General features: G+C 37.3%; 10 protein-coding genes and 1 long non-coding RNA gene across 19 annotated transcripts; 9 read left to right on the top strand and 2 right to left on the bottom strand.

Moving 5' to 3' along the window:
- The first annotated feature begins 4,182 nt into the window (after positions 1-4,182).
- On the top strand, positions 4,183-24,606 carry f8 (coagulation factor VIII, procoagulant component). Of its 2 annotated transcripts, XM_030146019.1 has the most exons (27): positions 4,183-4,430; positions 5,579-5,679; positions 5,922-6,044; positions 7,538-7,750; positions 7,951-8,130; positions 8,262-8,365; positions 9,561-9,681; positions 9,767-10,010; positions 10,103-10,268; positions 10,354-10,441; positions 11,266-11,483; positions 11,603-11,750; positions 12,512-12,721; positions 12,842-13,698; positions 13,807-13,946; positions 14,688-14,853; positions 15,062-15,301; positions 15,600-15,828; positions 15,921-16,103; positions 18,255-18,371; positions 19,125-19,196; positions 19,350-19,435; positions 19,826-19,981; positions 20,151-20,295; positions 20,387-20,535; positions 22,786-22,968; positions 23,918-24,606. In XM_030146019.1, the coding sequence occupies exons 1-27, from the start codon at positions 4,198-4,200 to the stop codon at positions 24,071-24,073; spliced, it is 5,028 nt and encodes a 1,675-aa protein (XP_030001879.1). In that variant the 5' UTR covers positions 4,183-4,197; the 3' UTR covers positions 24,074-24,606. The 2 variants fall into 2 exon arrangements, with proteins under 2 accessions (XP_030001879.1, XP_030001880.1); XM_030146020.1 differs by lacking the exons at positions 4,183-4,430; positions 5,579-5,679; positions 5,922-6,044; positions 7,538-7,750 and adding an exon at positions 7,414-7,418.
- A 7,481-nt stretch (positions 24,607-32,087) lies between these two features.
- On the bottom strand, positions 32,088-67,030 carry slc16a2 (solute carrier family 16 member 2). The gene is made up of 8 exons (XM_030144890.1): positions 65,887-67,030; positions 53,940-54,084; positions 49,727-50,219; positions 48,245-48,388; positions 43,815-44,043; positions 38,405-38,677; positions 35,862-38,311; positions 32,088-34,519 (listed from the first exon to the last, which is right to left on the bottom strand). Exons 1-6 carry the CDS (start codon positions 66,305-66,307, stop codon positions 38,421-38,423), a joined length of 1,689 nt encoding a protein of 562 aa, XP_030000750.1. The 5' UTR covers positions 66,308-67,030; the 3' UTR covers positions 32,088-34,519; positions 35,862-38,311; positions 38,405-38,420.
- A 12,295-nt stretch (positions 67,031-79,325) lies between these two features.
- Positions 79,326-82,122, top strand: LOC115426701 (LRRN4 C-terminal-like protein). Its single transcript, XM_030144851.1, has 2 exons — positions 79,326-79,674; positions 80,906-82,122. Exon 2 carries the CDS (start codon positions 80,908-80,910, stop codon positions 81,691-81,693), a length of 786 nt encoding a protein of 261 aa, XP_030000711.1. The 5' UTR covers positions 79,326-79,674; positions 80,906-80,907; the 3' UTR covers positions 81,694-82,122.
- A 524-nt stretch (positions 82,123-82,646) lies between these two features.
- Positions 82,647-85,832, top strand: tstd1 (thiosulfate sulfurtransferase like domain containing 1). Of its 2 annotated transcripts, none has more exons than XM_030144854.1 (4): positions 82,647-82,773; positions 83,581-83,709; positions 84,845-85,007; positions 85,174-85,832. In XM_030144854.1, exons 1-4 carry the CDS (start codon positions 82,761-82,763, stop codon positions 85,226-85,228), a joined length of 360 nt encoding a protein of 119 aa, XP_030000714.1. In that variant the 5' UTR covers positions 82,647-82,760; the 3' UTR covers positions 85,229-85,832. The 2 variants fall into 2 exon arrangements, with proteins under 2 accessions (XP_030000714.1, XP_030000713.1); XM_030144853.1 differs by lacking the exon at positions 82,647-82,773 and adding an exon at positions 83,263-83,347.
- Positions 85,833-87,208: 1,376 nt separating this feature from the next.
- On the top strand, positions 87,209-89,772 carry LOC115426703 (uncharacterized). The gene is made up of 4 exons (XR_003936389.1): positions 87,209-87,609; positions 88,676-88,919; positions 89,394-89,477; positions 89,564-89,772. It is a non-coding gene; the product is annotated as an uncharacterized LOC115426703 (long non-coding RNA).
- A 25-nt stretch (positions 89,773-89,797) lies between these two features.
- top6bl (TOP6B like initiator of meiotic double strand breaks) lies at positions 89,798-94,205 on the top strand. Its single transcript, XM_030145050.1, has 8 exons — positions 89,798-89,803; positions 90,128-90,343; positions 90,417-90,540; positions 91,539-91,697; positions 91,825-91,946; positions 93,489-93,599; positions 93,717-93,815; positions 93,908-94,205. The coding sequence occupies exons 1-8, from the start codon at positions 89,798-89,800 to the stop codon at positions 93,953-93,955; spliced, it is 885 nt and encodes a 294-aa protein (XP_030000910.1). The 3' UTR covers positions 93,956-94,205.
- A 283-nt stretch (positions 94,206-94,488) lies between these two features.
- On the top strand, positions 94,489-102,427 carry pola2 (polymerase (DNA directed), alpha 2). Of its 3 annotated transcripts, none has more exons than XM_030144848.1 (18): positions 94,489-94,838; positions 95,868-95,992; positions 96,164-96,252; positions 96,360-96,417; positions 96,524-96,633; positions 97,451-97,650; positions 98,024-98,112; positions 98,257-98,409; positions 98,919-98,981; positions 99,093-99,144; positions 99,277-99,398; positions 99,737-99,775; positions 99,856-99,929; positions 100,075-100,183; positions 100,309-100,427; positions 101,570-101,626; positions 101,709-101,835; positions 102,160-102,427. In XM_030144848.1, the coding sequence occupies exons 1-18, from the start codon at positions 94,754-94,756 to the stop codon at positions 102,310-102,312; spliced, it is 1,824 nt and encodes a 607-aa protein (XP_030000708.1). In that variant the 5' UTR covers positions 94,489-94,753; the 3' UTR covers positions 102,313-102,427. The 3 variants fall into 3 exon arrangements, with proteins under 3 accessions (XP_030000708.1, XP_030000707.1, XP_030000709.1); XM_030144847.1 differs by having other exon boundaries at positions 99,274-99,398; XM_030144849.1 differs by having other exon boundaries at positions 94,754-94,838; positions 99,274-99,398; positions 100,321-100,427; positions 102,160-102,312.
- Positions 102,428-102,741: 314 nt separating this feature from the next.
- Positions 102,742-109,685, bottom strand: LOC115426697 (sarcoplasmic reticulum histidine-rich calcium-binding protein). 3 transcript variants are annotated; one of them, XM_030144840.1, is made up of 10 exons: positions 109,471-109,685; positions 108,803-108,956; positions 108,598-108,681; positions 108,162-108,249; positions 107,507-108,019; positions 106,801-106,930; positions 104,611-105,405; positions 103,121-103,297; positions 103,013-103,047; positions 102,742-102,916 (listed from the first exon to the last, which is right to left on the bottom strand). In XM_030144840.1, the coding sequence occupies exons 1-10, from the start codon at positions 109,566-109,568 to the stop codon at positions 102,825-102,827; spliced, it is 2,166 nt and encodes a 721-aa protein (XP_030000700.1). In that variant the 5' UTR covers positions 109,569-109,685; the 3' UTR covers positions 102,742-102,824. The 3 variants fall into 3 exon arrangements, with proteins under 3 accessions (XP_030000700.1, XP_030000701.1, XP_030000702.1); XM_030144841.1 differs by having other exon boundaries at positions 108,162-108,246; XM_030144842.1 differs by lacking the exon at positions 109,471-109,685 and having other exon boundaries at positions 108,162-108,247; positions 108,803-108,919.
- Positions 109,686-109,818: 133 nt separating this feature from the next.
- On the top strand, positions 109,819-114,203 carry zdhhc24 (zDHHC palmitoyltransferase 24). The gene is made up of 3 exons (XM_030144850.1): positions 109,819-110,552; positions 111,364-111,641; positions 112,737-114,203. Exons 1-3 carry the CDS (start codon positions 110,248-110,250, stop codon positions 113,027-113,029), a joined length of 876 nt encoding a protein of 291 aa, XP_030000710.1. The 5' UTR covers positions 109,819-110,247; the 3' UTR covers positions 113,030-114,203.
- Positions 114,204-116,754: 2,551 nt separating this feature from the next.
- Positions 116,755-123,058, top strand: LOC115426817 (kinectin-like). Its single transcript, XM_030145049.1, has 10 exons — positions 116,755-116,777; positions 116,873-117,031; positions 117,921-118,032; positions 118,867-118,917; positions 120,351-120,422; positions 120,684-120,743; positions 120,838-120,902; positions 121,013-121,145; positions 121,350-121,414; positions 122,863-123,058. The coding sequence occupies exons 1-10, from the start codon at positions 116,755-116,757 to the stop codon at positions 123,056-123,058; spliced, it is 936 nt and encodes a 311-aa protein (XP_030000909.1).
- A 988-nt stretch (positions 123,059-124,046) lies between these two features.
- On the top strand, positions 124,047-142,140 carry slc24a6a (solute carrier family 24 member 6a). 3 transcript variants are annotated; one of them, XM_030144845.1, is made up of 17 exons: positions 124,047-124,562; positions 124,860-124,952; positions 127,840-127,916; positions 128,034-128,108; positions 129,286-129,370; positions 130,800-130,903; positions 131,200-131,274; positions 132,233-132,258; positions 132,353-132,406; positions 132,497-132,633; positions 133,064-133,233; positions 135,938-136,199; positions 137,413-137,579; positions 137,670-137,784; positions 138,055-138,167; positions 138,466-138,531; positions 141,285-142,140. In XM_030144845.1, exons 1-17 carry the CDS (start codon positions 124,454-124,456, stop codon positions 141,393-141,395), a joined length of 1,839 nt encoding a protein of 612 aa, XP_030000705.1. In that variant the 5' UTR covers positions 124,047-124,453; the 3' UTR covers positions 141,396-142,140. The 3 variants fall into 3 exon arrangements, with proteins under 3 accessions (XP_030000705.1, XP_030000704.1, XP_030000706.1); XM_030144844.1 differs by having other exon boundaries at positions 124,048-124,562; positions 124,851-124,952; XM_030144846.1 differs by having other exon boundaries at positions 124,049-124,562; positions 124,851-124,952; positions 133,064-133,152.
- Positions 142,141-143,169: the final 1,029 nt, after the last annotated feature.

The following is a 143,169-nucleotide window of genomic DNA, read 5'->3' as shown; positions in this document are numbered from 1 at the left end:
GGTCACCTGAAATTTCTAGCAGAAAAAAACTAAACATCAAAAAACCAAAAAAAAAACTTACTGATAAAAAATATGGTGAGTTGACAGAGACAATCACAATCCATAACAGACATGACAAACTGTGGTTGTGAAACTGAAGCACTGTGGTACTGTTTATCTTTCAAATGTTCATTGTGGTCGGTTTCAGATGCTGCAGCTTTTCATAATTCACAGTTTGAGTTATTGTTTGTTTTGTATCAACTGTCAGTCTTGTAAATCCAAGATGGACTGACTGTACATATCCTGACCAAGGAAAATCCAATCCTTTGTGCCGTAATCTACACCTGGATTTACTGCCTCTGTCCACAATAATATACATTATATAGACTAAATGTCATGTAAAATTAACCTGTATTTACAACATCGTATAGCAAACTATTACATGATCAAAAAAGCAAAAAAAAAAAAAAGTCTCTGTTTTGAATGTCTGAGGTCACCAGAAATTTGTGAAGTTAAAATGGGGTCACGAGCCAAAAAAGGTTGGGAACCACTGAGCTACATTGTCTGTGGTAGAGCAACTGTTTAAGTCTATCAGCTGAAGCATTAGTCAGGATGATGGTTCAGTATCATCATGGACCATCACCATGGCTACGGTCTGATTCTATGGGAAAGACTGCTTCATGCAGGAAAATATAAACGCTGGACTTGAAGTGGACCAACTCACACTTTTAATGCTGACAGAATGAAAAAACTCAACTATGTGAATCATTTATAATCATCATGGTTCCACATCCACAGATTCCAGCTGTCAGCTCATGATGACTTTCAATGACATCACTCTGTTCAGATCTCTTTGAAACGTAGATCAAAACATCTGCAGTTACCAATAAGGGTGCCAAAAAGAACAAAACAGCCTACATATATGATATATCTTGATATGTCAGAGAATAAAGGAACTGGAGAAATGTCTATGGTGTACTCCACCTGCACCTGATATCAGGTATCGGCTCCACCCACCCCACAACCCTGGAGTACAGGTGTCAACAACCCAAAAGGAGTGGGGTGGACTAGTAAACTAATAGCATAATACCCCCTAAGTAATGTCAACTCTAATTTTTTCTCTATGTTCTAAAGTGGAAAAAAGTAAAATTATATTATCAAAATATTTATAAACTACCTGTATAACCCGAACAACCATGAACAAACTGAAAATTCTTAAGAAAAACAAGTGCAGTTTTAACAATATTATGCCTCAGGTTATCATTTATACATGTACATTACAACTAACAGATCACAGTGGATCTACAAAGACACTAAACATTTGGAAGCAGGTATGTGAAGCTTACAAACAGCCTGTATTATTTATGATCACAACAACTTGTAAAGACTCAGTGATACCCTTGACTGTTAATGTCTTCTGTCTTATATTTGCTCTGCTCCTGACAATTAAGCAGTCACAGACAATGAATGAATAAATGAATATTTTTTGTTTTATTTGATTATTTTGTTATTTTGTTGTGAAAGGGGTTAAATGCCTTTGCAAACAACATATTTACCTCCGCCAAGGAGGTTATGTTTTTGCCAGGGTTTGTTTGTTTGTTTGTCTGTCCGTTAGTGTGCAACATAACTCAAAAAGTTATGGACAGATTTGGATGAAATTTTCAGGGTTTGTTGGAAATGGGATAAGGAAGAAATGATTAAATTTGGTGGTGATCGGAGGTGGGGGGGCCCACGGGGGGGGCGCAGACCAGAAAATTTCATCAAAATCTGTCCATAACTTTTTGAGTTATGTTGCACACTAACGGACAGACAAACAGACAAACAGACAAACAAACCCTGGCAAAAACATAACCTCCTTGGTGTGGAGGGGCCCACGGGGGGGGCCACTGATCAGCCTTGGCGGAGGTCTGCGCTCTCCAAGTGCTTCTAGTCTTTTGTTTTTTTCTTAAAATAAACGTAGGGTAAAACTCATGTAACTTTGCTGTGGTTATTTAAAATTATCACTATAAAATTGTATAGAAAAATTTGCATTAGCCATTTATTGTTATCAGATAAGGTCGTACATTAGCAGGAGTGCTGACTACTTTTATGAGACACTGAGTCCATTTACATGCACATTAAAACTACAGTCATTATTCAGCTTCTGGAGTTATCAGATTATTCAAGTGATTATGTAAAAAGCATAATGTGATATGCTTTATCAGATTGCTGGGATTATGACAAATTGGATTAATCAATCTGGATTTCTCCCCAGAACTACAATGTCCAACTGAACTTTAAAAAACAACTAGAATGAAAAATGACCTGGGCAAATTACAACTTAAACAGACATCAGATTTGATAATTAAAATAATCTGATTCCTCCAAATCATCAGATATTTATGGTTATGATTTTTCATTGTCCTCATGTTTAAACCATTAAGACCCAGTGCTACTTTTCCCAGATGAATTTTTGTCTATTTCTACCTTTCTTAACTGACTTATCACCAATTTTTAAATAATGTTATTCAAAGTTAATCATATTACAGCAGAGAAAAATGAAGAAAAAGTTACCTTTTCAGCAAAGATATTGCTTAGTGAATGAAAAACCAAGTGTGTCCATCCACTGTCATTGATCCAGTTCCATGGGTTTTACTGGTGAATCAATGTTGTAGAACAGGGGTGGCCAAACCTGGTCCTGGAGGGCTACTATCCTGCATGTTTTAGCATGCATGTTTCCCTCTTCCAGCACACCTGATGGTTGTCATCAGGCTTCTACAGAGTTTGATGATAGGCTTATCATTTGAATCAGGTGTGTTGGAAGAGGGATACATCTAAAACATGCAGGATAGTGGCTCTCCAGGACCAGGGTTGGTGACCCCTGTTGTAGAAGATGACAGTGTTTCCATGTTCACTACTGTATTGTGTGTTTTTTAGTGGAAATCATATATTTTCTTGTATTTAATTCAATGATCAAGTAGATGTTCATTAAAGCTCAGATTTAAGTTGAGGGTTATTATATCAAAAAAAGAGAAAACTGCAGAAAAAGTGACTATTGTCAAATCTATCATCAACTGAACATAAACCAGGTGTCTCCATCTACTGTCATTGATCCATCTCCATGGGTTTACTGGTGAATCAGTGCTGTAGAAGATGTAAAGGGACTGAACTTATTTAGCCCATTTTCTACACCTTCATGTTGCCCAAAGCACTTTACAGTGCCTCACAGTCACACATACATTCATACACCAGTAGGTGGCTGCTGCCATACAAGGCTCTGCCAGAGCAGCTACTGGGAGCAATTTAGGGTTCAGTGTCTTGCCCAAGGACACTTCAACACGTGGACAGTCGGAGCCACGATTCGAACCGCCATGGTAACTACAGAGCCTCTGAACATCCAAATGGGTCATGTCTGATGACCATGAAAAGACAACAAACTGCATTTTACACTATTTATTTACATGTATTGATAGGATTAATGGATCAATAGGTATTAAACAGGTTATATCTGTATATTGTTTGTGTTGCCAGTGGCTGTTTGGGTCTTTAGCCCCAAATGTGAACATTTTTAAATCCAGGTTAAAAACCTTCCTCTTGTCATGTGCTTATGAGTAAACTCTTCATTCTTGTCTTTTCAATGCACTATTTGAATTTTAATGTCTTGCTTTACTGTATTTTAATTTAAATGTTAATTTTGATGTATGATTTTATTATAATTAATGTCTTTCTTTTATTCAGTGAATGCATTTTAAAATCACGTTCTATCTCTGATGCCTTTTTTTGTTTCCTTTTTTGATTTTAATGTAAACTCAATGTCTTGCTTTTGTTTTCTTCTTCTTCTGTGATTTTTTTTTATTCCTTTGTACAGCACTTTGAGTTACCCTGTGTATGAATAGTGCTATACAAATGAACTGGCCTTGTCTTGTCTTGAGTAGAAAAAACAGCAAAGATGTACAGAGTGATCACACAAAAAAAATAAATAAATAAAAAAAAAATAGGGTCTAACATTCATCAAAATGTATGGGGGAGGGAGGGGGAAATCAAATTCTGTTTATAACCCCCAAACGGGCTCGAGCCGTCCCTGACTAATACAGAACAGGTTGAGTATTAATGTGTTAGTGGGTCTCAGACTTGTGCGTCTTTTCCAACTTATCTCATTTCCCCTCACAGGAGCGCGCACACTCACTCGCCCCCACGTGCAGCCTCCCCCCTCCCCCTCCCCCTCCCCCCTCCCTTTAAATGTTGCAGCCCACAGGAGGAGCACCAGATCCGGGCCAGTGTCAGACCGGACACACGGTGGAGCGGACAGGTGCGATGGGACCGACTCCTCTTCTTGTTCTTCTGCCGCTGCTGTGCGCCATCGGACGGACACAACCCACCGCCACAGCCGTCACAGAGTATTATATAGCGGCTGTGGAAATCGGATGGGACTATGTCCACCTGGACGATGTGGACCCAGTGTCTGACCAAAGGTGAACTTTACTTTAAACAACCCACTTTTGTAGGACAGGGTTGACAAGAACAAAACTGCCTATCAATATGTCATTTAATGTGTTTCTGTTCCAAAAATGTGAAAGTAGCTTCATAATTATCTGAGAATCATGCATTTATTAACCCAGAAAGACCCAGAACTGTTTTCGTGGTGCATTTATCTTTACATTTAACCATTACCAAGTGCTTTGTCATAATTTATTAGAATATTATCCTCCTACATTTAGCTTTTTTTTCAGTGAAAATCAGGTATTTTCCTATATTTAATTTGCTGACCATGTAGATGTTAAGAAAAGCTTGATAAAATCAACATGACTTTTTCAAGAAGATATCCTCCTGAGACCCAGGAAAGCAAAAGTTTTGGCTTTTTTACATTAAATATTTGCCTTGATTGGAAATAGCAGGATGAAACTGTTTTCCAGATATTTTATTTTATTTTATTTTTTTATTAGTAAAACTGTGAAACCCTTGTCCCATACAGAGGACAAAAATGCTTCGCTGGGTCTCAAGAGCATACATCATTAATTCTATACATAAAAACAATCATCTGCAACCACTGTCATTCATCAAACTACTGTTTTACTGATGAATCAATATTGTAGGAGATGACAGTGTTTCCATGTTCACTACAAAGTCAAAGCATGCACCTGAAAAAAAACATCTGATGCTGCTGAAAAGCCAGGAAACAGCATTTTACTGAATTATTTATATGCATTGTTAGGGATAGTGGTTCAACAGTTATTAAATATTTTAGATCAGTAGATGGTTATTAGTCTTTAAGGACTAAAAAGTGAGTATAGAAGAAAATTAATATTCCAGCAATAATTAGCATGTGTTAAGTTGCTGTTGCTTTGTTGTTTAATGCATATTTGCTAGGATTTGGCTGTAAGTATTAGATATGATTTTTATGAAGAGATTCAAAGATGCTCCTAGTGTGTGTGTGTGTGTGTGTGTGTGTGTGTGTGTGTGCTTCATATTAGGACAGTTCTGCTGAGAATCATGTACTTATTAAAAAGTGTGTAGTATAGAAGGAAATGAATTTGCCAACAATAATTAACATCTTGTTGCTTTTTGATATTTTATGCATATTTTCAAGGATTTGGCTCTAAATAATAGATCTGATTTTTAGGAAGAGACTCAAAGATGCTCCTCAGAAATACATCAAAGCTGTTTATAGAGAGTACACAGACTCCACATACACTGTCCCAAAGCCAAGGCCAGCGTGGACTGGTAGGTTTCCTTTTATGCATATATTTTCCCAGTTATATATTCCTTGTATCTGCCATGAAAGGTCAGTTACATATCCTGAAGTATGTTGAACCTTAACCCAAAATGTGACCTGAACCAGCAAAGTCTGTTACAATATTTATATGTGTGTGTGTAATATATTACGTATAATATGTGGATCCACTGTTGAATACTTCATTCTTTTAACTGACTGCTTAAGAGATTATTGGTGTCTCTGGTTGCAGGTATTCAAGGCCCGGTGATTGTCGCCCAGGCTGGTGATAGGGTGGTGGTCCACTTCAAAAACCTGGCCTCTCAGCCCTTCAGTATCAGCCCAGTGGGAATCACATACTGGAAACAGTCAGAAGGTACTGGACTGAATGAGACAAAACAACTTAATACATAATCTTACCACATTAGGCAGGAACTTTTTTTTACATTCAACAAAATAACAAACTGTACAGTGATGTCAAAAACATACTGCTCTTGTGGGTCATTATTTGACTCGTCTATTTTTAATGAGTTAGATGAGTCAGTGGTAAAAAAAAAACAAACCTTTGACCTAATTTGTCCTGCTTTATCAGCATTAAAGGAAAGGCAGGATAATTTAAGAATTTTAGAGAGTCACAAAAGTGGGAGTGACTTCCCTGTAAAAACATGACTTCTTTTTTCTAGAGAAATTAATTCCACCAACGGTTATCTTTATCTTCTGTGCGCAGATATTTAGCAGTTGAACACAAGGGTCAGATCGGTCTTGGATTCTCTCTATAAAAAAGACAAAGAAATAAAATAGAAGCAAATTAGTATTAAGTGGATTTGATTGATCAAATACAGAACAAAAAACACAGTTGGATGTGTGGTCTGATAATCCACAAAGCTGTGATTATCTCAGTTTAGAGCCAAAGCTGTTGTTTCCTCTAAACGGATCCTTTTGTACATCAAAGTTTACTGTAATCTGACAGGATGCTGCACTCATGTCCAGGAATGGACCTGCTGTAATCCAGTAATTCTGCTTCATAGTAAGATCTTAAGACTTAGTGAGACTATTACGGGAAACATTCTCAGGAAATTGTGCAACTTCCCAATTTAAGTCATCATTGTATATTAACGAGTCAGTGCTTTCCAATATCAATGGATTTCAAAGAAACATGTAATGTTTCTGTTTCATTTCACTGACTGATGAATTATGATTTTCTTTTTCCACTACATCTATTAATTATATATTTATATATCCTTTATTTATGTCACTGTAGGATTTTTTCATCCAAGTACATTTTATTTCTCATTACAGCATTTAAATTAATATCCATTTAGGGCCAAAATTGATAAAATAAATAAATACTAGTAACGACTGTGAGGGACAACCAGTGTTCAGAACTCATATATAGTACATGTGTAGTCAAATTAAAATCTTGGTCTACAATTTTAGAATGACAAAAAATTTTTTGAAATGCCATTAAAATGTCCTTAAAATGAAACTGAATAACAGAAGTACAGTATTTAAACTATATATGTTGTAAATTTTTAGGTAAACTGGAAGAATCATAAATAAATTCCAGTAAATTAGTACATTTTCTCATGTCGGTGTTACTTGTTCATGGTCATTACAGACAGAGAAGCAGCTACATCAGAGCCACTTTAAATGCATTTACTTTATTAAATATATAAAAAATCCTCTGTATTGGCTTCGTTATGGGTAGTCCTGGCTGCTGCTACTCATACCCAAAGCATCTGCAAAGAAAGTGTGTGATTTTGCTACATGTGTGCCTCTGGTTTCTCATTTTATTCCTGAGTGACAGCCTGACAGAGCTGAGCTGTTGAGTCGGTACAGAGGAGTCACACTGTGTCCTTTTTTCTTCAGGAGCAGGGTATGATGACTCCACGGCAGGTCAGGAGAAGGAGGATGACGCCGTCTCTCCGGGGGGATACTATAAGTATGTGTGGGACATCAACCCAAATGACGGTCCCACCAACAGCGACCCTGAATGCCTCACCTACTCCTATTCATCTCAAGTGGACACAGTGCGAGACATTAATTCAGGACTCATCGGCGCCCTGCTCATCTGTAAAGCAAGTCAGTGTGTTTTGGAACAGATGAGATAAGAACTGCCTCCAGATGTACTCTTAGTTTCATTAAGACACAATGCACTGTCTGTATGTTGAAATTAAAATTATACAGATGAAGGTGAAGCGCTGACACACAATGTAATTCTATTGCCATTTAGATTTTTGATATTTATTAATAATGTATGTACATGTGTTTATGGTTTCCAGGTGCATTTAAAGACAAGCAGAGAAGAAACCAAGCATTCGTCCTGCTGTTTGCAGTTTTTGATGAAACCAAGAGTTGGTATGGAGAGATAGGAGAGAGGAGAAGCCGAGAGAAGTTCAAGAGGAGCAATAGAAGGAAGGAATACCACACCATCAATGGATATATCAACTCCACTTTACCAGGTAAAAAAAACAAACCAGTTGGACGTAGGCAGCAAGTTTGTTCCATGTGATGATAAGTGTTTGTATCAGCAACACACCACAGGAATGTAGCCTCATTTTTTGTGTGCGTTTGTGTGTTTGTTTGTGTATAGGTCTGGTATTGTGTCAGGGTCGTAAACATGTGTTTTGGCACATGATCGGGATAGGCACAGCTCCAGAAATCCACTCCATTCAGTTCCAGGATCACACATTGCAGGTAACATCAGTTCAGTTCACATAGTCAGTCACAAAGAAACTAAAATTAATATTTAGATTGTATGTTGCATTAATAACTCAAAATCTAAAAAATAAAATGAATGACTGAATAGACCGGGGGCTGATTGTTTCATCCAACTGTCTATTTTGTAGTGTGTTCAGGCCAAACATGCAGCCAGCATTTATTTCTTGTTATATAAGGAAATACTGCCTGTTTCTGGAGTATTTTGTGATCTAATAGCCTTTGTGCTATATGTACAGGTAGGACTCTTCCTTAAGTGGGGAATAGTAACAGCTAATACTAATGCTAGTTTCATTCACAGAGAAATACAACTCATGGCTAAAATAATTATTTTCAAAACTTACCAGGTTTTTCAACAATTTCTCGCTTTTTTTCCAACTCCTGTCAATTTTTTTGTTTCTATACAGGGTGGGGAAGCAAAATTTACAATGAACATTTAGTTGTTTTTTCTCAGCAGGCACTACGTCAATTGTTTTGAAACCAAACATATATTGATGTCATAATCATACCTAACACTATTATCCATACCTTTTCAGAAACTTTTGCCCATATGAGTAATCAGGAAAGCAAATGTCAAAGAGTGTGTGATTTGCTTAATGCACTCGTCACACCAAAGGAAGATTTCAAAAATAGTTGGAGTGTCCATAAAGACTGTTTATAATGGAAAGAAGAGAATGACTATGAGCAAAACTATTACGAGAAAGTCTGGAAGATACTATTAAAGAAGAATGGGAGAAGTTGTCACCTGAATATTTGAGGAACACTTGCACAAGTTTCAGGAAGTGTGTGAAGGCAGTTATTGAGAAAGAAGGAGGACACATAGAATAAAAACATTTTCTATTATGTCAATTTTCTTGTGGCAAATAAATTCTCATGACTTTCAATAAACTAATTGGTCATACACTGTCTTTCAATCCCTGCCTCAAAATATTGTAAATTTTGCTTCCCCACCCTGTACATCTAAGAAGTTGAATCATCAAGCTCCAAATGCACACAGACAATAGCATTTGGTTTGTCTTCAGTTTCTGACCATGAATGTGGTTAGAAGACGCTGACAGACTTTGACAACACAGGCACAGGGACACCAATAGTCTCTGGTTTGTTCTGTTGTGTATTTGTTATGTTCTCTTTCAAAAAAACTGTGTTAAAAATCTTTTTATTTTGTCCTCTTTAGGTACTAGCCCATCGTAAAGTCAACGTCGAGGTCACACCCATGGCTTTCATCACAGCAGAAATGAAAGCCAATGCAATCGGCCGCTTCCTTATCAGTTGCCAGATATTTGCCCATCGCCTCGGTAAAAATAAAAGTCTCAGCAGAATCTTTGACAGTTTATTAAATAATGTTATTCCTTTGCTAACAAGGTATTATGCTCTACCCAGATGGTATGGATGCTTTTTTCATGGTGGAGCAGTGCCCTAGTGGACCTGACCTTCGCAACGCCCAACAAGAGGATTATAATTATGAAGAGTACGAGAGCTCATTTAACCTTGTAAGCTTTCCGCCAAAAAATCCTCAAGTGCAAATTAGGTCCAGCAGAGGAGAGTTGTCAAAGACCTGGGAACACTTTATCGCTGCAGAGGAAGTAACCTGGGACTACACACCTCACCTGAAACACACAGACAGGTAAGAAAAGGAAAGAAAAGGGAAGGAGGAAGTATCAAAGCAAATAAATGAACTGTAAAATTTAGCTTTCTTTTCTGCTTTTAATGCCACAGTAAGTTGCAGTCCGAATACCTGGCTACAGCTCCTCATCACTTGGAATACAAATATAAAAAGGTTGCATATGTGGAGTACACAGATGCAACCTTCACACAGAGGAAGAGTAGTGCAAAAACACTGCTGGGTCCACTTCTGAAAGGAAAAGTCAACGATCAGTTTCATGTGAGTTTAGAAAAAGAAGAAGACAACATGAGAAAAAGCATCAAGTGATTTGTGACTTACTCCTTTTTTGCACATGTGCCTCCAGATTACTTTCAGAAACCTGGCCAGCCGCCCTTTCAACATCTACCCCAACGGCCTCACAAGGATCTCTCCACTGTACAGATCCTCAAATGGTACGTGGTAGTTTTCTTTGCAGTTGTTTATACAGATTCTCATCAATTCAGCCAGAAATATCCAATATTTTCTTACAGCCATACATTATTATTTAGAGTTTGGGGTCAATCCCTGCAGGTATGTTTAACCCATAAAGACCCAAACAGCTGCCGACGACCAGAACCATCTACTGATCTAAAATGTTAAATACCTGTCGATCCATTAATCCTATCAATGCATGTAATTAATTGGTGTAAAATGCAGTTTGTCTTCTTTTCATGGTCATCTGGATGTTCAGAGGCTCCGTAGTGAATGTGGAAACACCGTCATCTTCTTCATTGATTCACCAGTAAAACCCATGCAGTGGATGGAGACAGTGGGTTTATGTTCAGTTAATGATATATTTTAATGAAAAAGTTACAGTCTTCAGTGTTCTCTGTTTTTGATATAATAACCCTCAACTTTAATTTGAGCTTTTTATGATCATCTACATGATCAGTGAATTAAATATAGTAAAATACATGATTTTCACCGAAAAAAAGCAAATTACAGAGAAGAATATTAGAATAAAAGGTGATAAATGGCTAAAATAGAGATAAAAATACATTTGGAAACTGCCACAAAAGTAGCACTGGGTCTTTATGGGTTAAATATAGATATTAGGGAGTGGGAATAAAGCATATAATGCAGCTGAAAATCTCAGGATGTCTGCTTGGAAAGCGTTTTTACAACCAGTGCGAAACCTTTAAAACAGCCCTCAGCTCACTCAATTAGACCCACTCTTAAACAAGTCTCTATAGCTCTGAAGATGCCAAGTTCTCACTAATCCCTTCTAATTAATCAGCTGCAGCGAGAGATTTGCGTTCCATAGGAGTGCCCCCCAATGGCACATTTGGCTACATATGGAGTCTTACAACTGAAGACGGGCCTTTAGAAGGAGACCCCCAGTGTCTGACACAGCTGTATCAGAGCACCATCTCACCAGAGAGGGATCTGGCCTCAGGACTGGTGGGAACCCTGCTCATCTGCAAGCATGGTGCCATCGACACCATAGGACGCCTGGTGAGAACATTTATGTTTATGAAAGAATGACTTTTAAAGGCTAGATGCCTCCGATTGTTGTCCCTTACCTATGCTAATGTAATTTAATCCCCTTTGTTTTGTTTTTTTGTGTTGTACAGTCGGGCTCCGATAAAGACTGGAACCTGATTTTTGCCGTCTTTGATGAAAACAGAAGTTGGTACATCGATGAAAACCTTAAAAACTCCAACCAGATTTCAAAGTCTAACAACACAGACCCTGAATTCTATGACTCGAATGTCATATATAGTAAGTTTATCTTGAAAGTGATTTTTTTTTTTTTTTTTTTTGCTTGATTCCTTATTATCAATATAAAGGGGCTATAGGTCACATTTCTATTTTGAAATATTCCAAAAATGACCGGAAATTATCATTAGACTGTTGAAAATAAAGAGCTATGAAGTTGCAATAAAGATGCCAATGTATTGGATTATACAGATATGAGTATATTCAAACCAATGGGCCACTAGAGGGAGTAGATCTTTGATGCAGCAAACTGTACAGAAAACAGAGGTTTTACTGTGGCTGTTTTCTGCCTAAAAACAGACCTAAGCTGAAAGAGCTAAAATGTAAACTATCAGCAGATGCAGCTTGTGCAGATTATAAGACAGTTTTTTTTACCGACTGTCAAAATAACCAGTGAGTTTTTGTTTACTTTCCAAACCATAATTCAGATGTATGTCAGATGTGTTTATTTAGTGAATAACACAGTCTGTGGGTAAACAATATTGATAATTTTTGGTGGTTTTGGTGGCTATCAGTGCGCTGTGGTACATGACTTCTCCCTGCTGTTAAGAGTTTGGAATACCAATAATACATAGAACCCCTTTAATACAATGAATTGACCAAAAATCTAGTTTTCAGTTAAGACTGAATAGGAAAAGGAATAATTCTGTTAAAACAATTCCCATCATGCTTTTTATATTCCTATTTGAAAGTAGATTTTCCATTATGCTGCCTATTGAACAATGAAATGATCCCTTTGTAAAGTGTGGATTTCTTTTCTCCAGGTGTGAATGGCATCATGTTCAGTGGGCGACAGTTTGTGATTTGTCAAACTGATGTCGCATACTGGCATGTGGCTAACGTGGGTACCCAAGGCGATTTTCTCTCTGTCTACTTCACTGGAAACCTCTTTCGGCACCAAGGCATTTACCAGTCAGTCCTCACCCTCTTCCCCATGACCGCCATGACTGTTGCCATGGAGACAGAGCTGGCCGGTATGGCCTTAGGTTGAAATGTCTATGTTTATTGAAAGATGATGTACGGATGCAGAAGTAGCCATCATGTTTTAGTCTGGGATGTGAAGGTGAAACTATTTCTTTTCTGACATATTTCAGGCGAGTGGGAGATCAGTGCCTTCGATGGCAGCCTCAAGAGCCGGGGGATGAGTATTCACTACACTGTTCGTTCATGCGACAATGGAGAGCTTCCTCTGGTTGACAATGATGACGAAGAGGATTTATCCGACTATTTGGATCTGGTAGATTTTGGGCCGAGGGGAATGAGACCTCAGAATGGCACCAGGACTGTTTTGGTGTGCAAGAAACCTTCAAGCAACAGTACTCAGTCAGATCAAAACAGCACTGAGGACGCTCAGACTGCTAGATGTCGAAATGTGACAATAACTAGTGGGTCAGATGGAGGAATACCTCAGGATATCTTGGAGGAACTAGATAGCGATAAGGACTTGGACTCAGGGGCTAAGAATGAGACTGAACATGGGGAAGAAGCGAATACTAGGCAGAAAAGACATGTCGGAAACTGGAAGGAAGGAGATGTACATCCTGGAGACTCAGAAGATTCAATACCTGAGATAGAACTTGGAAGAAAGGTTGAGGAAACTAGGACTGATAATGCCACTGAGACAAAGGCAGAAGAAAATATAGACACGCAAACAGAGGAAAACACCAAGACACAGAGTGAAGAAAACAGTCAAATGTCAAGTGAAAAGAATGAGACAAAGGAAGAGTTTGAAGAGAGCAATGAGATTTTATTGGATCCAACAGTGACTGCAAAGATCTCACAGGAAGAACTAAGCATTTTACAAGACATGGATGAAAACTTAGTACCACAAAGTCCAATTTTGTCTGACCCTGAGCGACAGACAGTAGAACTGCTGGATGTGGACTACAGAAACTACACAGATAATATAAACATTTCTTTGTCTCAGGAATATGACGACTACAGCCAAGAGGTATCCCTGTTTGTTTTCTGATTTGTACACATCTAACACAGGGCTCATTCCACTAATCAAAACACTTCCTCCTCCAGTTACTATATTAAATGCTATGTTTTATTTTAGGAGAATGGCACAGATACATTTGCCTCAGATTATATGGACCTGCGGTCAGGAGAAATCAGATATCGCTACTACTACATCGCTGCAGAAGAGGTTATCTGGGATTATGGCATCCGAAAACCCCATCAACTGATCAAACCCAGGTAAGAATAGAGATCAGCAAGGTTTTTCACACAAATCACTCCCTATGAGACAATGCTGTGCTAACGTCTGCAGACATACTAATGTTTGCAAGATACAACCTTTATCTTCTCGAAGAATTTCATTATATTACATCTATCTGTTAGTGTCATAGAAATATGTTACGCTAATATTTTTTTATCAAACAGTTCTGATTGCAATTAGGGCACATTCCACTTGAGCACAATTACTATTATTTTGGTCATGGTTTGATATCTAGAATATTTACGATTTGCCGTTCCTCTATACTCTTTTTAACATTACCTCTGTTAAATAAAGTATATAGTTTCAATAAACAAGCACAACATGATTGCAAACAACTGAATGATGGTGACAGACTACTTACTGGAACATTAAGCTACTGATTTACCCCAAAGCAAAGATGTGGAGGAATATATGAGGAGCTAATTCTGACTAAATGAGTCTAAAAGGTTGTAAAAGGTAACTGGCCTGACTGTTTCTGATGCTTTCTGGATAGAATGTGAAAAGATATGTGAACAAGTAGCCCTGTAGTGAAGTAACCAAGCACCTGTTTTGATAGAGATCATTATTATTATCAAGCATTCTTTATAGTTAGAAGTTATTTTTTCAATTTATTTTGCTCTGAAGATATCACAACAAATTGTTTTATTAATACTCTGCATCATGCATTGGAAATAGATGTTAAATTTGGTCAAGACGGTAGTATTAACTCTTCCCTTTAGAGAGATGCGACGTGGGATGAGGAAGTTCCTCCCACAGTATAAGAAGGTGGTTTTTCGAGCCTACAGAGATAAAGACTTCAGACATCCCGTTACCAGAGGAGAGCTGCAGGAACACCTGGGAATCATGGGACCTTTCATCAGAGCTGAGATTAATGACCTTCTCACTGTGAGTGTTACTGTAGCCAAGCAAAAGTAATGAACACTAATGAGCCTGCTTGTTCTTCACATTCATCTTACAAAAACTGTTATTGAAACAGCTGAATCATAAAGTGTACTCTAATGAGGTGATTTTCTGCAGTTCCCTGATATTTAGTTACATTTGGTGAAGCATCAAAGTGAATAAAAAAACATATCCTTCTCTTGTCTCATTCAAGGTGATTTTTAAGAACAAAGCATCCAGGCCTTTCTCATTTCATCTTCAAGGAGTGTACGACCGAAGCCAGGGAGCCGGTATCGCTCAAACTTATGCCTCTGATGCTCCTCCTGGGGTCCCTGGAGAGCCTGTGGCCCCTGGGGAAGCGCGAACCTATAACTGGAGAATAACCATTAAGCAAGGTCCCACTGACAAGCAATTAGACTGCAAGGCTGGAGCGTATTACTCCACTGTGAACAAGGTCTGTATCAGTTTTATCAATATAAGAATGTTTCATTGAGTTACATGTTCAAAGTCCCTGAAAATTATATATAAAGCATACAGGAATTACTGAAATGCATAGAATTAATAGTTGTAGTAGTAGGAGGAGAGGTTTATGCCTTTTGGTTTTCTGGTTGTGTTTTTGTGTATGTGCATACTTAGCTTCAGTTTAGCCGATTCATAAAACTCTTAATCATTAAACTAAACAGTAATGTTCAATAAATACATGAACTGCAGCTGAAAACAAGGAAAATACATTTATTTTCAATGTGTTTCAGGAAAGAGACTTTCACTCAGGTCTGATCGGTCCACTGGTTATCTGCAAAACTGGTACCCTACTGACTCGTCTGGGCACACAGCCAGGCGTTGAAGAGTTCGCCCTGCTCTTCAACACCTTTGACGAAACTAAAAGCTGGTACCTGGAGGAAAACCTGCAGCAGTACTGTGCCCCACCCTGCCATGTCAACCCAGAGGACCCCTGGTACCACATCAGCAATAAGTTTGCAGGTGGAGAGAAAAGAGCCAGTCAGTCTGTAAGTTTATCCTGATTGTTTTTCTGCCACAATCATTCTTAGAAGCTATGCACTTTTCTTCCACAGCAATCAATGGTTACGTGGCAGAGACGCTCCCTGGTCTGGTAGTGGCTCGGCATCAGCAGGTCAGGTGGCATCTTCTGAATGTAGGAAGTGACGGAGAGTACCATGCTGTGCACGTCCATGGATTACCTTTCACTGACCACACTGAGGAGGAGCATCGTATGGGAGTCTACAAGCTCTTCCCTGGTAAATATACATCCATTCATTCATTTTCCAAACAGCTTTATCCATGAGAGTGTTGTAGGGATGCCAGAGCTTATCCTGAGTACCACTGGGCGAAGGTGCCTTAGCACCCACAGAGAACCCACACAGACAGACCCACTTATTTATACATTTACCATATATATGTAGGATGTATGTACATGTATTAGGGTGCAGCTGTTGATTTTAAATAGTTGAGTAGTCCAAGGTTATAATAGTTTTGGATTTTTAATTATAGTTTAGTTTTAATTAGTTTTGACTTTTTTTTCTCTAATTCAGTTAGTTTTAATTAGTTTTTAAAGCAGGTTTGCTAGTTTTTATTAGTTATCGTTTTTTTCTGAATGCTTAGTTTTAGTTTAGTTTAGTTTTAGTATTAGTTTTAGTTATTTCATATATTTTATCTTCCTCCCCATCCTATTCAAAGAAATTAGTGAGGTGCGAATCAGCGGGTTACCCTGGACACTTTATCTGGGGGTCAGGTTAGGGCAGCTCATTGACTGAGCACAGACACAAACACATGTACAGTACAATGTATAAATTCCCTATAGCAGGTTGGGGAGGGTGCGATCCATACACAACGTCACTTACGTGAAAACAGTGTGAAGATGTGCAAAGCATGAGAGGAGATGCACAAAGCAGCCAGCGGTAAACCAGATAGAAACATATATAAACCAGCTAACCAGCAATAAACCAAATAGAAACATATATAAACCAGCTAACCAGCAGTAAACCGCACAGACACATGTATAAACCACATAGAAACATATATAAACCATTTATAAACATATATAACCAAGTTCATCAGCAGTAAACCACACCTTAGATATCTCATCTCTTATTCATCTCCAGTTCCATTATTAGCCAACTTTGCTTCATTTCAGTTCAGCTAGCTGTAGCTAGTAACATCAAACATTTTTTAACATTCTAACAGGTTCCATACCTCTGTAATTGGATTACTTTTCATCCTCCTCTTTTCTCCTCTTCTAAACTGTGCAGTTCAGGGCTTGGAAGGCCTTTTCATGGTGATAAACTCTCCAGTCTTTACCTGGATGCTAGTTCAACACTGATGCTATCATTTAGCTCTGCTCTGTCTCTGTCACTCACACACACACAGTGAGCAAAAAAAAAAAAAAAAAACTGACCCCACTCATGACTAAAGTAAACCCCAGACAGGACTGTGCTGCTGTGTCCCAGCTTTAGTCTGTGTGTTCCAGGTAGAGTGGGGACCAGAAGACGACTGGAAACCACCAGTGACCAGACATGACAGACTGTGAAGTGTCATATGGTGCTGCTAGCTAAAACTGCTGGAGTCAAATAAATCAATTTCATATCAATTCGACATTGACAAAGACGAAAACGAAGGGAATTGTATCCATAATTTTTATACGTTTTAGTTAGTTTTGTAAGCTCACAATACAGTTTCAGTTAGTTATCATTTTTTTCTTTTAATTTCAGTTTTTATTTATTTCAGTTAACGAAAATGTTTTTTCAGTTTTAGTTTTCATTATTTCGTTCGTTTTCATTAACGATAATAACCTTGGTGTAGTCTATGATTTGCCAGATAATGGTGAAAAATAGTTGATAGGTGTTTCCAAATATTCATGTTGATGTTCTCAAAAGTCTTCAAAAGGTTAATCAATCAGTGAAATAATTGGTGATTAACAAATTTGATGATCAAACAATCAGCTCTACTGTTTACCATGTGCAGCTTCACCTCCTCATTCTCTCAAAAATCAGTAACTCCTTGTCTTACATACTGTATAATACTCTAAAACCAGATGTTCATTCACAAATGACCTGTTAAATCCAGGTTTCAGTCGCACAATAGTTATTTTGTTCTGATCACACTTCGCCTTATGATTAAACTATATTTGGCCTTGGTCATTAATTGAGCTGATTTTTCTCTAATATTTTGCACATGTATCCATGAATACACTTTCAGGATGCTACTATTTGAGATATTTCTATGCAAATGGAAGGTATTAAAGCAAAGAACTTGATGCCATTTTTCTTTTATCTTGTTGTTACTGTCTTTACTTTGAGCTGTTGCACATGAAATGTTCATTTCAATCCCTTATTCACATGCTTTCCACTGTTTTTCCTTTTCTCTGTTAACCTTTACCCCTCACTCCGCAGGTGTGTTTGGTACATTGCAGATGAAACCCCTCACAGTGGGCACATGGCTGGTGGAATGCACCATAGGAGACTACCAGCTGGCTGGTATGAGGGCCAAACTCTTAGTCTATGATCCACGTAAGTTCACGCTGTGCCATACATCTGACAATAATATTATAATGCACTATTTATACAATCTAATATAAAGTGTTGTTACAAGTTGGGTGATTTCTTATTTATTTTCCCAAACACATTAATGACATTGTATAATTTGCATTACAATCTTCATATTAAGAAATGTATTCATCCACCATATTTTATAGATGTCACAATGAACATACAGTCATTTTAAGGATATAACTCAAACATTTACCTCATATCACAATCAGAAGAATTATTATTTATTTATGAAAAAAATAATCTCTTTGGACATGTTGGCATCTTTTGACCTGTACTTGTGACTGTTATGTGAATTTTGACTCAACATTAGCAAAGAAACATTGAAACACCACAAACTTATGGACATATTAAATGCACTGAGTGTGTAAGATGTAAGCATTAAATGTCAGCTGTCCTGCCACTATACAACCAAGTCACTTTGTGCCAGTTGCTCCCAGTTTTGCCCATGTTATGATCTCATTAGCAAGAATTTCCCACAATTGCAAAGTCAAATATGTAAGGTAAACCTGTACAGACACAAATGACAACACTTCCAGGAAAGTAGAAAACCTCAGCACAGTCAAAAATTTCTTCTTTCCTTATATGGAAAGTAAAAAAAAAACATGAAGTTCTGTTGAAAGTACACATAAATGCATGTATAAGTAGTAATTATGTCCACATGAGAATTTACTTTGTGTCATTAAGCTGGGATTTTGTCATTCTGACCTGCAGACTGTGTCTTGCCTCTGGGAATGAAATCAGGAAGAATAGAGGACTCACAGATCACAGCATCAAATCATAGAGGTAGGACTGTTTCTGTTTAAGGAAGAAAGAAAGAACAAGTGATACTGTAACGACATACCTACACATACCTACACTAACAATGAAACCTGCCCAGTTACGTGTATATCTGAGTATAATGGCCCAGATGGATCATCTCTGTGTTTGTGTGTCCAGAAAGCTGGGAGCCTCATCTGGCGAGACTGGAGCAGTCTGGTTACATCAATGCATGGATGGGACAAAACAAGTTGTCATGGCTACAGGTTAGACAGTCAGATTTCTTCTGCTCATCATTCATATGTCCAGAAACATGGTTAAAATGCAACACTGAAATTTGACATAAGGTCTGGTATTATAATAATAATATATTATTATTAGGGACACACACTGCACATTCTCTGCTTTTCTTTCCAGTATGTAAATATAAGTTTATTTTGAGTCTGTTTTAGTTGTTACTTGAATTTAATATTTTAGATTTTTTTTAATATTTCAACTATTTATAACTTTACTCATTAAGAGTAAGTCTTCTGTGTATAAGTCTTTAAAAAGTGAATGTCTAGTTTCTATTGCACGGCCTTTGTGGACAGTTCTTGCATTTCACTGTTCATGACCATGACCATGTGATGAATGAAAAATCTTAAATGTTGAATTAGGTTGACTTGCTGAAGCCCACCTTACTACACGGCGTGCAGACACAGGGAGTCAGAGCAAAGTTGAGGGAAAACTACATCACACACTTCACCGTCTCCTACAGCCTGGACCAGGAGACCTGGATCAACTACAGAGGAAACAGCACCAGGCAGACCTGTGTATGTTTTTAATACAAATAAACTACAGCGTCTTGTGTTAATAAACTGCATTTTTGCTACACAGTAAAGTGGGGGGGGTTTTTTTGGCTCTTTCAGATTCCTGGTACTTGGTAATGATACACTTTCACATTGTAATGTTAACCAAACTGCTTGTGTGGCTCTGATTTAGATCTTTTATGGCAACATGGACAGTTCCAAGGTGAAAGAAAACCACTTCTCTCCTCCATTTGTGGCTCGTTACATCCGGATTCACCCAGTTAACTATGAGAGAAGGCCTGCTCTCAGAATGGAGCTGCTGGGGTGTGATCTCAACAGTGAGTTCATAACAAAGAGTGACACAGTTTGTATCAGAGTAGCTCTAATGTGAGACTTTGCAGAAACTGACTTTGAACTGTGTACAACCAGGCTGCTCTCTCCCTCTGGGGCTCCAGAAGAGGCAGATTCCTGATGACAGTCTGATTGCCTCATCGTCTTATTCCTCGCTGCTGCGTAGCTGGAGCCCCACCCTCGCCCGCCTCCATCAGCAAGGCAGCGCCAACGCCTGGAGGCCAAAGGTGACAACAAACACATACTGGCTCCTATTTATTAATATATTTAACCTTTATTTAACCAGATAAAACTGATTGAGACTGCAACCAATGACAAATCCCAGTGCTGAACGAAAAACAGTGTCCAAGGACTGGAGACGTTTGGATGATGCATTCAAATAAAGCATGTCCCCATAGTCAAGAATGGACAAGAGAGTCGCTGTCACTAATTTCTTTCTGACCCTTAGAGAGAAGCAGGTCCTGTTTCTGAAAAAGAACCCAAGCTTCGCCCAGATTATTTATATGGACTTTAAATGAAAGCTCCTGATCTAAGATAAAACCCAAGTACTTGTAATTTAAAACCTGCTCTATACGTTTTCCCTTGGATGTTGTAATATTTACAATGTTGTGTGGTAGCACCTTTGCATGAGAGAAAACCATGAGCTTGGTTTTATTTGTGTTTAAAACCAATTTAAGATCCTATAAATGAGACTGAATAACATTAAAAGCAGCTTGTAAAAACTCAAAAGCCTGAGTGAGTGAAGTTGAACAGCAATAAATAATGTACTGATTTTGCAGATTTGCAGGAAGAATAGTCGGTGTACGGGGGGGGGGCTGAAAAGTTCATAGCCTGACTAAGAAGGAGTTATTGCACAGCAATGAAACTTTGCAGACATTAAATTCAACCTTTCCTGATACTAACTGCATGGTTTCCTTCCAGATAAACCCACATTGGATAAATAATTTAGGACTTTGAAAAGTAGTACTACAGACATTTCATGAAAATGCTTGCTTTTCACCCCTCCCTCGTTCTCCCTACCCCTCTTGAATTCAGCTTCCCAGTTTTGCACATCTGATAAAGCTGGAGCATCATCCCCTATAGCAACCATGTCAGCATGAATGTCCTTGGGGGCTAACTCCTTTTCTGCAGACATTTGATAAGACCACAGTGCCACGGATGGGTCATGAAATGTCTCTGGTACTACTTTCCAAAGTCCTAAATTATTTATTCAATCCAATATTTATCTGGAAGGAAACCATGCAGTTAGTATCAGGAGAGGTTGAATGTAATGTATGCCAAGTTTCATTGCTGTTAAATAACTCCTTTGTCAGGCTATGAACTTTTCAGCCCCCCCTCGTATATTTGAGGAAAAGGAACATCTTATATCAGCTTAATGCTCATCTGTCATTGGCCAAAACATGTAAAACAACACTTCAATACCATAAAACAATACATTATAAAAAGTTCTGTTCTGCTGTGTTTGTAGGAGTGGCATATTACATTTCAGAGTCCACATTTCTTCCTGATGTATATTTGCCTTTGTTCAGGCAAATTGAATTTGAATCATCTGATATTAAAAGTTACTAGAGCAGTATGGTGGTGTAGGTAAGAGCACAGACCTAGACCACAGAACTACTTTTTCTTTAGCTCTACCTGCATTATATAAATGAGAAACTGATGATTTGACCTAAATTCTTGGACTGTGTCATTTAGTTTCTTATCTTTTGTGCCTGAAGACTGTTTTTCCTATCTGAATTGCTGCCAGGCAAACACCACAGATTTCAGGAAGTTAGTCAGGCATGTACCCCCTCGTAAATTTTCTTTTTTTTGTGGATTGCGTCTGTCTGAGTTGCTTTTGAATAGAACTGTCTAGCTGTTTTAAAAATATGTCTACGGAGTCAGAGTCATACACGATAAGACTCTCTCCCTCTCAGTCACCTCTCTCTATCCTTTCATTATTTTTCCCTTTACTTCCTCCTCTCATGCCCCCTCCAGCTTATCATTTTCACACTTTGCAGTACTGAGCTGTCGAGGTGTGACTTGTCCTTCTGTCAGATTAATAAGCTGTTAATAAAGGTCACACGGTAAGCAGCAGCTCTTATGACCATGGCCGGGAGGTCGTGGTCCGTTCAGCGATGTCTTACTTAAAATTTTCCATGAACGATGGTTAAAGGAACAGAAAAAGGCACTGCATTTGCAGCCCATCTGTTTTTGCAATTTGCAGCAGACATTTTTTAAAGTAGAAAAAATGCCATGATTTACTGTTTTTTCAAGTTTCTGAGTTTCCTTCTTGTCTTGGTGAAGTATGAGAGGAAATCCTGTCGGTTAGAGGTGCTGTGTGTAATTTTCCTTTTGGTCTTTCCTTTTAAACAACAGGACACTCATGCTACATCTTATCCTTGGTTTTTCTTTGTTTTTGCTCATTTGTAATAATAATTTTGTTTCTGAAATCAAGGTTTTATCTGAAAACATTTTCTCAATCCTCTTCAATGCAGAACAACAACCCCCATGAGTGGCTCCAAGTTGACCTGGGGAAAGTCAAACGGATCACAGGAGTCGTGACTCAGGGAGCGCACTCATTGCTCACACAGATGATGGTGACGGAGTTCTCAGTCACCGTCAGTCATGATGGGCAGTCCTGGAGCAGCGTGTTAGAAGAAAGCTCCCAGAGAGAAAAGGTACACCAAGAGAGCTACTGTGAATTAGGTTTTCCAGTTATGTCATAAGGAACTGTTAATATGATCCAGCTATGTTTAATGGTCTAGTAAACCCGATGAGTAAGTGCAAATGACTAAACTGTTCTTTACTCATTTTATGGATGCCTCAGAGTAATCATTGCACCTCAAGATTAAAATTACACATAGCAAAGTCATTCTGTGTTTTGGAACTGTTATGGAATCTTTTTTTATTCTGTTTTGAAGTGGAAGTGGCTCAGACTGGACTGAAATAAAATCAGAGGGGTCCAGAATCTTACTTGTAAGAGGTCAAAACCTCTGGATCTGAATGGAGGCTACAGACCAAAACTGAGGATTTATATATGGTATTATAATCAATCAAAATGGAATCATATTTTATCGATAATTAACCTAATTAATAGAGATTACTGTCAAGAACATTAAACATCCATTCTTTTTGGAAGTATTTCTGACAAATGTATGACATTCAGCATTAAAGTTGTTACGTTGAAAACAGCTGAATTGTCCACATTTGTAATCACAAGCACATTTGACAAAAATATTGACGTTTGTAGGTTTATTTCTGTACAAAAGTTCTGTTACCAATGTGTTTATGCCTCAACCAATCTTAGCAAGAAACATGCATAACACAAATTAAATGTATTAAATTAAAGCAATAGTTTATAATCATCACTCCATTCAAAGCTAAGATACATGTAATTTAATGCAGTACTATGTTATGTTTTGGTATAAAACAGTAAAGATGGGACAGTGCTTTCAAGGAAGCAGGAACTTCTCAAGTGCCAAAACAAATGGATCCCTTTAATAAAGCTTCTACCACCCCTCCCAAAAAAACGGTTCATTCAACATGTATTTGAGAGCTGTTTTATCTGTAGTATCGCATCTGTAAAATTGAGGTCAGAATGTTCTGTTTCTGTTTCCTTCCACTCAGATCTTCACAGGAAACAATGATCCAGATGAGGAGGCCGTTACTCTTTTTGACCCTCCTCTGTTTGGCCAGTTCCTTCGCATCCACCCGCGGGGTTGGATCAACGACATTGCCCTGAGGCTGGAGGTCCTCGGCTGTGATACGCAGCAGGGCCCATAAGAAACCCTGTAGGACTCAAACCTGAGAAAACCTGATGCAGTACAAACTCACCAACAGCAGGCAGTATCAGCGTAGAGGCAGTGCAGGTGGAATGAATGTTAATGTTATAAAGAGCACTTTCCAAGTTACATAATAACTTTTGAGATGCTATTTTTTTCTGCTGTCACAGCTTTGTTTACATTTTTAACTGTTTTCCAATATACAATGTTCAATAGAAATGTATTCAGCCAAGAGTCATGCTGCTGTATAATAAATTACATCATAGTTTTAAAAAAAAACATCTGGTTTATGAGCCCATAGTGTGTGGCACATAAACACAGCTGAGCTAATAAGTAATATCTGGAAACTATTTATGAAGTAGTGAATGGATGTGCTAACTGCGGGGCACGTTTTAAATGTAAGCTTGTGTAAATATTTCAGACTCAGATGGATGTAAACAGTTTGAAAGGTTGTTGTTTATCACTGGAAATGTTTGTATTAATGTATTTTTCTGCTTTATTAGACTTAATATAAAGACTGGATTTGGAATTTTATATCTCGGCTGTGAATAATTATTGTGTAAATAAACACAGATGGAGGGCATGTGCAGACAACATGACAACAGAACAACACAAGGTGTGGAACGAAGGTGTTGGCATCAAATACAAGTCTGTGAACTCTGCTCGAGGGATAGAATAGTATTTTAAAGTATATTGTAGTATATTATAGACAAGAAACAAGTCATGTTTTGATCCCCTGTGTAATATAGTATCATTTAAACATATGTTTGTCAGTTTAAAAGATCATTTTACTAGTCAAGAAAATCGCAGCTTTAGTGCTAATGCTAACACTAATGCTAGTGCTACTGTGAGGAAATGTGTGTGTATCAGGATGGGTAAAATGCAAAGACCGAATTTCACTACAGGAATAATAAAGTGAGTTAATCTTCAAACATTTAAGCTTTTAAAACTGTTGAAGAATCAGACTGTGAAAATATGTAAATAGAATAGAATAGGTGCACAGTTTGCGGAGTTCAGAGCAGTTTAAGATGTCTCTGCAGCTTCAACACAACCACACTTGTAATTTTAATCTATTTTAATACTTTTTTACCTCCCTTATGAAGAATAAAGTGAAATACATCAAGGTAATAGTTATTTTAGTGTTGCTGATGAGAAATGCAGTCCATTGAGTTGTTAAACACAAAACTAATGTTACCATCTACAAAACAAACTACTACATTCTTGGTTTGTAAAATTAAATAAATAATTTGATTAAATCATTTTAAAAATAAACACATTGTGGGGAAAAAGGTGGCACAATTCAAACAGGATCAAATAATTATTTCTTTTCACTGACTGTGGTTCATGTTTTTGGGAGCCGGCCTCTTGTCTGAAGGCCCATTGGTCAGAAAAGGGTTACGGTTAGGATTAGGGTTAGATTTATCAACTAAACCCAAACTAAAATTCTGACTAACGGGCCTTCTGACAATAAGGTGGGCATGCATATTTTTTTTTACCAAAATCAGGCCCCACGGAGTACACTGGAATGGGAGGGATTTCAGCTCTGTATTCTTCAAATATATAAGGGTGCTTCTATGAAACTGGTCCCTAAAAACAGGACATGGGGGCTAAAAATTCAAACCAGATGCAGACATATGTTATGAAGCAAGTTTGGAAACACTTTGGGTCTATTTTGAAAATAAATACTTAGTGAGATAAAAGAAACTATTTTTCAGACAAAACACATTTTATATAATTTTACATGATATTTAATACAAAAATTTCCATGTAAGATAGTCAAAAGGACACAAAAATTACATGCTACTATTTTTTTAATATCTCTTTATTCTCTCACAGGTACATTTTGGGAATTGAACTAATTACTCAAGGCAGAGCGTTGTACAAAAAATGACCGCTGTTGCAACATCATTCATGATTTATGTGCGTTTAACTGGGCAGGTTTTGCATGAAATGCAAATGGACACAATGGGTTACATACAAAACCTGGAATGAGACTGAAATTCAGGAAAAAACCCGCATGTCTGGGTTAGAAAAACTACAAGGATCGACACATTTAACACAATGTCTTCATTCTGACCATTTGAAGCCATGTTTTCCAGATCAAATGCACTGACACCAAGGTAGTTTTTCATATCCCAATTTAGTCCTTCTTTTGCCCCAAATATTTTATCAAAAATTCATTAATTATGGGTTGGCTCAAGGCAAGAGCATAATTTTTTTTTGCAATTATCTGAAGTCATCATTAGGTACATCCTGGAGGGAAATATGTCTAAATTTCTCTTTACGACTGGGTCTAAAAATCTGGCAAAATGCCAAGTACCAAAATGTACCCAGTTTCATAGAAGCACTCATAAGGTACTGAAGAGCACTGTATGTTAAAATCTTCCATAGGTTTTCATTTAAGATCTGGTGACTGTGAAGGCATCGAGACGTACGAGTCACGTCATCTTCATATTCATCAAACCATTCAATGAGTTCTGGCATCTTAAGGATTTTGGAGAGCGTTCCCATTCTGAAACGCTAAGAAAGCAGAAAATGAATTCCCAAGATTTTCTTTTAATCTACGGGAAGTTTCAGACTTTGAAGCACTCTCAGATATGTGTTTGACCTTGAGACCTTTAAACCACAATATTTCATACCCAACCGAAAATAAATCAACTTCTTGTTTATATATTTCCTGTTTTTCAGTCTTCGTTTACTTCTGCTTTCCTTTTTTTTTTCTCACCATACTATCTCTGTTCTCTCTTCGTTCCATCTGTGCTCGGCCTAGAATGTTCCTGAACTGTTATTTTGGCTTATCCATCTCCTCCAGACTCCCCCATCTGACATAATGACTCACTGACTCCAACATTGTTCTTGAAGTTAAAATATGCAGTCGAGTGAAACTGAGGGAAACGCAGTGTTTACATATTCACAGCCGAGGATGAAAAGGTGAGATGATTGGAAGGCAAACAGTAGGATAAACGTGAGTGCATGTCGGTGTCCGAGTTGTATTTTTTGGGTCTGACTTTGTGGAGAATGAAAACAGGAGCAGAGTGTCTGTAGGTCCAGCTACCCGTTATCACCTCACTATCAGCTGAGGAAATTTCCAGTCAGGTGGTGTGTTTCATTTGGAAGGCAGACTAATGAAGGACAGGACATGCACCGGCAGAGACATGCTCGTAACATATTATGCCAGTCTGTCGCACTTTATCTCTCTGAAAACAAAACCACAGTGTTTGCGCTCTCATCAAAACACAGATCACCTGTACTCAGTAGCTGCTCAGTCACAGTTGATGCATATAATCTGAAGCTTGTTTTAACACCTACCGGCTGCTGGGTTTGTGCTTGAAAGAACCAACACAAAGGATAGATAACAAAGGATAGACAACAGGGGCCACGTTTGGGAGTCAGTTCTTGCAAAAAGGTTAGGGTAGGGGTGTCAAACATGTAATCCGTGGGCTAAAATCAGCCCGCCAAAGGGTACAAACCGGCCCATCGGATGAATTTTTGAAGTGTAAAAATGACACTGAAGTCATAAACAGTCAAGGATGTCAAAATAATTTTAGTTCCGGGGTCAGATATACCCCAATGTGAGCTCAAGTAGGTCAGACCAGTGAAATACTATCATAATAACCTATAAATAATGACAAGTTTTTCTCTTTCTTTTAGTATAAAAAAGTAAAATTACACGAAAATTTGATATTTACAAACTATCCTTTTACAAAAATGTGAATAACTTGAACAAATATGAACAACCTGAAATGTCTCAAAAGAAGTAAGTGCAATTTTAGTAATATTCTGCCTGTTACTAAATGTTTTGTGCCACTGCATTGAAGATCCACTACAATCTTAAGTTATAACATATGAGTAATAAGCTGAGGCATAATATTGTTAAAATTGCACCAATTTTTTTTTAAGAAATTTAAGGCCGGTCATGTTATTCACATTTTTTAAAAGACTAGTTTGGAGATGTAAACATTTTATTTATGTCTTTTTTCACCCTGAAACATAGAGGAAAGTTTTGAGTTGATATTATTTCTAGGTTATTATGTTAATATTTTACTGGTCTGACCCACTTAAGATCATATTAGGCTGTTTGTGACCCTTGAATTAAAATGCACTTGACACCCCTGTGTTGTATCCTCTTAATCACAATACAGGCCTTAAATTAATAAACAAAGGGTGTTTATTTATTGTGCTTCAGTTTTTAGTTTTTAAACATACTTTGATACTTCATTTTTAGAGATCATAATATACCACTATTCTGCCCAAGTAGAAAATCAACACTTCAGTTTCTACAACTGCTTATCGAACACATGTTTTTACCACATTAGATGTTTTGATTACTAGACTTTGGGGTCCAATCAAGCAGAAGTGAACATCAACATGAAAAAGTAAAATTTCACACATTATTTATCAAGTGGGCTCAATTTTTAGCTTAAGATCTCTATTTTATGAAAGTGTTATCCTTTTTAAAATACCACTTGTAGAAAAAAGTTACAACCGATTTTATCAATTGTATTTTTTACACAGACAGACATAACCATATAGCTCAAACGTGAAAAAAATTATATCTAAAAAATGTGAAAATTTATTCAATCTGTCACATTTAAAAAAGACTATCTCAGAACTGTTATTGAGAAATTACTCTTTATTTGTAATTTACCTATCAGTATGGACCACCACACGTTGTAAATAACAGTGTTAGTATTAAATACATTAAATAAAACATTATGATCATATCTGTATTGTTGTTTTACAAAATAATTCAACATTTTGGGTGATGCATACAATGGTAAAGAGTCGGCCATGTGTTACTATGGCAACCTGTTCACGTGTTACCACATTCTCATGTCAATAAACTTTTAGACTTTTCAATATTTTACTCCAAAATGTATTTTCAGCACAGTTGAACATAATATCTAAGAGGTTTTGTCCTACTTCATAACAATTTCTGTTGAGAATCACATGTTTTGAATGTTTGTGTAAAGCTTAAGTCCACGTGTTACCGAGCAGTAATTTGACATTTTTCACCATTTTTCCCAGATTTTCTCATGAATACTTACTCAAATATGTATAATACATGCATATAAGTTACTCTGCTTACATGACATAGACTGTTGAACACCAAATGTGTCCATGTGTTACCGCTTGATCGGACCCTTTGATGACAAATGACAGTATTACATTGTTGGTACATGGAGTCCTGGGACTTTCTACAAACACCTTCAATCTGAGCAGAGATTTAATCCTCTAGAATAACCATCATGCACTGGGTCTTTAAACAATCAGACAGCTATGAATATCTTTGACTCAAGCAGTGATAATGTTCACTCAATCCACAGAAACATCCGAAAGGTTACGTTCAGATTTCCAGTAACTGGGGATAGAGAAGTTAATGTTAAAGAATATCAATGTTGGGTAAATGTTTTGTGGTTAAGGACCTAAACCACAAAGGTCCTTTCAAAGTTAGGGTTTCTGAACTTCCTGTTTAACCTTCTTCTTTTTTTGTTGTTTGCAACAGACTAGAAACTTTTCATCACCTTACAGAACAAAGTTACAGTCTTACACTTTTTCTGTTTTTCTGACTTTCAACATACATTTGACCAGAAAAATAAACATTTTTAAGCCTCTAGTATTTCAACAGCACATTTAGTATAATGTGAGACCTGTGTTTATTTAAGCAAACTTGTCCATTCTTTTGAAAATTGTTTTTGGACAGAGCTGAGAGATTTGAGCAGAAGGTTGAGGTTGTCATTGTTATACTGGTCGAAAAAAAATATCGTTTATGAGATACCACAGTTTTTAAATGCAGAAATCTAATCCTGGTGGCAGACCAGCATGTTCTCAGTTCTCATGAAGTAGCAGGAAAGAAAAACAGTGTGACACAACAATAAAAGTGTCCACACCTCTACCATCCTCGCTTACATCACTTCCTGCTGAAGGAGCCAGTGGTTACAAGATAATACAACCAAGACTCAAGCTTCTTCTTCTACTGCATCATCCTCATATTAGAACAACACACTATCAATTTTTATCTTTCACACAAAATGAGATTTAAAATATGTCAGTTCCTGAATAGTAACTACATAACAGATGGTAAAATGTTTGTCATACAACTATGTCATGCAACTTCAGCATGTTTTTAGTCTCCAAATGTGCTAATTTGTCATAAACGTAGGGTGGTGTCCTATGATTTGACTTGTTTTAAATTTACCAACATCACTGAAGTTTCATAGCAAAAACTTTTTAACAGTGTGGAGGAAAAAAAACTCAAATCAGATACCTCTTCTATACTTTTTTGTACCACTGGACATTAATACCTACCTAAAAATATTGCTTCTACTTCTTCTGAATTCTGAATCCCAGTTATCTATTGAAGTTAAAATTATATTTTTGAGAGAAACAAAAGTCAAAAGAAAACTATTCACTCATATGGTTTAAATCCTCGAGAATCTTCATGAAACTCATATTCATTAATTCAACCAATGTTCGATAATGCCCTGTAAAAATGAGGGAGCAGGGAGCCCTAGTGGCCAAACTGTAGTATTACATAATTATAGTCTTGAAGAAGTGCACTTACTGCCCCTGTTTAGTCTCCATGGAGACACCTATTGGTTACTATGTGCTTCTGCAGATGGAGCTACATTTCAGAAACCCTTGTACCGACCCAGTTCATTGCATTCATCCTGAACCACTGCAGGGTCATGGATCTTAATACAAAGCTGCCCCATAATCTTAAAGCTCTCCAAGTTCTTAGAAACTGATCTAAAATAGGCTTTCACTGTCAAAAACTGCATGACTGGTTGCCCCACTTACAGGTGAAACTGCTCTTATCCTGCAGAATCACTTTAAACAAAGCTATAACAGTCCTTGATACAGAATTAAACACATTTCATTATTGTTCACTTAATTCTGGACAAAACTAATTTACATAATTTGAAAATATTCCCTTCTTTGAATTAATTTATGAAAAAGACACCTGGAGGAGCTGCCACTAGAGAGAGTTATGAGGTACCACAAAGCACATAATGGCAGTCAATAAACGGGAGTAAATACGGGGTTCCATGGTGTGTTCCACCATTACCTTAAAATAAGAAAGTGAACTACTTCTGCTACTATACCTCCATACCTCAAATAGTGTTTAAAAAAAAATAATGTTCTCATTACATACATGTAAGATACTCTGATCTTAAAATGTATAAAAAAATAAAAAATAAAAAAAAAAAGTTACTTATGTAAATTTAATGTCACATTAAATCCAAAGGGTGAGAGCTGTTGAAACTCTGCTTGGTATCTATATTAAAATCCACAGCCAGGACTTAAATATCCCCTCTGTGTTGCTGTTGCATCTTACTGTTGTGTCAGTACATACCACATACATGATACAAGTTTTGAAGGTTTAGTTTTTAGTTTAGTTTATTTCAGACACAAACATAATGCAAAACATGGGAAAAAAACAAAACAAAACAATACTAAAAAAAATGATAATAATAGAAGAGGTTGAACTACACTGTAATGTGTTTTCCCATGCATGCACTAGTCAAGGACTATTCCTCAATCTGTTTCTCCGTATTTATCCAACATGTAAAGAGCTCCAGGCTCAGTCACGCTCTACAAGTCATTCATTCTTTGCCTTGTGACATGTACACAATGGTTCCCTGTATGTACAAAAAGGGCTCTGCCACATGGAGCTGATTCACTGAGGCGTGATCTTTAAGATTCAGCATGGTTGTGTCGACTGTGAGAGATAGATTAAATTGGGGAGAGGGGAGTCAGAGGAGGACATGAGACCTCGATGAACTCAGCCATTTTGTTGTGGTAATAAGAGCAGATCACATGTTGGAAGATGTATACAGTGTGTCCCTAAAAAAACAGATGCTTATTTTTTTCCGCTTTAACCGTCATGCCTGGATGCACACAAAGAGGTCTGGGGTTAATCTCTGGCATAAGTGCATGGCTAATGCTGGAACTCCTGCAGGATCTGAAGTGAGGAAAGAGCAGCAACAAAAGAGCAACAAGAAGCAGCAGCATGGGTTTTAATATTACATCTTTATTGTTGGTTTAATAGAAAAATGTGCCTCTTTTGATACAGATTCAAAAATTACTTCAACAAAAAACACAAAAATTACATTAATTTTCTAGCAGCATGACCTATGTTCAGATCTTATGAAGTCACTGGCCTCGTTAGAACATTTTGCAACTCAGAAGAGAACTATTATATGTATAATTTTTTTATATAAAGATAAGAGCTTGCATGGGGAAAAGAAGCTGACTGCTTATAATAAATGATGAGAGGCAATAGAGGTGAAGTGAGGTTTAACTGCAGCAATTTTACTGGAGGTTAGAGAAGGAAAGTTCAGCAGAGTCCTGCACTCAATATGATTCCTATTTCAACATGTAAGGCTGTAGGAAGGCCTGGACATACAGTATAAATCACAAGAAACAGCTGGAATATTTGTAACTGTGGAAAAAAGATACCTGCAGCAAAAGATACATGGTTTCTGAAACACATGATGCATCTACACATCATTCATTTTTGACAAATGGCAATTAAATACATTTCCTACATAAAAATGAAAAATGATGAATGATACTGGCAACAGCACAGGCAAGGGATTATTCTTGGAAGTGGTTCTTGGCAGTTTGTGAGGTATTAACTTTTGCAAGTCATGGCTCAGCTTCATAATATATATCATATAGGCCTTCAGCTACCCTGCGTCACATATTGAATGTATGGTTTCAAACTGAGGAAAGTACTCCAGTTACACAGTGACTGAGGACTGAGGTCAGAGGAGCAGAGAAATGGCACAATGAAAAGCAGACGTATGAGGTTGTGTCTGGGTCAGACTGACATCTAACGGTGAGACGATAAAGCCAGGTTTGACTTTCTAAATACTTAACTAAAGAAGTCTTAGTTACTGATGCATGTTTAAATATTTGATGAAATATGTATGTATGGCACATTAGTTGTTAATGCATATAATCTGGTTTGGTCTAGTCTGGTCTACTGAATGTGCCTCTCTGTAGCTCTGACCTGTACACTAGATGTCACAGGCAAGAACCGATAGAGTAAAGAAAGCAAACAGAGAAATGGGTTCAGCAGTGTCACTGTGGTAAGGAACCATTAGCTCCATCACAGCTCAAGATCTTCCTAGTAATAAAAAAAAAAAAAAAGCCAAAAGCAAAATAGTAGGTCCATTATAAAATAAAAAGTAGTAGGGTTAGTTAGGTCAAATACAAAGGTTCCTATAGGTTTAAGTGTCTGAGTCTACTGCAAGTACAGGAGATAAATGCAAACTTGGAGTCCAAGTAAACATTCACTGTTAAGAGTTCGACATGTCTGAACTTCTGAACGTGAAGTGGTCATTGGAAAAGGACCATGAGCCCAGCAACGCTGCATAGACAATAAGACTTTGGCAAAATGCCATGCAACCACCCATGAGTACTGTTTCATTCTTCATTCCTTCAGCTCCTTCACTTTGAGTTTACACAGATTTACAAAGTCATGGGCTCTACTTTTTCCACTTACTTATTTTTATCACAAGTAACATCAAGACACTAAAACTCAATGATTAAAAACAAATTAAATCAGAACAGTTTAACGTGAATTACAAGCTATTACAAAGTATATGAAGTACATAGTCGATAGATGTCAGTTTTCTCTACTTAAATCTACAGCAGATTTATATAAAGGACCACTCATCTGGTTCTAACCAGAGGCTGGTTGGAACCAACTCCAATCAGATCAAGTGGAGACTATTAAGAAACATTCAGGACTGATAATGACTATAGTGAAATCCAAAAAGATAAATACAATGTCATCATACTTTGCAGTTGTGTCTCATATCTCACACTCAGATGTAAATACTTGGATGGAGGCATATTCAGTAATCCCATTCAGTTAACTGCTCAGACTATAAAAATCAGATAAGGCAGATCTGTTTCTAATTGAGGTTACTACTTTGACTCTAGGGTCTTTTCAGACCTTCATGCTACTTTGTGGGGACAGATACAGTAAACTGCTAGCTAACAAGATGACAACATAAAGTAATCAATAAATCATAAATTTAAACAGTGACAAATGTTCACAGTTACATAAAAAATATTTAAGGTCGTGTTGAAATATCTACACTTTGTGCATAGAAACAACCTTTTAGAGTTGATATGGCTGTCAGAGGATAATCCCTCTGTAGTAGTTTTTATTCACTGATTCAGTTTGGATTTTGGAGGCTCAGGCCTCTAGTTTAATGGCAGCAAATTAGTGCACTTAGCTGATAAGACTCAGCACCATGTTTAGTAAAATATGTAACAGAATTTCAGATGAATGGTCCCCACACTTCACTGCCCATTAGTGGGAACTGCACTTGCAAAGCCAATAAAATGTAACATTACATCTGTTAGTACTACTGTCTGCTGTATAAACTGCATTAAACATGCTTTACATAATTTAACAATAGGGCATCTCAAAAATCACTTTTCTCTTCAGATCACGGTATTATTTAAACTAGTTAATTTCCAACATGATAATAGCCCCCCCAAAAAATTTCAGCAAAATCCATCAACATTTGACCCCATCCCCACCACAAAGTATGAAGGGCCCGCCAAAAAACACCAAAAACGCTCATTTTAACCCAGAAAATTACATATAATGAGGTCTTAAGTGTCCACAAATTGCTTTTTCTGGTATTTTACAGCGTCCCTGTAATATCAACTTCAAAGGTTATTGTATCAGGTGATATTTAAGTGAAAATAAGGTGATTTTAAGATAAAATAACTCAATTATAGGCTAAAAACTTGAAATAGAAAGAAGTTCAGAACAGTAAATTTAGTTGAACACAATGTCTATTTTCTTAACCCCCTTTTCAGCAAAATACAGGTTTTAGTTAAAGACAAATATAGCTGAACACTTAAATAATAAGGCTAAATACAAGATTTAAGGTTGCATAAATCCAAGACTTTAATGATGACATGGTTCTGATAATCTGGACATACTTTTATACATATGCATTTCACAATTTATTCAGATATTACTCGCTCTATAGTTTCTCTTCCATTTCATTCTTGAGAAACTCTGGTTGCTTGATTCTATGGGAACCAGACACTAAGATGATGTTCCCTCTATGGGCACCATCCATGGCTGCATTGGCTTAATCTTGGATGTCCTTAACACCTCTTTCTGCAGCATCGTTAATGACAGATAGCTCAGAGACATTCATTTTCTGAAGCCGCTTTATCCTCCACTAGAAGGCGGAGTACACCCTGGACAAGTCGCCAGTTCATCACAGGGCTGAACATACAGAGACAAACACCTATTCACACCTATGGGTAATTTAGATTAACCAATTAACCTGTCAGCGCCCAATCGACTGGTGTTGGAATCGAACCCAGGACCTTCTGTCTGTGAGGCACCAGTGCTATCCACTGCACCACCGTGTCACCCGAGACAATAGCCTTCATTTCTCTGTACTGCAGTTGTCTTGCCATGGCTGCTATGGTTTCTATTGGTACTTCTTTATCAAAGAGACTTAATACCACAAGAGACTCAGTCAGGTACCACATGTGACGCAGTATGAACGTCTTTACTTTAGGCACTTTAGTATCCATTAAGCATGGTAATGCATTCAAAAACAGCATTTTTTGGCGTTTTTTGATGGGCCCTTCATACTTTGTGGTGGTGGTGGGGGTCAAACGTTGACAGATTTTGCTGAAATTTTTTGGGGGGGCTATTATCATGTTGGAGATTGACTGGTTTAAATAACACCGTGATCTGAAGAGAAAGGGATTTTTGAGACGCCCTATTTAACAATTCCATAAATCTCCACTGTTTATGGTTTTGTGTCCTCAACCTTAGATAACAATATTACAGATTTATATTACGGCACCTCTTCAATCAGCTATTAGGCTGAGTAACAAAGAGAAGACATTAGTAACAAAAAGCTGGAAAGGAAACTCAAAAGCAAGAATGGTGAGTATTTTCAACAATGAAGTGTATGGTTATGGAAGTAAAATAACTAGTCTGTATATGGATGGAAGTACAAACATTTTCACAGTTTTGTGGTACCTAGCAGACACTAGAGAGGTTTCATAGCAAGCAAGGTTGATTGAAAACAGGTTTTTGGCAGCTTTGTGGCTCTGAGACCTGATTCAGAACAGTGAAAGCATGAAGTGAAGAATGTGTGTTCATCTGTTTGCTGAGGATTGTTTGACAACTGAGGTATAGTTGTTTCTTACTCTGAACTGTTTTGTCCCATTGCATTATTCCAAAAACTACACTCAGCAGTGAGGTTTGTGTAGCTTTTAGACCAAAAACTGTTAAAAAAAAAAAGCTGAATGAATATGGCAGTTAAAGCCCAGAGAGGAAAGGTATACCACCTGAACATTTGGTCAGTGAATAATGTTATGAGGTCACGCTCTCCCTCAATGTGACCCAGTTCCCCTCTCAGCCATTCATCTACTGTATGCATGTAACCACAGTGAAAGTCAAACAGTATATTATTGCAGCTCTACTTCACATTTGTTCATTGTTCAGAAGATCCACTAAACTGAAGTGTGTAGAGGTAAGTGGTCCAAATGTTTAGGATAGATTGTGGGTCAACAACCACTCAGTATGATGCTGCTTTGTGAATCCTGAGTGACGTTTCAAACTATGTTTATGGTAAACACAATTTGTTACCATCAAGATGAACCTACACGGTACCAGAGACCTTCCATAATAACTCTGATAAACAAAATCAGATGATGTATGCATGTGGTATTTTGTGAAAAACTTTACTGTTAAATCTCTTTTTGATTGTAATGTCTTTTCTGTTGCGATTGTACTTAACGGACGGTTGCCAGAGGCATAAAACGATTTTCCGAATGCATAAATGAAATTAAGTAACAATGATGATACAACAATAACTGCACAAAGTTTTGTTTCATTACTGCCATCACAGTGAGTAAAATCTTTATCATGAAACTAAAGCAGCAAATCATCGGCTAGGATTATCAGTGAGACGACCTGATGAGGCCACGTTTGGGAGCCTTCATCTCAGTAGTCATCTCTAGTCACAAACTGTAACATAGTAGTTCTCTTATCAAAATCCAAATACTAAGGTGCTAGCATTATCATACAGAGATTTATATATATATATATATGGAAAAAAAAATCTATGTTACCATCCTGTGTTAAGACTGTATGATTCCAATGTCTCAACACATAAACAGAGTGCACATTACGAAAAGCTATGTGTCAATTATTTTTCAAAGCCATAAAACACAGTTGATGCGCAATTGTCTAGCACCCTGCTAAAAACATAACAAAAGGTGAAAGTTAAGGCTGTACAGTCTTTTAACAAGCATATGTCCGATCCACAGCTTCCACTTGTAATGAGTGATGACATAAAGAAACCTGGTGCGATCTGCAAAGTCACTGTGACTAAACCCTAATTCTTTACGTTACACTGGGTATAATTCAGATTTTGTGGCGAAGCTGTATCAACAGCTGCCACACTGACACATCTGTCCTCTGAGCAGACAGGCTGGTAGAGTACTTCATTGGTCCTTTTGTTAAAGTTGTCTACCCTGGCTGTGAATACAAGGAAGAGCAGTGTGCAGCAGAGTTTAGTTCAGGTGACTGACCCTCTGTGACATTTATAGCAGACGCATACAGCATGTTCCCAATGTAACTGTCACAGTACATTATACAGTCTATAGAGACAAGGAGAAAAATAAAGTAGGTCTGTAGATAATCACGGTGACCTAGACAAACTCACAAACCTAAATAAAATGCATTATGTTGAAAAATCAGATGTATGAGGTACTACATGACAAAATTGTGAACGTATCCCTTCACTACTTCTTATTTTATATCTCTCTTAGGTTAACTATGTCTTTCTATGGACTTTAAAAGCACTGTTTTTTACAGCCGTGAAATCCTGTAATTACTACTGTTTGTTAAAATCTCTTCATTAGTTTCCTCTTGGAGGTATTTGTTACTTTAGAGTCTCGACTGAAGCCTAGTTTCGACTGTTGTGCTTATCTTTTTCAAATATTTTGATAATCATACGCTGAGGTGCCTCCTCTTCATCCTCTCTATGGAATCATTCCAGAGCGCCCATTTTGATTCTTCTCAACATCAAAATAACAAATAGCCAATGAATATGTAGGAGGGCGAGAAGTTAAAGGTCAGGTAACAGGAAGTCCATGGTTGGGTGAGGCCCAAATATGGAGCTCTGGTGTGGAGGATGAATGAAAGATGCTGGTGGCTGAATCCCTGTAAACAGGTGAAAGGAAATGAAATTATGTTAAGCACACAATCTTTTGGGTGTATTGACCGTACACAGTGTGCTTGATAAGTGTAATTAACCTTTGTACAGTGTGACTCAGATATGTGTTTCCACATCTGTATAGCCGGGTAGCATGTCTCCATTGGAACAGCTCTTGGACCCCTCGGCTGCAGGGGCAGAGGGCAACATGTGTGCAGTCGTGGACGTCTCCTCTGGCGATGCAGCTGCCTGGTTACGCTGGAGCCTGCGGTGTATCAAGGGCACAAAGAAAAGTACCACACCCCCCACAATAGGGGGTACCCCCGCCAGAGAGAAGGCCACCAGGTAGTTCCCAAAGTAATCATGCAGGAGACCTGGAGACAAAACTCAAAATTAGATCATCAACCAATTCAGAAACACACTGCTGATTTAAGAAAGACTTAAAGGGTCAGTGTGTGATCTTTAGTGGCATCTAGCAGGAAAGTTGTGTTGTCTCGGCTACGGTGGATAAACATAAAATCCAAAACAACTGGTGCCAAGCACAACAAACCCCGCCCCTTGCATGTATCACGCCCATTATAAGTAAATGGGAACTTTGACCTACTTTTCCCAAAATGTAATGACATCTATTCTGAGTCACCGGCAATCTATAAACCAAATTTGGTATGAATTCAACCAATAGTTTTGCTACTAAAGTGTTAACAAACAAACAAAAAAACAAATGAATTGAACCAAAAACAATACCCGTTGTCTCCCTTTCAGAGGGCGGGGTGATAAGTGAAAAGTCCTCTCTGGATCCAGTGTTTTTTATGTCCATTCTGGGCTTTACGCTTAAGAGGATATAAACTCTGCTCCAAACTCTAACATCGTATGTGACTAGTGTGGACAGGATTTTAGCTGGTATCTCCTGTGTTACACTGTATGCCTGTTGTGTGACAGTTTTGAAAGTTACTCAGTAAAAGAACAACCACCACATTGGTGCTGCAACTACAAACTGAAAATGGCAACTTCTAACAAAAATATGCACCTTTTTCTTTGGCATTTTCTTCAGCACTGAATGAGAAATTCTAATGTTAACTTTAATACCACAGCTCAGCTGTCTGTGTGCAAATGTTCCACCAGGTAAACCAGCTCCACTCCAGAAATACAAATGAGCCAATCCACCCGGTGAGTTTTTTTCCCTGTTTCAGTGGGATGGCTTCTTTTATAGGAATAGGTGAGGGTTTTTTTTGCTGATATATAGGAAGATGATTATTGATTGTTATCACTTTTAGATTATAGTGACTTCATATACACGTATGCTTCACCTGCAACACTCCACCTGATACTGTTCACCACTCCACAAGATTTATTTCTGGTGACTTGTCACTACTTGTTCCTATTTGTGAATTGTATTCTAAAGTTGGGTGGCCATCTATCTCTCTATGGTATGATAAACACTGGATTTTATGTATGTATAATATACTTATTGGTCTTGCAGCCATATATGGATTATATTGCTGCATTACTATTCTTTAATAGCTGGCAGCCATGGCTCAGAGGGTAGTGTGGGTTGTCCAATAACCCAAGGGTTGGTGGTTCGAATCCTGCTCTGTCCCAGTCGTGTGCTGTTGTGTCCTTGGGCAAGACACTTCACCAACCTTGCCTCTAGTGTCACTCAGACGTGTGCATGAATGTGTGTGAATTTTTGGTGGTAGTCGGAGTGAATTGGCAGCCACACTTCAGAGTGTCTTTGTGAGAGCAAATGAATAATGGATCAATAATGCAAAGCACTTTGGGGGCCTATTGAAATCTAATTCATTATTATTATTATTATTATTATTATTATTATTATTATTATTATTATTATTATTATTATTATTATTATATGGGCACCAATAAAACACTCAAAAGGTTTTATTATGCTGCAGCTGTCACCTGTAAATACTGATCATGAAAAATTACAGCTGCAACATGGAACAGTAGCAGAAAAAGCTTAAGATTGCATCCTTTATATCCTTAGAGCAATTAAAATATTTAATTTTACCATATTTTACCAATAATTGTTCTTGTTTTAGCAAATTTTTTTTTTTTATATTTGCATTGGTTTCAATAGTTTTTCCACCTTTTTTGTTTGTTTATTTATTTATTTATTTATTTATTTATTTATTTTTATCCCCACTGAGTGCTATAACATTCTAATTTTATGTGTTAGGTTTTCTGTTGTTTCCAGGTTACACATACATTAGGTCTTTTGATTTGGGCCGAGAGGTAGGAGCTGTGGAGGGAAAGTGAATATTTGAAGATTCTGGGATCTTTTCCTCTGATTTCAGCTCCTAAAAATTTCCTCCTACTGTAAAAGTGAAAATATAACCAACCAATACAAATAGCAACTCATCAAATGGCCACATTAACTTAGTAAAACATGAAAATGACTAAAATTATATAAATATGTTGATATAATAATAATATATTGTTAAAATTATCAAAATTCTTCAGGTCCATGTACATTCCCCAGCCTGGCCCCCAGTCCTCTAGAGCAGGAGATGACGTTGAGATCCTATCACTGTGAAACAATCCAGCAGTAAAACCCCACCCCCCACCCCTTTACATCCTGCTGTACATTTCTGTCTGCATGTGATGTAACATAAACATACTGCACATACAGCAACAAGAGTAGGTCAGTGAGTTCAGCAGACAGCAACGCTATGTTTAATGTTCAGCTGAGCGTCAAACATGAAAGCAGGGTTGTATACTTAGAGTGCATGTTAACTGTTTGGTATGCATTCTTGCTAATGTTCTGGACACACTGTACAGAACAACATTTGCTAATTCTATTAATGTCAGTCACAGTAAAATGCTTCTTTTAATATAGAATGAATCAATGGTTTTTACATCACACTGCATTCAATGCGTTTAACACAAAGATGGAGTATACCACTATACTGTGGACATATTTTTCAATATATAAAGCAAGCAAGATAGTAAGTTTATTTGCTGTAGTATTTTCATCGAGGAAGAAATAAATACTGTTAAAATATTACTTTAATCCAGTATGCTTTAAACTAATAGATTAACATTTCCAAAAGGGAATTAAAAGAAATCTCGGATTATGACGTTTTTCTTGGCTAAAGGTTTATTTGTCTTTGTTTTACAGGCTTCCACAATGAGAACTCCCAGTTACTGAGCTGAGGTCACAAAAGACAAGCAGAAGCTTTTGTGGAAAACAAAGTTCGGGTACATGTGAGATGAAAGGGGTTGGCAAGAGGCATCAGGAGGATGCTTGAGTCATCAAATTAATGGTGTACACTGAGTGCTCTTCTATACAGTCTTGTTATTAGAGAGGGAGGCAATTGGACAGCAGAACAACAGATAAGAGAGGGAGGAGGCAAAGACAACAGAAGTGGGCTCATTACTGAGATACAGCTAAGACACTGACTAACTTTATTAATCCCCAGGGGAAACTCCATCAGCTCAAGAGAAGAAAGGAAAATTTAAAATGAAACCAGTATTCAGTGAATTGCTAAGGGAACTTCAGTGTCCTTCAGTTCAGTCTCCTCTCTGTCGTACATTGATTGAGCTGCTGTACAGTCTGATGGCAGAGGAAAAGAATGAGCATTCACTGCAACTGCTTCTCTGGTTCATCATAATGTACTGAAGATAAGGAAGAGTCCAAGACATCCTCCACTTTTTCAGTGTGTGTCTGTCCGCTATAGGGGAGTCCAGCTTCTCTACAAACATTGAGCCAGCTTTCTTTACCAGTTTGTCCAGTCATCTTGTGTCCTTATGTTTGGTGCCGCCTCCCCAGCAGACCTCAGCACAGAACAGCATACTGACCACCACTGACTGGACAGGATCTAAGCCTCCTTAGAAAAAACAGTTGATTCTTTGTCCTGTTGGTAATATACATATGTACACTTGGATCAGTCTATTTTGTCACACCAAGATATTTGCATGTTGGCACCACGTCAGAGTCCACCCCATAAATGTTGTGAAGCTGAAGAGGGAATTTACACTTCTGAAAATCCACCACCTTCAGCCTGGTTGTTTCAGTTGAAGGCAGTTTGCGTGACCCCAGTCACAGGGGGCTTTGGTCAGGTCTCTGTTTTCCCCTTTATGTCCATTCCTGATACACACCACAATAGCTGCATCATCAGAGTATTTCTGGATGTGACAGAGTTTTACTTTAAGTCCACTACGTACAATATGAAAAGGAGGGGAGCCAAAACAGTCCCCTGTGGAGCCCCAGTGCTCCTCATTACTGTCTCAGAGACAGTTACCCAGAGTGATGAATTGTGACCTTTTTGTCAGGTAGTCTGTGTTCCAGGAAACAAAGCTTTTCTCTGAGTATTTTCAGGATCTGACCCTGAGTGTGCTTTAATGTCCGTAAGACAAATCCTTAAATACAGCCGGCTGTTGGCTTGGAGCCCAATCCTCTCCAAAGGCAATCTGCTGCACAATGTTTCCTGGTGTACTTTATCTTTTTTCATACTTGAGAGTTTGAACCAAGGTCAGAACCAAGGTTCATATTTTTTTTTATATTGTGGACATTTTAGTCGAAAAATGTCAGTTCTTTTACACTGGAAATTTGAGAGCATACTCATACACCCTGCTGTCATAATCAATGAGTGCTACATCTGCCTTTACAGACAACCATTTTGTTAATTTGCCTCAAATTTAACTTCCATCTTCCATTTGTTTTTCTTCCGTTTTTGTGTAAATTCCGGGAAATGGTCAAAAAGATTGAACTATTCATCATGGGTCAGTTTGACAGGGACTGTGACAGTGCCTTTTGGTTCACATCATGGTCCAGGGCAGGTTTCACAACTAGTGAGGAAAGAGTGAAAGTGCCCTTAGTCTCCGTTTACTCCCTGTATTTTCTGACACTGTTGTTCTGCTACTCATAAAGCAACTTGTTGTACACCATAAATGCCATACCCTACAGTCAGTGTGTACCCAAACCATACTGAATTAACTCCGTTGAGTACAGTTTTAGTTGCTGAAAATCACAAAAATTATAAGGTTTAGTGCATTGTTACTCAAGAAAAGTTCAACCCATTTGTTTATTGTAATATATGAATTGTGATGTTTCTCCTGTCATTGTTTACTTTTGGTACTTTATTTTACTTCGCACTTTAAACTCGATTGAGACCTTTAAAAAGAAACCGAAAACCCTCTTATTTAGACGGGCTTTTAGTTGGGGGGAGGGGTAGCACCAATTGCTTTTATGTTTTTATGCTTGTGTCTCTGAATCTTCCTGTATGTTTTTATACCTCTATATTTATCAGTGTGTTCTGTTGCCTAAGTATTTTACTTCAGATTTTATGGTAAAGCCCTTTGTGAAATCTTTCTGCAAAAAGTGATATATAAATAAACTTTATTATTATTATTATTATTATTATTATTATTATTATTATTATTATTATTATTACTTGTTATGAAATGTGAAAATGTTACTATTACTGTGAGGTCACTATTTAAATCACTGCAACGCTCTAATCAGGACAAAAGAATAAAGAGTAGTTCTCTCACCAGCAATGGGTGGACCGGCTGTCATGGGAAGAGCCATGAGACCTAGAAGATAACCAATGGCCTGTGAAGCCTGCATCGGCCCGACCAGCTCAAAAGCTATGGGAGCCATCATGGTGAGGAAGCATCCGTCACACAGCCCCAGGAATACACACACAACCACTAGCCCCTCAAATACCCAGCACTGAGGGATCATGATGGACATCAGGCCCAGAGCCATGAAGGACACCACCTGGAACACACAAGAGAAGCACATTAACCAGATTTGACCCTTATTCATTATTTACTGAGGTGGAAAACGCAACTACAAAGGCCTCAATGCTATAAGGCAGTGGTTACCAACCTTTTTTGGCTCATGACCCCATTTTAACATCATAAATTTCTGGCGACCCCAGACATTCAAAATGGAGAAATTTTTTTTTCACTAGAATTAATTTGTTTTAGATCATGTAACAGTTTGCTGTACTATGTTGCAAATAAACGTCAATTTTAGATGACATTTAGTCAATATAATGTATATTATTATGGACGGAGGCAGAAAAGCCAGGTGTAGATTACTGCACAAAGTGAGAATTTTATTTTCCTTGGTCAGGATATGTACAGTCAGTCCAGCTTGGATTTACAAGGCTGACAATTAATACTGAACAAACAATAACTCAAACTATGAATTATGAAAGAGCTGCAGCATCTTAAACCGACCACAAGGAACATTTGAAAGACAAACAGTACCACAGTGCTTCAGTTTCAGCTTCAGTTTGTCTTGTCTTTTATGTATTGGGATTGTCTCTGTCAACTCACCATATATTTTTTATTAGTAAGTTTTTATTTTTACTCTTAACAATGACTCAAAATTTCAGGTGACCCCATTTGAATTCCAGGCGACCCCACATGAGATCCCGACCCCAAGGCTGAAAAACACTGCTATAAGGTGCTTCTTCTCTCAATTTCCATTTACTGTCCTTGTACAGTGTTTGCTAGCTTTCATCCTCTCTACAAACAGAAGCACAGATGGCACTGAGTGAAATGAGAACAGAAACCTATTTAATTTATTCATTTACTGTCACTGAATTGTAATACAGTCTGTCAGTACTTGAATATGGAATCCTGGCCTCTGCGATTTTTGTCTTTGTGATGATTTCATTATGTGTCCTACACTGAACAGTCATCAGCTATTTCTGATAAATGTATATCTACAGACATGCAAGCTAAGGCAAGCTGTTTTAACATGTAGTGGAGCTACACTTCTCTCTTTAAATGCATGATAGATTCACGAAATAACATTTGTCCAAGTCAAAAGAAAAGAATGCATACTAACCCTAACCCTACAATTCTAAATGCATTAGTAAAGGCATAACACTACTGACAATTTTAATATCAGATATCCACACTGAAAAACCATTATAGCTATCCAAAGAGTAATTTTGAATATAAAATATATATCATTTCTAGTTTAAAAAAAAAAAAGCCATCAATAATATTAATAACAAGAGTGACTCAAAAAATAATAATTTCAAAAAATACACAATTAGGTGTATGGCAGCAATATTCATATTTATTTATTTATTTATTATTGTGGATATTTATAAACTGTAACATTATGGGTATCTGGAATGGTTTTCAGTTTTGGAAAGATGATATTAAAACTGGTAACATTTTACATTGGGTTGTAGGTATTTTAAATAGGAGTTATCTCTAGTAAGAGTTTTACTGCAGATGTACAGAAAGTTCAGTCTGAATATCAAAAATGACATTGCAGGTATCACAAACTGAAAGGCCAACACTCATGAATGGTAAAAATGATGTAATTTGTCTTAGGAAGAATGTCATTGTGGATATGTGAAATGACAACAGTGGATAGGAAGAATGTTATTACTAAAGTCTGAAATGTTCTTTTTTTATAAGAAAAAACTGGATTAACAAGATTGGCAATATATATCCGGTAAGCAATTACAAAGGCAAATATACTTTTATTTAATAAACAGACTTAATAATAGACTTTATCAAGATCATAATCCATCTAGTTTATTTATCTACTGATTTATTAAAATGCAAACATTTTCAGATTAAACACAAATACAACTAAGGTTAATGGGAGTGTCTTTAGTTTTTCAGGTATCTGATCAGAAATCAATCTGATAATGGCACAGAATGACAAGTTAAATCACTACAATTACTGAAATGTATCCTGAGGGAGATGAATATCGTACTAAATGTCATGGTAAGTGAGATATTTGAATATGAATAGCATAGGCAGGATAGAAAGAAAGACTGAAGTCTGGTAGATGCTGAAAAATCTCAGTGAAACAGTTTAATGACATGACAATTATCTTAATGAATTGAGCTGCTTCACCTACTTGTGACCCTGCTTGTGACCCTGGAGGAACAGAAATGGAATAAAACTATAAAGATTCAGTGTCTTAGAACTATGAATGTCTATAGAGACTCTAATGACAAACCATCCTATGAGGAGAAATTCATGTGTGAATTAAGATTATGACTAATAGACTAATAGCAGATGATCTTCATAACAACTGTCCTTAAACAGAATATAATCTGATTCTCTTTACACTAGAATCACACAATATTTAAATATGTGCAAAATATTTAAAAAAAACAAAAAGTCATTGTTTCTATATAAATTTGCCACATAGTGTGCTGTAGCCTAATTTTTAAGATTTTTAAGTGTGCTTCATGTTATTTAACTGCTGCCTACCAGCCTTTGTACTAATTCCACAAACACTCAGCTAATAATGCGATATTACACTGAGCTCTGAGCTAATGACTTTAATACGGTGACCTGTGACAGTCTAGGCCTTACCAGTGAGCTAAAGTGTGTTACATTTAAACCCTGCACAATTACAATATGCAGAATAAAGCTACACTTATATTATGTTTGGATAAAGAATGGGATTTTATAACTAACATTTCCATTATTAGAGAGACTTCCTTGTAGTCAGTGATTCTTTACTTGGAAGCAGTATGTGAAACTAAGCTCAACAGTGACCTTTAAAAGTAAACATTATCTCTTCTGAATATGTTGTACAGTGTAAACAGTGCACTGCATATTGTGTTCTTTTTGTCATATCCATTTGTGCTTCCATGGTGGTAAAAAAAAAAAAAAGATTTTATCTTGCCACGAAATTATATGAAATGCTCTGCTTTTCTTTTTCTGTTCCATTTTCTTGAGTTTAAATAAACCCCATCCACTACTGAGCAAGGTAATTTGTCTGACAACAAAAAAGCCTTTCATTCTGACACGGTAAGTGCGCGAACATTACCATCTGAATCATGTTTATCTGTAGTCAAACATGTGAAGATGAAAGCACTGTGGGTTTTGGCCAACCCAGCCACAATAAAAAACACTTCATTAGACTGACACTGAAAAAGCTTTTCAGTTCAGTGCACCAGAGGAGGCGGATGAAAAAGGGAAGAAATACAGTGCTGGGAGAAAGGAGCCTCAAAACACAAGTGCAAATAAAAGGCCTTCAGGTTGTCTTATTTTGATAAAAGTATATGTGGACACTTTCGCTTCAAAACATTTCTTCTGTTGACACTTTTTTGGTTTTGTAAACTGACGGAAGAATATAAGTTTCTTAGAGAAAAGTCACAACAACAAAAAAATACTCAAACTAAAACACTATTTCTTAGCTTTAATATTTCTCAATTTTCTGTGCAGATGCAGACCACATATAATACAATATACACTGCCAAAAAGGTGACACAGACAATATTTTGTATCCAGGAATGTATAAATATATGTATATAATATGTTGTATATTATATATGCCACACAGGACTTAAATGTTACAAACTTTCATTTCCATCCAGAGTTGCATTAATTTTTCTTCAACATCTTGTATTGATGATGGAAGAGTTGGACTACTATGTAACAGTGTATTAGGCAGAAATGGAGGAGTAGGGTGTGTAAAAAAAAACCAAAAAAAAACAGGGTGCGTAATGTTCTGCCGGGCGTAAAAGGGGCGTGCATAGAGCAATGGCATCATAGGCCTCCTGCCGACCCCCCCTGTCCCCAAAAGGTTTCAGACTGGGGGGGGCCTTCCATGGGGTCTGATGCATCAATCACTCTGGACTCATCAGACCACATGACCTTTTTTCAGTGAAACACAGTCACAATCTTCATGCTCTTTATCAAACTTTAAGAAAAGAGAAGCTACTCACTTCATCAGTTATGGTTAAATAACGCCTTGCCATATTTATCAGCATCAATAATTATTTGATGGAAGGCTCTTACCTATTCTTTTAGACTTTTTTGGGTGAGCTAGTAGCTGTATATTTTAAAAAAGAAACCTACGTGGTAGCATGTTGAGACTTGAGGTAATTATTCCAGTGATTCAGATTTGCATATCCCATGAATTCTACAATAAACTGGAAAAACTGGAAAATTGAAACCTTTTAGGAACACATTTACTTACCTGCATGTATATCTTCTGAAGACCAGGGATGAGATCCCCAATCTTTCCAAAAGCGAGGCGTCCCACACCAGATGAAGCCCCGATGCACACCAGGAGCACCCATTCCTTCTCAGTCCCCTTGAACTGCTCCCTTACAAAGTTGATCTAAACACAAAAATAAAGAGAGCAAGTGCTGTCTGTGTTAATGGTGACTAGGTGGTCAATATCACATTACATCATTTCTCAACACAACCTGCTGGAGATTTTTTCCACATATTTTATAGTTTTTTGTTGATCTGCATGTCAACAGGGTGAGGAAAATGTGTGTTTTTTGGTGGAGGAAAGAAATTCTCCATCAAAAACTCTGAAGGCAAGGTCATAAAGAATAACAAAATGCCTTCGTCAACAGACATTTCGAACAGCAGGACAGGAAGACCCAACGCATACAGGTCAGCCCGTCCTACTCAGTCCTGACCCCTCGAATCAGATCCAAAACATGAAACCACCCTCTGAAGTCTTTCCTGAACATACTGGCCCTTGCGAAATATTTGCTCTGCTTTGAAGGCCTCTACATTCATCAATGGCCATAGGATAAGCATGTTTAGGGATACAGAGAGGCCATACAGGAGAGGTTTCCTGAGGTGGTCGAGCCAATACAAAGGCCGGGGCTGTGTTTACATCTGGGTCTGGGCCTGAAACAACAGGCCTGACAGAGGGAGGCCGGAGCTGGAACATCCGACATCTGGATAGAGGGAGATCAACTTTACAGCCCTACACTGCAGCTTTACACTTCATCCACATCCTTCACTATCTGACTATCTATCAGTAAAGGCTGTCAGGGTTAAGCCACACTTTGCAAAATACTTCATGAGAAAGGATTTGTTTCCACCAGTCACAGCACTTTTTTTCTACTTTGGAAAGCTGGCAGGTAACATGTAATCAGAGTACTTATGCTCAAAACCCTATTATCTCATCAATAGGAACAAGCCAACTTTCACCACTCCTACACCCCGCTGACATGCATTCCACTGCCCCTTTGCGGAAGGCCCCGAAAGTGAATGGCACCAGACCGCCCACAATACAAAAGAATGAGTCGGATAGCAACCCCCTCCTTCTCTGCTTCTCCAAGTTGAGTTTAGAAGTCAGATGAGTTTTACTGGCAGAGTATTTTTATATTAGGCATGTGATGATACAGTTACACAAAAGTAAAATGTTTATGTAACACCATGATGTAGAGAAAAAGACCAGGATTCCTACATTTTCAGACAGATTCAAAGAAGAATGAATGTTATGAAATCTATATTAGCTGATGTTTATGACAATAAAAAGACTGTTTAGCACAAAAAGCATTAGTTATATAACCAGTGCATATAGTTTTACAGACTTCAGTGTCCTACTGGAAATAGAACAGCAAGAATAAGAAACAACAGAAGACAGATTGTGTTAACATAATTTCATTAAAGGCAGGAAACCTACTCACTAATGCAATGAAAATAAGCTTACCAGATGGACATATGGCACAAAGTAGCCCAGTACAGCTGTGGCCACTCCAAATGCCCACACCCGGTATGTGATGATGTGAAACACACGCAGGTTGAAGTATTTTTTGACTCCAGTCAGAGTCATGATCCACCTGCTCCCCCTCTGAGCAGTAGCCCCTGGCTCTGCCTGTTCAGAAGGGCCAGGACCCATACCTGGTGGCCCCATTCCTCCCCCCGCTGGCAGTAAAGGTTTGAAGGTTAGTGCCAGCAGAGCCTGGACAAGCATAAAGAGGCTGAGGATCTGAAAGGTTCTGCTGAGGCCCAGAGGCTGCAAAACTTTGAGTAAAACTGGGAGGCCCATGGAGAAGAGACTGGCCCCGGCCGTCACCACACCGTTGGCCAGGCCTAAGCGCTGGCGGAAATAGTGACCAAGGATGACCAACGATGGCTGGAAGGCGAAGGATGAGCCGCCGCCAAACAGTATGCCATATGTGAAATAGCGAACACCCAGTGAACTGCAACAGACAAAAGTAAAAAAAAACAAACAAAAAAAAAAACAGATTTAGTCTGAATAGAATCAAATAAGAAATGAAAAAAGGGGAGGAAGAGTGAAGGTGCTGATGAAACACGTATGGTAAGATTGTGAGGTCCCTTCATTATAAAGGCTTGCAGTTGAACACAGACCATCAAGCAAAGAAATAATGAATCGGTACATTTAAATATCAGTTAAAGGGTGTAATTCATACCTGACTTCACATTCTCTGCCCTAGGTTTCTGCTCAAAAATCAGTTAAAGTTTCAGCATTACATTTTTTTGGCATCTACTGATGAATTTGCAGACTGCCAACACCTGAAGACCCCTCACCTCACCCTCCCCTACAGAGCCCACCAAAGACGCAAAACTCAAACGGTCCTTGTTAGAGCCAGTTATGGTTTATCTGTTCTGGGCTTTTTAGCTTTTTTGGGCTCAATACCATAGTAGAATGTTTATATCAACATAGTAGGTGACAGTAATGCACCTGAATGTTGGGCATCGTGTCCTATTTTGTGGTGACTGCCAAATGAATTTTTCTCTACATTTCACCCTCCCTATGTGATTCATCACCATTTATTACAATATTATACTTAGCATTTTGTATTTGTCAGTAAAAAAAACTGGGTATTTTCCAATAGTGAATTTACTGATCATGTAAATGTTCATAAAAACTCAGAGTAAATTCGAAGGTTAATAGATCAAACCACAACAGTGAGGAAAAAGTTACATTTTCAGCTAACGGCTAAAATTTACTTAGGGGGTCAAATGAGTGGCCATTTTTGTCAAAAAAAAAAAAAAAAAAAAGTTGTAAGAAATGCATAGAACTGTGTTGAAATAATGCTAATACATTTGTGCACAGACTACTGGTATTATTTGACAGTGGAAGCTATATTTTCAGAAATATTGGATTTTGAATAGCACGTGTATGTGAAAACTTTTTCTGGTGGACGGACATGACAGTGGACAGATGTGACATTACCCATGATGATCTGGTCAGTACCAGTACTTTATTAGTAATAAACTTATATACTTGCTATTGCTAATCATCCTCTTATTCATAAATGTTAGTATTGTGGATCTAAAACAATAACATTTTAACAAAAACACAAAATGTGGCAGTGGACAGATGTGACATGGTTGTTACGGATCCCATCATACTGATGCTCAGCAGCCATGTCACCGTTTCCACAAATGATCCCTGTGCAAAAACTAGAATCAGAATTATTTATTGTACAGTTTATCATCATACTAAAGAGTAAATAACAAAATAAAATTGTTATTTCTTTATAAAAATGCTTATTATTAGAAAACTGTTTATTTAAAAAGTGATGTGTGACATTCTTAATGTATGTATTCACGGTAACACAAGCAGGATGGATCAGCACCATACTCCATATTGCAACCTGTAAAAATAAATCATGTGATATGTAGGATAGAATCTTGTAAGAAAAATTGGGGAATCTAAAAGAATAGAATATTTGTTTTTCAGGTAAATTCAGTTAAAATATAACTTGGCCATTTGCGACATGAAAATATAGCATTAATTGTGATGAAATTGGACATTTTTGACCTGAAAACATAGTTCATATGACCATCAACATGTTGCAACAGAACTGAAATCCTGTAAATTTGCATAACTTGCATTTACCAACACAAAGTTCCTTTGGGGATTTACTTATATTGATTTCTTATGCACAAAGACATAAATAAGACCTCTAAGCAAATTTTAGCCGCTAAATATATCACTAACTGAACATAAAAACAATTGTGTACGATTACTGTCATTTGCCTAACTACATAGGTTTTTTGAATCAATGTTGCAGCAGATGACAGGGTTCAAATATAGCACTAAATGTCCAAAAACAGACAAATCTAATGTTGCTGTAAAAGGTGAGAACCTGCGTTTTACCTGAATTACTTCAATTCATTGAAAAGATTAGTGGTTCAAAAGTTATTCAACATTTTAGATCAGTAGATGCTTTTGGTCACCAGTGGCTATTTAGGTTGTTGAGGGCTAAAAAGAGAAAACCTGAAGAATTCCATTCTGAGCTATTAAAGAAACATGATGATGCAACATAATGCAAATGGTTCTTACTTAGATAACAAAAACTCAAAGATAATTATGTTCTGTTCAATAACTTTCTTGACAAATTTTGTGTAAATGTGGCAAAACTATAAGCTGAAAAATTACAAAAACAAGGTGTAATTATACACAAAATTAGAACTGACCAAGTAGCCACTAGTGTTTGTTGTGACTGACTGACTTAAGAATTATGTATAATTTAAAAAAAAACCAAAGGTATTCCTCAGAATCTCTTGGAATACATGTATGGGTGCTTCTATAAAACTGGGAGCCGCCCTCTTGTCTGAAGGCCCATTGGTCAGAAAAGGGTTACGGTTAGGATTAGGGTTAGATTTATCAACTAAATCCAAACTAAATCTCTGACTAATGGGCCTTCTGACAATAAGGTGGGCATGCATATTTTTTTTCCAGAATCAGGCCCCATGGAGTACGCTGGAATGGGAGGGATTTCAGCTCTGTATTCTTCAAATATATAAGGGTGCTTCTATGAAACTGGTCCCTAAAAACAGGACATGGGGGCTCAAAATTCAAACCAGATGTAGACTAATGTTATGAAGCAAGTTTGGAAACACTTTGGGTCTATTTTAGAAATAAATACTTAGTGAGATAAAAGAGAAACTATTTTTCAGACAAAACACATTTTATATAATTTTACATGATATTTAATACAAAAAATTGCATCTAACAGTCAAAAGGACACAAAAATTACATGCTACTATTTTTTTTTAAATATCTCTTTATTCTCTCACAGGTACATTTTGGGAATTGAACTAATTACTCAAGGCAGAGCATTTCACAAAAATGACCACTGCTGCAAAACCCTTCATGATTTATATGCTTTTAACTGGGCAGGTTCTGCATGTAATGCAAATGGACACGATGGGTTACATACAAAACCTGGAATGAGACTGAGATTCAGGAAAAACCCGCATTTCTGGGTTAGGAAAAACTACAAGGATCGACACATTTAACACTGTCTTTATTTATAGCGCTATTTAAAACCATTTCAAGCCATGTTTTCCAGATTAAATGCACTGACACCTAGGTAGCTTTTCCTGTCCCAATTTTGGTCATATTTTTGGCCCCAATTTTGGGACGCCTCAGAGCAAGTGTATAATTTTTTTTTGCATTCATCTGAGGTCATCATTAGGTACATCCTGGGGGGAAATATGTCTAAATTTGTCTTTTATTATTGGGCCTAAAAAGCTGGCAAAGTGCCAGATACCAAAATGAACCGAGTTTCCTAGAAGCACCCATATATAAACAAAAACTGTGTTCTCGCCCACCTAGGTGGAGTTGTGCTTCCTTTCAGACTCAGGTCGTCTACCAGAAGCCTGGGAGCCTGAGGGTTCTGCACAGGATCTTAGCTGTTCCTAGGACTGTGCTCTTTTGGACAGAGATCTCTGACGTTGTTCCTGGTATCTGCTGGAGCCATCCACTCAGCTCAGGAGTTACTGCCCCTAGTGCCCTGATCACTACTGGCACCACTGTTGCCTTCACACCCCACATTTCCTCCATCTCCTCTTTCAGCCCTTTTTTCTCTTTCAGACGATTCAGAGTATATGTGAGTATATATATAGTCCTGATTATAGTCATTTCTTTAATGAGAGAAGCTTACTTTGCAAAGGATGTACTGAGCAGCCCTATAAAAGCCAGCGCTGCCCCACCAACAGCTGTCTTCCTACAGCCAAAGCAGTCTGTGAACATGCTGACCACTGGTGAACAGAAGAAGATCATTCCCATGGCCAGAGCTCCCACCCAGGCTGTAGAGGAAGAAATGAGGACAGATGAATCATTGTGAGAACTGTGAAAATGCCGTATTTTTCTTCTACAGTATCACATAGATTCTGTGCATTAAACAGGGTCAAAGTCCATATGACATCAAATGTAACTCAAAATGGTCAATGGGTAAACTGGATACAACACCAGTAATGTAAGTGACAATGAGGAAAAAGGGAAACAACAAAATGATTAAGATACTTCAAAAATGTATAAAAGCCTAAATCAGCTGTTGTGTATTAAAACAGTTTTATTAAAGCACAAAATAAAATTGAGATTTAGTGTGGTAAATAAAGAAAAATAAACTGAATAACAGATTGTTTGATGCAAAAATACTATACTTTTATTTAAAAGCACTGAAAACCCCACCAATATCTCTTTCTTTCTGTGATGCAATTTGCTGTTAATACAGTGAATATTTGAATGTTTTTATTATTGTGTCTTGCATAAAAAACATGCCCAGCCCTTACATGGGCTTATAAGACATCAAAAATATAAACCAAAAATCAAATACCAGACAATAAGCACAGTAGATATGAACAAAACAAAATACTGACCTATTTAAACAAACACATCTGCCGCTTTTTCCAGGCTTTACAAACAAATAATGCTAATTTACATACATTTGAACTAAACAACTGTTTCATCTTCTCATGATCAGTGCTCCAGAACATATCAGGATTTCAGATACACATATCATCAAACAAAGAGGCTCTCAGTTCATCATATAGAGGACAATACAAAAGAAAATGTGATTCATTTTCCACTTCCCCCAAATCACACAGTCTACAAAGTCTGTTTTCTTCTGGGGTTTGGGTGAATCTCCCAGTTTCTAAGGCCAAGGGAAGGATTCCTGTACACAGCTGAGCAATTAGGAACCTTTGGTTCCTGGTCAAGTTTGTGCTGACATAAAACTCTGTTTTATATGTGATTTTTAGTTGAATGTATGTCCGCAGCTTCTGCAAATGGATGCAACTCTGCAGCCATTCCTCATCACATCTTTGAATTAGCATCAGACATATTTTATATGGTATTTCCTTTCATGTAATCAGATTAAAAATTAATTACATTATCTCCTGTCAGTGGCTCAACATCTACCCAGTGTTAAAACATAACCAGTCAGATTTATCCAGCAGAGACACGGCCTACTCTGAAGTGCAAACAAACAAACTCCTGAGTCCAGTGTCATGGGGAGCAAAGGTAGCTTTAATGTCTAGCTTAGTGTCTGGACAGTAGGTCACACTAATCAAACAGCTCAGTGAGAATTACACCAGGGACAATGATAAAGAGGTGGATGGACTGAGTTACCTACGCACATTGTATACATACAGTATCCGCATACACCCACACACACACAAACATCAGCCTTACATATCCTACATTCATACTTACAGAGGTCTTTGTGGTGGGTGCCAACTTAAACATTCTGCACCATATTTATGTACATCTGTACTGTACATAATGTACACTACAAAGTCAGTGTTTGCACAGTGTCAAGGGTGGGGCTGCACCTGGAAGCTCATGTAGTTTATTTATTCAAATGGGACTCTTAAATAGTACATACTTCATGAACTACATTTGCTACGAAAACAGTTTAACCCTAAGACCTAATACCTATTTTTAAAAAAACAGGTGTAATTATTTCACTTTACATCTGAAGGCAAATAGACACCTGTAGACCCAGATGTGGATTTCAATAGGTACAACCATAAAACAGACCAAAGGCAGTTAGGTGGATATACCATATGCCTCGGATTCAATTAAAGTTCCATCCATCAAAAACTATACTAATGAGGGAATGAAATCTGTGCCAAAGATCAGATTAACCCACTTTACTTAACGAGCCAAGGAGTCTGAGTTTGGCTTCCCATAAGCACCTTAGCATTATTGAACCATATTGCTCCACTGATTTACAAGGAACAAGAGAAGGATAAAGACCTAAATATTCTTCAGACAAAGAGCTTGTTGGCTTTTTCAGGTCAAAACTACCGGCCCTGTGCTTGTCAATTCAAGCAATCTTCTGAAACTGACAATAAGAGTAGGAGAAAAGTTCAGATGTGTTTTCTTAGACTTCACACTACTACGTCCATTTCTTTTTGTGTGTCAAAGTGAGAACTACTTCTATGACTAAACAATCATGTTGTACTTGTGCTGCAGTTTGCATTTGGCCGTTAAACCACATACCTGAAGGTGCCCAAAGGGATAATCATATGACTTCCCACTATGGAGAGAAGACTTACAGGAAACCAAAAGTAAACACAGGAGTGTTTTTGGTTTTGTTTTTTTTTTCCATATACACCCAACTACAAATCAGCCTTTAGCCAAAGACAAACATATGTGGTGCTGGATATTCATTTCAGTGGTGAATTGTGATATACTGTTGTACTGTTAACCCCAGGCTCTATCTTAAAACATAGGCAGGAACCTTAGTAGGCCTCAGAGCATTGTAGGACCAGCATGCAGCCTTAACTGTAAAAACTGAAGAACGACATACATGGCCAAGTGAAGAATCTGCTGACCCTACATCCTCTGAGACAGTTAAATCAAGCTTTAGCTCAGTATCAGTCCTCTACAGTTAGGATCACTTTGTCCCATCACTTCACATGTATGTTCCAGAAACTGAGGGCTGCACAGTCTATCTCTATCACAGTTTTTTGACCATTTTCTGTGCATTCCAGCATATTTTTTTCTAGAACTGTTCATTTCTGCCTTGAAGGGTATACATTTCACTGTAGTGCTGAAATATTTTCAAGAGCAGTTGAAATTCAGTCTTCTGTGTACACAACCAAAACAAAACGTTTCATATCCATGTGTCCACGTTGAGTAATCACACACCAATCTATCATTACAGGATAACAAAATAATCCATCTGTGTCTCATCCTCCCACTCTAAGCTTTTTGTACTTGCCAACCCTCTTTTTCCCCTCTGCCCCTGCACAAGCGTACAACTGAGTGGTGTGTACTCATTATAGACGATTAGCTCTGAACACTTCAAAACAAAAGCAAAAAAACACAGCGAGGACGGCTTAAGCAAAATGAAAAGATGCGTGTGTGTGTGTGTGTGTGTGTGTGTGTGTGTGTGTGTGTTTGTGTGCAGTGTTGAAGGGACTTAAAAACAAGGGCTTTTTCTTTATGTGATGGATGCAACCTGACAGCGAGAGAGAGAAAGGCAGGATCTATATAGGAACTGTGTGTACATTGGAAGGACAAACTTCTTAAAGAAACGCTGTTGGGTTTTTAAAGACACAGTCCTTTTGAATGTATAATTAGTTTACATTTACATTTGTTGCCATAAAGCATCCAGCATGACATGCAAACTGTCATTTCCTTATCTAATAGTTACTTCTGCATTTACCGTCTCTTTCAAGCGGGACAGTGTTTGTGAAAGGATATTCAGCTAAACCTAACCAAACCAAGACACCAGCAGCTAAAAAAACAAGGCTTATTAGTGGCTTTAAACATTAAATAAATACACACATTCATTCAAAAGTCATTGTTTCATGTATATGCCGGAGTACTGCAGTACAGCAAAAACAACCACAAACATAAACTCGCCCTCTAAGTAATTTGTGATGCAATTTGCAGATGCACAGGGGGGAAATATTTTGTTGACTAAACAATACAACATGTGTTTAGAATTGTCTTGGGCTTTCAGTGACAGTACATTAACAATAGCCATACATATCTGTGGAAAATCAGAGTTACGACACTTCACAGGAAACCATTACCCCAAGGACCACACCTGTTGCTATGAATGAAAATGCTTATGCCCATCCACCCCCCTCCCCGAGGTACAGATCTCTAAAAACAAACATTTTTTTCAAATGAAATTTTTATTTTATTTTTATCATAGTAGCAAATTTTGTGTTAAGAAAAACTAATGTTGCATTCTTTATCACTAAGACTTTAAAAATAAAAAGAAACAATGATGTGATTTTGTTTGATTGATGGGAATCTACACTGCAACAGCCTATCACGGCCTTACTGAAAAGAAAGTTAGACTACATATGTGACGTGGCCTACATCATACAATGTTGCCGCACGACAGTTACCGTGCATTTTTGAAAGTGAATCTGAGTTTTCGCCTGCTGACTATTTCTTTGCTAATTCTTTATGGACACATGTAAGTGGTTGAAAAACCCACCAACAGCCACCTCTTGAGTTCGGAGAAACACCACCTCCCGCTGCACTGACACAGAAGGGACTGGAGAGAGAACAGCACTGCCTCCACTCAAAGTAGGTTCGGAGTGTGTGTGTGTGTGTGTGTGTGTGTGTGTGTGCGCGCGCGTGTGTGTGCGCGCGCGCGTGCATGTGTGTGCATGTGTGTGTGTGTAATGGCAATGCATATCCCTCTGCTGACTGCTTTAAAATGCAGCCGCCGTGGTGCTTTTTCAGTTTGAGAGATGCTTCTGGTGTTACATCTAATATACTGTATACTCAGGTGTTTAGTGGATATTGATAACATTGCTTCTATGCAATATATTGCTTTAAATTATGAGGACTGATGTTGTAGGCTATAGCTGGTCATATTTGCTGTTGGTTATGTTTAACATGATGATTACACGCATCAGTGTTGTGCGAATAGAGTATAGGATTATCAAAAATATGCACTGTAGGCAAATAATAATTGTGCCCTCCCATGCATTTCATATGCCCCCCTTAAGACTGAGGTCTGGCGACAGGTCTGTTCAGGACACATTAAACCCTGCCACTGGTATATGCACTGGAAATAGTATTCTAATAAGACATACAAACTATTGTACATCAACAACTGTGAACATACTTTGCGGAATGTATTCATTATAAAAAGTTATGTCTAACCCTGGGCTTCCAATGTGTTTACTACAGCAAAAATAAAATATGAAAACTCTAGAAAATATTTTTTATGTTTTGAAGAAAACAAATGTGTCTCACTCTGGAACATATTATATAAACAAGAATCTGAATTTTGTCTGTAGTTACTTAAGGAACATAACGGACCCTTTACTGGGTAATATCAATAGAAGGTGTTGACTGAAATACTCTGTGCTTCTCATCTTTCATTTCTCAATTACAGGGGAAAAAAAAACTTTAACTTGCTTCAATTATTTATAAAAGCACTAAGTCGGAACATTATCTTCACCCTAAGAGATTCTGTTAAGAAAAGAAAACACAGAACACCAAAACAAAGTAATTTCACAGGTAGCTAGATGCAACTGTAGCCAGCACAAAAACTAAGATAAGAGACTATGCTAACGGCTATCACCTGGTTGAAGTAGTTACTAGGCGTCGATCGATTATCAGCCTGGCCGATTATTGGCTTCGATATTAGTGATGGGCAATTCATAAAACAAATTGTTCAAAAGAATCAATTCATTTAAGTGGTGTCTTGTAAGAGGAGGAGAGGACCACAGATGTTGCTTAAAGAGGTCATATTTTGTTAAACCCACTTTTATTAGTCTTTGGTACATTTATTTGTGTATTTGGACCCTAATAGTTCAAATAAAGTTTGAATTTGAATCCTCCAGGTGCTGCAAAGCTATCTTTATATTAATTTTGGCAAAAATCAAGTGGATTTCTACAACCCGTTTTAATCCCTTCTTTATTTTTTGCATCTATAACTAGGTACGTCATGGCATTTGCACATGTAAGGTCAAGACTTCTGACGAACATTTCTCCAAGTACGCCATAACTGTTTGTCAGCAGCAGCGGTTGTAGTCCATACTGAAAATATGGTTGTATTAATGAACGCAAGTGGCTGAATGGTGGGGCGTGAAGTGGCTCATTTGCATTTAAAGAGCCAATGCTGAAAACGACCTTTCTCATGTCATTACTCAGAAATAGGGTTGGAGACGGGCCTGTAGAGTTTAATTAATTAAGAATTCAGACCCAAGCATAGCATTTAGTTTTGTTAAATGAAAAATAAACATGCTGAACAGCATTTAAACAAAGTTTAGTGTCGGTGTTTGTATGATTCTAATTTTGACACCAAGATTTTCATTTTTACAGCAAACAAATATCGACTCCAAATATCAGTTATTGGCCTTCATGATTACTAATAGTCGGCATTGGCCCTGAAAAAACCCTATCGGTCAACCTTTTACTCCCAACAACAGTATAATACTTGATTACCTCCCATACAGTATAATGGGTGCTGGTTATCTACCGTGGTAATTACTACAGACAACATCAGACTGGGCTATATTGCAGGCAAAATGCAAGTCATTTGGGGGGATAACACATGTGGTGTATCTTCTGAAAATAAATGTGTTTTGACAGTAGAAATCCTTGGATGTACCATGAGTTGTTTACACTTAAATGTGCAACACTTTCAAAATCAGCAGCTCTTTCTGTGGTTGATCAGTCCAAACATGCTTCAAGCAACACATCTTCTGCTGTGTAAACTACTGGTGGTAAGACTATTAAATTTATGCAAAATGGGGAGTGTGCTGTGACATGTTGGATATGATCTGCAGAGAGTGTGTCACATGAGTTTTGTACTGAGGAATCACAGTTGTTCCCTGATGTGTCTTATAGTCAGGATTAATAAATATAGCATAATGAAAACATTCGTTTTGCAACACTCAGAGTAACATGTCATATTTCTCTTATTACTGAACTGGGTTTCTCTACAAAACTGATGGCACTGCATGTATTTTTAGTCATTTTAGCTGTTACAGCCAACTAAGGTGCAAAAATTGTACATTGTCTTGTATTTTACATTAATTGTAAGAAAATATTTCCTTTCCAAATGCCTGTACTAGTGAAAAGTGTGATGGTTCCCATCAAGGTAAGCTTTTTCTCATCGTTTTTACAAATGTGCATGTTCTGAAAACCAAAAAAGAGGATTTAAAAAATCTTTAACATACGTGTTATATATATACATAACCTAAAAAAGTTCCCACCTGGAGATAACTGAGCACATAGTAGTTAACATCCTTCCATTGGATAATTACTGTAGTGTGTTTCCGCTTGTAATAAGTTACTTAACCTCAAATGATGTAGTAGATATTTGCTGAGGAGCATAAAGACTGGACGGTTGTGAAGAAGTTGCTCAGGGAGTTTCATGAGACAACATAAAAAAAAAACTGGCCTTAAATAAGGTCTAGGCAGAAATAAATGCTGGGATATTTATTGCAATATTACATAAACATTGTGTGGCATTAATGTTGTCACAGTAAATGTGCCCTATGTGCATCTGTACGTGTGTTAAGATAAAACTCCCCACTTTTAATTGAAACTGTCTCTTCTGACCGTCTGTCCATTTGTGTATCCGTGATTAGGAGTCTCCATATTACTGACCTGAACCCATTCCCCTGACCTCTGGAATGCCAAATATGCCACAGACCTCCCTGATCTGCCAACCTGGGATTTACAGCTGCCATGGAGATGCTGGTGGAATCTGGGATAGCAGAACTACAGCTACACAAAACACAAGAGAGAAGCTCACTTCTGACAACAGCAGGGAAATTCTGTTTACAATGAGCCATAAAACTTAAATGTCACTTAAAACACAGCTAATCTTAAAATAATGTAATTAAGTTGCTTTTTCAGTACTTTTAGTGCCCAGTTATGGTCTAAATGTTGTTTTCAGACAAGTCTCCTGGCTATTGTGTCAGAGGAGCCTCACTTTTAAAAAATCAATGATGGTTTTCATGGTTTGACTCTTTGACAATTGCTTGCCAAGTCAAATAAAAGAAACACAAACAAGGTTCTACAAACAGCATAAATGCTGTGATCAAACAATCACCTTGACATTTGACCACATTTGGAAATTTTGTTAAAAAAAACAAAAAAATTTCCAACTCTTGGAATGGTAATAGTAATATTCTATTGACATTAAACTCCTGCATATAATATGGTGTGTTAGACTAATAACCGTGGCTCAGAAATACTTCCTATAACCTTATAGCATTCACATAACTTGGCTATCTTCCCACTTGGGGATATTATAAGCATAGTTTCCTATGTGGAAGACCAGATGTATATGCATCTTTTATGGGAAACACAGTTACAATGATAAACAGACTCTTCAGTTAAAGTTGGAGTAAAAATGATTTCTTTTCCTTATTCATGAAGACACTGCAGTACTGATAAAGTCTGGATTATCTTGGGTTAAATTCTTTTTTGGGAGTAATTCTGAAATCCTCATCTTAATTAACATGCCAGAGCTCATGAGAAAAAAAGAAGAAAGAAGAGAAAGGTTCAGAAGTGAATTTTACATCAGTTGAGCTCAAACTTGGCAACTTCTTCACCAATATATTTTGATATGAACAGATAGCAGATTAGAAAATGTCATTGAAAGGTCTTCACTGCAATCTATCTTGCTGTATCTCACCCTGGTGAATTTATGTAAAATATTTCCAAGACCAATAAAAAATTCATCACTTGTCTCTTTCTTCTGCCTCTTCACTCACATCCTCAGTGCTGCAAACTCTGCTGCAGCAGAAGCATTTTAAACTTATCAACGCTCCCATGTAGCTACTATCCCACATCACAAGGGCCTGACCCCCCACTGTTTAGGAAAGCAACAGCGTTGTTGTTTTTCATTTGAGAGGAATGTTGTGTTTGATAATCTCACCTTGACATATGCATATTTTTATATGTGGGGCTACAGCAGGTCTTTGACCCTTGGTTACAGCCACACTAGTAATCATTGCGCAAAACAAGCCCATCTGCAACTCATAATCCACTCGCCTCCTCTGCATTACTGTCTTCTACTTTAAAAAAAAAAAAAAAAGGAGTATTCTGATCTCCCACCTTGATACGTCTGAACTATTCTGAAAATCTCTTGTTTACCCCTAAAGTCTTAGGTAATAAATGCCCAACATAATCAAGCTCTGTTTAAACACCCAACAGTAATCTGTAATCAAGATTTAATTACATCCTCATCTTTCCTTATCACCTCCTCTGCATGTGGAAATGTTTTCTTGCTTGTGAAGCACATGTGACATGTTCCTTTACATTTTTAGCCTAATTAAAATAACTTCTCCTGTCTGAATCTACTTAGCCTGTTCAAAAGAAACCTTTACAAGAGAGACTATTGTAGTTAAGCAGTGCCCCCCTGTTTTCTTCTGTTGCTGAGGGGAAAAGGGTCAGGATTCAGCCTACTTGCTTAATCCTTCTACATATGAGAACACAGGACCACTAAAAATTAAATCCAAGGAAAGGAAAAGCTGGAGATTACATTCTTAACAATAAAAGAGGAGAAAACACAATATAAACATTTGATAACAACTGTCCTCTGTTGTGTGGATAATATGAGGAATGTCTTTGGTTTCAGATGACTCTAAAAGCAACTATCAGTTGTGCTGTATCAGTTTTCAGCTCCAATACGTTTGTGGTTTTCAGGGTTTCCATCACACAAAACCTGAAAATAATGTGATGCCATGTTGTGCAGCTACCATCTCAGCATAAATAAAAGATGACGAGGCTCAAGATGCCATTAGCAGTATTCACATGTACTTACATAAGCAACTGAAATGAACCTGATCATGTCTGGTTTCACACTGAAGTTGTAGTTTCTCTCCTTCCCACTGATAATGTTCTTCATACAGTTGACAAAAGGTTGAATTTGTTCCAGGGAACAGTCTTAGATGTTTAATCCCTTCCCACATCCTGACCTTTACCTTCGTTCATGATTGCAAGGCTTGACTAGAAGTTAAGAAAAATATCCACTCCTGTTACATGTTAATCTACTGTTCCAAAGCATCTCTCCATAAAAGGAAAGTGTATTTTGTATAGACTGTGTTTGGAGCACTACTCCATTTTAAATAATTCCTAATTTAGTTTTACTTTAACAGATGATTAGCAACATAAGATTAAGAATCCCAGAGTGCAAAACCCAAAGTACTATGTGACTATAACGTGTAACCCAACCCCCACGCTGCTGAAAATTTAATAAATTACATGCTGATTTTCTCAAAGACCTTCAGCTTCAGAACATCATTTTCCCACTATAGTCATATGCATGAAATCATACTGCACTACTTTAAAGTTATATTACTGATTTCTACAGAAGATGGATTTCTTTGTCTGCTCTTTGTCCTACTCCAGTCCCTGCAAATGAAGCCTGAACCATTGAGAACATAAAGGAACTTTGAAGTATGTCATAACAGTTCTCTGCAATTTGTAGTCAAAGACTCAGGAGACAATATAACTCAAGTACATACAGAGGCCAGCAAAAGGGGAACACCGGTTCTATTCTGGTCATGGTATGTCTGTATATATATAGAGCTAAATCAATGGTCAACAGCAGCTTAATTGTGCCAATATCACTAAATCCTGGAATGCATTATTACAATGTCTTACACATTCTTTTTAAAACATTGTAGAGCAGCAATGTCCTTGGTTTCATTCTACCTTAAATTGCATGTCAGTCCACTTTCTCAGTCTACAGGTGACTTTTTAGTCCAGAAACTCTTAAGAAACAATGCAAACATAATTTAATATCTAACATTCCAGCAGAAATTTAAGCTGTGCATCCTTTTACCAACCAAACAGGAAGATAGGTGATACTTTATATTTACAACTTGCTGTCTCACAGGTGAGACAAAGGACTTTCGCTGATGGGTTTTACATTCTGCAGCCTGCAGGGCAAACCGAAGATAAAATCTGGTCAACAGCTGGTCAATGAAGTCAGAACAACAGTGGTGTTAATGAATAGATAAGCAGAACACAGTGGACTTGTAAGAGACCCGTTAATCATTTACAGTCAGTGGTCCTATCCAAGACCTGCAGCTGACCACCATGTAAGGGTCCTGGATCATTTTCAGGATGTATGAACTGCTATACACCAAACAGAGACGTCAAATGTCTGAGTGGGGATGTGTGTTATATTTTTCTATGTATAGTGTGAAACATATAGGGCGATGTACAGGGATAAACCCACTTGAACCTGCATCTTGATGACCCACATCGTTTAGACCAGGGGTGTCAAACTCATTTTAGTTCAGGGGCCACATCCTCACAACATGATCTGCAGTGGGCCGGACCAGTAAAATAATAACAAAATAATATAGAAATAATGCCAACTCCAAACATTTCAATATGTTTTATAGTTAAAAAAAAAAAAAGTAAAATTACATTGTAGAAACGTTTACATCTATAAACTGACATTTTACAAATGTGAATAACATGAACAACCATGAAAAAAACTGAAATTTATTAAGAAAAATAAGTGCAATTTTAACTATATTCTGCCTCTGCTTATCATTTGTAAATGTGCATTACAACTTACAGATCGCAATAGATCTGCAAATTTACAAAATATTTTAGTACATTTCTGAATATTAGTCAAATTGCACTTACTTCTCTTAACACATTTCTAATTTTTCATATTTTTTTGTGAAAGGCTAGTTTGTAAATTTACACATTTTCATGTAATTTCACTTTTTTTAACACTAGAACAAAAAGGAAAAATTTGGAATTGTCATTATTTGTAGGTTTTTATGGTAGTATTTTACTGATCTGACTCACTTGAGACTAAAGTAGGGCTTTTCATGGCCCCTAAAGTAAAACCATTGACTGTTAAAATCTTGAATGTAATTTTTTGCATTTCACAAATTCATCCTACCCTTGGATGATTGGACCCTTTGGCGGGCCGGTTTTGGCCCCCGGGCCGCACGTTTGACACCTGTGGTTTAGACTGACATAAATCCACTGCAGGCCTATTATCAACTGATGCATAACCTGGTATAAAGTTGCACTGGTGCATAAATGCTTCAAAGGTTGTGTTTTGTTGTATTTTATCAGTGTTGATGCTGCAGCTCTGGCCACCAGTTGATATAATGTTGTATCTTACTCACCCACTTTAAACTGAGATGTCTTGTCATCTGGATCTGCGTGTTCATTCACCAACATCGTGTGCAGGATGCCGAAAGAGTTCTGAATCCCGAAGATGGACCCATTGCACCAGGTTGCAGCAAAAACCACCAGCCAGCCGAAACCCCCTTCGGGTGCCACGAACCCATGCTTGTCCTGGACCTGAACCCTCATCTCGGATTCTGCACCCGGGGAGAGTGGTGGTTTGCAGCCGGCCTCGATCAGCTGCACGGAACTGTCCTCCTGTGTCATCTTACACTCGCTTCCCACCGCCTGGTCGCCGGTGTTCTTGTCAGGTTCTCGGGGAGCATCTCTCTGCTCCACCTGAGGATCCGCAGCCGGCGCCTCGGTCCGGGACACTCCGCCTGCTGGCTGTGCCTGGTTGTCTACCCCGTTGATCCCCATGCTGTTCGGCTACTGTGGGCTCTTGGCGAACATGCATGAGATATAGGTCACTGACATAAGCGCAGAGATTTATAGAACAGACTCTAAACGCACAGTCCAGACGCTGGTGGCTGACAGACTAAACCTACACGCTGCTTGTAACCCAAGTCTGGACATCAGTACAACCCCAACCTGCCACCGCTAACGCTTTCATACTGACCGGAGATCTGTAGTTTCCCAGGAATTAGCTAGCAACGCCTATTTCTGTAATTAACGTCGCATTTCTAGGAACAGTACCCAGGGACCACAGTGTAATTACTTGTGCTGTGTCTTCTCCCGCTCGGTGCCAAACACGGATCATCAACCTGTGTATACGTCCGCTCACTTTCAACACCGTACCGCACTGTCACGCATTCCGCACACGACCCGCCACATCCCACGGCGTTCAAAGAAAAAACCGTGTGCTCCTCCTGTTTCATCTGATATGTTTTCACTGTATATGTGAAATAGGTAGGCCGTGTGGAGGCAGTCTCTCTCTCCCCCCCCCCCTTTCAACCGAAGTGTCAACACACACACAGCCGTCATTCAATAGCCCGACCCCGCCTCCTTACCCCGGCGGATGAACGGTTGGAGCCAATGGTGGAGCTTTTACACCGAGCATTAGCCTCCTTTCATGCCGACGCTAGCTTATTTCCGGCTCGATTTGGACGGTAGGCTGCCAGTCTTCGGTTCGTGCTGGTGTACGTTCAGTGACGACCATATTTTTACAAGACAAAAGCTCGTAATGTGAACCTGCATGACAAGTTTGACGAATGTTGACGTTGGCATGTAGCCCTACGCGCACTATTTTCACACAGGAGGAGGTTTTCTGTGGCTCAGGCTGTTTCCATCTGTCACTAAAATGTGTTCTTTCAGCTTTGAAATCTACTTAGAACAATTCTAATGAAACATTCATTTTTAACTTTATCATTCTTTTGGCAAAATTCCACATTCACAAATGCAAGTTCTCATCAAAAAACTTCTTTTAATGCTTTTCACAGTGAGGTCAAACAGTGCACTGACTCAGTTAAGTTTTCTCTTAATCAAAAGACAACAACAACTGTGAACATCTGTATACATTTTAGCATTTTTTTGTAAACCCCTACACCCCCTGGCAAGTTATGTGATGTGATTCTCCAGTTTTATGTTGAATACCTGTAATTTTACATACTTTGCACAGTTTGTTATTATTTGCTGAAGTTCTTCATTTTTGTAAAACTTGCAAATGATAAATAAACTATATTTGATAAAATAAAATTAAAATGACATATGATATGAGGACAAAAAAAAATAAAATCTACTTATAATTTTGTTTATTTATTTGATTATAATTTAAATAAGATGCATAGAGTAGACAAGAGTTATTGCAACAACTTAGTTTATCCATAAAGACCTAGTGCTTCTTGGATGGCAGTTCCCAAATAAATTTTTCTCTCTATTTAACCTTTGCGAAGTGATTTTTTTTTCCCCACATTATTGTAATATTGTCCTCTGTATTTGGAGTTTTTCCTGTGGAAATTAGATTTTTTTTTTTTTTTTTTCAATGAATTTGCCGATCATGTAGATCAGGGGTGTCAAACGTATTTTAGTTCAGGGGCCACATTCAGCTAAATTTGATCTGAAATGGGCCAAACCAGTAAAATAATAACATAATAATATATAAATAATGTCAACTCCAAACTTTTCTCTATGTTTTAGAGCAAAAAAAGTAAATTTACATTATGAACAGATTTACATCTACAAACTATCTTTTCAAAAGATGTCAATAACATGAACAAACTGAAAAAATAAGTGTCATTTTAACAATATTATGCCTCAGTTTATCATTTACATATGTACATTATAACTTACAGATCACAGTGGATCTACAAACACACACAACATTTAGTAACAGGCAGAATATTGTTAAAACTGTACTTGCTTCTCTTAAGACATCTCAGGTTATTCACTTTTTTTTTTTTTTTTTTTTTTTGCAAAATTAAGCTTTGTTTTAATGTAAATACATGAAAATATTTACATTTACAAAGAGAAACATTTGGAGTTGTCATTATTTATATGTTATTATGATGGTATTTTTGTGGTCCTGCCCACTGGAGATTGAATTGGTCTGAATGTGGAACCTGAACTAGAAGGATTGTTAATATATTATTGTAATTTTTACATTTCACAAATTCATCCCAAGGGCCCTTGGCCTTTGGCGGGCCGGATTTGGCCCCCGGGCCGCATGTTTGACATCTGTGACATAGGTGTTCATAAAAGTTCAAATTAAAGTTGAGCGTTATTGTATCAGAAACAGAGAAAACTGAAGAAGTGACTTTTTCAGTAAAATATATTATTAAATGAACATAAAACAAGTGTCTCCATCCACTGTCATTTATTAAACTCCCTTAGTTTTACGGGTGAATTATTGTTGTAGAGGATGATGGTATTTCCACATTCACTACTGCATCTTACACCAATTATTTACATGGATTCATCAGATTAGTGGATCAGCAGCTTTTTTACTTTTTATATCAGTGAGTGATATTGGTCGCCAGTGGATGTTTGGGTCTTTATGGATTAAATAAGTTTTTAAGCTTTGATATGAAAAGAATGCCTAAAGAATGTTTCCAACCCAGATTTGGATCATTTTGGACAAAAATATAGAAAAGTACATTTGTGGCTGGAAATGTACAAATGTGTATAATAAGTGTAAGAAGGAACTGTGATAAATTTGACTGCAGCCATGTTGGGGGTTTTTTGGAGCTAGAAGTGATCATATTTGGACAAAAAGGGTAGAACTCCGAGAGGTCAAAGGTGAGCTAATGCTAAAAGCTTGCTTACTGAGTGGGAAAAACAGTTATCTTAATCAAGCATTGAGAAACTAAGTAATTTTACAGTCTTGTTTGTGGAACCTATTAACTACAAGTGCATGCATGTTGTCTGTCAGGAAAAAAACATGCTTTATTAAATCGAAACTCTGAAAATGGCAGCAGAGTAAGTTGCCAATAAAAACCTAACCTCTAATTACCCTGAGATCTTCCTAAGGGAGGAAAAATCTTAAGTATAAACCACCTATGATGTCTGCAATGTCACCCCTCAGACTTTCAGAGTTTCAAGTTATTTAATAAAAAAATTTGTTCGACTGTTATTGTTGTTAACAGATTCCACTAACAGGACTATAAAATGACTTTGTTTTGCATTGTATGATAAACTTTACCATTGTATCATGGAAGTAAGCTAGCATTTAGAATTAGGCCCAGGCTCCTGTAGTTCCACCCCATGTGTCCAAATATGTTCACTTCTTGCTCCAAAAAGCCAACGCGATAATGGCCAAATTGCAAACTACAAAACAGCTATTCAGAAATTGATATGGAACATCACAGTTTCTCTGATCATTAATTATATACAGTCTATCTCTATTAAAATACAATCAGAATATACAGGAAATAGCATTAAAAACAAAAGTTTCAAGAAGATAAAGAGCTTCTACATACTAAAGTGTCTATTTAGTGTGACCTCCCTTCGCACTTATCCTGTCTTAGTTTATTTTTGTTGAGGCAGTATTGTATTGATTTTCTGGTAGTTTTTTTTGTTTTTGTTTTTTTGTTGTTTTTTTTTACCAGTTTTCATGCACCACATGCCAGTTGTTTATTATTGTTTGGGGCACTGTCATACTAAATACTGACTTTAGCCTGTAGAAGCCATTTAGACATGTTTTTTTGTATGTTTTTAATACTGCCCTCATATTCCTTGTACTTTCTTGCTGTATCTGAAGAAAACCAACTGAGAAATTAATATGTATGCTCATTACAACCCTGCAAAAACAACAAAGCTGAAGATGGCCTGAGCTTTTTGCGCAGTGCTGTACTGTACTGTTTTGTCTCTCAATAGTGATCTTTGATATTTGAAGACTTGGAAATAAATGTTTGTAAATGCACAAACCTAATGCACTTGAATCTGAAAATGCAATTATATCATCATATAAATTAAACTCACAAAAAGATTCAAGTTCATTTGGCTTTAGATGTGAAGGTCAATAATACTGTTTTTACACAGTAGATGAAGATTTAAGATATCTTGATTTGCGGACCTTTCCAAGGAAATATGTGTGATTGTTGACCATCAAGCTGAAATAGACAGATGACAAAGGAAAAATAACATTAAGTGTGTAAGTAAGGTGTGGGACCACCATATGTGTCCAGAACAGATTCAGTACTGTTGCCGTGGTACTGATTAAACGGTGTCTGAACTCTATCAGAGGAATGAAAACCAAATCCCCCCATTTCATGTTTTAATGATGATGACTAGAGTGATGTCTAAACACACTGGTACAAAATTTCCCACTGGTGTCTAAATGGGTTGACATCTGGTCACTCATCAAACATTAAGTGAACTCTCATGAACCATGGATGGTGGGCTTAAGTCGTGCAAGAAACTACTCAATTATTAAGTTTTTCCTTTAATTTGTCACCCATATGCTTCTGCTGCCTGTTAAAGTCTTCATGCTACCCTTTTGCCAGCCCATATCTATCTCTCCTGACTATAATGTGTGTGCACAAGGATTTTCTCCCCTCTACAGGTTGTTTTTCTCAAGTTCCCACCCTATTTCTTGTACTGAATGGTTATGTAAGACAGCCATATTGTCACTGCTATGAAGCCAATGAACTGAACAAACTATTTAAAAGATTAGACCTTACCTTCTATTTATACTATCATATTCCGTTCACCGTGTTCATTCATAAGGTTAGTTTTAGAGTTCTTTGAAGATTACACACAAAACCCAAACAATAGCCTGAATGTTTGAATGTACAGAAGTGGTATGTGCTTTGTAGATTGCCGCCCTTCTTATCTAAGATTTCCTGAGATCTAAAAGACCGGTGGGAAGGTTGATTTTCTGTAGTATCACTGACATATTACAAGTCCTGTGATCATCTGTGGGTTGAAATCACCTGAGCATGTAATTTGGCTTTAGCTTTGTGCTCATCATCCATGTCGCTGTAGGCATTACTGCAGCCCGTTGACGCAGAAGTCCATGTGTCACATTTGAGTCAAGGTGTGAATGTAAATCTGCACTGGGGACAAATATCAGGACTTTATTGTAAATGACTGATGAAGAGGTGTTATGTTACTGTTGGGTATTTGAATCCGAGGCACTCTTATAGGCTGTTACATGTTTTGTAACAGCCTATAAGAGTTACAACTGTAGTGGTATGGCAACGCTAGGTCAAACAGTTTTTACACTAAAGATGTTCTGCCTCTGAGGAGTCATATTTCATTAAATTAAATTAAATTAAATGTGAGAAACTCTAAAGAAAGCAAATCCCAGGAGAAATAACTAAAACAATTTCACAAATGAGCAAAGTTTTCAAGTGACTGAACGAAACACCTGTGTAACCACTATAATGTTCTGTCATATGATTTTAGGGTTAAGAGTGTAAAATATATTCAGCTCTGAATTAATACTGTGATAGAAAACATGCAGAAAGTGTATGATCAGCTCTTTTACTTGAATTTCCCTATCAATCTATCTATCTATCTATCTATCTATCTATCTATCTATCTATCTATCTATCTATCTATCTATCTATCTATCTATCTATCTATCTATCTATCTATCTATCTATCTATCTATCTATCTATCTATCTATCTATCTATCTATCTATCTATCTATCTATCCTTTTAGACTTTACATTACCAAGTGAAAAATAAAATCAAAGTCTATAATAGCAGCCATTTACCACTAAGGGGAGCTATAACCTTATTTAAAGGGTTGTGCAGAATCACGACAATGAAGCCAACAATAAAAGCCAGAATTAACATTTACCACAATGATGGTTAAATTTACTCAAATAGACTTTCATAGACTTTAACCTTTATGCACTGGCTAATTCTGGTTATATATTTGTGCAATATATTTAACAAAAGCAAGATGACAGTTTTCCATTTTCAGTTTAAGATGGTGTTTAAGCCCAAACGTATTGGATACTAGTTAAATTCATCCTTCAGTCATGTTATTTCAGATTTCACTTGTTAAATTTCAGTCAGCATTTTGAAATAGCATCTAGGTGAAGAGTGATATTCACCAGAAGGAGCTGATATTCTGTAAAGTAAACACAAATAGTACCAACCTCACATCTTGAGTATTTGGTATTATCTTCTGGTTCTGATATTCAGCAGAGTGTGTTGATGGCAGAAAATGTCATGAGATTTTTCCTTTTCTTTTCTGCCCTTCATTATTTCTGTGTTCTGCGTAGTTGTACTCACTACTATATCCAGTCAAAGTAAATCCTGATTCCTCCATAATTTTTTTCTCTACATTAAAAGCATATTTAACTGGTAATTAGCAATCCATGTCCATCACAACGGATGCTTATATTCACATCCACTAAGTCTTTCAGTTGATTCAAACTCTTCTGAGCTTGTTTCAGGATGGAATCCCCCATTTCCAGCCCACTCCTTTAAATACATTCTTCCAATCACATACACATGCCTATAGGATTTGTCATCCAGTGAAGCTGCTACATCATTACATGCCTGTTTCCAATTTTCCCCTGGAGGAATGGTAAGATTTCTTAGCCCACAATATTTTGGATAAAAATAGCGGTTCGCACAACTTCACAGAGTCTGATTGCAAGACAACCCTGGGATTACTTTCGAGTGAAGTTAGGGTCAAAGGTGACGGGGATGTAGTCAGCAGTAGTGCTTCCTGTTTAAATAGGAATTCTTTAAATCCTCAGAGAGGTGTGGGTAGCAGAGGGAATGAGTCTCTGCGTTATCATTAGTGGGATGTCAAGGCTCTCACACACTGAAGTTTTGTCACATTCACAGAAACGCCTGCCTGAGTGATTATAGTAAACTCAAGAGTCTCATGTTTTCACTTAATGAGCAGATGTTTCTGACATCAAGTAGCTTGATCGTATTAACTATCGTAACACTGCTTCATTTTGATGTAGTCATGGTGTAATAGTGAAATTAAATAGTGGTAGTGATACTGTACGTGCTTTTTGTCAGCCACATTTTTAGTAACGTGCTGTAACATGCTGTGGTAGTGGGAGAGGGAATCTGCACCAGCGCGCCAGTCATTATCTGGAGTAACATGACTCATGCTTTGGGTTCTTTTATTCCTTTGGGCTCTGAAGCCAGTTTGCATTGACCTCACAGTCTGGTCTGTTAATGGTAGTGGAAACTGTTATGTATACAATTATATACGGTAGTTCCTTAGCAGTGATGTACAGTTTCAAGAATAGTTTATATGAGGGCACAGACAGTGTTTATCCTCTTCTCCTTTTCTCCTAAGTTGGAAAATGGCTGAAGACAAAACACTGCCCCATATCACTGGTACAATCAGAACCAAGGTATGTGTGTACCTGCTGTGCTTGGTTTCACCTGAACAGTGAGTCTGCACATTAACCTGGGTATGACGATGAATATTACACAGTCATCTGCCCATATTCATCTAATTTGTACTCTCATGAGCACTTGATGTTTTAAATACAGTAAATGATGTCTCTTAATCAGACCATGAATTGTTTAATACCGTATACAACCTACTGTATTTAATCTATTATTCAAGATTGTGGGATTATGAGACAAATAAAATCTAAGTATAAGGAGTTTGTGGACACTTTAAATATTTCTAATCCTCCTCTGTCTCTCCCTGTTGCCTTATTTGACCAAGAGTCTAAGTGTTTTGTTTTGTAACGTCATCTTTCCCACACATAAGCATGAGATCATTTACACAACTGGAATATGAATACAATACAACTGGAAGATGAATACAATACAACTGGAAGATGAATCCATGACACTGCCTTTGATGTAAGATATGTTTCCAGTACTAATGTAGTATTAATAGCTATATTGATCATACATCATAGACTAAAATATGCTGACTACAAAGATTTATTGAGAGAGAGTGAAATATTTTAGCATTTTATTTGTGTCATAAACACAATTCTTTTATACCTTAATTTTGTAATAGAGATTCTTAAACAGTTCTTAAACAGTTGCTCCATAATAAAATATTGGATACTGTAACTTTTGCACTGGAATGTGTTGTGGAGATTTTTGTAACTATCAGCAGATACAAATGAAGATTATCAGCTCAAACTTCCTGGAGTAATGTTGTCTTACTCAAGAATGGACGTTGAAATGACTCACTTAAACCTCAGACAAGTCACAGTAACGTGAACCACCTCGTTGCAGGTTGCGTAAAATTATCAGCTCCCGACGTTTGCAGACAGAGGGACAATAAGGGGTGAAAAAGATATTTATCTTTGACAGCCAAAACAACCTGAAAAGTCAATTTACAAAACCTTTATATTCATGGGTTTGAGAGATATGGCTTTACTTTCACAGTCACCTTTAAACCACAGTTTAAAGCATACACAGAGGTCTTATTTTTTCATTTAAGTAAACTTTTCACGATGGCCTAAATGCACTGTTGCCCATAAAATTGGAATAATTTTGTTTCCAGACACATTCCTCTTCTTATTCCTATTTATACACATCACTAGTCACCTTTGACCAGGTACAATGATTACGTACTGAGTCCCAGTTACACTTTGTCTATCAAGAATAAAGCACATCATCACAATCACTTCATGAGTAGAGGTAAAAATATTTTATTCCAACTTCATGGAAAATAGTGATTTTTTTTTTTTTTTTTTTACAGTATTTTATGTTGCATGTATGTTTTTACCAAGAATGGAAAATCAGTTTAAAAATTTTTTTAACCATCTTTAAACTTAGCTTTAGGACCAGTTAAAGCTTATGTCTATTTTTGCTTTAGTTGATTTATTTGTTTTGTATTTTAATAACTGCAATTACTCATTGAGCTTTCTTATTTTAACCCATAAGGACCCAGGGCTACTTTTGTGTCAGTTCCCAAATGAATTTTATCTATATTTAACCTTTCTTAAATGATTTCTCTGTATTTATTGTTATATTATCTTCTTTATTTTGAATTTTTTCAGTGACAATCATGTAATTTCTTACATTTAATTCACTGATCATGTAGATGTTCATAACAGCTCAGAGTAGATTCAAAGGTTATTATATCAAAATAGAGACAACTGAAGAAAAAGTGACTTCTTTAATAAAATATATCATTAACTGAACATAAACCAAGTGTCTCCTTCCACTGTCATCGATCCAACTCCGTGAGTTTTACTGGTGAATCAGTGTTTTAGAAGATGACAAAGTTTCCATGTTTCCTATGGAGCCTCTGAATGTCCAAATGGGTCATATCTGATGACAATGGAAAGATGACAAACTGCATTTTACACTAATTATTTACATGTATTGATAGAATTAGTGGATCAGCAGGTATTAAACAGTTTAGATCAGTAGATGCTGTTTGGTCAGCAGTGCTTGTTTGGGTCTTCATGGGTAAAATTTATTTTTCTAATTTTTACATTATCATTGTCACTTTTCTGTATTTTATCATGTATAGGGCATTTTTAATGTTACTCAGTTAAAATGAGGTTCTCACCTGAGTATTAATATAAAAATTGAGTGGATTAAAGTTAATACAACCTCATTTATTATTAGGAATATGGATTTCATCAATACCTAAATTTTTTAATAGGAATTTGGAGTGGCTAAGAAATGAAATAGTCAATACTATCAACTACTAGAAACTATGACTGGGCTTGTAAATTATTGTATGTTGTAACTGTATGATGTAACTGTATGTTGTAACTATGTGTTGTGCTGCCTCTTGGCCAGGACTCCCTTGGAAAAGAGGTTCTTAATCTGAATGGCATTTTCTTCCTGGTTAAATAAATATAAAATAAATAAAAATGACTAGAGGATTACTTGTTTTCTACAGAAATACAGTTAAGTGAGACAATATAGTCTGATGCAGGAAGTGACTGTACTTTTCCATTCAGTTTATCTTTTCTTTCAACATAGGGGCGTTTGACGTATGCAGGTACAGCAGGGCTGAGTCTAACAGGTGCGTGCTCAGACCTGAGTGAAAATAAAAAGCATAATTGTGTTTGACATCTGTCCAAATTTGGGGAGCGGTGAAAGTGTAGTTGAGCAAGTACGCTTCATGTTGCAACAGTTCTCTTCAAATAAATTCATATTTGTGTAATATGTCAAGTAATTAAACTGTTTATCCAACAAACCACATACTGAGTCATAAAAATAAAACATGGATTTTTAATTTTTTTTATTCATCATATTTGGGTGGAGGAAAGACCCTGAATGAATTAAAGGTTTATACCCTGTCCACTCTACTATAGATATTTTTTTCAAGCAGGTATTTTAAAAAAAAAGTCCCATTCACATGACTTTTATTTTATAAAATATCTTTTTACATAGGATAAATGAAAAATGTATCCAAACCGCAGATGCATTGCCTCTAGCTTGTAATATTTAACCCTCAAATATATAGAACTATTTTGTGGAGACTTCCAAATGAATTTGTCTCTACATTTATTGTTTCCTAAGTGGTTTACCATAATTTATTCTAATATCCTCTGCATTTTGCATTTTTCATGAATTTACTGATCATGTAAATGTTCACAAAAGCTCAGAGTTAATTCAAAGGTTATTATATCAAAACTGAGGGAAAAAATGATCTTTTAAGCAAAAGACGTAATTAATTTAACAAATGTCTACAACCACTGTCATTTGTCAAACCACATGGGTTTTACAGGTGAATCGGTGTTACATAAGATGACTGTGTCTCCATGTTCACTACGAAGCCTCTGAATAGAAAAAAAAAAAAGATATATCTGATGCCAGTGAAAAGTTGAGCAACTACATTTTGCAGGCATTATGTAAATGTATTGATTAGGGCTGCCAAAATTAACACATTAACGTGGATTAATCTGTCATCATGATTAATTTGATTAAAAATTGTAATGCAATTAATCCATCTGCAGCGCAGAATGACTCTGAAGGTCTCTGCTAACGCATTTGGGTCAGTTTGTAGTGTTACCGTCGTGCATGTGCAAATGGGCAGTTGATCTGGTAGTGACAGGCAGCAGAACCAACCCATAAAGATGGAAGACACTAAACAGCATGTTGATCCTCTGGATGGAAAAATGAAGACAAAAAACCCCAAGATGGAACAGTTGTTTCAAGTTGTTTTGTTTCAAGCTGTTTTGTTGAAACTGTTGAAGGTGTTTAATAAACATGTTACGTACATATATATTTCCTTCTTTCTTGAGTCTGTTTGCTCATGCAAAATAAAACACAATTAATATAGATTAAAAATGAATTATATTTAATCATGATTAATCTAAATTAGTCCACAGCAACCCTGTGATTAATCTGATTAAAAATTCTAATCATTTGACAGCACTAGTATTGGTACAATTAATGGTTAAAAAGTCAGTAAACAGCTTTTTTTTGTTTGTTTGCCAACTGCTATTTAGGTCTTTGACAGTTAAACAATTAAACATGGTGTCATTTGCTATTAAACTCTTTGACAAGAACCATCTGCCATGACTATGTTAGTAAAACAGCTGCAATCTATTATAAATTAAATACACATTCTGCATAAACAATTAAACAATAAATGGACTGATGTATTGCTGTATTTCTGTATCCAATCTCAAGTCTCCTAGTACAAGACAATCAAGTAATATAACTAGTCAGTTTATAGTTTGGTTTAGCCCATTTTAAAGCCATTTTGACCACTCAGTCATCTGTTTCATGGTGCATTTTGCCATAGTACATTGTAAATTTAATCAGTTACGGTTTTCAGAGCTCTATTTAGAAGGTACTTTCACCAACACTGCATTGATTCCAAGCACAACCACATGATAATAACCACCAGAACCTTCCTTAGAAAGGCCTGACAGAAGGAAAAGTTTTACACAGAACTTATGAGTCCATCTTTAGTTCAATTACATTCTCATTTATTAAGCACTCTTTACACTCTCTTATACATTGAAAGAATATATGCTTTAAAATGTCAGTCAGTTATTTGATGTTTTTGCGGTAAAGAGTGGACAGCGTGTTTTGAAAGTACTTCATCATTCCCCGTCCTCATTTAAGAGACAGATTAAATGCAGATGGGATCAAAAGCTTCAAATGTCAGTGTATACTAGAGTTGGGTGGGCTCTGGACTATGTTTTTAGAAGTTGCATAACTTTTTTAATTCTTTAATAAACATTCCCTGTGTATCCAGCGTAGTCATGCATATACCCACACTATGCTCATTCCTTCTAAACATTAACTTTTTCTACAAAACACAGAATATAAACAGTACCTACATCTATCGCTTGTATTAATTTCCTGCAGAACATCTCAGCTATTAATCGTCTCTTCTTTGAGCGTTTATTCATAATGGTGTAATTTAGTGTTTCCTCAGTCTTATCTTGTGAGTGTACTATTAAATAATGTTGCTTGAACATGTAGTGATTTATAAAGGCAAGTGCTCATTCTCACGGCCACGATGGAGTCTCAGAGGAAAAAGTCCTTTTCATGCACACATTCTTACAATAAACATACTCTATTTTCACTCAAATTCAAGTTAGGATATATATTCTAAGAAGAGGCAGAAGTCAGAAGGATTTTTCTGAGTCAGGTTGAGAAAATCTTTCAAGTTTTTAAGCTGGAAAAGAAGAAAAACTCCCAACCTGGTTTTGTTTGTCTCTTGCCTACAATGCGGGCACTTGGAATAAGAACGAACTTGCCTACTTTGCCAGCTTCTCCCCATAAAAGGATAAGACAGCAGAAAGCTTTTATCGTTCGTTCCCCTCCAGTTTGTCACAATGGGGCCTTCAGGCATGGAGGGGGTCTATAATAAACACACATGCATGCATTCTCAACCCCCCACACTCAAAGGGGTACAAAAACACATACCGACCTTATGTCCTGTTCATTTCACAATAACACCTGCAGAGTATTCAGGAAGTTTTTAACATTGCTCCTTAAGAAGTAATCAAAAACAGACATCTACACCTACAGATTGCACAAACACATACTGCAACAAGCAGAGGCACATACTGCTGCCTGCTGCTACTAAACACATTAATATGCTGAGCAGCACATGGTGACCCTCCCTCCTTTTCCAACACAGATGCATTCTAAAAAAAAAAAAAAAATCCAAACAAAGAAATAAAAAGAGCAAATGTGTCGAGTTGGACGCCCTGTTGGGAGTGAGAGACAAGAACGAGAGGAAAAAAAGACAGAAAAGAAAGACGGAGTATGCAAGAGTAAAGGGGGAGGGAGAGGCACTGAGGGGAGACATGTGGGGGTGTTGAGGAGGAGGAGGGAGTCTGAACGAAACAGCTTAAGACGGTGAGAACAGAAAGCAGCAGTGAGTTAACGGTGAGAACAGACAGAGAGGAATCAGGAGAGAAGAAAAGACTCAAGACTTGAAACATCCATCACCACCAAACAGGTACAGTAAAACACTTCCAGTATTTACTCTGCTTTGTTTTCATTCACACAGTGAGACTTTGACAGTGACATATATGTGTTGACCAGATACAAAACACTGGAAAGATTTTTCTCAAAGTTTCTGTCACCACTGTGGGTTTTCAGCGGCATGGGAATCATCTTTATGCAGTTTTGGGGTGTTTTAATCATTTAAAAGATGGTTAAAAACATATAATTCTCAAAGGAGACAAATCTGCTTGATTTACTTTGGGTTCCCACACTTCACATCTGGCTTCCTGCCAGAAAATGGAGGTGCTGATGTGGTCACCCCAATAGTTGTACTAGTCTTCCAGCACTCAGCATTTATTTATCAGGAAGTGTTTACAGCATGGAAACGAGAACATCACAAATGTTTCATTATACCAAAAACAGATGTGTAAACTGTTTAAAACTATTTGTGACATGAATCGGGTGAGATAAACTTCCACCATGTGTCAACGATCTTTCAAAACCTTTTTCTTATGTCTCTCCTCTTTGAGTTCTCCAAATGACCACAGACAAAAATATTTGTTATAGCAACATCTCTGTGTTTTGACAGAGCAGCTATTGGCGCTTTGCTAATTGTTAGTAGCTCCTTTTTGTCCTTACTTAGCCTCTCCTATTTCCTCTTAAGGTGAATTCAGGTTAATTTTACTTAGTCTTCAAAAAAGAAATTCATGATGACATCTGTGATCTGACATCTGATAGATATTATAACACTGGAGTGCACTGTTGAATTAATGAAAGCTGATTTAATTTAATATTAAAGTAAACATTTAATATTACCTAATACAAACTAATCTTAGACATACATAAGGAAAATGACATTCAGATATGTTAATACTGTTACAAGCAAGAGCCTCCATTACTTAAAGTGCGTCACATTTTCCCAAACATATCACTGAAAAATAATTGTGAGTCAACGACAACAAATTGGTGGACCAAGTTTTGAAAGCAGAAAACTGAATGAATTTAGAAACGTACCATATTTTGGGTTTTTTCTAAAACTGATGTCAAGAATAAAGTCAGAGAACAAATGCCTAAAAACTGTTATAGAATATATGAATGATTCACCCTATGTGTTTTTGAGTTAACAACTTTAATAATTTTAATATACATACAAACACTCGGCAACATGTGGGTGGTTGGTTCTATATATATCATTTTCCAGTGACAAATAACTAGAATTTGTTTTTTGTCATTTGTCTCCACAGAGATGACGTCACTGTGCAGGAATCCGGCTTTACTTCTGCTTTTTCTGAGCACCTTGTCTCCCTTCCTCCACCTCCTCTTCAGTCATGCCAATCCTACTTCCCCTCCTGTCACTCGTCTACGATTTATATATGTGACACGAGTGGCTTCAACTGATGATTATGACGAATATGAAGACAATGACAATCTTCAAAAAGTGAAGGCTTCTGAGCGGCCAGCCTTCGTCCACCATGAGCCCCAGTTCTGCCAGTACAACCCCTGTGTGGAGAATCAGGAGCCCTGCAGTGTTCTTGCAAAAAACACTGGATGCATCTGTCCTGGATCCACCGGGCCTAATGAGCCTCCTCATCCTCCACGTATTCAAGAGTTATTGCCTGTCAGACAGGGGGATGACAAGGGGAAGGTAGAGGTCAAGTGGTGTGCTCCGTCGTCTGTGGTGTCCGGTTACAAAGTGGTGGTCCAGGGACGTGAAGGGCAGGCACTGGAGTTTAAAGACACTTCACGACATGGTGTCATTGGGTCTTTGGAGGTTGGGACCAAGGTGTGCGTGGAAGCCATGAACAGTGCAGGGCACAGTACCGAAACAGAGTTCTCCTGTACACGTTATGACCCTCCTAAATCCTCCGACCATACACTGATGCTTGGGGTCATAGGGGGAGGAGTGGCCCTCCTTCTGCTTCTCATCATAGGAGCTGTGATTTCATGGAAGTATCACTTGTGTCAAAAGCCAAAGAGAGACTCCAGTGATGGACTTGGAAACCCATCTTACAGCACAGAAGGAACTTTGTGATCTAGATGAGTATATAAGCATAGACATTCCAACCAGTGACACTGAACAGGCCCCTTAAACAGCAACAGCCTGAATGGAAAACAAAAGCAAAGAGGCACTCAGATGGTGCTGTGATTAATTACAGAAGTTCCTGTTTCAAGGAGCATGTGAATCTATTGGAAAAACAATTTTGCTATTTGTAAAGCAATACTAACAAATAGTTGTTTTCTTTTTTCTTTTTTTCCCCTTTTTTTTTTTACATGTTTGGGAGTGTGAACTACAGGTTTATTTGCAGGCAAATTAACCACTGTAGGTTTTTTTTAAATGTAGATTTATTGCAGGTTTTCCTAATTCAATCATAGTTGAAGTCATTTGTAAATACAGTGCTTAATCTTTAGGGTATAATCACTGAAACTTTTCTACTAAATTAAAATTTGTTTTAATAAAAGATGTGAAGTGTCTTTTTTTTTCCCTTAAACAAGTTTTGCATATGACTATATATCCAACAGATATATGGATGAATGAGTTAAAACATCAACTTTAAACAATGTAATTGTGACATAAGCGTGTGCAACTCTACATATTTTAATATATATCTGTCATTTCTCTTTCACTTTATTGAATCTTTGACTCTGTCTAGTCACATATAATGCTAAAGCTCCATATTCAAATCTTTATTTAAGTGATAATAAAATAACAAAATTACTTCAATGCTATATACCTGGGTAGTAATGGTATACACCTGAGAAACAGCTGTGAATAATGTTTGTGATCATAAGCCCCAAAAAAATAGGAGCATTGGATTTATTTATTTACTCATTTAAAGATCCGAATTCTTGTTCCATTACATTTGCCATAATGTAACTACATTTTTTTTTTAAAGTCTTATTATGAAAGTCACGTGAGACACAATACAGGGAAATGGGAAGTTTATTTAATTGGCCAAAAGCCGTGTCTATTCATCAAAGTCCCGCCTTTTTTTGTGTCTAAGCCAATGATGTGTCACCAAACAGTATGAGGAAGAAGGTGTGTGCTCTAGACGGACAGTTGAACGGCTCATTCATATCTAGAGGCTCCACACAAGCAGGATGGCGAGTAAAGGTGAGTCGGCACCTGTTTTCATTCAGTTTACTGAGACATTCAAAGCAAAAGCAAATTACCTGTAGTCTGTTTGGGTTTGAACGACTTTAAACATCTCAAACGTTAAATGAAACATTTACGATTAGATTGTTTGTGTTGTGCTAACTAGTTCACATCTGAGCTAAGGTGCATTCTTTAGCATACACTGTAGTGCCGTTTTGTTCATTATCATTTCAAACTAGAAAAATAATATCACAAAACTTCGCTTGTGATGTTATTGTGTTATGTTAAAATACAGCTGCATCATGCTATTGTCAGAATGACTCAGCAGAAATATGTTTACCTGATGTTACCCGGAAGCCAATTATAGGTGCCATTAGGGAATAGTTACCTAGGCAACGACAATAAACCAGTTTAAACTATTTTACTCTGTAAAGAGGCGATAAGTATCTGCATACCACACCATGCTTCATCAAAGACGATGAGAGGAATGTACCTTTACTCCTGACTTTAAGAGGCACAGGCATGAGTGATAAGGAAAAGCATGAGTGCCAACATGAGGGAGTAATTTTCCTGAGTGGATTGTGGCCTTCAGGTAGGGGTGGGTGTTAGGGGTTTTTACAGCTTGACTCAGATGGACACAGCCCATCAAAGGAGCAGCAATTACTCCTCTGGGTATATGGTTTATAGTGGTTAAGGATTACTTTAGTTAGTCCGACCCAATCCCTTTGTTTCATGTAAAAGCAATGGTGCAATTATTCATTTTGTACCACGGTTTATGAGACAACCCATTTACTTTTATCACATTATTTCCCCACTCATTTCCAGTCACAAAGGAAATATCTTATGCAGATCTCAAAGCACTTCTGGGAAAGAGCCAGAATCTCCTCCTTATTGATGTCCGCACTAAAGAAGAAGTGGATAAAGGACGCATCCCAGGGTCCATACACATCCCAGGTATGTTTTTTTTTTTTTTTTTTAATTATTATCATTCCTATTATATTATCCTTATGTATGTGTATTTATTTATTTATTTATTTAGTTAGTTAGTTAGTTAGTTAGTTAGTTAGTTAAACACTTGTCACTCACGCAGAAGTGGTAAGTGCAACTGCATCACCAATTATCCAAATAATTATGAACAAAATTTAGGCTAGATAGCAATTTGGGAAAATTTTGCGAAAGATAAATAATACAGGAAATTGTAGAATTACAGTTTAAACAATTTGTTTAATCAATAATTAAAAAGAAAACAAAACAAAAAATTGGTAAGGTCAATACCCAATCCCAAAATAAAGTGGAATTAAAGATTGAAAAGAGACAACCTCACATTAAAGGGATGTAAATACTAATAAAGTGATAGGTGGTAAAAACAATAGGACAGAACTAAAATAAAGTTTTTAAAAACCAATACAAAATACTGAAATAAAATAAAGATGGAAATAAAACACTATGAATAATAAAATCATACAAAGGCAAGCTTATAGAACTGTATTTTAAGAATGGATATAATCTTTTCAGGTAGTTTCTTCGAGACGGCAAGGACACCTTTAGATTTGAGCCTGAACTGGAGAACAACTAAAAGGGTCCCAACTGAGAATCTCAGGTCACAAGTCATATGGGGTCAGCATTTCAGTTATGTAATCAGGAGTCAGACCCAGATAGCCGTTAAAAGTCATCAGTAAAATCTTAAAATTACTTCTAAAATGAACAGGAAACCAATGCAAAGATGCCGATAAAGGGGTGATGTGATGTCCTTGGTTAAAGCAAAAAAAATAAAGAAATCTGGCTGCTACCAGTTAAAGGAAAGAGAGTGACTGTATTTTAGAACAGCCTCATGTTTGATGCAGTTTTTTTTCTCAGTTTTTCCCCTGACAATTGCCCCTTATCATCCACGCTCATACCAGAGTCTCCTGGGTGTGTTATTGTTGCACTCACAGGATATATTTAAGTGTGCAGCTGTGGATAAGCATGAATGTAGACTGTATTTTTTTTTTTCAGTGGTTTAGAATGTTTTACATTAAAGTCTGGTCTGCCATCTTTTTCATATTGAAGTCATTTCTGCTTTCCTTGTGTTTTTTCTCTCCTTGTTTAGTTAACACAGTAGAGGAAGCTCTTGCAATGGAGCCAGAAGAATTCAAGTCCAAGTATGGAGTAACCAAGCCACCATTGGATACCCCAGAACTGGTGTTTCATTGCCAGATGGGCAAGAGAGGGGCAACAGCCACAAGCAAAGCCCTTGAAGCAGGATATTTGAAGTATGTGCATGCGTAGTTACATTTTAACTGTGTTGCCCCATTTTATCACATTTAAATGAATGAATTTAACTTGACTGTGTAGCATTACCTGTTGTTCTAAAAATATGTCCAGATATATGCATTTCACCATCAGTAATGAAGTCTTTATCTTCTGTCTTTTTTTTAGTGCGTGCAATTATGCTGGAGGATACAAGGAGTGGTTTGAGAAAGAGGGAAAATAACTGAAGAATTGCCTTATTTATTATGTCTTTTCTAGTAACAATAGCGTGGGTTTCCCCTCAGGTTTCAGAGGACTTAGGTGCTGTCTGGGTTACACTATTTGTAGAAGATTTTGAAGCATGGATTGAGGGTTTGGGTTCTGTTTAACAGAATTCAAAAAAGCATATTTTTAAACAAAATGGAATTTATATTAAGGTAAATTTAAACCACCATTATCACCATGTCTGTGCAAAAGAATTTAAAAGTCTGAGCAGATAATAAATAATATCTTAAAAGCTTAACATTTAAACTTGCCAGAGAAGATGGTTTGCATATATTATATCTGGGAAAAGTCCTCAAGGTAGTTTTCATGCTCTTTGTTTTTTTTTTGTTGTGGTATTTTGTTTTACATTTTTGGGGCTTATGTACTTGTTTTGAGGCTTGGATGAACCAGAACCTTAAAATGAACAAAAAAACAATAATCATTACAGATGATAAGTATCTTGGCATTTTGTTTTTTATTGTTTCATATTGTGTTTTATAAGTACCTGTAACCAGCACATTGGCTTTTTAAAAATCTTTCTATGCTCAGTTATTCAAATAAATAAATATTTCTTAATAAATGTATGTTGTGTGGATCATTTCAGAGAGAATTATAACAATATGAATGAAAGGTTTTTGAAAACATCTGGAAAAGGCAGTTGCTGAACTGTTAAAGGGTGAATGAGGAGTAGATTATATGAAGAGGTGATTACAGTCAGAAAGTTCATAGACAGTTTTACAGGTTTTTGTAAAACAGCCTGAAAATGTTATTTCTATGGCTCAAAATTCACCATGGTGGGCAGTGGTGGAAGTAAAAGTACTCAAGCACAAGTAAATGTTTTCCATTCAGAACTTTTCTTAAAGTATGTAAGTTACCAGCAAACTAACTTGCCACTATGTAGTACCATGGTTTTTTTCAGTGGTTTTCTAATATATGTACCATTTTATATTAATATTAGGTCTACCATTAATGTGGTAGATGTGACACAGCCCTATAAACTGGTAGTTTAATCTATATTCCGTCCTATTTTTTTAAAATCATTATATGTAAGTCAACTTTTAAGAACACAGAAAAACAACTTTGCAACACTGCCTTTTTCAGCTAATCCAAGGTAGTTTTTTTTTAAGAGTTTCTCTTAAAGCATTGATGGAGGATTTCCTCAACTCAGTCAACACAGTGACGTATGGTTTTTATGGATGAGGATTAGGGCCACTAGGGAAAAATAAATTTTAAAAAAATTAAGGTCCAATATATATTTGTTTTATTATTATTCTGAGAAAAAAGTCAGAATTCTGACTTTTTTCCTCAGAATTGGGTCATTCCATCCCAAATCAACCAAATTTCAGAAAATGCCCCCCATGACCCCCTCAGAAAATTCTGAAAAAATTCACACTTGTTCACCTACCAGATAAACGATAAACGAACACATCCAAAATTTGAATGTCATATCTGTAATAGTGAACAATTGTGAATTTTTTTTCAGAATTTTTCTGAGGGGGTCATGTGGGGACCAGTGGTTGAATTGCCATGGAATGACCCAGTTCTGACTTTAATCTCAGAATAATAATAATAATAATAATAATAATAATAATAATAATAATAATAAATAAATAAATAAATAAATAAGTGTGTGTGTGTGTGTGTGTGTGTGTGTGTGTGTGTGTGTGTGTGTGTGTGTGCGTGTGTGTGTGTGTGTAAAACTTTTTTTTCCCAATGGCCCTAATCCTCTTCCGTAGGCTTTGCACTGGACAGGAAGGGGTTGAAAATTATAATAATCATAAAAAGTAATTCAGGCTGTCAGAGACATGCATTTAAGTAAAAAGTACACATTTTTCCTCTGAAATGTAGTTGAGTGAAAGTATTTAAATAAGGTACTTCACATGCCTCACTTAAGTATACTGAATACAAGAACTCAGTACACTAATAAATAATTAAACCAGCCCATTTCCATGTAATTCCCTATACTTCAGTCATTGTATTGCTTTGAACATTAGCAGGTCCTGGGTCTGAATGAGCTAACGCTTGTCCTTACAATACCTGGCGTTACACTACATTAAAGATGCTCAAAGAAATACAGCAGGTAACGGCATAAGGTATTAATTTATCCAGAAATACCTACTTTGGATCTGACAAACGTTTGATAAATGGAGAGTAAATTGTAACTATATAAACTGTTCTAACACTAGCTAGTTAAGTTTTGAGCTAACTAGCTTAGCCACCTGCTATCATGTTAACAGTTTAATAACCTTCAGGTGCTGCGGCTGTTGATGCTAATGAAACAACCAAGAAAACACACAACTGGAGGAATTTTAGTACTACTATGGACTGAAGGACATACTTTTCACAGACTAAACTGCACTGGTAAGTCTTCCTATTTTATTTTTAGCTTGAGTGAGCTACAAGAGTGAAAAAAAAGCTTAATATTGTCAAAATATGTGATATGTTTGTCAGAAAAGGAATCCAACAAAGGTAGTGAAATAAAGCAGGAAATGTACTGTATAGTAGAAGAAATGAATTATGTTGGAAAAAAAAAATACCAAGACTAACAGGCAACTAGAAAATCCTATGGTCACTTTTTTCCACAGAAAAACTAACAAAGTGACTCATACAACAGAATAAAAGTTTAAAAATGCAATTAACCATACTCTAATATTTCAATTAAATGCATATATGATTAAAATGAAAATAATTAAAAACAAAACAACGCAACAGTTTCTGTATCAAAAGTTCGTTTTCACTGGTTATTAAAATATGCTTGTTTAGCAGTAAAAATAGCAATAAGAATTTTAAGGTTTAACAGCAACCTGCTGATAAAACAGTCTATTCAATCCTGACACTAAAACAGATAATGACCGTTACAATATAATGTGATTGTGAAACCTACTGTATGTCATCATGGTGAAGTGAAATTCAAAAGTGGAAAAAAGTTTTCAGAAACCCTTAAAATTTTACACAATCTCAAATGTTATCATGCAATATTTGTGAAAAATCTTTTTTGTGTTTCAAAAGGTGTGGATGCATCAGACAGACACAAAAAAAAAAATGCAATTCCCTGGATGTGCTTCATTATCTTGTTGAAACATCCAGTGTTGACCTCAAGAGAACAGAGCATGTGCAGAAGAGAGCATGTGGGTTTGAAAAATGAAACAATACTTGTTGAGTTCAATGACATAAGACTGATTGTGTATGCAATATATGACAAATGATGGGGTGTCCAAAAACTTTTTTCCACCACTGTACATCATTGACATGAATTGGTGGTTGTTAAAAACAGTAAAATGAACACTCATTGCCCACCTTGTAACTGAATTTAAATGAAAGCAGAGGTAAATAAACTTGACTTGTTAGCATTTCCTTGACAAGGTAACAAGTGTTTTTGTGACATCCAGTGCAACGTGTTGTAACTGTGCTCCTGCTTGTGGTGCAGTTGCAGCTGCTGGTCCCTGGTGTGAAAGGATGAACATGGAAGATCTCCAGCTTGGTATGTAAACAGACATGCACACCTAAACAGATACACAGGTTCCATCTACTTTATATGACTTTGTACTGCCACAGTCCATTCAGATTTGAAGGATGGACGTGGTATGGGACCACATCCTGAGCCTGACCCTGAGGAGCTGAGTGCCTTTACTGATCTGTATGGTTCCCTCAGATTACTTCTGTTCTGTCAGGTACAAAAACCAGTCTTTACCAGCATCGTGGAAGCTGAATGTTCAACTTCAAATGACAATACCATCATGTAAGACACCTACATGCTGGGTCAAATTACAATATCATCTTGTAAGACACCTATATACTGAGAACAGTTACTTTGGAAAATTATTTACCAAACTTACTAAAATGCTAAAACTTATCTGAATAAAATATAGATGTTAAAATAGTGTTTGAATCATAATCATAATGTTTAATTATACAATCACATACAGCTGTAAGGTTCTGTTCTGTATGTTTCAGGTGAAAAATACACATTTAGTAATGTCTATTTTCTTTGATAACCAAGCATGTCTTGGTCTGTCACATCACAGTAATGTTCACAATAATCACAGTATGACCTTTCCACTAAACCTTGCAGCCATGGTCTTACATGTTCCCTTTCTAATGTCATAAATAAAGCTCATATCTGCTTATCTCTTTCCTCTGGGCAGATGAACAGTGAAAGGTTTTTCATTCCAGAGGAGCACGCTCGTTTAGAGACGTTTTTGCACACATTCAGTTTGGCAAATGCAGAGGTATGAAAGGATCTGTGTCATATTAATTAGAGTTTAGTTAAATAATTAAGGTATTAGAAAGAAGCTGATCATTTCTTTTTTCACAGATCGAAATTCATCTTAAATTTAAATTCAGCCAGAGCATCCTCCGACAGGAATTTAGGTAAAACTACTATAGTTAACTATATTCATGTGCGTATGACCTCAGTAGTCCAAAATACTGACTATATATTGTAAAGTTAATTTTGTTAATTGTAACCTAACACGGCAAAGCAGTAGATCTTGAATAGCAGTATACTTTGTTTTTGGGTTTTGTTTTTTTATGAGTTACAACATAACAAATGCTGGTAATAAAATAAAAACTACAACAATGAAACAGTTCAGAAATAGAAATGAAGAGTTAATTTTCTTTGGTCACATTCTTACAGAGTGAAGATCAACCGTAATTTTACTCTGGCAGCAAAGCAGTCAGTTTCCTTGGATGTCACGTGTAACACACAGTCAGTCCTGCTGTTTTTTTTGTTTGTTTTTTTTAATGTGGAGCTGTTCATGTTTGAGTCAGTGTTCATCTACTTTCTGTAAAAACAGGCCCTGAAATTGTAGATGTGTTAAGGAAATTACATCATTGTAATTATTCTACAGTAGAAGATGATGTTTAAATACTGCTGAAGGTGACTCCTTCCATTGACAGACCTCCAGGGTTTTTGGTGAAAGGACGCTGGTGTCAGGGAGGGCACCCTGTCCTGGGTAACACATTACCACTCAGTATCCCACCACAGGTCATAAATCAAGGTCTGTATGGGGTGCTCAGCCTTCAGCCAGTCACACTGCTGCGCCCCTGTGCACTTCAGTACCCCAACCTGGCAACCCAACTCACCCATATACAAATATCCTTTTCTGATTGTATCCTATTATGACGTCAGATGTCAAACTGATTTCCTTGACTTAACATGTGGCCAGGTGTTGATCTACAGCCCTAGTAAAGTTCCAGTCACAGGCCCCTCCGTCTTTTTCCAGAGCCTCCCTTCTCATCTGGACTATCACGAACTGGGTCTCCGTGGCCTTCACTGCTCCAGCTTCCAAGGTTAACAGCAAACACTGTTGGGAAAATCACATTTCTCTAAAGATACTTAAGTGTCAGTTTTCATGAACAGCCTATAACCTAAAACAAAACAGTAAATTCTGTCCTTTAAAGTGCATTTCTGAAAACTTGGATACGTTTCCTGATGACTGAGTTGGGTTCACATTAATGGTAACCACCTGTTTCTAGTTGAGAAACACAGCCCTAGCCCAAAGCTGCTTATAAACATTGTAATGGTTTCCAAAGAGCCCATGATTGAAATCAGAGGATGGAGCTGGACAAAACAATGGAAGTACAAAAAGAGGACTCATCCACAAACACAATAACAATAATTTGGAATTTAGTGTAATCAGCCTCACTGGTATAGAATAACAGAAGAAATGCTGTGGAGTGGTTTCATGACCTAATTTCTCTGAAACCGGTATTGCATAATAATTGTTTCTTTTTTCTCTTAAATTACACAGTGAATCACAACCAAAAAAACGAAACACACACAAATCCACATAAATCACCAGTTGGTCACTGAACAAGGAATGAATGAGTAATTGTGTATTTTTTCTCATAGTATAAACCAACTTCTTTACACGGACTTTAACTTCCTGAGAGAGGATCCTCTGTCGCATGGTTTATTTTTTTTTGTTGCACTGGGTTTACTCTGGCCTGAATACTTTAAAACACTGCTATTCCCAACATAAAAAGACTTTGTAAACATCTGTGAGGATCTGTTACTTCACTGAACTGAAGGTAACTAGTGTTTTAATTAAAGAGCAGTAAAAACTAAATATTTGAACAATTACCAGCCAAATCCAAGGGTGTGTCTTCCATTTACCCCAAGGTTATGTTGTATTCTTGTGATCGCTGAGACAATCCACTGATGCTGTAGGTGATCAGCTAGTGTGGACTTGCAGTGGGTCTACTAATAACAAAGGAGAGCATCAATAATGATTATGTTTCTGTCTCATTACATTCCATTTACAAAAATATTTCGACATCCTCTGCAGAGCTTGTGCACAGCGATGGTACTGTGTACAGAGTAGACCAAGGAAACAGCGAGGAACCAGATGAGAAATCGATTGTTCAGCCTTTACACCAGAGTCTCTTGATTTCCCTCTTCCTGCAGCACAGTGACCCCTTCACCACACAGCTCTCTGACATTGTGGGTGAGACACAGCTGCTTTTATAATCATAAAACTCAGGGTGGGAGTGTCTTACAGTTCTTACAGCTGAATGTGAGACGTGGTTTGCACAGCAGCTTCAGCATTAACTTGCTCTGTGATTCTCCAATAGTTACCGAGATGCTGATAGAGCACCACCTAGAGGATATTCTGAACAATAACAGGCAGGCAGTCGTTAGTGCTCTGCAGACGGAGCTGAAGAAAGCACTGAAAAGCCAGACTCGCAGAAATAAGGCAAGTTTGACTTCGGTATAACTGATATTATTTGATGGGTATTTTAACACCAATTATGAAACGAACATTCAGATACCTTCAACAACACAGCACAACGCGGTTACATTACACTGACTTTTTTTTTTTACTTTATTTTTATTTGTTTTATCAACAGACACAGGGTTTCTACAGGTCATTAAAAAGCATTAAAAGTCATTAAATAAGTTTTGTGAAAATTAAGGCCTTAAATGGCATTAAAAAGCATTGAATTCAAAGTCCAAAGGCATTAAAAAATTAAATACAGTTGATGGAAAAAAAAAGCATTGTTATTCACGATTAATTTTGATTATATAAACATTTAATAATTCTGATCAGAAGTATAGTGTGATGATTGACAGGTGGAACCCTTTAATTGGCTATTGTTTACAGCCGAGGCATGAAGTCATCAACACTGGATGCTTGGAATGCAACGTGCTGTGAGCTGTGGCGAGAGAGCAGAGGGAATATTAGCAAATGTTGGAAAAATGGGAAAATGCAAGTTTCAGCAGAAGTGATTAGAGGAGGAACTATTCAGAACCTTAAAGCCTGCCGATGGTAAACCATCATGTATATATAAAACTATATATGAAACTGTATCTGCAGTTGGACATGGGCAATACATTTGTTTAAAGTGGCATTAAAAAGGGCATTAAAAAGCATTGAATTAGATTTGCTGATACCTGACAATACAACATGGAACTAGGGGTCACTGGTTGAATACAAAATATTTAAATGACACACAGTAGTAATTATGCTTTTTGTTTATAGTCCAGCCATTTTCTCCAGTGCTTTGTGAAGATCTGTTCTTTGATCCGTAGGTAATAAGTCAGTCTTTCCATAGAGTAGATTTCCTCTATTATAGCCACTGATCCTCACGGGGTGCATCAGTTTTGAGCCAGTTGCTTGTAATGGCTTTTTTGGAAGCAGTTATAAGAATTTTAAAGAGGTATTTGTCTTCTTTCTGTATTACATCTCCAGGTAGCAATCCCAGCAAAAAAAAAAAAAAAACTTGGGGTCCTGAGGAATTGTGAAAGTCATAATGCCCTCAATTATTTCAAAAAGCCTTTCCTTGAAAGACTTCAATTTTGTGCATATTACACTGACATTTTAGGTGCCATTCCCTAAATGATCTTTTTGATCAAACCAGAAATTTTACACAACATTGACACAATAGTATGTATGAAAGACTTTAATACATTACCATCACATCATATCTTACATAGAGAAACTCTAAAATGGCATTCTTGATTTATATTTTTATCAATTCTGTCTTTTTTCTGTACACAAAATGCAGCAGCTGATATGCTTTTCAGGCTTTTTTCTTAGCTACATTGTATATTTAACATTTTTGAAGCTTTTATCTACAGATAGAAGAAACATCTAATATGAAGATCTACCCTCTGATGTAGGGAGGTTGTGCTTTAGACATTAATAGCAAATAATTAACATTTAATCAAACAAAACACATATTAGCAAATAAAGAAAACTATTATTTTAACTCATATGTTGTGTTTTACATCTAAGGTTCAAGAGAAGATGAATTCAGCAGCTGAAGTGATTCTCAGCTCATCTATCAGCATCGTGAGCTGCAGCAGTAACGTGGGTTTCAGAAATGCCTGTCTGAACAGCATGAAGGTCAGGAAGTGTTTATACTTTTACATGTGTTAACAATTACATCCAAGCAAAATACATTCCAGTCATCCATTACTTATAATCACATACATGCAGAGACATAGTTGTATGTGTTTTTAGGTGCAGAGCACACATGAATTGTCAGCGTCTCTCCGTGAATCACTGAGGAGGGTTACGTCATGGAAATTCATTCCCAAGGGCACATGCTACTCTGCTGAGGTAGATGAGAATTTTGTTGTTTACTATCACCATCCAATTACTACAACAACAATCTGACCCTGGAGACATGTGATTTGGTCTTACTTCCACAGATTGAAGAACATCCTGAGACTATGGAACCCACCAGAACAGAAATTTGATATTCCACTGACGGCTGTGAAGCCTCTTTACAAACACAGGACCACTCTTGCAATTTAAGTTATACATTTAATTTTCTGTGTTACTTGTGTATCACTGAAAATCATTTTCGCTAAAATACATTCATATTACGTTTGTGTTTTAGCTGTAGGGTACAAAAGAGGTATTGCCTCAGATTTGTTTCTTGGTAATCCTGTGTTTCTTTGCTTTAAATTCACTGATGTTAACCATTTGATACAGTATAAGATAAATCTTTACAACAGTGTTTCATATTCAGGTTCATTGACTTTAAATACATGAGGTGTGTTGGCTTTCACTCAGACTGATCCTTATAAACCTGTAGAGCTGTAATTAGTATTGTTGTGAAACGTGTTGAACTGGAACGACCACACGGGTTAAATAAACTGGGTTGAACGACAATGCCTTTGCAATATTTAATCTGAACCTCGGTGACCTTTAGGTGGCGCCAAAGCAGCAAGACTTTTATTATTTATGTTTTACCTCTAACTTCCGCTTTCCTCTGTTTCTTTGTGTCGTAACTTCCGGCCGCCAACACCGGCAGCGCTTTTTCGCGGTAAAATGAAATGTATACTTGTCATCGAGGAGATTAATTTCTTATCTTATATTCACAGCTTTAACTGATCGCTCTGATTCATAATACCACCATAAATCGTTCAGTTCAGTGAATCGTATTTTCGGTGTTATGCATTAGCATAGCATAGCATAGCTGAAGTGTCAACAAAACACCGGACTGTGATCATCTTCGTACCTAACTGCGTTCGTTTAATTCAACATAAAAGATGTCATCAGTAACTCAGGAAAGTTTAAAAACAGAGCTGGACATGTTCGGCATAGACTGTGACAACGAGGACGTACTGGACAAGAGTAAGTAGCCAATACTAATATGCGTTTATTCCGTGTATTTAGTTGCTACTGTAGACGATTGTAAACGCTCTTCTGTTTCTAAAGCATCTAAACTTTTATTAATTTTAATATTAGTGGACCCTCTTTCATATCAGTATTCTTTTTTTTTTTTTTTTTTTTTTTTGTCCGGTAAAGTAAGAGTTGTGGAAAAAATGGTTAAACTACCTGTGGTTTTCCATGCACATTACATTTTGACTCTGTTTTTGTAACCTTAATTGTTTCTTAGATGGTTCCAAACATCTGACCTTAATTTAATTATACTAATATTATCAAATATACCGACGTTAATTAAGCTAATATATTTATTACATTTGTAAAGCAGACAATTCATGTGTGCTATGCTGTATTTTTTTTTTGACTCAGACACACTTGAAAACATTTACACAACAAACAAGTTACATTTATGTCAAATGTTGACGTTATCCAGGAATTATTTCTCAAGTTCCTCATACTGTTAATAACTGCTGTGTAATGTTTCAGTGGTATATCCACAACAAAATATGTCAAAATCCATTTTATAAAACTCATACTGCATTAACTTTGCATACATTTCAATATTGAAGTTTCACATCAGACACAATATCCACTGTAATATCCCCCTATGGCTGTTTTGAAAAGAAAATATTCCAATATATTTTCTGTTAATTTTGTACTTTCCTGAAACAATATCCAGCCTTTACTGGTAGGGCATCAATATAAAGCTGCAGTGATTATAGGTTCCCTTCCAGAAACACAAGTTCCTCATTTTCCATCTAAAATGAAGGACATTAAAAAATAAATAAATTTAAAAAAAAAAAAAAAAGCTCTACCTTCTTTATGTCCTCATAGAACAGTAAAACTAAAAATATATCTTACTTTCAATTTCACCAATAAACAGTGACTGTCCTAATCTGCTGTTCTTTATCATTTACAGTATTTGTTGTAATGTCTGTCCAGGTTCCTCTATTTACGTGAAGTTTGATGGTGTGTTTTGTTTACTTCATATCTCAGTGGTGGAGCAGTGCATTTGCAACAGGGTGAAGGTGGATGAGATGGTGCTGGAGTGGGTGGCTTACAGCACCACGAAAAATGGACTGAAGCTCACGATGCAAACACTGGAACAATTTGAACATGAGGTGACAAGAACATGTGGCTTTTATTTCTCATGGCTTGAAGTGTTTACATCTGTCCAAATTGTATTAATTGTAATTTTGCTGCTATCATTTATTGTATTTTGTTATTATATTTTTTCTAATACTCTGTTCTTATCCTCTGATATCACATTCACCATTCAACTCCCTTGGCAGATTTTAAGCAAGAGGAATAAATCCAAACAAAGCTTCAAAAGAGAAGAAACACACAACAGAACCAGAGACATTCACACACTGCAGGACTTGTATCCTTTACTGTATGAATGTAAATACACTCAACAAACCAGTAGCATCTTGTTATATGTAAAATGTTTCTGGTAAAATGTATGACAGACCTTGACATAATCTTTAGAATCAAAGCTGAGGAAGAAGAGGAGAATCTACTGGACTCTTACTCTACTCCTGCAAAGGTAAGTGTAACTTTTACATCAGAAAATTATAACCAGGGACTTTTTTTTTCACTCTTCACATATGTGGCTCTAAGTTTTATTTTGTATTTGGTCTGTGTGTTTCCAGGGGTCTCAGAAAAGAGCATTAACAACCCCTGAACACCCTCATTCAAAGAGAAGTGTAGCTCTACTTTCCAGCCCCGGTCTGCTTCTGTCTCCAGCCAGCTTCTCTCCCAGGTACAAAACAATACCAACCAGACTCTACTGATACTTTAATCATTATTCTACCTTTATTTTGACCAAGTGTATATATTAAAATAGGGGCTTCTTCAATATAGGTGGGAAAAATGTGCAATGCACATTGGTGATATTGTAATGAAAGGCAAGGAATAGAATAGTAGAAGCTTAAGAATAATTGTTGTCATTAAACTGCAAAATGAGTGAATCATCTAAAAAAAGGTAAAATGTGAGTGATTAACATCTTTCTGCAGTTTTTATGTTTGATCCATGTTATATGTTGGAAAAGTGCTTTTAGTTGATCATTAATTAGTTTTCTGCCAAGTATTAAATTAATCAACCAGTATCTTGATCATCATTTATTCAACTTAAGTAATTTTTAAGGATGAAGTGTAATTTTTTTGATTCCAGTGTCTAAATTGTAATCATTTTCCTTCTTTCTTGCATATAAACTATGGACCAAATTGAGGACATTATCTTATGCTTTTGGAAACACTCATCTGCAATTATCACTGTTTGTTGATACATATTAACTAAACAACTAATCAATTAACTAAGAACATGCTTTAACAGATTAATGGACAATGAAATTAAATAAGTCACAGCCATTAGTTTTGTTGTTGGTCCACAACTACTGTTGTTCAACTATCAGTGGTGATTTACCCTCATTATTTCACCATTTACCAGATTTTAAAAGCTTCAGCAAATATCAGAGCATGACAGACACCAGAGCTAAATGAAACAACAATCTGTAAGACTGATTTGTTTCTGTAATATGTGATCCATCACTGATCCTTTCCTTTATCTTCTTCTCCAGTGTAACTCCCTCACAAAAGTACAGCCAGCGCAGTGCGAAGGGAGAGGTGATGGTCTCATTCGGAGCTGTGCAGGGCACGCGATGGGCCGGCAGGAAGACTCCAGGTGCAGGAGTCCAGGTGGAGCTGCTGGAAGGGCCTGAAGACAGTCTGTGCAGCAGCTACAAGTACATGTTCCAGAGACTGCGCGATGTGCGAAATGGTGAGTTATAACAGGGACCGGCATTGAAAATAAAGCTATAAACACTTCGGTTTGTGCTATATAAAAATAAACAATAAATAAGCAAGCTTTCCATCAGACCTTAATGTCTTTAAAGGTTCTGCAGAGGAAACAATAGACTGTAATAATCCTAGAAGTACTGTCCAGAAGTGGCCTTTTTTACACCATTTTGCAAACGTACTTGTGGTTATCTTGTGCATTCTGTTCAATTGCACAATACTGCCATTTGTTTTCCCTTATTTTAAAAAAGGAGTTCATCTGTTTGTATGAGATTAAAAATGTGAAGAATTTTAAAAGCAATATCACATTCCATGATTTAAGTGTAAAAAAATCTCTTGCCATTTGTCTTTCACAGTGTTGACAGAGAAGATTGAGGAGCTGGGGGAGGGTCTCAGGTCTCATTTTAGTATTGAAGAGTTCTCTCCTGTTTCTCTTCCTGCTCAGGTACCGAGCAGCGAATGCTGTGAAAAAGTTTTCCCCAGTCAAACGTTTTAGTTATGAAGCACATGTACCAGAAAATTATGACGCAGCATATTCCAACATGCAAAACCAGCACTGACTTGTGTTTTTGTGCCATGTCACCTGCAGGATGTTATCACTGTGTTGGGTCAGGTGTGCTGTGACAGTAATGGAAAACTGAACGCACAGTCAGTTCTGTTGGAGGCAGGACCAGAGCAAGGTGGTCAGCAAGTACCCGTTGACCTATCAGAGCTAAAAGAATACTCACTGTTCCCTGGTCAGGTGAGCAACAAGTGTGTGTTAAATTGACAGACTGATTTAAGAAAAAAACTGATTTAAACAGCTAATAATGCATGAATCATCATTTTAAATACTGGATCAAACAGTCTTTATGCAGTTGTCATGAGTACACAGCGGTGGTTTCTCCTTTGCCTGTGCACTGAGGTTCATGTGCAGCAGGTTATATGGCCACCAAGAGTAACCAGAGTATGCCAAGGACCTGGGCAGGAGATTTACCCAGCGTCTGACCGAGAACTCTGACAATTACCACATCACAGGCCCACACAGAATCTGAAAAACTCTAGTCTGTTAAGTCATCTTCTATCATCAAATGAGTTAAAACGATTGTGACTGAGTTAATGACCCACTGACAATATTATATGAAACCTGGTATGCCTAAAAATCACTCAAATCTGCTGAATCCATTTGGACCTGATTCTGTTTTCTCCTGGTTTTTCATCTGCAGCCATATCTGTATGTGCCTGCTATTAATCATGTCTGTTTTAACGCAGGTGGTAATGATGGAGGGGATGAACACAACAGGGAGGAAACTAGTGGCTTCCAAACTCTACGAGGTCAGCTCCACTTCAAGTGTTTTAAAACATTATTTGTTTCAGATATTGGAATAAAAGTAGCTTTTAAAACTTGGTTTATGCATCAGCTGTTAACAGCCTTGTCTTTTTCAGGGTGTCCCTCTTCCCTTTTACACTCCTGGAGTGAAAATGGAGATGGATGAAGGTGAGAAATTATATCAAACATGAATGCATCCATGTAAATGTTGATCTAAGTAACAGTACAAGGCATCAATATGTGTGGTGTCAGTTTGTGTTAGACAGATCTTTGTCTCTTTGTTCAAACTCTATGCAGCAGCAGAGCCGATGAATGTGCTGGTGGCCTGTGGACCATACACTCCCTCTGATGGGCTGACCTTTGACCCCCTGATTGACCTGATTAATGTCATTGTCAAGGATCGTCCTGATGTCTGCCTGTTGGTACGGTCACTTTCTTCAGCATCACAGTCTGTACTTCTGCCACATGATAAAATATAATAATCCTTTATTAGCTGCATGACAGGGAAATTTACAGTGTTACAGCAGCATAGGGATAGTAATATTAAAAATAAGGATTAACAAAAGAAATATAAAGAATAACAATATATAAAGTAGTATTCAATAAAAACGGTAATAATAAATAAGTACAGAAAAATGGAGCAAAGAATGAACTGTATTTACAACAAGTTACTAAGCTAAGGGCCAAATGCACCATAGTAACAACACATTGTAAAAGATTATGTTGTGGGTCATATCTCTTGATTCTCCTTTCTCCTCAGCTTGGACCATTTGTGGATTCGAAACATGAACAAATTGAGGTCAGTGTGAAATGTGCATGTGTCTTAATGTGTATTTGAGCTGTTTGATCCTTAATTTATGTCTACTCTTTCTAAAACAGAAAGCTCAGGTGACTGAAACCTTTGAAGCCATTTTCTCACGGTGTATTGAAAGCATTGTGGATGGCACCAACAGGTTAGTCTCATACTCGGTGTCTGCTTTGCAATCACAAGGACCATAAGAAGTGTGATTTTTCTCATAGCTCCTCTCATATGTTTTTATTAAGGTGTTAGCTTGTGTTTTTTCCCTGTAATCAGTGTTGATGTTTTCCTCTGTTCAGTGTTGGCTGCCGCCTGGTGTTTGTGCCTTCTCAGAGAGACATCCACCACCATTTCATCTACCCACAGCCTCCGTTCACACTGCCAAACCTCAGCAAGGAGCAGGCCCAGGTCAGAAACACTGCTATATCCACAGTGCACTATCCAGCTGGCAGCTGGAAAGTGTTAAAACAACATCTTTACTCATCTATGTTTCCAAACAAAGTCAATTTTGTGATTTTTTTTTTTTTTTTTTTTCCGCTCTACAGCGCATAACACTGGTCCCTGATCCCTGCACTTTGCTGATTGATGGTGTGACCTTTGGTGTGACCTCCACTGACATCCTGTTTCACATGGGAGCAGAGGAGATCAGCTGGTAAGGACGTCAAAAATACCTGTATATTCACCACAGTTGTAAAGCTGGATGACAGAATTTCTGTAGGTCTAAGTATAAAAGCTTGAGATGAATAATGTTCTTAAAATGTCTTAAATTCACTGGAATATGAAGGTAATTATAATTTTCCTAAATAGGGTTTCTGTGATCATGGAACATAGAAAAGACATGGTATTTTAAACTTTGTTGACTTGGAAAAGATGTGAAATTTTGCAAAAATAATCAAAAGTGGAAGCTTTCAAACTCAGTCATCTAAGTGAAAATCAATACATTACATCACTTTTGAATCAGCAAAAGTTATCACTGCTAGGATGGGTTTTCCCCCAAACCTGATACGAAAATAAACGGTAAATCCAAATTTTAAGAGTTCTGTTTACTGCGAGGATACCCAGGACCCCCACATTAATTTCTGTTGCGATCTGTAAAAACCAGAATTGGCTACACTATAACAAGACAACGAATTAAAACCATTATGAACCAAGAACCACTAATACAGACTATGCAGCCCAGTCATAGTTTTTTAGAGTACACATTGGAGGTCTTCTATTAAAAATAGATTGTTAAAGTTAAAATTGCTTCTGTTAAAGTTACTTCCATCTAACATAGATGAGTATAAGTTCAATGAGAATGAGAGAAAAGACATAAGTCTCATAATGGTCTTAATAAGGTCTTAAATGTAACTTGTCAAAACCTGACTTTAATGTGGATTTTAACGTAATATACTATATACTCATAAACAGTATACTTTTGGTGACACTAGGAAGAGCCAATTTCTTATTTTCACATGAGCCAGGTTAGAAGAAGGGATGTTTAAATATCCACCACACGCAGAATCACATAAATATTAACTAGAAGCACTCGGAGAGCGCAGACCTCCGCCAAGGCTGATCAGTGCCCCCCCCCCCCCCCCCCCCCCCCCCCCCCCCGTGGGCCCCCCCACCCCCGATCACCACCAAAATTTAGTCATTTCTTCCTTATCCCATTTCCAACAAACCCTGAAAATTTCATCAAAATCTGTCCATAACTTTTTGAGTTATGTTGCACACTAACGGACAGACAAACAAACCCTGGCAAAAACATAACCTCCTTGGCGGAGGTAATAATGTCATTGTTGTGTTTTTCAGTGGAACTGGATCGGAAAGATTCTCACGCATATTAAAGCACATGTTGACGCAGAGAAGGTACGAGGAAAACCCTTCACCCTCACTGGTTCTGTTTGGAAGTATCTTATCGTTTACCCACTGGTGCTGTGTTTAATTTCAGTTATTACCCTCTGTATCCGCCTGTGGAGGACGTCAACATGGACTATGAGAAGTTCCAGAGCTATGGTCAGATGCCCCTCACCCCTGACATCCTTATTATTCCATCTGAGCTTCGCTATTTCATCAAGGTACTCCTGAACCTGTCCCACAGCCTGAATATCTAGTCTTGTTAGTGCAGAACTAAAATGTGAACTTTATTTTATTCTATATTATATCATTTCTTTCATCCAAAACCTACAGTTTGTCTCTCATACAGACAAAGCAGCGACAGAAACTTATATGAAGTCAATTTAATCCAGCAAAGATTTACAGAAAGATGCAAACACCACTGAATGACTTGACATTTATTTTTTAGGTGCAATGCTATTTTTAGAGAACATTTAGACAGTAAAGACATTTAAGAACAGTTTTCGTTGATTGTGTATTTAACCCTCATGGCCTCGTATCCTCAGGATGTGGTCGGTTGTGTATGCGTCAACCCGGGGCGTCTGACCAAAGGCCAGGTGGGCGGGACCTACGGCAGGCTGCTCATCCAACGCCCCGCCCCCTCAGAGGACGGGACAAGACAGATCCCCTGTTCCGCTGCTCAGGTGGTGAAAATCTAACAAGTATCGAGACCTTTTTATGCAAGTTAATTTTGTATGTTCCTTACATGCTGTGTGCTCTTAAGTCATGTTGATGTAAAATATGTAAAAATAAACAACTTTACTGTTAAGATCATCCGGCTCATGGTTTATTTTTGGATGATTAGCACATTAGGTCATGGGATCAGTTGTAATGTATTCTGGATGGCGCTGTATTTACTCGATGCAGGTGAATAAAATGTAGCTCTTTATTATATTTACTTTGTGTTGGTGACATGTGGATTGGGTTAATTAAAATTACATGTGCTTCACATTTGTACAAATTAAGAACAGAAAATGGAAACCTTAAAGATAATTTTGTAAATCCAGTTAAATGTGTGCAGCAAATATAAAGCAGTGAAAATACAGATTTTTAGGGTTTTTTAAAGAAGTTATGGCAAGATGACAAAAAACATTTAGACTCTTGCACCTGTTTATTATAGTTCTCTTATTCTGACTGAGGTAGGTTTTGGTTGTTTTTCCAGGTGTGACATTTAGTCATAAAAATGATCAAACTCATCAGAGTCGCTCTTGATCGATTCTTCTTTTTGCTCCACACGGAAACGCTGCACCATCTCACCAACTGCTGTAAAACATACAACGTAGATAAGGGTTAACAATGGAAAACAGAACAATGTTTTCTTATACTTCTGTTCCTCGTGTTTGTGTTCAGTCATGCTACCTTTGTGTATTTCATCAGGTTTCAGCTCCATCTCTCTGAAATGAATGAACGACAATGAGACAGATTCCATGATGCGATGTTTGTCATATTTAAAAAAACAGCACTCACTCCTTTTTCTGTGTTTCGTCTGGAGGGGCTAGGAGAAGCTCAATATCATCATCCTCACTGTGTTCATCTGAGCCTTCATCACCATCGTCCTCATCATTTGAGGATGGAATTATATTTTCTTCCTTCCTTTCATCATCCTCAGCTGTTTCCTCTGGTATAACGTGTATCTTTCTGTACCTGGAAGCAGGAAAATGTAGCTCTGTCACAGATGCTCTTCATCAGTAAAAGTGCAGCCGATACTTAGTACTGAAGTCACCACTGGGTAGGTTTGATGTTATTTGACTAAAAATTGTGAAATTTCATATAATATTTGCCTGTCACAAAACAAACACAGGTTGTACATTTTTACATTATAATCACATATTAGTACTCTTCACATTTCTAAATGCCTTAAATTATAAATCATAAAAATAACTTTAGTCAAACAATAGTAACAGGCTCTAAAATGGAATTAGTGTGACCATATCCTCCCGAGACCCAGGAAAATGAAAGTTTTTGCTTTTTTACATTAAAACAATTGTCTTGATTGGAAACTGCATAGTGCAACAGTTTTTTTCAGATACATTTTTAAAATAATTTTTATTTATTTACTTTTTAATGGAATGTACTTTGCACTGGACAGCATTTTTTAAGTAAAACTGAAACATTTGTCCCTACAGAGGACAAAAAATGCATTGCTGGGTCTTAGGAGGATGAGTGGCAGAAAAATGTGACTGTGACCAAACACTGAATGCAAGAATAACATTTTCCAATTATTGATATCCATTGGTTTTTTTTGTTTGTTTTTTTTTGTTGTATGTTATATAACCAAAAAGAAAGAACCAACTTTACATCTTTATATTCTACTTCTGCTTTACTTTATGACTTTATTATTTATTCTGTGGTTGTTTTGATGTTTGTTTTCAAACAATTTTTACTCAGTTTACATCATGTGAAAAAAAAAAAGGATTAAAAAATAAGACTAATTTACTGTACATTTATATAACAAATAATTTAAGTTTTTGGTATTTGATTTCCCTTAAAAGTGCACTCATTTGGACTGTATTTTGATCAGTGTACAGGAAAATTGTGCATCTTCCAGATCGTTTCCTCAAGTGAACAATGAAAGTTACTTTGGAATCCTATATGTTCAAGTATGAACAACATATTAGATGTTCAATGTCTGAACCAAAACCACTATTTCAAGAGTAGTTTTATTTTTTAACCAGTATAGTAAATGGATTAGTCTTGAGCTGCTTAAACCACTATGTCTTTGGTCACATGTCACAATTAACAACATGATCACTATTGTTAAAGCTGACATATTGTTGAAATAAAACTGAATTGTACTGTTTGATTTGACAGTCACTTTCAAGTTTTATGTTTAGGTTGTTCTAAAAGTTGAGACCAAGATTTAGATTTTTCTTGCAAATACATCAGTTTCAGCTACAGTTCTCCTTCATCATTATATCTGAAAACCCTCTGGATCAGTCCTTAACGTCTCATCTCACCTGTTCTCCTGTGGTGAAATGATGATGTCGTCAGAGTCTCTTTCTTCTTCTTCTACTCCTCCTTTGTTGCTCCTTTGCTCCTCTTCATCAGACCCCTCCCCTTCCATCTTCTCCCCACTTCCTTCATCTTCATCCTGAGAGGAGGAAGACTCCTTTCTTCCATCCACACCGCCTGAATCTTCATCTTCATCATCTTCCTGATCTTCTGACTCCTCCTCATCCTCTGCTCCTGTCACCTCTTCTACATCCGTTATGGGGTTTTTTGCAGATACCTTACCATCATCATCCTCATCTTGTTCTTCATCTTGGGGGCTGTTTTCTTTTTCTTCAGCAGCATCTTCATTTCCTAGATTGTTCTCATGGTCTTCTTCTTCCTCATCCTTGTCTTCCTCACTGCTTTGTTCAGAGCTGCTACTTTCCTGTTTTCCTTTTTCATCTGTTGCTTCATTTTTAGCTTTCATACTCATTTTTCCTGGCTGCTCCTCCCTTTGAGACCCTGACTCCTCTGTAGAACTCTCTGATTTTTCGACTGGACTTTGAGTCTCTGCTTTTTCACTCATAGATCCTTCAGTTTGACTCCCTGACCCCTCAGCACTAGACTCACTCTCAGTATTGTTACTCCCTGAGTTTTCCTCTTTGCTTTGTTCTGTCTTCAGCATCTTTGGTGATTCAACAGCCAGCCCCTCCCTCCTCCTCATTCTCCTGCTGCTGCTGCTGTTCTCCGAGACGTCACTTTCTGAGCCTTTGGACACAGCGGCTGAAGCAATAACAGCAGCACTTGAAGCCTGAGATGACCTAAAAGAGGAACAGAGGTAGAGGAATTGGACAGAATATTAAATCAACCTTGTTATAATTGTATATATTGGATTTTATAGCAGCATGTAATCTCCAAAATCCATTTGTAGACAGGGTCACAGGAGAATTTATTTAGGTTGTCCAGAATTTTCTCCCAGAGTCATGTATTTTAAGATTTACAGCTGCAGTAAAGCTTTAATGTGAAATAGTCCTGTTGTATCCGATTGATTAATAGACTGATAGTGAAAGAAAGACAAAAAAAATCCACATTTATTAAGTGCTTTAACCCATAAAGACCCAGTGTGTTACCAAATGAACTTTTCTCTCCATTTAACCTTTCCTAAGTGACTTATAAACCACTTATTATGATATTATCCTCTGAATTTGGAAATCGTGTATTTTCCTATTGACTGATCATGTAGATGTTCATAAAAGCTCAGAGTAAAATCAAGGGTTATTATTTCAAAGCAGAAAAAAACTGAAAAAAAATAGTGACTTTTTCAGTAAAATCTCTCATTAACTGAACATAAACCCAGTGTCTCCATCCACTGTCACTGATCCAACTCCATGGGTTTTACTGGTGAATCAATGTTGTAGAAGATGACAGTGTTTCCACGTTCACTACGGAGCCTCTGAACATCCAAATGGGTCATATCTGATGACCATGAAAAGATGACAAACTGTATTTTACACCAGCTATTTACATGGATTGATAGGATCAGTGGATGAACAGTTTACATCAGTAAATGCTTTTGGTTGACAGTGGATGTTTGGGTTTTTATGGGTTAAATGTGAATATTGTTTTAACAACAAGAGGAATGCTTTATTTTACAGCTTGCAATGAGGAGTGTACATAATCTTGAGTTAGGGTGTATTCACAGTCAAACACTTTTATAGTTTTTTTTTTTCCAGAGCAGACATGTTATCAGTATCAATTAACATCTTTGAGATCTTAACTTTGGTTGTTAGGGTGATATTTTTGTCCCAAATATCTGGTTGTAAGATGCATTTTTTAATGAGAGGATATGAGAAAAGTAATAATACTTTACAACTTTTTAACAATAATCTTTTCTTTGAAGAGCAGTTAGATGGTTTCACCTCTTTAGTCTTTTAAAAACTATTAAAATGGTAAAGACTGGACTGCTGGCAACACAAAAAAAGCAGCTGTAACTGCTGAATGGTTGTTTTGTAACAAGCATTTACAGGGATGTGTAACAGTATAATACTCTTCTGAAAGGGAATGTAGGTTGTAAATAAAGGCATTGGGTTGACACATGGGTTTGATCTGTTGATTAAACATGTAATATTTAACAACAGATGGTATGGATGGACAAGTGTTACTTATTTGCTATAACTATGCAAATACATCTTCATCTTCTATGAATCATTACTTACTCGTGAGAGCTGTGACTTTCTCTGTCTGGGTTCATCTCTGATCTCCTCCTCCTCTTCCTCTTTTCTCTGCTGCCTCGGCTGGATTCTCTGCTGCTCTCATCGCTCTCTGCCTGACCGTTGGACAGACGAACTAAACAACATCGACACAGACATTAATATAAATACTCACAAAAAAACAAAACAAAGAACTGACTCTCCACTGAATCTCCAGGTGGAGATACTGACCAAATTATTTAGATCCTGATACTGAATACTGAAAAATGTACTGGTACTTGATACTAAATTTAGTAACCAATTAGTAAATTTCATTAACATTATTGCATATAGTATATACACATCTTTTATAATTTTTTTATTTATTGATATTATGTTAACTTGACAACTCCACATTGTAGTAAATGGACTTTAATCTTATGAAACTTCTCTATGTATATATTATGTCCATTAGGGGCTGAAATTTGAAATATTTTACTTATATATTTTATTTTTGTTGTTTGTTAATTAACAATTGGTATCAAAAATAGTATTAGGCACCAGTATTGATCATTTTTGACAGATATTAAGCCCTAACTGTGATATGATGTGTTTAGAATATATACAGTCACATTAATTTCATAAATGTGTACACACAAAACAGGCATGACTACTGTAAATACTACTCTATAAACACATCGTGCCAGGATGTAAGTGCTGATGAAAGTTGAACCTGGTTTAACGTCCAGTTCCTCGGACAGATGACCGCTCCTGTTGCCTCCTCCTCTTTCTCTTTTTGAGTTTACTGCTCTGCTGGTGTTAGCCTCTTCTCCAGCCGTCACCGAAACCCTGGATTCAAGAGGAGGTTCATCCATAAAGAACTGACCTAACAGAGCCTCGGAGCCTGACAGGCCACCAGCAGCAGCACGGGACCATGGGTAGTCAGGGTGGTGGGAGGTCCAGCCTGATGGTGGTCCCTGCTGGGGTAAAGGATGATGATGAGGAGTAGGAGAGAGGTGCTGCAGCTGGAATGGCTGAAGATGTGGAAATACTGGGGGTTGTAGGAAAGGCGGAGGGACATGAGGTAAATCCTGGGGTTGAATTGGGACTCTTTTAGGAGACAGAGCAGTCTGTGATGGACTCTGGGTCAGCCAAGAGGACTGCATGAGCCTGCGATAAGAGGAGCTGTCCTGGCTGTAGTCGAACTCTTGAGGAGCAGAGACTTTCGTTGGCATTTTGCCCAGGTCTGAAAACAGATAATAGCAGTTTGCATTTGTGCATTTAATGAAAGACATATGAATGTGAACTGAAACTAATCTGAGGGAAACTGAGATTTCCTGTGTGGAAAACCCCTAATTTTTAGAATGTGAATATATAAATAAACAAACCCTGTGAGTATAAAGGCTGGTCTGTGTGAGATTTAATCACTTGTTCATCTGAATTCTTCAGACGTGTCTTCAAACATTCTTCGATCCTCTGTTGAAAAAACAGCCTTTTGTCAAATGGTTAAGACAAGATAAGGAATTCACTGTTTAAGGATATGACTATACAACAAACAGCACAATTTGAAAGGGTCAGGTTCCTTTTAGACTTGTTTTAAATTATTTTTCTTTGCATCACATTTGGTGCAGACAGAGCAAGTAGCTTCTTGTAAATGTACATTCCCTGTATTCACTGTATGTTTAGTTAGAGCTTTAGCCTTCTCATAAATGTGTTCATATCTGAACAGGAATATAATGAATAGATGGAAGTTTGATTGAAACAGAGTCAGTAAGTAAAAGTGTTTTTAATCCAATTCTATAAAAAGTCTTCATATGTTATTACCTTCGTCTGAGCTGCCTGGGTTTTCTCTTTGAGTGGCTGCTGCCAGTGGGGGTAGTTTTCCTGCAAGTACCTTTCATATTCCATCTGTGGAGGTCAGACATTAACACCACAGAAAAAAGTAATGATCAGGTTTCATTCACCTGAAAGTTCTTCTAATATAATCCATTATTGCCTGTTACAATATTTTAAATGTGTTTCTGTGCACCCGTATCATTTTCATGGCAGCGGTCTGGACCAGCATCTCTCTCAGTGTGTTCTGGGCTTCATCAAACTGCTGCAGCAGTTCTTTGTTGTGCTGTTTAGCTGTAAGCTCCCTCTCTCTCAGCTCATACCAACGTTGCTGCAGACGCATCTCCCTGCTGAGAGGAAACAGTCAGATGTACAACAGGTTCCCACTTACTCAGCACACAAGGACACACACCATAAGTATTTTGGCTGCCTTTTGATTATGCACTTACTCTTGTTGGTGACTCTGAGGAGCTGATGATATTTGAAATACGATTTGACCTTTTGTCTCTACAGGAAACTAAGAAATAACTTCTTGCCTGTTCCACACAGTTCCCATAACACATAGTGACTACCACTGCAAAATATGCCTTTTCTGTTTATGTCGAGAAGAAATAATGCTCAAGTGATACTCATAAAACAAAAACACTATAAAACAAATATTTGTTGTTAAATACACACCGTGCATTATTTTACTCTGTAGAGTATATAATACTAGGATTTTAGCTGAGACAATAGAATCAGTCTTCATCATGGGTCATTATAAAAACAATCATCCTTTGGAAAGGCTGATTATTACTTCAGTTAGAAATACAGGAAAAACTGGCTTGTACAACTCCACCCTTTCACACCTTCTACAGCTCTTACCTCTTTTTTAAAGCATGATCTTTTTGTATGGTGAAAGTATTCCTGTCTGTTGCAGTAAAATGCCCAAGGGACAGTAAATGATCCTTCGCAACAGCCATGACTGCTTTCAATGGATGAAGAGATTAACAGAGATTAAGGTTTGAGTTTTGGGGGAGGGACCAGTGACATGCTGTCAATCTATAGGTGGGTTTCAGCAACAAAGAAATAGAGGTAACAGGGTTATTGAGCACTCCATTTATATATAAAATAAAAGTCAAACTATTTCACTAGATTATTGAAATTAATGTGTAATCTCCTGGATATGCAAATATTTTCATTAAGAATTTGAGACATACATCTGTTTATATCTATATATATGTATATATATTTTTTAAAAATCATAATTTATGTGGCTTTACCCAGTATTTCGTTATGTTTCAAATATTTTATAGGAAGTACATTGATTTTCTAGCGGAACCTTTGTTTTCATTGTTTCACTGCGGTTGTATTTTGATGTAACACCCATTGGCAGCCATTCACATCCGCGCTCTTGATTGTAGCAGAGGGGTCTGTAGGGAGAAAGAAACGTTGACTGTTAACACTTTCAGTACCTTTGTTTATCCAGTAGACATTTTAAATATTTTATATATATTCATTCATTTATTTAAATTAGCTCCAAAAGGGCAAAGAAGCTATTATTTAGCTAGCTGCATGCTAATGTTACCGCAGTGCGTCTGTCAAATGAGTCCTGATCACATCGCCCTCTGAGCTGTACTTTAAACTACGCGGAAAACAAACATGACGAGTTTTGCCAGTAAAGTGTTTTGCAGAGTCGAGAAGGTGTGTGTCCACCTCCCCGTGTTCCTCAACACTTTCCTTGTGTTCTCCATTACCGGGGAGGTGAGCTACCTGGTCGTGGTTGAGGCTCCGCTGGAGGCGGACCAGAAGAAGACGGTCTGGTCCTCCTGGTGGAAGGTGGTCCACCTGCTGGCCCAGTACTTTATGCTGGGAAACATCTGCTGGAACGCACTGCTTTTCCTCAGAACCAACCCCAGTATCAAGGGGGTTTTCCTGGGAGGAGAAGGCATGGGCCAGGGGTGGAGGTAAGGGAGACTCACCTGAATGAATGTTTATGTTCAATAGTTCGTTTTGACTTCTTTTGTATGTGAGTATCTCATTTAATGCAGTTGTACTCCACTCCATAACAAAGGCAAATATTGTACTTTTTACTCTACATTCCTGTCCAGGAAAACCACCCATCTTAGAGTGTGTTTGCTTTGAATGTTTGTAGTAAACTGAACAAATCAGTACAGTTTTGGAAAGGTGGCTCAGTGTACACCTGGAAGAGCTGGAGGAGGTAGATGGGTTCTTTGCTGAGGCTGGACCTCGTTTAGCAGCAGAAGATGGATGGATGGATCAACCTTGAGATACATGTTCTACCAAAACATTAATGTTACAAACATAGGGTTTACTCTAGTATTGTACCACTTACATGCAGTACCCATGCTAGTTTTGGCAGCACTTAAGCCTTAAAGTAAATGTAACCTTTTGGAGATGGTTTATTTATCATCTGCTCCAGATTTTCTACATTTTTTCATACAAAGATATGATGATAAGGGTTCAAATTTAGGTGAAATTAAATATTTTTATTGATAACTAAATTGACTTGTAAAAATTGATAATAAAGTAAATGTGCTTAAATTTTCTACAAACTTTAAATAACCCATTAATTCACAAGTAATGTTAATTCCAAAACATTGTGTAAAATGACAAAACACTGTCACTGTGTTTTTCTATATAATGACTACTTTTACTTTTCTTGCTCAACTTTTGCTTAAGTAATGTAACTAGTGTCACTAACATGTTAAAGTTGATGAAGAAAATATGAGTATTTTTTCACTTTTGTTCCTGTAGGTACTGTTATACATGTGAGACACACACACCTCCACGCTGTTCCCACTGCTACGACTGCAAAGTGTGTATACTGCGTCGAGACCACCACTGTGTCTTTTTTGGCCAATGTGTGGGTTTCCGTAACTACCGCTACTTCCTGTGCTGCTTGCTGTTCATGTGGTCGGGGCTCCTGTATGCCACGGTGATGAACGCAGAGGTCTTCATCGTCATACTGAAGGAGGGTGTGACTGTGCACAGTGTTTTGCTACTGCTGGTACCCTGGATCATGTTAGTGTCTGGTATGATGCCCTTCCATTTGTTCAATATATGCAGCTGTGAAGCAGTGCCTTATTTCCTGACACCTAGGTAGAGTGTAGCATATATTTTCCTTTAGAAAGTAAGTGAACTTCTGCACAAGGAAATTCCCCAAATCAAGTAGGTTTTCCCAAGAAATTGATTGTAAGCTTAAAAACACACCTTATAGTTTTAAGCCTGCAATATTTTATTTTATTGTAATAATAAAGAATAAGACATCAAACCTAAAAGTAACAAGAACAGAAAGCTATAAATGCTGTATTTCTTGTTTTTTGTTGCTGCAAAAGCACTGCAGCCACTGATTTTTCAGTTAATTGGTTGGTTGGTCTGTGCAATAAAAATGAATGGTGGAAAATGTGAATCACTGTTTAAGCAAAGTCCAGGGGGACTTTCTCAAAAGTTTAGTTCAGTCCACATCCAAAAATATTCAGTTTACTACAATAGAAGAATAATGAATTCAGACCTGTTTTTAACAAAATTACCCACTAACTGCTTAATTATCACAATACTTGGGCCACTAAACTGTTTATCAGGATCTTTAATAGTGATTACTTTAACAGCAAAGTAAAGTTAGAGAGGGCATTTAGTGTTTATTACTGGCTGTTTTAGATTTTTTTATTTAAATATTTAACATGTTTGAATACATTTATTTAAACACATTTGTTTTAACATACCATCACATACAGAGATGTCCTGTCCTCATTTTGCCTACTTTGCTGTTTTCTTTTCTGCTCTATTTTTGTCTCCTAAAGCTCATTTGAGAATAGTCCTTGGTCAAAGTGTCCCATTAATCACCCACCATGAACAGTAGTTACATTCATAAATGCATGAGGATGACACACAAAAGAGCACACTGGGAAAATACTGAGGGAAAAATGCCAGTGCCCTTTTTTTTTCTTACTTTCTGATTTTATGCACACTGAAGGATACTTTTTCCTAAGCACTCTTTAAATGTTAATGCAGCAAGAAGCTATTTTTATACACTTTGGTTTCAACAATGAAATGATCCCAAAATAGAACCAAATTTATATCAGCTCTGTGTGATACAATCAGTGTACGGTGGTGTCTGTGTCTTGTAGGCCAGGTCTCTGCACGAGCTTTCGCCTTTGCCTTCATCGCGGACACATGCGTGGTGGGATTCCTGTTGGTGTCCGCCTTCTTCTTCTTCCATCTCTTCTTGCTGTTCAGAGGCCAAACTACAAGGGAGTGGTACTCATCCCGCCGTCCCTACAGCCTGGGGCTCCTGGGAAACCTGCGTCACACCCTGGGCCTCTGCTGGTACCTCTGCTGGCTCAGCCCACTCATCCCCTCACCGCTGCCTGGAGATGGTATCCACTTTGAGGTCACAGGGTCACTGGAACCTGCACGATAACTGAATGTTAGGAGTTAATTGGTTTCACTATAGAGGTGATGGGAAACCTTATAGGGAGAAAGGAAGGTCAGGAAGAGGTAGCTTGCGATGGGGAAGCGCCAATATAGTATGTGGTTCCTAACTGATATGCTGTGTTCTAGGACTTTACTGGGTAAACCAGTGTCTTCTGCTCAGGCTTTACCTGTGCTGAGACAACTTATTGGTTTGATTTTACGACACATTGACCTAAAAGTCTGTGCACTCATTGAGGCTGGAGTATTATGCACTGATAATATATAGAAAAAAGAAATCACCAAACTGAGAATGTTTCTATTGATTGTGGGATAATTACTGTAAATCGTCTTTACAAGTACTCAGAATGACCCCTGATAGGAGGAACCCCTGAAGGACTCTTAACCGAAAACTGGGACCATGAGATTTCGAATAGCTGAGCATTAAGATTACACAGATCTGACTGGCACTGTTCTTGGTTAAACTTAACCATCATTAGCCTTCTGTTCTGCGTTAACTACCAGAACTATGATGTGCTTGAGATTTTCACTTTTCTACATCAGCTCCTATGCCACAGTCTGAGCTTTTCACTGGCGACTTGTGGAACATAAACAGCATTGAGGGAAGGTTCACAACAATGTCTTAAATGCTAAACTACATCTGCAGTGGTACATATGTAGCACTGACAAAAAGAAAAATTGTGTTTGGTTATGATCTAGTATCACTGTTTACACTCTAATGCAATGTTATTAAGCAAATGCAGTATTTAAAATGGGCATCAGATATGAACAGTCTTTCAGTATGGCTTCATTCATATTACATTTTATGAACTGTTAGCTTATACCTCATTGTCTCTTTTTGTTTCTTGTATTGCACTTTTACTTCTATTGCCATGTTAAATTTTTCTGGCCTTAAAATGTCATGAGATATTTTGTTCAGAAAGGTGCTTCTATTTGTTTCCATATATTGATGATTGTTTGCTTGCTTTAGAAGTATATATTTTACTCCATTGCACATGGGTTTGATGTTTAAAGTTTTTCATTTTAAGTATGTAATGTGTCAAAGCCAAAACAGCAATTCAACTTGTTAAACATTTTGTGTTGACGAATTTGTGCAATTTGTTTTGTCAGATTAAAGTTTCAAATTTTGCAGAGAATAAACCAACAATTGAAATTAGTTTTTATGCATTTTTGTATTTGGTCTTGTTCTACCTGTTATGATTAAAGAATTATCATTAAATGTACAAAGATCATTTATAAGCAGTATTTATGAGAAGATCCATCACTGTATTGTTAATTTGAACATACAGTAGGTCAGTTAAAAAAGTAGCATTAATTATAGTTTAGCTTTCATTCATCCTCCATCTAATTCCAGTTTCTACGATAATTTCATGGAAATAATTCAATCAGGAAAAAAGGAAAATCCAAAATATTACTGATTGTATATGTATTTATACACACGCTTTAATAGTTACTCAGATATCCATAGTCACATGTTAATTGAGGAAGGTAATTTCTTTTAAAAAAAAAAAAAATGTTTGTGCGCCCATTTGTTTTTTTTGTTTTTTTTGTTTTTTTATTAAAGCTGATTAAAGTTTAAAACAAAAAACAATTCGGCAACTTAAAGCTAAAACGGAAGAAAACGTGAAGAAGTTAAAAAAGGAAGTAAATGATCTGTATTTGACGTAAAAATCACCACTCGTATCCACAGTAACCACAGGTCTGTATTTATCAGTGATATTGTCACTAGTTATCGTCTTAACTCTGGCCTTCTGCTTAAAGGGTAGCAGGTAAAAGAACGATTTGGTTACAGCAAAGTTTTTAGCTTTTTAGGACATTGATTAAGGTACGTTTTTCTGTGCATTTTAACGGTGAGGTTTAACGGTAACATGGAGAACTGGAGTCGAGGTTATTTCGCTAATGTAGTAAAACTTGGGCTAACATAATTCTAGTTTGCTCTGTTTGTTGTTTCTATTTTTGACACAACTGTCACCCAGCTTAAAAACTGAAAAAAATGTTGAACTTTATTGTTTTTCATTAAATAAAAATGTATTTTCTTTTCAAACCACAAAAATTATGTGAAACGTTACTATATTTTGCTAAGTACTTGAATATTTGTACTTCACTACTTTTCAGGGACAGTCATACTTGGCAAGCAGTTAAATCTGTCTGACAGCTTTAGTCAGCCACTTGTCACCTCAACATTACAATTTTTAATAAAAAAAAAAAAAAAAAAAGATGATCCAATAGAACATGAGGCTCTGCTGAAGATAAAACTCCACAATAGTTTATAAAGTAGTTTAAATCAACTCAGACTTTAACATCCACAACAGTAAAATACAACACACATTAGTGCAGTGAAAATATTAATCTGAACATCATCTATTATCATAAAAACTGATGAGGACCATTGTATATTCTTGCAGATGCTTGATCTTGAGCAAGGTTTTGAATACAGGACCTTTACTTGTAATGGAGTATTTTCACAGCCTGGCATTACTGCCTTTAGGGTTTGACTGCTTTTATTGCACTACATTTTGATTGGACATATTTGCCCAAACTTTACTATAACCCAATTACTTTGCTTTTTGAGTTTAATATACAAAAATAACTGTTAAAAATGTTTGAAACTTTGAGTTAGCCTTGTAGTAATAGATGCTCATGTATTTATTGTGACTACATTTACAAGCACAAAATATTTTGCCTTTTATCCTTATCTTGAAATACACAAAATTCTAACAAGGTGTTTTCTTTGCTAATGAAAATAAATGATCCCACTAATGTTCCAGTTAAAAATTTCCCACTGGTGGCAGACATTCCACTGCATGAACTCAGCCTCCCTCTTTTCTTCCTTTAAACAAAAGGCTTTTTGTGGATCAATAAAAGTCATTTTATCTTATCCTTTGTCCTAATGTTTATCAGTAGGAATCTTTCTGCTTCCACCCAGATACGTGAATTTTATTTTAGAGCATCTATTCCTACCAGAGAGGATCTTTGTCTCTGTGTCACAATCTACAGTAAAAAGTGCAAATTTAGATTAATATTTGCAGTCTGTTACAGTTGTGCTCATAAGTTTACATACCCTGACAGAATGTGCATGGGACGGTCTTGAATGTTCCAACATGGCTGACACAAAACACAAGGCCAAGTCGACCTGTCATTGACTACAGCAGAAAAAAGTGACCGTGAAGGAGTGGCCATCTCAGTCTCCTGACCTCAATATCATTGAGCCACTTTGGGGAGGTCTCAAACATGTAGTTCATGCAAGAAAACCCAAAATCTTAAAGGAACTGAAGGTGTTTTGCCAAGAAGAATGGGTAGCTTACCATCTGAGAAAATAAAGTGCCTCATCCACAACTACCACAAAAGACTTCAAGCTGTCATTGATGTTAAAGGAGCCAATACAGAGGATTACAAATTCTGCTAGGGTATGTAAACTTATGAGCACAACTGTATATACACGTCCAAAGAATCCTCATAATATTGACATATACACGTCTTAATGAGAAAAAAAGATAAATTCAGATTATGTCAATAGTGTTACTGACACCTGTCAAATTCAAAATATTGTCATATTCAATATACAGTGATAGTGGAATATTAGGAGGCTATACGTCCAGCCCTGTTATGAACCATACCCACCCTGTTACATGTTTTGAGGACAGTTTATGTTACCTATAGGTTGAGTTTGAGGCACCTGTTTTATTCCCAAGTGGCAAAGAGAAGACCAGCAGGATGGATTTCACAGAATGTCAGATGTGAGTGGTGAACACATGGACAATCTGGTCAGTTGAATTACTCACAGCGGTTATTGAAGACTTTTTCTGTGGTATGTATGTGTTTATGTGTACAGGATATCAACAGAGATGCTTGAGAAAATAGCTGAGCTTGATCACAGCAGGAACCAGCTGAGGGAGCTGAACTCTGAGATGAGGCGCTGGCTGGATGTGGCTGATGAAGACATGGCAGTGCTGCGCTCCGAGAACAGCGCACTCAAAAAACAAGTCAAAGAGTAACAAGTTATTGTTTGTTAGAGATTTTTCGTGTGATCAGACAAGTAGAATTGAGGAAAGATGTTTTTACCAGCTGACGGTTTCGGCTGTAGCTTCAGCATTCATCAGAGCTGTCGGATGCTTCCTGGTGTGACGTGTCTAAAAACAGCTGGAAAACTTTCAAGCTAAAATCTCCCGACCCAACCACGTCTGTTCTCCGCTCCCCCGCCGCTGGTGAAGAACGGTGTCCCAAGTATGCAGGAGAGTGTATGCCCCCTCGTCCCTGTTTATGGGGTTGCTCCCAGGTTTTCTTATTTCGATGACATCTTTCCTCAATTCTACTTGTCTGATCACAAGAAAAATCTCTAACAAACATTTGGAATGGAAGACATGATGAACATAATCAATCTAACTAGCCATTGTGTTCTCTGTGTGTTTCAAAGATTCACCAAATGCACAATTCTCAACACGTATCAGTGTATCAGTTGTAGTTTTCCATATTACTGCACACAGGTATCATTTCTTCAGTTAATACAAGTAACTCTGAACTTCCTTTTATTGAGCAAGTGCAAAATAATGCCACCTTTTTAATGCCAGTATTTGTGTGACTCATCTCAGAACATCAATATTACTAAAACATGATATAAATTCTGTTGTGGAAGGTGAATATTCACTGACCGTATTATGTATAACATCTGCATGAAAATGTATCTTTGAATTAAGATTATATATGCATCATTTCCAATATACTGAATTGTTGAAGTAGCTACCAAATCATACTGTCCTCTTTCATTTGCTACTTCCTATGACTTATGTAGGCTGGCTAAATTATTTACAGGTTTACATAAATATGATATTCATGCAAAAGTGCAAACTGTCAGGAGTTTGTACATGTCTTTGTGTCTTCAGCTTGGAGAAGATGGTGCACAATGCTCAGCAGGATGAAGCAGAGTCATGTAGGGCTCTTCTGGCTGACGACCTAGATATAAAGAGACGTAATGAAGAAAAGATTCAGACGCTGGTGGGTGACAAAATGCAAAGATAAAAACATCCATTATGGAGATTAATAATGAAAGCACAGAAAATGTATTTTTTCAGCAGAGGACACAAGGTTTTACAAATAGTATGCTGAAGTAACTTCAGTATGCTGAAGTAACTTCATCTAGAAACCAGTGATGCTATTAAGGATTTCCCTGTTATGTTGTGTTTTACTGCATTGGACTCAATGCAGACTCAGAGACAACCACCAGGGTATGCAGGTAAAAAAACATGGTTTTACTGAAAGGGTGAAGGGGATAATCTGTTAGACGCTGGCATGGTCTTGGACGTGGACGTGAATGTAGACGTGGATGTGGTTGTAGACGTGGACGTGAACAATGGATGAGAGCACGATGGTTGCTTACAGCTTTCCCCACAGGTGTGTTCCTGGAGACGATGCACCAGCAAAGAGTCTGAGAGAGCCAAAACATAAATAGTGTCAACACGCTGGTTTTAAACACTAAAAAGAACCGTGAACAGTTGTGGTCGATTTTCTACCAGTGGTGGATGGCAATAATCTGGCTGTCAGCTTTTGTCCGGGCAGGTCTTTTAAAACAGACTGATCGCTGATTGGAGTCAGGTGTGTGCCTCCAGATTAAACACACCTGCAGGGAGAAAGCATAGGGAGATTTCTCCCAATGCCACCAGATGGTTTCATTGGGAGGGTTACTGGGAAAGGGGAATGAGATAACAGGAGACCACAGTGACATTCATACTAGTATTCTCTGATTAATTGTCCCCATTCACCTACAACATTCACAGTTTGCCAGTTTAAAGTCCTCTATCTGACCTTTTATTTCATCTTCCTTTTGTTCAGGAGCAGGAATCCGCCATCCTGAAAGAAGAAAATAAAAAGCTTACTGCTGAGGTATGATGTAAACTGCTGGTTATAGAATTAGATTTGATTTACCAGTTGTGTGGTGACAACATTCAGAAATATTAAATTTACACATTATTGTTCAGCAATATGGTCAAGTACGTCATCAAATAGTATTAGAAAATTGGAAGTTGTTTAGAATAAAGCAGCTCCTGTTTTGCTCTTTGTTGTGGCTTTAGAACAAATGAATGCTTGTTCATCTTTGTTTTCAATTAAAAATCGGTCAGGGTGCTTGCACAGGTCTTGAAAGTCTTAAAAAGTATGGAATTTTGAAATGCTGTTCTCCAGACCTTGAAAAATCTGGAATTTTGTGTGAAAATCTTAAAGTATGGAAAAAAGTTTCTCTCATAGTCAAATTTTAGAGTATGCTGAAAGGCACATAATCTTTTAAGATAAGAAATGCATGAGGAAAGCATATTAGTTAGTTTCAGTTTATTTTGAATGTGCAACAAAACAAAGTAATCCTACTTTAGTCCTTAGAAATAAAACAGATTGCAAGGAAACATGAAAAACTTTGGTTTTGTGTATGTATATATGTGTGTGTGTGTGTGTGTGTGTATACATACATATATGAAAACAAAATATGACTTCATTTGCATATTTGAAAAGGGATGGGAGGAAGTATAGCTGATAATACTTATAAAACATATAAAAAAATTTGATATGTTTTCACTAACTGGTCTGTACTGGAATGATTCTAGTAACACTTGTTTATGTGATATTCATGCACTTTGGTGAGTTTCATATGTTTTGAAAACGTTTCTGTCAGTAAAACATAATTTACTTCGAATTATGCATTCATTTGTTCATACATTTATTAAAATGAACTTTTCTACTACACACAACAGGTACAATCTCAACTAAAAATCATAAGTCAAGGTCTTGGGTAAAAAAATACCAGTTTTGAAAAAGTCAGGAAATTTTATTTGGTTAAATAGCGAGCACCTGTAGATGCTTGTATGCACCATTAGTTTTTGTGAAAATGTTAGAACATCAGATTCTACATTGTATATACTGTAAAATATATTTTAGTGAACATGCACGCAGTCACCTCATCATGCTTCTAGAGACTGTTTCTGTTTTAGTTTCAAAACTACATTATTCGAACTTACAGTGCTACAGAAAAATACATGAATGCAATTTATTGCCAAACCTGACTATGCAACAAAATAACATATGGTCTGAAAAAACATTCAAAGACCATTACTTAAGAAGAAATTTCAGTAATTAATATGCTTTGGGAGTATGCATTCTATGAGCATTCTGTTTGATAGAGATGTTATTCACCTTTTTTTGTCATGATGAATTGTCTTTTGTTCATAGGGTCTTATGTTTATGTGTTGTGGACAAAAAGCTGCTGCAATGCATAAACTAATAGAGGTTTAAATAAAAAACGTAATTTAATCTAATTTCTTTTGTTTAAGAACTTTGAGCTGCAGCAGCAGCAGGACAAGATGAGCCTGAACACATTGAAGACTTCACTCCAAACCCTTGAGGTAATTATTTTTCTTTTGTCTTCTTTGCAGTTTTACTTTCTCGTCCGTACAATTGGTGATCTGTTATATTGTGTGTTTCTTCAGTCTGAGGTAGAGGAGGCTCACATAGCACTGCAGTACAGGAATGAGGTTATTCAACAGGTAGGGAAAGGGGAAGATTAGACAGAAAAGCTATGATTTTTTTCTTTAAATTACTTTTTCTCCTTGAAGTTCTCCGTTGTCTGTCATTATTTCCAAGTTATCTTTGTTTCCTCGAGATAGAAGCTCTTGGAGTTAAAGCATGCAGAGGAAACAGTGGAGGAATATTCCACCATCATAAAGGTAAAAATTATATCTTTTTCATACACATATTCAAGTTTCAAAGATGTCTAGTATTAATTTCTAAAGTAAAATATTCCTGTCGCATCATCTTCAGGATCTCAAGCTGACGAATCAGAAGTTGAGGGAGCAGGTGGAGGCTGGACAACTAGAACTGTCACTGTAATTAAAAGTCTTTTTGGGCTAAGTAAATACTATTACATGACATAATTACACATAAACAGACAAAGTTGTTAGCTGTGTTTACCTACGTAACATGTTGTAATTTCTAGCGCTGCTGTGAACGACCCGATAGGAGCAAAGGAAGGATCTGTGAGTCCTCTGTCCTTCGCAGACGAAATTAAGCAGCTGGCCTCGTTCACTGATGTGATAACCTTGACAGCAGACCTCAGAGAACCACAGCACGTATGAACTGTCATCCTCCTGCAATTAGACACAGGAACACTGAAGAATGTGGGACTAATAGATTTGTACCTTTTAGTCATCCTGTTCTTACACAGTTGAACCACAAGAGTGCGCTGCTACATCTTTTATTTCTAAATTCTGCAGCTGATTTTTGCTATGAGGAGTATTGTAATATAGAGTATGTCTGTGATGATTCATCTACAGGAGGAAGCTGAGGCTGAGGAGCTGCCAAAGCCTCCATGTTTCACAGTGGACCCTCAGACCAAAAGGTATTTTGGTTATTAACAGATTCACAGCCTAAGAAAGCAAAACTGGTAGAAAAATGTTGGTATTTGGACTTTTTAATACATGAACTGGACTTTTACTGCTACTTTGACTTACTATGTTTTTCACCATTGTACTAAATATTTGGGAATAATAAGCAAACTAGTTATCTTTTAATGTTATATGGAAATTACACTGTTGAAATAACTAAAACACATAAAGTCGGTTGAATATGCCACACAAATGATATGCTATGCCGTTACCAAAATACACCTGTAAGCAAACACTAAAAACGCTAAAAAACTAGACTGGACTAATTGACTTCACTTTCTCCAGTTATAAAGCCCATAATATTGATCCTATATATAAAAACATAGCGTGCGCATACTTGAAAACCGTTGGCCTGACTTATCAGGCACACTACTGCCCCCAGTGACCTGATTTATCAGTGCAGGCCAAAGGTTTTGGACAGATGGACAGTCAGACAGATGAACGGATGACCAACTGATGACCATACCCTGCAACCAGTGTGACCAAGGGTAAAAACTGTGCATTAACATTGTTTTTATGACCTTTATTTCATCCTGGAGTATATTTAGGAAGACCTATTTATTGCCTAGACCAGGGGCGTCCATTCCTGGTCCTCGAGATCTACTATCCTGCATGTTTTAGATGTGTCCCTCTTCCAACACACCTGATGAAATGATCAGCCTATCATCAAACTCTGCAGAAGTCTGATAATGACCGTCAGGTGTGTTGGAAGAGGGAAATATCTAAAACATGCAGGATAGTAGCTCTCGAGGACCAGGATTGGACACCCCTGGCCTAGACTATCAGTACAAATGATGACAAAAACAATATGAAAAGCACTTGCACAAACAGCAGGCACTTCAATGAAATAATACAACCATTAAAATAATTGAAGCATTTATAATATAAGGCAAATCCATGAGTTAAAAGAACAACAGAAGTCAAATTTGATGAGATTAACATTACAGAATGCCCTAGCCTTGGTCTTCTCTGCATTTTATTGAACATGTATGGTATTTGTCCTCAGGGCAGCATGGTGGTGCAGTGGTGGTTGCCTTGCCTCACAGCAAGAGTCCTGGGTTTGATTCCAACCAGGAGTGTGTGTGGAGTTTGCATGTTCTTCCCGTGTTTGCATGGGTTCTCTCTGGGTACTCTGGCTTCTTCCCACCATCCAAACACATGGTTAATCTAAAATGCCCATAGGAGAAAATGTGAGAGTGACTGGTTGTTTGACTCTGTATGTCAGCCCTGCGATGAACTGGTGACTCGTCCAGGGTGTACCCCGCCTTCGCCCATAGGTAGCTGGGATAGGCTCCAGCACCCCCCACGACCCTAGTGAGGATAAAGCGGGTTCAGAGGATGAATGAGTGTATGGTATTTCTCCTCCTCACTCAGTCTCTTGTTTCCTTTCTGTTTTTTAAAGGTGTGCTGGTGTCTTGGACACAGTCTTCCACAAACTGACACAGTTCCTGCTGTGCCTCTTCATTCTCACTCTTTTGGCCTTTGTAGCTTCAGGATGCTTCACCGGAAACTCCTTCACTGACACCCTCTGGAACAATGCACAACTGATGTTGAAACCCTACGTCAGAGTGCATTATGGGTGTTTGCCTCCTGTCTGATCTAAACCTCTGAGTTATAAACAAAGTAACACCATTTACCAGGTTCTTGTGTTTGTTGTGTTGTTACCTCTAGTCAAATTACTTTCACAGTGATAAATTCTCCATAATAAAAGATGGAACTGTAGGAAAGTGGTTCATTGCTCCTAATAGTGGAATGTTACATATTTCACCACAAATTACATAAATGTCCAATGAAAAACCAGATTTTTTTCATAACAGGGTTAGAGCTTATTATGTTCCCATTATGTTTTTACTTTACACTTTTTCCTTTACACGCACATGTTAAAGGGGGGGTGTCAAACATACAGCCATAGTCCAACACTGTCCTGCCAAAGGGTCCAGTCTGATCCATGGGATGAAATTGTTTGATATTTAACAGTCAAGGCTCAAAATAATTTTAGTTCAGGGGCCACATACAGTCCAGTGTGATCTCAAGTGGGTTGGATCAGTAAAATACTATTATAATAACCCATAAATAAGGACAACTCCTAATTTTTCTTTGTTTTAGCGTAAAAAAGAAAAATTACATGAAAATGTTTACATTTACAAACCATCCTTTCACAAAAAACATGAATAACCTAAACATCCATGAACAATCTGAAATGTCTTAAAGAGTCTTAAGTGCAATTTTAACAATATTCTGCCTGTTACTAAATGTTTTGTGCTTTTGTAGATCCACTGTCATCCGTAAATTGTAATGCACATGTGTAATTGATTAGCTGAGATGTAATATTGTTAAAATTGCACTTATTTTTCAAAAGAAATTTTAGGTTGTTCATGTTATTCATATTTTGTAAAGGATAGTTTGTAAATGCAAACATTCTCCTTGTTGTAATTATACTGTTAGCATAGAGAAAATTTTGGAGTTGACATAATTTCTAGGTTATTATTCTATTATTTTACTGGTGTGGCCCACTTGTGCTCATACTGGACTTTATGTGACCCCTCCCCGTTAGGGTCCATGCCTCCCTGTGTTTCCAGTGTCTCTCCATCGCCCCACCCACCCATCTAAAGGCGCTCCCTGGTGGTCTTGTCTGTGACACCAGGAAAACACCCCCTCCCAGACGGAAAAGCATAAAGGGGGAGTCAGATTTAGGGCAGTAAGGCCTGAGTCGAGGGGGTATTTCCGGAGAGATGCTGGCTGATCACTGACTGTGTCTGTGCTGGAGCTGGATCCTTCGGATGCTGCGTCGGTGCCGTCCGCCTCCCGGATGCTGAGATGCTGATGCCAGACCCCCGGACCGTGGATGGATCCCACAGCCGGAGCAGCTGAACACATAAACCAGGAAAAAGCGAGTCCAGTTTGATCCAGTCTGAAAAGTGGAAACGGGACCGACTGCGTGAGGGGCTTCGGCGACATGTTCTGAAGCGGGAGAACCGGGCTTTTCTAGCGGGATGAAGGCGCCGAGGAGACCGAGGCAGACGCGGCTCCTCCTGCGGTTCTGCGTCTGCGGAGTCGGTCTGCTCACAGCCGCCTGGATCCTTCAATTCGCTAATGTTACAGGTGCCTAAAAGGAAAAATACACTTTCACTGCACATTTTAATACTAACAAGGCTTATGTTTTCCCTCAGATGTGCACAGTAATGCAAATTTGAGTCTTTCAGGATTTTTAAATGTTTAGTTTTGGTAATTTACAAACTGAACTATTATTATAATAAGATGATACAAAAAAGGGAATTGGGGTCTAATAAAAAACAAATGTTTTGCTGTTCATGTTCTGATACAAAAACCGGCTTTATTATATTTGATCTAAAACCGTATATTTATTTGAATGTGTATTTCCTCCTTTAGGTTCCCCAGGACATTCTGTGGATGCTAACATCCTCTGGTCCAAAAGGGAGCTCATTCAGCAGAAAGACAACAACCAGACCTCAGGCAGTATTTCTAAATCTGGTAAGACACGTTGCTATATCTTTATACATGTGAATGAGACAGGAAAGAGATCTTATTTATTTATTTATTTATTGTTTCTTTGTCTTAAATAATACAATCAGCAGGAATACATAACATATTAGAGCATTTTGACTAATTCTGTAGCCATTCTGAATCCTGGATTAAACTTTATGAATGGTTTTTGCAGTACTCTATCTGAATACCCTGACTGATGCTGAGTGATGATGCTGTGTGGTCAGTGTCTATTAATCTGCTCAGTCCCAGTCTGTTCCCTCCATGCATCAATCTCCTCTCCTGTCGACATCAGGCTTCATTTCTTCAAAATCTGCACATATTTGTTTAAACACAGTTAGGCCTTTGAGGGACCCAGTTGCTAGGAAACTGAATGCTTAATTTCTGGTTGGATGCTGTGTGCATCTGGAGCTTTTCAAAGTGCCTGCCCTGTCGTAATGACCTGCTGATTAGTATCCTCTCATCAGCTTCTCTCTCATCGCCCGTGTGTTTGAAAGACTCAGAGTTGGAGCAGTGGTGGTGACAGTTGCATTTGGAGGCAGCGAAGTGGATTTATATGACAGAAAATACAGCAAAGATTCACTTTAATGGCTTAGACTCTTTCCTTCATTTACCATTCTGCTATTTTCGAGAGTTTCATCTTGTTGTTGATGATAAGATTTGATCAGAGTGTCCAAACAAAATCATGTGACAGGTTGTCAGTCAGTTGTCACACCAGACCTGCTCGTGATGATTCTAAATGCACAGTGTTGCCCTTGTGCAGGATCTGATCCACTTGTGTCACGCTTCCTTTTTTTTTTTTGCATTTAAAAATCCTGCCTCGGCACTAAATCAGAAAATCTTGAGGGTAAGATCTCTTGGGAAACAGGCACGGCTTTCCAGTTTATTGTTTTCCACTGCCGACTCATAATAAAAGCCTTTTTGATGGCGCAGTGTGCGGCGTTTATTTGGGTTTGGACTGTGAAGCAGTGCATGACAGCAGAGTCTGATATAACCCTCCCTTACAGCTGGAAAGAGGTTGACTGTGATGCATTACCTAAATCAGCCAAATTAGATGCCCATGAATGTTAAGTTTACAGAAGCTGCTGGTTTTTGGATAAAGTGTAGACAAATATCAATGTAAATACCAGGATGTGAGAGGCAATGTGGAGTCATTAGTGGAGAGATTTCAATGAAAATCACACAAAAAACCCTCAATTATAATGCAACTGGTTCAGTCACATGACTGTGGCACCACTTTAACCTCACGCTGTCTGGGCCCTTGTTGCCATGGATACAACTGGACACACATCAGCAAAGTCACATGCATACACCCACACATACACTGGTGGAAGAAGTCTTTAGATCCTTTCACTAAAGTAAAAGTGCTAATAGCATGATGTGAAAATACTCCACTATTTATAAAAGTTCTGAATTCAAAACTTTAAGTACGTAAAGGTATGTAAGTATTATGAAAGTACACCTAAAATATGACAATTAAAAGTAGTTATTGTGCAGGAAAATGGTTCTTGTCAGTATTTTACTGTTATATATGGGTCTGATCAAGCGAAAGTGAACATCAACATGAAAAGGTAAATTTGCACACATCATTTATCAAGTGGGCTCATTTTTTAGCTAAAGATCTCTATTTTATGGAACTGTTAATCTTTTAAATACCACTTGTAGGAAAAAAGTTATAACCGATTTTATTGATTGTACTTTTTACACAGACATAAGAATATAGCTAGAATTTGACACTAAAAATTGTATCTAAAAAATGTTAAAATTTATTCATCTATCACATTTAAAAAGACTATCTCTGAACTGGTACTGACAAATTAGTCTTTATTTGTAAGTTACCTATCAGTATGGACCACCACAAGTTGTAAATAACACTGTGTTGTTTAACAAAATAATTCAACATTTTGGGTGATGCATACAATGGTAAAGAGTCATCCATGTGTTACTATGGCAGCCTGTCCACGTGTTACCGCATTCTCATGTCAATAAAACAGAGACTTTTCAATATTTTACTCCAAAATGTATTTTCAGCATAGTTGAACATAATATCTAAAAGTTTTTGTCCTACTTGATATCAATTTCTGTCGAGAGCCGCATGTTTTGAATGTTTGCTTAAAGCTTAAAAAATTGATGTCTGTTTCAAGTCCACGTGTTACCGAGCAGTAATTTGACATTTTTCACTTAAAAATTTTTTCTCCCCAAATTTTGTTATACATGATGTTACATAAAGTGCTTATAAATACCTACTCAAATACATATAATACATGCATATAAGTTACTCTGCTTACATGACAGAGACTGTTGAACACCAAATGTGTCCACATTACTGCTTGATCGAACCCATATGTGACATTTTTGGGCTCATTTCACTGCTTCATTAATGTGTATGTCACATGTTGCTGTAGATTAACTTCTTTGTAAACTATTGAGTAGATTAACCCACAGTGCATCGTGTATTGGTGTATTTCGAGAAGCACATATCTGTAAAAATGTCAGCTTGTCAGAATAACAGTCTCATTTTCAACTTTGTGACCAGTTCATCAGAGTGTGTGCACATGCAAAACACTAAAGGCTTCTGCTTGTGTTTTTCATATATTAATTAAACTTTATCGGTTAATTATTTGTATCTGTGAAATATCACAAATATGCCCATCTACTCATAGTCAGATGCCGCAGATGAAAAAAATCTTATTCTTAAAATTCAGGAGGAGGAAGAGAGCTTTGGGTATTTTAAGTAAAAACGGTCAACTAGGAAAAAAAATGTTGATTAATTGTTTAAGCTCAATGAAAGGTCTCCTGGCTGTTGTAAATATTTAAACCTCCTTTTTCATCCATCACTGAGTCACACTGTCTCTGTCTCTTATCTCTTTCCCAGCTGTTAATGAGTTTCCTGAAGACATCTTCACTTTGGAGCAGAGGAGACATGGAGCTGTACTCCTTCATGTCCTCTGTGTGAGTATCAGCTCTGCTCACTGCTCAGCTCTTTGAAATGAGAAAGGATTCTTTTATTACATTAAAAACAGACGCAATTACACAACCAATAATGTCTGTGTCTTCTGCATTTCACAGGCTATTTATATGTTTCACGCACTGGCCATCGTGTGTGATGTTTACTTTGTGCCATCACTGGAAAGAGTATCAGAGGTATGAACTCACACAGGAGTTAACAGATTTTTTTAAGACTGTTTTCAGCTGATGACTTTATACTAAACTACTAAACTAAAGTAGTTCAAACTACTACTAAAGATTTTTCTGGACAATGTTTGAGGTCCACAGTGCTGGAGAAGAAGAAGAATACAATCTTGTTTGACTCTTGTTGGTGTGATAAGTTAATTAACTTCTGCTTTTTTAAGATGATCTGACATTAACCCTTAAGGACCCTCAACTAGTTTTGTCAGACTTCCAAATTATTTTTTTTGTCTCTCCCAAGTGATTTATCACCATTTATTATAATATTATCTTCTGCATTTGGCATTTTTCAGTTAAAATCAGCTATATTCATGTAGATGTTCATAAAAGCTCAGAGTAAATTCTAAGATTATTATGTCAAAACTGCTGTCAAATGATTAAAATTCTTAATCAGATTAATCACAGGGTTGCTGTGGATTAATTTTGATTAATCACAATTAAATATCATTCATTTTTAGTCTATATTAATCACATTTCTCTTTGCATGAGCAGACTCAAAAGAAGGGAATATATATGCACTTAACGTGTTTATTGAACACCTTCAACAGTTTCGACAGTTTGGTTCTGCTGCCTGTCACTGTCAGATCAACTGCCCATTTTTGCATGCATGATGGTAACTCTACTGGACAAACTGCCCCAGATGTGTTGGCAGAGATGTTCAGAGTCATTCTGCGCTGCAGATGGGTTAATTGTGTTAAAATTTTTAATCAGATTAATCATCATGATGGATTAATCTGTGTTAACACATTCATTTTGACAGCCCTAATCAAAACAGAAAAAAATTGGAAAAAGAGACTTATTCAACAAAATAAATTATTAATTGAACATAAAAAGAAGCATCTACAACCACTGTCATTTGTCAAACTACGTGTGTTGTACTGATGAATCAATCTTGCAGAAGATGACAGCGTTTCCACGTTTACTACGGAGCCCCTGAATCTCCAAATGGGTCATATCTGATGACCATGAAAAGATGACAAACTGTATTTTACCTTAATTATATCCATATATTGATAGGATTAGTGGATCAGCAGTAGATGGTTATGGTTGGTGGTGGATGTTTGGGTCTTTATGGGTTAAAAAGACTATAGATACTGTATCATCAGTTTGGCTCTTCTTCCTCTGTCTCTAGAATCTTCAGCTCAGTCAGGATGTTGCCGGGGCAACCTTCATGGCAGCCGGTAGCTCTGCTCCCGAGCTCTTCACCTCTTTGATTGGTCAGTATGACACTTGTCCAATCAGTTACTTAACCTCATAGATTAGCACAATGATTGCTCCGTCAGCGCTCCACTTACCTGTGATTACTCCAATCATATGTATCACTTGACTAGCGCTAACTAAAGTCAAGTGTATGTAGGCAGAGGCACTGATTGGACAATTTCCATTGGTAAGTAGACATGAGCAAAGACAATTATCATTTTTCAGATGCTTTGCCAACTTACTGACACATGCCATGGAACACATTGTTTTATATGTTTTTTATAACATCAGTCAATTTCTTGCAAATGTAGATTCAGATACGACGTTTCTGTGACTCTGTAATAAGTCTTAATATGAATGTGAATCAAAAGTTTAGAATAACAGGTCTTAAAAATCAATCGGATTATGTAACTAACATTACTTCTATAAAATTGAATTAACTTTGGTGTCACTCTGAAATATGTTTTTGGGAAAAATTTGCAAAGTGTGCAGGTTTGTCATAACCCAGCTTTTGTGTTATTTTGTGTTATGTCGGTTAAAGTGTGTGTTTCCTTTCTTCTCAATACATAAAAAGCCATTTCTATAAGATGAGGTTAAAAATCATGTCAAATACAAGTAGTGCCAGGCACAACAAACCCAGTCCCTTGCACATATTTTGCCCATTTCAGGTAAATGGGAAGATTTTTAAAAATTCATAAAAAATTGAAACTTTGGTCTGTTTTTCCCAAAATGTAATGACATCTATTCTGGGTCACTGGCAACCTATAACCTAAATTTGGCATGAATTTAACCAATAGTTTTGCTGCTAGAGTGTTACAAAATAAATAAATAAACAAACAAACCGTACCAAAAACAATACCCCTTGCCTCCCCTTCAGAGGGTGGGGTACTAAATTAATTAATGTACTTTGCAAGTAAGTCTGGGATGATTTTCATTCATAACCTTCATCCTTTTTTAACTTGATGAAATCTGCAGAAACCCTGTAGATGAAAACATACAGTATAAAGTAGCAAAGAATCAAGATTCTTTATTGTCATTCAACATTGGTATGATGATGAACAAAATCGTAATCCGCAGGATCAATAGTGAATGATATTTAAAAACACACACCTTTAAAAATAGAGAAAATAGAAAACAGAGCCCACAAAGAAGTCTCACATTGAAGCATTTTAATTTGTGAGACGGAAAAAAAACATCCTTTTATATAACAAAGTATGAAGTGTATTCTCAAAAGAAAAAGGGTGTCTGTAGTGTATCAGTCATCCACCAAGCCTCTGTGTTTATTAACGGAAGATGTAATATTTCCATTCAGAGAGGAGAAATATTATCTATAGCTTTATATTTATTGGAATGTGATATCATCCTTCATTTCCTGAATTGTCACTTTTTTTTTATTACATTTTTTCAGATGATATATGGCCCTTTCTTCTCATTTTGTGTCTTCAGGGGTATTTATTACAAAGGGGGATGTGGGTGTGGGAACAATCGTGGGATCAGCTGTTTTTAACATCCTGGTCATCATCGGCATCTGTGGTATCTTCGCCGGACAGGTATGAACACTGGAACCACATCACTTCACCTTTTCTGTATTTAAGCTGACCAAAACAAAAAGTACTTCATTATATATCCAGGACATTAATCCATTTCCTTCATCTACTGTTTATTTGACTGTTGTTTATTTTCATATTCAACTAATTCTGTAAAGCCCTGTAAGGCAACCTTGTCATGATATAGAGCTCTACAAATAAAATTAAATTGAATACATATGTGGGCCTTTTAAAGTGATGTTTGCAACACTAAGATGATTGAATCTGTTGTGAATTGACTAATGGATCCACTCTTTCAGCCTATCTCTCTGAGCTGGTGGCCGTTGTTTCGTGACGCTGTCTTCTATATCCTGTCTATAGTGGTGCTTATCTTGGTGAGATATCCTCCATTAATAAATGACAAAGAATAAAATTGCAGTTGTTGGAGCTATTAAAGTTGCATCAGTACACAAAAGCAGTGTGATCTGTTTTAATTTAACTTAAATATTTTACTGTAAATGTATTACTGTTTTAATTAGCAAAAATAGCAATACACAGGAAATGACATAATAGTGGTCAGCACAAGAAGCTCTAATGATTTTTTTTGCAACTGTGTCATCCGTGCTGATTTCTCCATATATTGCATCATATGGACAGACCAAGAAATCTGTATCAAAGCCTTCATTATATACATGATCAAATTGAAATGTTTTATGTTCTTTATAGTCCTCACATTAGAACTGACACAAAACCCAGGGTTCCTGGGGGTCTTAAAAGTCTTGAATTTACAAATCTGCATTTAATACCTTTAAAAAGTCTTTAAAAGGTCTTTAAATTTGATATGGTAGGTCCTACATTATGTTGCCATAAACTTGTTGGCTGTATTGTGTTTAAATGTGTCTGTTAAATGTCCAAGCTGCAAAGAAAGTATCGTTAGTCGACTCAGTCCCGCCCATTTCAAACCAACAATTTATACTGAAATTAGGAACCAGTTATCACTAACCGCAGCCCCCGGTGAGAAATTATCACAGAACATTCAGCCCAACATGTGCAGCCGTTAGTTTTTGTATGATCATGAAATGGGCATTCAATTTTGTTCTAAGTAGTCTTAAAAGGTCTCAAGAAACTTAAATTTAATTTGTAGAAACCTGTAGGAACCCCAAAAACCTACAGTGTGTAAAGGCCCAGTCATGTTAAAATATATATTTATATAAAAGAAGGGGATTCACAGCAAAACCACTAGAATCTTAAATATCATGATGCAGATTTTTAATCATTCTACAGAACACTAATATGTTTACAAGTAGAAAAATCTGTTTTTAAACGTAAAGTTGATTTTGGTTTTATTTGCAGGTGATCTATGATGAAAAGGTTTTGTGGTAAGACATGATGAAAAGCTTTATACTTAACTAATAATTGTTTGAGTTGACGTGTTAAAAGTGGTATTCATGAATGTGTTTGTACACGTCTCAGGTGGGAGACGATCATCCTGATCTCTATGTATGGAATCTATATAATCATCATGAAGTGAGTCTTTTTACTCTTCGTCTGTGCTTTGCATAGCATCATATGGCCGTGACAGATGCAGTATCTGTGTGTGTGATGTCTGTTGTGCAGGTTCAATAGATCTCTGTGCAACCTGGTGGAGACACATTGCACCATGGGAGGTCAGCCGTGCCTGAGCAGCCTGCGACGGACGACTGCTGTTGGAAACATCGGAGACTGTGACAACGACATGGTGCCGCTGAAGCCAGGTACAAAAGCTTGTGTTTGCTTGTGGATGCTGTAAAAATAAATCTGAAAGTTCTGTCAGTCTCAGAGCTGCATTCAACAGACCTAGTGGCACAGTTTAAGCTGCCAGTCAAACTCATTTCTGCTCCTTGTGGATTCACGACGAGCTGAATTAGAACTAGTCCACTGTGATGGACAGGGACTTTTTTTCTCTCCGTCCTATTTTCTGGTTTTGTTTGTGTGCTTTATTACTCACACTCTGCCTTGAATGCATGTTTTATGTCTGTTTTTATATCTGTTTCAGTTGTGTTTTTTCAGTGCTTGTTTACAATGTTGTACAGAGAGAGCATAGTTTTTAAAAAATGGAGTAAAATTCCTTGTATTCTTTTGAAGATACTTGGCCAATAAAAGCAATTCTGATTCTGACGTTGAATTATCCCTGTCCCTCTTCAGACTCGTGTGTGGTGGCCGGTCAGGACTCAGGGGTGGTGATGGTGGATGAACTTCTGAACCTGCATCCCCACCAGCTCTCCTTCTCAGAGGCAAGCCTCCGCCTTCTCATCACCCCGCATTTCCCCCCCTTCACCCGCCTGCGCATGGCAGGACGCATGGTCATCAGCGAGGTACACTGCACGCCCTCACACCCTTTACTTTACGTCAAGCTCCCATCAGGCTTTTTTTGGATAGGTCGGTGGGTATTTAAAGCGCAGCTGCCAACTCGTTGACATGAATATTTCACTTTTAATGTGTCACACGATGCGCCCTGTGGTGGAGTTAAAACCAGGTTGTAGACAATTTAAGCGTGTTGCGTTTTTTCTCATTTTGCAGGACTGTAAAGGTGATATGTTTGCATTACTAAGACACCAATAACTCTGTGCTGAAAGAAATACGTCAACACATTTTGTGTTACGAAGCAAAAGCGGAATCTGAAGACAACAGATAGAGTTCACCTTAGTTTGGAGGTTATTCGTGTGTCTTTATGATCCAATACATAACTGATATGATCCTTTTCTTTCCTATGCCATTGCTTGACCACAGCTATCAGTCTGATTTGTTAGTATTCTTTTATTGATTCTTAACAATATTCTGTGTTGGCTACACATGAAAAAATATTAAATTGACAGATTTTTCAGCAAGTTTTTGGTGTTTCAGCACATACTTGCAATTATCATTTTACAGCCATTACACTTGCACTTGATGTCATCCTTATTTGTGAAATGAAGCTGTGACCTGTGTCTGCTCATTTCATATAAGTTTCAAGTATCAAATATGCATCAGTCTTAAAACATTGCACACCAGACATACACAAAACATATACCAGCATCAGTAAAATGAACTGATAATTAACCTTACAGTTATCAGTGTACAGCCCTTAGGAAACTGATTCTCCACTGGAACCACATCTTTATTATCATCCCTGAACAGCTATTTTAACATCTCAAAAATGAAAATAATTGGAATAGTCTTTCTTAAAGGTAAGCACAAAAGTGGCAGCCACTGCTTTATATAGCTGTTTATGTTGGCATTTATTTATTTATTTATTTATTTCATTATTTCATACACAGCTATATGCATTTATTGCACTGGCATATTTGTATATGTTACTTTAGATAGAACAGAATTCTGTATTTTTAACCCATAAAGACCCAGTACTACTTTTGCCAGCTCCCAGATGAATTTTCCTCTAGATTTAATGTTTTTTTTAAGTGATTTATCACCATGCATTATGATATTATCCTCTGTATTTTGTGTTTTTTAATCAAAATTCATGTATTTTCCCATATTTAAATCACTGATCATGTAGATGTTCATAAAAGCTAAAGTTGGTGTTTATTATATCAGAAACAGAGAAAACTGAAGAAAACATCACTTTTTTTTAGTAAAATCTATCATTAACTGAACATAAACCAAACATTTCCATCCACTGTCATTGATCCAACTATATGGGTTTTACTGGTGAATCAATGTTGTAGAAGATGACGGTGTGTCCACGGTAACTACAGAGCCTCTGATGACCATGAAAAGACAACAAACTGCATTTTACATCAATTATTTACATGTATTGGTATGATTACTGGGTCAACATGTATTAAATATTTACATCAGTAGATGATTTTGGTCATCAGTGGATGGTTGGGTCTTAATGGGTTAAGAATGTTGGGGACTCCTTTTGTCAAAATCAACACACAAACTAAAACCTCAACAGATGTGAATCACTTTCCTGTAGTTGGCGACACGTTCTGTCTTTATCTGAACATTGTTTCCTGTTGCTGCCAAATATGTACTGATTGAAGTCTGTCTTCACTCAGCAGCACCTCTCGCCTCCTCTTCACATCCTCATCTTATTCTGTATTGTGAGTCTCAGATTCTTAATAAGGTTTGTGGTGTTTCCACAGTACCTCACAGTCCTCCTACACACATCACTTACAGCATCACTGCTGTTCTGACATTTCCACACATGACTACTTTCACAGTCAGACATTATCAGTGTCAACAATGTCCTAAATGACTCACATATTTATAAAGCTGTGGTTTACATAATACTGCAACAGGAAGAGGGAAAAGAAGTTCCTGTTTTGTTTAGACTCGACCCTGGTGCTGATGATAAAATACCGAGTCCAAATCACTGACTTTAAATATCAATGTTTTAAAATGAGAATCAATTAGAGAAGAGAAAGCTCACAACTTGGAGGTATTGATATTGCAGTATTGATCCATTGTCCAATATCTTCATTTGTTCATAGTAATTATCATTTTAGCTCCCCTATTGATTTATTAAAGTTGTCCATGATTTATTGATGTAGTTTTTCTAGCATCAGTTTCTGAGCAAATCCATCTAAGAAAGCAGAAACAGATAGATAGATAGATAGGTAGATAGGTAGATGGAGGGATGGATGGATGGATGGATGGACACTGTCAAACCAGGTAACATCTCTTCATTGTGACTAAATCTAATAATCCCCTTCACACACACATTCTGCTGCCCAATGCATCACATTATCCCGGACACAACAGGGGACAAGCACTCAATCCTCGAATCTGCTTCCTCACTCTCTCAGCTCTCCTGCTTGTGTGCTTCCCATTTCTATTGCCAAATTAAAGTGTGACTGCCAATGCTGCCCCGCTCTCTGCCATGCCCCTGATCAACACTTTCCAAATCCCCTCTGGTGAATGTGAGGACACGCCCGGCTGCCCTAATCACTCCCTCTGCCAGTTCTCATATTGTTATCTGCAGTCAACTCCAAAATCAAGTCATTTCCACAAACTTGCTGCGGCATTCGTCATGTCATTTTATCTTCTTTTCTGTGTCCTGTTCCACTCCCACAGAGGCAGAGGTTGATCCGGGCTCGGGGCGGTCCGGAGGAAGGGGGCGCCGCTGGGGATGAGGGCGCCAGCGGGACATGGGGGAGAGAGAATGGGACAGTGGGCGAGGGAGACAGACAAACACTGGAGGGAGAGAGGGAGAGGGGTAAAGAGACTGGAGGAGAGACAAGAGGGGGAGCACAGCCTAAAGAGGAAGAGGAGGAAGAGGAAGAACAGGAAGACGGGGAGGAGGAGAATGCTGCTTTTAAACCCTTCAGTTTTCCAGGTGAGCAAACAAAGACACACATGCACAGATGCAATAAAACACAATTTGTCTTTACATTTAAGCGAGTGAGTTTTAGTTTCATATTGTAAATTAGAGCTGCATAGATTAATGAAAAAGCCATATTGCAATTAATATGAACAATATTGTGAGTGTCATTTATGTCTACCAGCTTGGTTATCAAAGAAAATACAAAGATTACTGATCATTTTGAAATGTGAATTTTTCTATAATGTAAAACACCAGACCTTTGAGTTATAACCTTTTGTGATTAAATGATTGCATTGGTTGACCTTTGTTTATTGTAACTGTGAGCAAGACTGCATTCAAAAAGAATTGCAGACCCACACCTGGCACCTGTTTGTAGTATCTAACTCATTAGATAGTATACTATTCTCTAAAATATGGCGTATAGTATACATTTATATTAAAACAATATAACTTCAGTTAGTGACTCTGAATCACTATGACTGCATATACTGTATAGAGATTTACTTGAACTTTGACCTTTTGTCTCTAAAATTTATGGATAACCAGGGTGGGTCATGGTCAACATTACTGTAGAGTTTCATCATCTTAACTTTATCTATTATGGACTTATGGAGTAAAAATAATCACAAACAAACACACGGATAGCACTGACCACTATACACCCAACCCAACACTGTTCATGTGGGAAATGACTAATTGCGATTATACTGTAAATTAAAAAGCTGTGAGTCTTCACAAGGTGAATGTGTGAACTTACAAACATACAGGCACAGGCTTGTGTTAGGTCTAGTCAACATATTGATGAGTGTTTCCTAAACTCATTCATGCAAAAAGTTTACTTATGTTACAGGGTGAAGATATTTAGAAATTGTTGTTTGTGGAGTAACTGTGCACAGGGAAAACTAATGTCTTAGCCATAGTGTGTTACATTAAAATAGCTTTACTTGGTTAAATTGCTGCCTGTTGGGTTTTCATGTTCTTGACAGTACTGCACAAGTTTTAATGCATTTTGAAGTGGACAGGATTTATGGGGCCAAAGGAGAAAAAAATACTGGTATACATTTAGTAATTTAGTTGTTTCAGATCAAATAAAACAAGATATGTCATGACCAAGAAAATGCTCAAGCATTGAGTTGTGTTTTCAGTGAATGCATTCATTATTGGTGGGTTGTTTTCAGCAGCTGTGTTCTAAGTCAAACATTAACCATGAGTGTGATGCTGTCAGATGGCTGGTGTGTGCGTGTCAAGTGGCTGCTCTCCTGGCCGTTGAGTGTCCTGCTTTACTGCAGCATCCCTGACTGTAACATGCCTCGGTGGGAGCGCTGGTACCTGCTCACCTTCCTGTCCTCCACACTCTGGATAGCCCTCTTCTCCTACCTCATGGTCTGGATGGTACGAAACACTCTCCTTAAACTCACATTCATAAAGACAAAGACAAATAAATACACATGCACCTGCAAACTAGATCTGTTTTCTGTTTAGGTGACCATAATCAGCCACACACTTGGAATCCCAGAGGTCATCATGGGCATCACCTTCCTGGCAGCGGGTACCAGTGTCCCGGATTGCATGGCCAGCCTCATTGTCGCCCGACAAGGTCTGTGTGTGTCTGTGCCCATGTTTTTCCTGTGTTATAGGAAGGGAAACCCAGTGACACACTCAAGAGTACTGGCACATTAAGACACCACAATGTAAATCACTGAGATTAAGGGTTGAGACTTGCCTTGGATTATGGGTTAAGTTAGGTCTTCATCACATATTTGAGTCTGGACAGACACTGATGTAAACTACAGCTCAGTCTTTGGTGAAGGTGTACAACTTCAGGTTTTAAATCCACGACTTTTTTGTCTTTGTGTGTTTGCTGTAGGTATGGGGGACATGGCTGTGTCCAACTCCATCGGCAGTAACATCTTCGATGTGCTGCTGGGTCTGGGCTTCCCCTGGGCACTGAGGACTCTCATAGTCAGCTATGGATCAGTGGTACGCTGATAACCTGATGATTCATCATATAAGACTCGGTCCAGTGACTGAAAACTGTTGCAGATGTACATGTTCAGACGTGGGAACATTTGCCTTTTAAACCAGTAACAAAAACAAGAAATGTGTCAGTGTTGTTCAGTCCTTCAGAGTAAAACATTTTAAAACACAATATTGTCAATGAAACAAGCCATACAGTAATTCACTGATTTAACAAGTAAAACAAATGACTGCACATGATGTACAAACTGACACAAGGCTTGTTATGATGTGAAATAACCTGTTACTGCTCTGTTTTCAGGTGACAATCAACAGCAAAGGCCTGGTGTACTCTGTGATTCTGCTGTTGGCCTCAGTCACACTTACTGTGAGTATTTCATCTCCTTCCACCTTAACTGAGCTCTGGTGTTCATTATTCACTTATTCTGATCCAGGCTAACCAGAATTCCATTTTTAGGGCTGTGCTGAGGGGTGGTCTTATGAGAAATCATTAACAATGCAGTGGAAAGTAACACAGTACTGCTATTAATTCACTTGAAGTGTCAGTTGCGTTGTCAAACCGACATGCATTTAATTAACACATACTATGATTAAGTGAATGCTAAAGATAATAGAACAGAAAATACAGGGTGTATCAGAAAAAAGCAGGCTCAGAAAAAACAACATAAAACCAAAATGTGAAGACATTTTGAAAATCTGGTCATATGTGTTTATTGACCATGTAATTCTCCCCTGACTGACGCCAGTGTCCTGGGTCAGTTTTCATGCTTCAGTGAACAGCACTAATTTGAATTGTGCAAAATAAAAGTATTTTACGCATGGAAGTGTAAGGGTTAATATGAGATCTGTTGCTATGGATGACAAATCCCATTGGTCTTTTACTTGCATACATAAAACAGAAGGAAAATAATGACATGTTCACCCCCTACCATCAATACAAAGATTTCACGTTAATGACGTCACGTTAATGTTTTATCTATCATGCCAAACACAAGGGGTTAATGCTGTTAGTGAGGATTCTTTAAGCTTGTTTTGAGCTGACCATCTGAAATTTGAAACATTTCAGTCAGCTTACGTAATTCATTGCATCATCACAGCCGAAGTGGAACTCCTGAGGCAGAACAGGGGCATGATTAGGCGTGCCGTCACAGATATGTTGAGGAGGGCACAAATATGCATGGCAAGAAACAGGCCCTTGTGGAAGACTAAACGTGCTGAAATCCTTCGACTAACAAAAGAGTATGCCTTCAATTCAAATCCTGAAGTGTAAAACTCAAATCTTGACTCACTGAGCAGATTTCAGTTAATTTTCAGTTTGTGTGAAATCTTTGTATCGATGGCAGGGGATTAATACGTTAATTTTTTTTTCCTGTTTTATGTATGCAAGTTAAAAACCAATGGAACGTGTCATCCATGGCGACAGATCTCATATTAACCCTTACACTTCAATTACATGGAATTACATGGTTAATAAACACATATGACCAGATTTTCAAAATGTCTCCACAGTTTGGTTTTATATTCTTTTTTCTGAGTCTACTTTTTTCTGATCCACCCTGTAGAACAAGGTAACTTGGCAAAATGAGCATTATAGTTTCACCAATGTCCATAACAAGAAGATACATAAGCTGGGATGTGTCTGACATGCCCACTGGGACACACATCCACCACATGGTCAAACAGTCACTCATGGGCATCGCAGACAAAGGCATTCTGAATATTTAAGTCCAACATCAGAGCTTTGTGATGTCATCAAAATGTTTTGCACAAACCTCTGCAGGTTTAAGTGAATGAACTGAATATTTCTGTTTAAGACTCTTAAGAATCAGTAAAAACAGACTTTATCCAGACCTCTAGCCTATCCGCAGTAATGCTAATAACCCAAAATTCAGAGTAGTGAAGACTAGACACCATGTCTCGTCTTAAGTTGGAGCTCCTCAGATCCTCGCCTCGACTCCATACTTCAACTACTTGTTCCTCCCACCAGAGATGCGAGTGGAAAAAGCTTCACCTTGTAACTTTTTAAATAGATGGTTAACTATGATGCGTGGAACACCATGGACAGATGTGTGTTCGGGTAATAGAATGTGAGGGTGTCATACATTTATTTAATACGCACGTTTGATCATTCAGAATTACTAATGTAGCTTAAAATTGAGGAAAACATTAATTTCTTAAATCCTGATTAGTTAAATCCAGACGTGTGTCACATCTCCTCAGCCTCCTCAGTCCTTGGATGTGGATTTTAGAAAATGGAGACAGTCTTCAAAATGGCACGTAGAGATTGATTTCTGAGTCCACAATTGAGCTTCGGGGGGGTAGATGAGAAGAAGCTGCTCAGATGGAGTTGACCCTCCCATCTTGACAAAGATCACTACTAGTGGTGCATGGATGTCAAACTCATATTAGTCCAATTTGATCTCAAGTGGGCTAGTAACATAATAGCATAATAACTTATAAATAATGACAACTTCTTTTTTTTCTCTTTGTTTTAGTGCAAAAAAAGTCAAATTACATTAAGGAAAATGTTTACATTTACAAACTATCCTTTAAAAAATTGTGAATAACCTGCACTTCCATGAACGACCAGAAATTTGTTTAGAAAAACAAATGCAATTCTGACAATATTATACTTCAGCTTTTCATTTACACATGTGCATTACAACTTACCAATCACAGTAGATGTACAAAGGCACACAACATTTAGTAAAAGGCATCTCGAACTGAGAAATATAGCATTTAACTTAAAGTTTTTTCACTTTGCAAATTCATTCCATGGGCCAGATTGAACCCCTTTGAGAGCAGGTTTTGGTCCACGGGCTATATGTTTGACACCTCTGATCTAGTGTTAACTTATACATGATTACCTTCTTGTTGTATAATTTCTAAAAGCAAATGTTTGCATATTAAAATCTATCCATCCAGATCCAGCATTAATCCTGATTAATTCTTGCTTTCACTGATGTCTTGCCTCCTGCTTTTTTTTTTGTTATCTCTTTGGCTATTTTTTCTTGGAACTCACACTCGAGATACAAGGAAGTGAAGCTTGTTTTTTTATTAGATTTCAGCTGCAGTGAAACCAGATCCTTTCTCTCTTTGTGTGTGTTAATCCCCGTCCAGGTCCTGTGTGTCCATCTGAACCGCTGGAAGTTGGACCGCCGGCTGGGACTCTGTCTGATGCTGCTCTACGCCATCTTCCTCCTCTGTTCCATTGGCTTTGAAAGGCTGTAGAAAACATACACGAACACCTACATACAAATGGACGCACACATATTTACTCCAACACATGGACTAACAGAACTGGTTCAGTACTTCCACCTTCACTGCTGCCATTATTTATCAAGCGTACGGAAAGATGAATTAGCATTTCATTTCACTGTACGTGGCTGTACATGTTTGAGCAGCGTTATTACAACACTGGCTGCCTGAAAGTAACCTTGTGTCCCTTTGATAAATGAGTATTTTACATAGTTTTATACGAAGCACCTGCAGCCTGAATTTTGCGAAACCCAACCCAAATGAAAATGCACTATATCTCACAACAAATTTATAGAGTATTAAATTTGTATTCTAACTACAGCATTAAGAAACCCCAAAGTGTATTAGTTTACTTATTATTACATTCTGACTGCCACAAATAACCTCAATGACCAGATGATGTATGTTTATATACTGTAGTAGCTTCTCAATCTGTGCAGTTATTTTATGTATCTTTTTAATGTCACGCCTTTGTGTGTTGTTAATGGCATAGCATGGCTGATTCACACGCACCAGGTAATTGCACTAAGCCACTGTTGTCTTGGCCTTGTACATAACGTAGGCCCCTTCTTTCCTAAAAGCTTCTCAGCACAGAGGTTTTGTGGGTTTTGTGCTGAAATAAGTTGACTGTGTGCTGTAAGGTGTTTTCGGGTGTCTGTGTTTGGAGCGAGTCCTCAGGTGTATGCTGTTGAGTGCAATAAAACGCTGTGTTCTGTGAGGGCGGATTTTCTTTTTTTTAAGAGAAATACAGTAGGTCACATTGTTGTTACACTTCTTCATGTTTGATATTTTTCCGCCCCCTTGCAAATAAACTAAATGAGGTAATTCAGTTTAGTTTTATTTAAATAGCCTAGTATAACAAATAAGAGACATAATAGATGACAGGTGTGCATACACAGTGTTTACAGAAAATATGCTCATATTATGTACAACAGGATGAATATTTAAAGTAATAATAGTTGCAGATGTTTGGACACAGTTGACTACAGTACAAGTTAAGGTATCGGCATGTCCTTTACATGATTAGAATAAGTGGTATACAGCACTATCCAAAAAAGTCCTAGTCCATGATGTCAAATAACAAACAATTTGTGAAATCTGTTAAGGCTCAAAGGTGACACTTACCTGGTTTTAACCCATAAAGACCCAAACAGCTACTAGCGACCAAAAACATGGACTGATCTAAACTGTTTAATAACTGTCAATCAACTAATCCTATCAATACATGTAAATAATTAATGTAAAATGCAGTTTGTATTCTTTTCATGGTCATCAGATATGACCCATTTGGATGATCAGAGGCCACGTAGTTAACGTGAAAACACCGTCATCTTCTACAACATTGATTAACCAGTAAAACCCATGGAGTTGGATCAATGACAGTGGATGGAAATGCTTGGTTTATGTTCAGTTATTGATATCTTTGCTGATAAAGTAACTTTTTCTTCAGTTTTCTCTGTTTCTGATACAGTAATTCTCAACTTTAATCAGAACACGTACATGATCAGTTAATTATATATAGGAAAATACCTGGTTGCCACTGAAAAAATGCCAAATGCACACAATAATATAGTAAATAGTAATAAATTACTTAAAGGTTAAACAGAGAAAAATTTATTTGGGAAGTGCCACAAATGTAGCACTGGGTCTTTGTGGGTTAAACTAAAACTTTATACATAATTATCCAAATACATTAAATACTGTTAGGGTAACATAAGCACATTCATGATTTATCCAAAAATCAGTG

This window comes from Sphaeramia orbicularis, chromosome 10 (genome assembly GCF_902148855.1).
Source record: "Sphaeramia orbicularis chromosome 10, fSphaOr1.1, whole genome shotgun sequence".
NCBI lineage: Eukaryota > Metazoa > Chordata > Actinopteri > Kurtiformes > Apogonidae > Sphaeramia > Sphaeramia orbicularis.
Note: the sequence above shows the minus strand (reverse complement) of the source record. Positions and strands in the feature narration are given on the sequence as shown.

Coding starts and splice junctions, on each gene's coding strand:
- f8 (XM_030146019.1), top strand. CDS start 4,198: ATGTTGCAGCCCACAGGAGGAGCACCAGATCCGGGCCAGTGTCAGACC. Junction 10,269..10,353: donor AAGTCAACGATCAGTTTCAT/GTGAGTTTAGAA, acceptor ATGTGCCTCCAG/ATTACTTTCAGAAACCTGGC. Junction 16,104..18,254: donor AGTCTACAAGCTCTTCCCTG/GTAAATATACAT, acceptor CTCACTCCGCAG/GTGTGTTTGGTACATTGCAG.
- slc16a2 (XM_030144890.1), bottom strand. CDS start 66,307: ATGGGGATCAACGGGGTAGACAACCAGGCACAGCCAGCAGGCGGAGTG. Junction 44,044..48,244: donor TTCAGAAGATATACATGCAG/GTAAGTAAATGT, acceptor TGTGTGTTCCAG/GTGGTGTCCTTCATGGCTCT. Junction 38,678..43,814: donor AGCCGGTCCACCCATTGCTG/GTGAGAGAACTA, acceptor TTTTGTCTCCAG/GTCTCCTGCATGATTACTTT.
- LOC115426701 (XM_030144851.1), top strand. CDS start 80,908: ATGACGTCACTGTGCAGGAATCCGGCTTTACTTCTGCTTTTTCTGAGC.
- tstd1 (XM_030144853.1), top strand. CDS start 83,278: ATGAGTGATAAGGAAAAGCATGAGTGCCAACATGAGGGAGTAATTTTC. Junction 83,348..83,580: donor GAGTGGATTGTGGCCTTCAG/GTAGGGGTGGGT, acceptor ACTCATTTCCAG/TCACAAAGGAAATATCTTAT. Junction 85,008..85,173: donor CTTGAAGCAGGATATTTGAA/GTATGTGCATGC, acceptor TCTTTTTTTTAG/TGCGTGCAATTATGCTGGAG.
- top6bl (XM_030145050.1), top strand. Junction 91,698..91,824: donor ACAGCTCTCTGACATTGTGG/GTGAGACACAGC, acceptor ATTCTCCAATAG/TTACCGAGATGCTGATAGAG. Junction 93,816..93,907: donor GCACATGCTACTCTGCTGAG/GTAGATGAGAAT, acceptor TTACTTCCACAG/ATTGAAGAACATCCTGAGAC.
- pola2 (XM_030144847.1), top strand. CDS start 94,754: ATGTCATCAGTAACTCAGGAAAGTTTAAAAACAGAGCTGGACATGTTC. Junction 99,776..99,855: donor CGAAACATGAACAAATTGAG/GTCAGTGTGAAA, acceptor TTTCTAAAACAG/AAAGCTCAGGTGACTGAAAC. Junction 99,930..100,074: donor ATTGTGGATGGCACCAACAG/GTTAGTCTCATA, acceptor TCCTCTGTTCAG/TGTTGGCTGCCGCCTGGTGT.
- LOC115426697 (XM_030144840.1), bottom strand. CDS start 109,568: ATGGCTGTTGCGAAGGATCATTTACTGTCCCTTGGGCATTTTACTGCA. Junction 103,298..104,610: donor ATTTCACCACAGGAGAACAG/GTGAGATGAGAC, acceptor TCCTGCTTCCAG/GTACAGAAAGATACACGTTA. Junction 102,917..103,012: donor ACCTGATGAAATACACAAAG/GTAGCATGACTG, acceptor TATGTTTTACAG/CAGTTGGTGAGATGGTGCAG.
- zdhhc24 (XM_030144850.1), top strand. CDS start 110,248: ATGACGAGTTTTGCCAGTAAAGTGTTTTGCAGAGTCGAGAAGGTGTGT. Junction 110,553..111,363: donor GGCATGGGCCAGGGGTGGAG/GTAAGGGAGACT, acceptor TTGTTCCTGTAG/GTACTGTTATACATGTGAGA. Junction 111,642..112,736: donor CTGGATCATGTTAGTGTCTG/GTATGATGCCCT, acceptor TGTGTCTTGTAG/GCCAGGTCTCTGCACGAGCT.
- LOC115426817 (XM_030145049.1), top strand. CDS start 116,755: ATGGATTTCACAGAATGTCAGAT. Junction 116,778..116,872: donor GATTTCACAGAATGTCAGAT/GTGAGTGGTGAA, acceptor TTATGTGTACAG/GATATCAACAGAGATGCTTG. Junction 118,033..118,866: donor AAGAAAAGATTCAGACGCTG/GTGGGTGACAAA, acceptor CCTTTTGTTCAG/GAGCAGGAATCCGCCATCCT.
- slc24a6a (XM_030144844.1), top strand. CDS start 124,454: ATGAAGGCGCCGAGGAGACCGAGGCAGACGCGGCTCCTCCTGCGGTTC. Junction 129,371..130,799: donor GCTCTTCACCTCTTTGATTG/GTCAGTATGACA, acceptor TTGTGTCTTCAG/GGGTATTTATTACAAAGGGG. Junction 138,168..138,465: donor TAGTCAGCTATGGATCAGTG/GTACGCTGATAA, acceptor CTCTGTTTTCAG/GTGACAATCAACAGCAAAGG.